The sequence below is a fragment of the Numida meleagris genome, chromosome 1 (genome assembly GCF_002078875.1).
Source record: "Numida meleagris isolate 19003 breed g44 Domestic line chromosome 1, NumMel1.0, whole genome shotgun sequence".
NCBI lineage: Eukaryota > Metazoa > Chordata > Aves > Galliformes > Numididae > Numida > Numida meleagris.
In genome coordinates this window covers 110,231,079-110,375,257 of record NC_034409.1, presented here as the reverse complement: position 1 = coordinate 110,375,257, position 144,179 = coordinate 110,231,079, and the positions used below count along the sequence as shown (strand labels likewise).

General features: G+C 42.5%; 2 protein-coding genes and 2 long non-coding RNA genes across 5 annotated transcripts; 2 read left to right on the top strand and 2 right to left on the bottom strand.

Annotated features, from left to right (window-relative positions):
* Window positions 58,512-67,400, top strand: ATP6AP2 (ATPase H+ transporting accessory protein 2). Of its 2 annotated transcripts, none has more exons than XM_021407643.1 (9): window positions 58,512-58,679; window positions 60,517-60,647; window positions 62,065-62,193; window positions 62,742-62,837; window positions 63,031-63,168; window positions 63,473-63,526; window positions 64,390-64,539; window positions 65,447-65,572; window positions 66,421-67,400. In XM_021407643.1, the coding sequence occupies exons 1-9, from the start codon at window positions 58,625-58,627 to the stop codon at window positions 66,613-66,615; spliced, it is 1,074 nt and encodes a 357-aa protein (XP_021263318.1). In that variant the 5' UTR covers window positions 58,512-58,624; the 3' UTR covers window positions 66,616-67,400. The 2 variants fall into 2 exon arrangements, with proteins under 2 accessions (XP_021263318.1, XP_021263327.1); XM_021407652.1 differs by having other exon boundaries at window positions 58,515-58,679; window positions 65,447-65,563.
* Window positions 78,390-113,411, bottom strand: MED14 (mediator complex subunit 14). Its single transcript, XM_021407623.1, has 31 exons — window positions 113,045-113,411; window positions 110,960-110,986; window positions 105,401-105,506; window positions 104,558-104,731; window positions 103,645-103,774; window positions 101,764-101,892; window positions 101,303-101,410; window positions 100,208-100,340; window positions 99,653-99,803; window positions 97,364-97,475; window positions 96,629-96,754; window positions 95,928-96,006; window positions 94,210-94,369; window positions 93,651-93,845; window positions 92,947-93,081; window positions 92,441-92,517; window positions 90,379-90,539; window positions 89,958-90,104; window positions 89,781-89,872; window positions 88,495-88,647; window positions 87,983-88,252; window positions 87,507-87,659; window positions 86,850-86,961; window positions 86,094-86,225; window positions 85,237-85,419; window positions 84,329-84,564; window positions 83,487-83,666; window positions 83,184-83,291; window positions 82,629-82,754; window positions 81,854-82,043; window positions 78,390-78,988 (listed from the first exon to the last, which is right to left on the bottom strand). Exons 1-31 carry the CDS (start codon window positions 113,224-113,226, stop codon window positions 78,915-78,917), a joined length of 4,341 nt encoding a protein of 1,446 aa, XP_021263298.1. The 5' UTR covers window positions 113,227-113,411; the 3' UTR covers window positions 78,390-78,914.
* LOC110403876 lies at window positions 113,502-132,658 on the top strand. The gene is made up of 3 exons (XR_002441881.1): window positions 113,502-118,530; window positions 131,117-131,235; window positions 132,504-132,658. It is a non-coding gene; the product is annotated as an uncharacterized LOC110403876 (long non-coding RNA).
* On the bottom strand, window positions 134,396-137,895 carry LOC110403883. Its single transcript, XR_002441882.1, has 3 exons — window positions 137,223-137,895; window positions 135,167-135,361; window positions 134,396-134,687 (listed from the first exon to the last, which is right to left on the bottom strand). It is a non-coding gene; the product is annotated as an uncharacterized LOC110403883 (long non-coding RNA).

The window sequence follows — 144,179 nt, the reverse complement described above, 5'->3', positions numbered from 1 at the left end:
TCCTTTCCAAGATCAAGGGACTAGGGACATCTAATGGTTAACTGCATGCATAGCAGAGCATCTTCTCCCACTGCAGCAGGCTGACCTGTAAGATACTCCAACGTTTAACTCCTTCAGTACCTCAGGAGTGTGTGTATTCACAACCACTGAGGTGACCACGACTCTTCACTATTAATTCAGTGCCTGTCACTGGTCTCCATTCTTCTCATCCTTGAAGTGTGTAAGAAGGAGTTGAGACAGGAAAGGGGTGTGGATGAGTTACTACGGTATTCCTGACGGTATCCTCACACCGGAATAAACACCATGGTCTTCAATGGAAAAGAAAGGGAATAAAACTACGAAGCCCTGGAGACTAAGGAGAGGGAAACAGACTTGATGAAATGGCCAAATGCCCCTTGTTCTGCCTTCAGGGCTCCCTGTGTGCAGAGTGAAATGGGCTCATGACACGAAAGCTGCAAATCCCTGAGCATATATACACATATACTTATGTGTAACATTACATGCAGTCCACGGAGTGGAGAGAAGTAAGTGCTGTTGAGCAATTCAGGTAAAATGTGCAGTAACAAGCATGCATTCAAGAAGGTGCTCAGCTGGTGTTTTTTGGTCTTTTTTTTTACAGCCTTGTCTAGGAGTGAGCTGAGGGTTAGGAAAAGGTTCTTCACCAGGGGGCGGTGGGCATGGAACAGGCTGCCCAGAGCAGTGGGCATGGCCCCAAGTGCTGGAGTTCAAGGAGCGTTTGAACACTGCTCTCAGACAAAACATTTGGTTTTTGAGTGGTCCTGTGCAGAGCCAGGAGGTGGGCTCAATGATCTGTATGGGTCCCTTCCAACTCGGGTTCTATGATTCTATGGGAGGATCCCTCAGGAATGACAGAGCTGATGACTCAGACAGAATGAGAAATTCAGCACTGGATTTAGAGAACAGCCTTTGCTTTGCACAGGTGGTGATTTATGTACTACCACAATGTTGGAAATCCAAAAGTCTCTTTTTTTTTTGGTGAAAAAAATATATCCAGAATAGGCTAGACGAATAAGCAAAGATCAAATAAGGACATGATTCTGAAGTCTTGGAGGCCCCTATCTTTCATAAAGCAATCCTCTTTTTTTATAGCACTAAGTCCTGACCTGCAGTCAAGGTGTGAAATGCCTGGGGCACACTGCAAGTGCTCAGCTTTTCTCTGGGAATGATCCCTCATAAGCAGAGGTGGAGCGGGAGCTGGAGCAACACTGCGGATTCTGGTCCTGATCATGACGCTAGCCCCTTCTGCTGCACTGTTCCCATTTGTAAGATCAGAAGAGTAATTCCCCACGTAGCCCCCCTCAGCAGTGCTTTGAGCCTCACTCTGCTCCACTGGCTGCTGCAGCACTGTCCTGTCCCTCTGTGTGCTCAGTGGCAGTGTCCTGGCCTGCCAAGAACACCAGGACTGAGTGTATGATTTCCTCCAGAGAAAACATTGAACTGAGTTGTAATGGTCAGAGCTAGCCACAAGCTAAATAACTAGTTCTACACTGCCCAGCACATCTGGATTAGCTGTGTAGTTAGCACTCAGCTCCTCCTGGCACTTAACTCTGAGTGTCTTCTGTAAGTGGCAAAGGCACTCAAAAAATGTGATGAAACATCACTCAGAGGCCCTGGCACAGGCTGCCCAGATAAGCTGTGGATACCCCATTCCTGGAGGTGTTCTAGGCCAGGTTGGATGGGGCCCTGTGCAGAACAGATTTGGCTTTATATAATGTACAATGACTTTGGCTATTTTTTTAAATTTCTGATATCTTCTTATATACAGGGAACTTTTATGGCTTGTACAAGACCCATGTAACTCAGTAACACACTTTCAGCCAGGTTCTGGGTCCAGCTTAGGCTGTGAGCTGGTCCTATACTGGTAGGTCTGTAAAAACATATTAAATACTTCTCTGTAAGCCTGTTTTCTTTCTCTACAATATCTATTTGCAGAATTATGACGCCGCAGATCAATTTAAGCCATTTTGGTAAGGCGGTGGCACAGGCTGCCCAGGGAGGTGGTGCAGTCACCATCCCTGGAGGTGTTCAAGAGCCATGTGGATGTGACACTGAGGGACATGGGCAGTGGGCATGGTGGGGATGGGCTGGTGGCTGGGCTAGGTGATCTTAGAGGTCTTTTCCAACCTTAATGATTCTATGATTCTATGATTTTCCATTTCAAGTTGAATTTGAGAAATAGGTCCTGGCAGAGCACTTGCACTCAGCAGGGAGACTTGAACACCCACGGAACTGGAGAGAGAGGATGTCATGGGTCAGTAATTAAGACACTCACTTGTTGGTCTACGTGCTAGTTGCTCAGGCACCAGTTCTCCATGTGCTGCTGTGGTTGGTGCTGGGGGGGGCGTTGAATGAGGCAGACGGGTTGACAAATGGCTTTCTGCAGTGTGGATGAGCAAAGGTAGGAGAAGAGGGAAGGATATCTCTTCCTCTGTAGTTTTATGAGCGGTGTCTAAGCTACTCTCTGACTTGTGATCTACTCTTTTGTCTCTAGCCTCCTCGAATCTTATTTGAAATGCTCATAAGTACGTATTTTTTGACTAAAAAAAAGAATGCATCAATTTAGAGCATTTTTCCTTCAGGCTCTAACACCACACTGAAAAAGTGATTTTTGTCGCAAGCCAAGTCCCACATTTTCCTGCTATGTGGTGCAGACTATGCTTCAATACTAAGTTGTCAGATTCCATGGGACCCTGTCACCCTCCACTTACCTCCTATTGATTTTGAAGCTGGGAGCTGCTGTATGAAACTGATAGGCTGACTGGGTGTTAGGTTGGGTCTTGAGGCAATTCAAGGGTAAAATGATCCAATGCGACAGTATCTGAGAACTCAGCATCCAGGGTATTACAATTCCTGACTAATTGCCAGTGCCAGGAAACTGGCCTTCTGTCAATCATAGCCACAGAGCAGGCTGACACGGTATAGCAACGCACACACAACTACCTAATCTGTAGCTTGCAGCAGACTTAATGACCATAAAGAAGATTTCAGAAAGAAAAAAACAAGGCAGCGTCTATGGAAAAGGATAGATAATAGCTGATTCAACCAGGCTTCATTAGGGGAGAAGGATGGCTAGCCCTGGGATGAAAAGAGGCTCTGATATTTTCTGGAGCTGGAGTTGTTTTGATCTTAAGCACGTCTTGAGATTTTGGGTTGCTTTCTTGATCTTAAAATGATTTTAAAAATTCCTTTTTTTTTTTTGATGCACAGGCTGCCCCAGTATGCAGCCTACTTCCTGCACCTGGACACTGCACGATGATGTTATGGCTCTCAGGAAACAGCACATTTGTCAGCATGCAGCCCCCGGCCGAACAAAGGGCTGGATTCATTAATGCAATATCAGACAGGAAAATGTCCCTCCCTTGCCCCTCCCCGCCTTCTGACTCAGTGTGGTGAAACGAAAAAAAAAAATGAATTGTCATTGGGCTTTGCAGCCTTTGAGGTTCCTCAGCCGATCAATATGCCTTGGACATGTTGATGGCCCCTCATTTGAACAGAACTGCTCAAGAATCACAAGAATTTGAGCTTAAATTGCGAGCCACATATTTTTTTTATTCCTAATAAGGAGAAATAATACAAAACTGCTACCAAAAGAGAGATGAGAGCAGGTCTCTGCAGCAGGGAGAAGCGTGCCGTGCATTGCAGCCCACTCTGACTCGGCTTGCACCATTTCTAGCGCTCCCTCGCCCCCAGAAGCACGCACCCTCCTGACAGCAGCGCGGTGTTCGTTAGCGCTGTTTGCTCTGCCTGACATGACATTTAAAAGCCCGAGACCTGTACCGCATTTATCAGACATTGTCATACTCAGCAAAACATTTAAGCAGCTGTTCAGCTGGAGGCACCTAAGTAGTCCCAGTGTCAACAACAGGACTTCTCAAACGCATCAGTGTATGCATGTGTCGAAGTACCTTGCTGAATCAGGGCTTCGGCTGCTGAACTGGAGGGATCACTCCCACCTTTACCTGCAGAGCCCCACAAACACGCGTGCCACACAACATCATTTGAGTTAATCGGGCAAAACCGTGCACGCGCTCAGTGACCTCGGAGAGTTCTGAGAACAAATACACCAGTACCACCCTGCATGCCTATTTCTGTGATTAGTCACAGCCACCTGCATGAGATGTGGCCGTACCGTCCATGTGCTCTGTACTCTGTCCCGGGCACTGGCACATCCCCGCACCCTGCAGGTATCATGCCGTGACAGAGTAGACTGACAGCTTTGGTGCTGCCATTTTTAATGTGTTTCCTTACATTCCCCTTTCACAGATTAATAATTTCCGCTGGGCCGGAATACTGTCAGGCTGGCATCAGATAACTTCCCAGACAGTGCTATACCTGGCATTACCTATTTTATCTAATAAAGACTTTGCTATCTCTAGTCTATTGCTTGTAATTTACCCTTCATAAATTGACTTGCCAACATAGCCAGTTGCAGAGAAAAAAAATAAGACGCTGACGTACACTGAGACTCCTTTCAGCTCATCTAAACTATCCTTTCTCAAAACAGGATAAAGAGAGGGAAAAACATTTTGTCAATTAGAAACTGAATTTCAGTTTGCCATGCGCCTCCTCTTTCAGTAATGTGACAAGAAGCAATGCTTTGGCCACTTGCGTGCTGGCAGAAGATAAAACTTTGAGGCTGGAGATGTGGCACTGAGGGCCATGATTAGTGGGCATAGTGTTGATGGATTGATGGTTGGACCAGATGACCTTAGTGGTCTTTTCCAACCTTGATGATTCTATGAAATGAAGTTTGAGATTAGCCTTATTTTGTTTTACAGGAGGGGTGTGACACTCAACCTGGCTAACGCCTTCCCTCTGCCCATCCTTTGCATTCCACTGTCCCAATCCTGCAAATGCCAAGACACGCAGAGACCCCACTGAGGTGAGCAGGCAGGAGCTGTGAGCTGCAGTGCTCATGGACACATCTGCATGACCAGTACACAGAATTTCTGGGTCCTCAGAAGTGGGAAAAACAAGCAGTGGTTCCCAGCAGTCCAATAAAAGAGCACCATATTCCCCAGACCTGCTAACTGTGCTAATTGTGCTTTGATAATTGCCTCTAAAATCCAGTTCAATAACAACAAAATGTTTCAAGAGTTTCCTCAGCAGCAGACTTGATAAAAGGTGTTGCCAAGGCATGCTGGAGAAGAAAAGAAAATTATACCATCTAACCTGTGGGAGAAATAGGGGTGAGATTTGTTAATTTTGGATAATGTCTACATTCGTCTGCTGGCACCGTTTTAAACTACAGTCCTATAATGGATCTCCTCCTACTTTTAAGGTAATGATAAGAAAATTGTCTAAAAAATGGTAATGCTCTTGTTGGCTCAGAATGTACCTTTTGAGTCTCGTCGGTTGAATTTAATGAAAAAACAAAGCTAGCACTGCCATGTTCCCATCTTAATACTAGCATCCCATGTTTGGATAATGAAGGAATTGCTTTGGGGCATTGCTCAGCAGCCAGAGAGGGCAGAGCCAGGTGGCAATGTGGGTCCCAGGCTGGTACTTGGGCTGTACACCACAGGTGTGCCTGTTGCCACCTCCCTAGCTCTTGTCACATCAGAAAGCCAAGGGCTGAATACAGATCACTGTACAGATGGTTGTAGCCACCTGAAAACATTTTTTAACCCTAAAATTTGAGGGGTTACATCTGTATTTCTGTTTGAGTTTCATCAGCATACAACACAGGCATTAGAGGAAGCGGAGATGCCCAGATGAAAGTAAATAAATACTTTTTGTTTCCTAATCACAGCATGTTTGACACGTATTTGACAACTGGATTGAGCCTTTTAAGTCATAACATGTTACCTGAAGATATGGCTTGATTACAGCCTAGGCATGAATGTATAATGCCGATTTTCAAGGGGCCAATTAGATGCAGTACTTCATGTAGCTGTTCCATGAAGAGTGAAATTACGCCAGTGTATGTTGTATGTTAATAACTGCAGATTTTAGAAGCTTTTTCTTAGTATGATGACAGCAGTCAGAAGGACTTGACTGAGCACACTTTGCTTTGCTTGAGGCTAACCAGGATCTGATAACTAGTCTGAACTCTGCCCTCCCACCCCATCCTGCACATCTCTGTGATGTTAACCCTATACATACCCTGCTATCCCTCTTTACATGGCAGGATCTTATAGAATCACAGAATCATTAAGGTTGGAAGATCACCCAGTCCAACCACCAGCCCATTGCACCATGCCCACTGCCCATGTCCCTCAGTGTCACATCCACACAGCTCTTGAACACCTCCAGGGGCGGTGACTCCACCACCTCCCTGGGCAGCCTGAGCCACTGCCTCACTGCTCTTCCTGAGAAGAAATTTCTCCTAACATTCAACCTGAACCTTCTCTAGCCCAGCTTGAGGCCATTATTTCTCTCGTCCCTGCTAGAGCTGGATATGGCTCTGCCTCACTGGTAACGTTGGCCTGCAGAACTTCAGGCACTTCATCCTGCAGCTCTTGCTTTAGAAAAGCTTCCATTCCACTGCATGGGCATTTTGCTTGATTCTCAGCAGCTCAGTCAAACCCTTCAGACATCAGATTGAGAAACAGTAGTGGAGGAAAGTGAGGCTGCTGCTCTGGGCCTGCTAACACATCAGGCCCTCCGCGTTCTACCACCTGGCAGAGCCTGATGCTGTTCTTGTCAACGTTAGATCACATCATTATTAATTCTGCTCTCAGATGATATGCACGATTTGGAAGTTTTCTCAATGCAGGGCAGTAAGACAACACTCCAAGGGAACAAGAAATAATAATTTCCAGTACCTTAAAGTTCCAAAGAGAAACCATAAAAGTTACAGCAAAAAGATCAGTGCAAAACCCAGAAGATTCCTTACTGCAGGTAGGACATGGTCCTTTGTACAGAAATCAAATACTCACTCAGATGAAGATTAATTAAATGCGTTGCAGGTGTTTGCATCCTTTGTAACCTGTTTGGCTTGCCACTGGCTGAGATTACTCATGCTCCAAAGATGAGTGACTTCAGGCAGTTCTTCAGAGAAATTCCACCCAAAGTACTTTCTGCTGGGGAGCAATTATCAGGTTAAACTGAAAAGCATGACGCCTGTGCCACTTTTACAGGAGTGGTCCAATGACCTTTTTTGAAGGTGTTTTCTGAAGGCTGGATGAACTTCAGCAGACACGTGAGATGAACGTGTAGGACCAGTCATGCACAGCAGTTTGAGAGGAGGTGAGAATTAAAAGATACATGACAGGAAGAAATCCCCTGCTGAACACATCCACTGGAGATCACGTTCTACTCACTCTGTGGCAAAAACAGCAAAGGCAATTAGGGGAAAGAAAAGTTCCTCTGCGCACTTTGCTGCAGACACCTCCACGTGAGCACTTGCAGGGCCGTGTTTTCCATCACCAGTCTGGCAAACGCAGAGACGTCCCTTGTGCAAATGCTGGTGAAAACCCTCTGTAGGCAAACCTCAGGGCTTTCTCTGAATGAATGTACACAAGTAACGTTTTGGACAGCTGGTGGCTCGAGTGAAGTCGACCTAGTCAGAATTTCCAGCATGGCTAGGAACAGCAGCTAAGTGGGGAAAAACACAGCCTGCATACAGAAACGTGATGGTGAGCCTCTGTGACCCTCCCAGTGATAACCTAGTAGAAATCACGAAATACATAAACCTGTAAACTTCTGTATTGGGATTTCTCCCTCCTAGAGCTCTTCCTTAAACCGTGTGCACTGCCACTAACTGCACCGCCCTAATGCCTCCATTGATCAGGCAGGACTTACTGCTTTCCATTTGTCCACCCCTTCCTACATTTCCACAGCATTTTTTTCATTTGAAGGGAATGTCAGCACAATCGCAGTGTTTACTTAAAGCTGAGCGTGTGCAACAAGACTGCCACTCACAGCGGACACCCGGCTGAGGAGCTGGGAGAAGCAGGGAACCTGTCACACTGGGGACAGAGGAGCTGCTGCCACCAGGCACTGCGAGGCACCTGTCTCAGAGCCCAAGTTTTACACCCCTCGCGCATGCATATGTATTTTATCTCATTATTGGCGTCAGCTGTACTTATTGTTTCCAATTTGCGTCCCGATGCTATTTTTCTAGCCAGCCTCAGTGGGAAAGGCTCGTGTGCAGAGCAATATTTGCATGTCGGCTGGCCTTTCCTGGCATATGTGTTGTTAATACGCACATAAACAGGATGCCATTCATATTTAAACAGTGCTTTCTGCGTCTGATGGCATCACAGTTGAGGGGATGGAAGCGTTCTGATTTGTATCACTTATCTCAGCAGAGGTTGTTTCCTTCGCGTACTCTGATTTCTGTAGGGCTGCTGCAATAACGTGGTTAGAGTCACACAGGACGAGACACAGGCACTAATAACCCCTGCTTCCCCCCCCATAAGCCTAAGCTTCAGCCTCGCAGCTGATCTTTGCAGTTGTTCACCCCCTCATTTCTCCAGACTAACATGCTCTCTTTATACTTCAGCTCTCCTCTCCGTTTTCATTTGCATATATTCAAGGCCCTAAAGAAAAACGGCTCTGCATTAAAAGGCCATTATAGAAATATATGCTATTTAAGCAACAATAGAGCATGCTTTCCACTGGGAGGAATTAAAAAAAAAAAAAAAAAAAAAAGAGGAGGAGGATATTTTAATTCCAAAAAAGATTTAAAAGGATGTCACATGTTGTTTGGGGTACTTTGGCTTGCAGAATTTGTCCTTGCTAATGCCTGCAATTTGTCGTGGCTCTTGCTGTGGTTGGGCTCTCCCTTTTGCTGTATGTTCAGATATGCAGTGAACCTGATGCCTCCTCTTGCTGCACCGCTGCAGCTCTGTGTGTGTGTGAGGCGGTGCCACCCACACTGGGCAGTGTGCCACATGTCACACGGACTTCTGCAGGCTGCTGGAACCAGCACGGCCAGCCCTGGCAGCACAAAGCTTTCGATCCTGGAAGTCAGTACTGTGTCCAGCAGGACACTTATCTTCTGCCTGCAGGAGATAAGGTATGAGAGGGGGTTGCACTTGCTAAACTTTGCGTGAAACAGCAGGAACAATGAATTTCTCCACCCTCCTACAAGGACTTGCTGTGTTCTGTTTTGGACCTCTCACTGCAATGAAGACACTGAGGCCCTGGAGTGTGTCCAGAGAAGGACAACTACACCGTGAGGGGTCTGGAGCATAAGTCTTATGGGGAGTGGCTGAGGGAACTGGGATTGTTCAGTCTGGAGAAGAGGAGGCCCAGGGAAGACCTTATTGCTCTCTACAACCACCTGAAAGGAGGTTGTGGTGAGGTGGATGTTGGCCTCTTCTCCCAGATAACAGCGATGGGACGAGAAGGAATGGCCTCAGGTTGGGCCAGGGGAAGTTTAGGTTGGATTTTAGAAACAATTTCTTCTCAGAAAGAGCAGTAATGCAATGGCACAGGCTGCCCAGGGAGGTGGTGGAGTCACCATCCCTGGAGGTATTCAAGAACTGTGTGGATGTGGCATTGAGGGATGTGGACAGTGGGCATGGTGGGGGATGAGTTGGCAGTTGGACTAGCTTTTAACTTCTGTTAAAAGCTCCTGGTCATTATAAAATAAAAAATGTTGAAGTTATCAAAGGTAAATTAATTCCTATCCATAAACACACGTTCTTTATATCCTAAGGAATCAGCCTCTGTGGTACTCTTCTAGGAGAAACATAGCACTTGTATCTTAAAGCCCAACAATTTGGGGGACTTTATATTCTTTATATTCCTATTCTGTAGGTGTCAACGGTTTACGGGCATTAGGCCCGATTCCGTGATGAAGGGGACGGGGGACCCACGGGCCCACGTCCCGGGAAAAGGGGAAAGGGGAAAAGGGTAGGGAGATGGCCCTGAGAGCAAAGAACAGTGGCAACAATCTGAGGAGAAACAAACTAATTTACTAAATAAGATATCGGAATGCAAAACAACACACTATAGTACCATATACTTACAATTTAAGCTGATAAATCCAATACAGAGAGAGAGAATGTCCCAAAATCAAGGTAGGCCTTACTCTACTACCGACGATAAGACGGCTGGAGAGCGAGGTGCTGCCAAGACGAGAGACGGCGGAAAAAAGGGATGAGGTCTCGTGATCTGCAAGTTTTTATACTGTGAGCTTTTATCTTTTCCCTCCGGCTGGAAAATGGTAACAAAGGAGCAAAGTGCCGTGGGGAACGTAGTAGTCCTTCTCTTCTGAGAACCAGGTACATTCACTACATGATGTTATGATGTGGAGTACCAATAACCGAAAATCATAAAACCATGACAGTAGGAATCTTGTGATTTGACGTGGGTCAAAATCCAGACTTACCCAATAATGAGTAAGAAGAATGAAATATTAAGGGAAACTTTCCTATAAAATGGTATAGTCCACTGTGAGAGCAACTGCGGTCAGAATCTTACCAACAATTCGATTTTAATGTATTGGAAATGATAGTCCAGGAGGATTTGTAACCTTGGGCAGTTAAGAAAAATGTCTCTGGGTGTATCTCTGCATCTTTATGCATCTAAACACTTTCAGGGAATAGGCTCTCAATGCACATAAAGCTCATACAAACGAGCATCTGTGTCATTTATGTCATGGGTTTCAGGGTAACTTAATGCAAGAAACATTAGGACTCTATCACATGCTGTTAAGAAACGGAACAATGGAGTTGAAATGGGCAAAGACGATTCAGTTCAATCTGAGGAGAGTCGCTTTATATTCCCCATCAGTTGAATAATCCTTTCATCTTTCAAGGAAATTGTAACTGTAATTCACTGGGACAAAGTTAGCAACTTCTCTTTTTATCTAAGTCCTATTGCTGGTGCTTATCACAGCCATTCAAGGACCTCCCGGGAATCCAAATGGACAGTTGCATCCCCCTCTCTCAGCCAGCAAGAGGCTGGGTATCATTAACAACGCGTAAATTAGTAGCGAATTTTTGACGGAATAAATGTACCCCAGCAGGAAACCATGGATGAAGAGGCAGGATACACATTTCAGCTCAAAGTCCTGCCTGCGAGTGGAGGGCTGTAACATTTTCCAGCTCAAAATTAGGCACTCATAAGTTCTCTGCAGCAAGGTGCTCATCATCGTTTTGGTCCATGGAATCAACAGCCGAGAGGGAGGGGGTGGAAGGTGGTCTTTGGAAAAAAGGAGAATTTTTCATAATGGAAAGAAACCCATAATATGTAATACATGACTGGAGCTCCATCTTTTCTCCCTTGCAGGATCTCTCCCTCTTAATTCCCACAAGTGCTTTGTTGTATAAGTTTTAAGTGTCTGAAATGACAGAATTTCTACTCTTCAGAGAATGTCTTGCAACAGAGCATGACTCTTCAGCAGGAATTTCGTTCTTGTTGCTAGTTAGTCTTACATTTTGTCTCTTTACAATTAACTCTGAAGCTTTTATATCACCTTAAAAATATTGTTTTTTTTTTTATCTTGCCTCATTTCACAGAGATCTGTGACTTCTTACTACTATTTTCAGGAAGCGGGAAGCCCCTCCTAGTAAAATGGTGCTTTGCTAGTGCCTCCCCACTACTTCCACAGGAGCATCTTGCCCCATGCCAGATCACTCTTTCCAACAGTGTTTACGTACTTGATAAACTTATCACCCTCCTTGTTGTCACTCAAAATCTATGTTTTTCTTTTGTCTCCTGAGTCTCTTCCCCCAGCCTCAGCTGAACAGGCTTCCATTTGAGAGACCTTCAGTGGATATCATTGTAATTATAGCCTTTTCCTCCTGACCCTCTTTTCACACACTGTATCACAGACTAACAACATTTACCCTTTCCTTAGCAGCTGAGCAAGCTGATGAGCTCAGTGTAAAAGCAGAGGGTCTTCTCAGCATAACTCGGCTAGCAGGGGTCCTGGAGGTAATAAGAAGGATGAAGAAGGTTTTGCCCCTTCTCCAAAGAGAAAGCTAATTGAAAACCAGTTATTTTCATGCTATTAAAGAAACTCAATCAGTAACAGGCAGGAAATAATCCTCTTATATAACAGGTCAAATAATAATATGTCATCAAGGTGCTTTTAACTTCATTAAAATTTGTGCCTTGATAAGTGACATTTTAATTATGTGATCAGGTAATAAAATAATATGTGCCTGAAAACTTATGTCCAACCCACACATTATTAATGGTCCTAAATTAACCCCAGCTGAGAGCACAGAGCTTAATCTTAGATAGCAAATCCTCTACTGAACATTTTTCACACGCACGTTTTAGAGTTTTGAACCCATGATTGAATTTGGCGAAATAAGTGACATAGAGACATTAATCTAGCCCATAAAACAAACAATAAAGGTAACAAATGCTTTTTAATCTGCATTGTAATGGTGCCATGATCTATCAAAATGTCAGGAATTTGAGGATTAGACTTCTATACTGCTTTAACACAAGTATTCCCCCAAGGGTCTTGGCAGTTCATCTAAACCTGGGAGGTGGGTCCCAAAATGGTGTAAGCATCTCATGAACCAGAAAAGGCAGCCACACCCCTGCATTGAAGCGCATTTCTTTCAAGGCTGGATGAATTTGCCAATATGATTTGCTTCCTCATCCCAGGCGGACAAACATCTATTCCTCTCTTTTTTGTAGCTGAAGCCTTGTGCTGTGGTTACTCCCTTACCACTGCCTGGAGCACACGTGGTTCCTTGGAAAGCACAGAGCAGCTCACGCCAAGCACCCTGCCTGCCTTTGGCAGGGCATGATGCACTGCACTGAGCCTCGAGCGTGGCAGCTTCTGTGCCCTGCTGCATCCAAAGAGCAGCAATACTCAGCCCATTCATCTTTGCTGGTGGGAAGACTCTATAAAACCAGGAGAGCTGTCTTCTTAGGGGAGAGTTGGATGCAAAAGAAAGACACTAATTTCCCAGTAAAGATTAAGCCACAGTTGGGATGGAAGATGAACAAGGCATGAAAATCTAGAGCCCAGATGTATTAGCAGACCTGCCTGGCTCTATGAGGGAGCAAAGCCAGCTTGAGGCGTGTGAGTGCTTCATTCGGATGGAAAGATACAGCCATGGTAAGTCCTCAGAGGATGACTACTCACCTGCCTCATCTTCCTAGCTTTGTTCAGGAAAAGAGTTGTTGCGGAGTGGAAGCATTCAGTGAAACAGGCGAGGAGGGCTTCTGTATGCTGTGGGAGAAAAGTTGCAAGATGTCCCTAGGTAGGTAGAAAACACCATTCTAACCTTGGGTGCACTTGAGTGAAGGCTGGCCTGGAGAGCATGGTCTGGGCTTCAGTATAAGATCATTCCTTATCTGTGAAAAAACAATTCAGGAGTGTTTTTTCAAACTATGAGAGAGAAGGGTAGATTGCATAGGTTTAGGCATGAAGAGGCAGTACTTGTAGTACCTCAACTTGCCTATCAAATATCTGAATATGACTCTGATAGGAAGGTGATTTTAGTTATTGGAATCTTTTATGTACAGTGACCTTTAAAAAAGATAAAAAAGATTTAAGAAAAAAACCATCCATGCAAGAAAAAATCTTTATCTGTGAACTTTTAAGGCTGCTAGCATGTGTAGATATTTGTTGGAGCAAAATCCATTAAAAAACAGAATGAACTGTGCTAGTCAGAAAACTCAGTGCAAGTCATAAACTCCAAAGGCTCAGCTCCAGAATTCAGCTGCTGTGTCCTAAACAACGTGAGTCTAATCTAATGTATAAACATCTCCAAAACATTCATCACTGTAGTATCTAGGTCATGTACATAGATTTCGTAATATAGTGGGATCTGTCCAGAAGGGATGATCAATTTCCCATTCATCTGCTGTGCTGCCTATTGGCTTTGCCATTACATTAAAAATAATGGAAGTTACTCTCTGATCACAAGCATGTAATTCACAAATGGGCTGCCCCAATGTGATTTTAATGCAGGCATTCAGGTAAGATTTATCGTGTTTAGCTTTGCTATTTTGCAGCTCCCCAGACATTTCCCAAGAGCAGAGTCTCTGGCTACATTGCTCCATTCACATCCTGCTGTTTCCAGAGAGCAAATTTGGCTTTCAGCAACCCCAGGAGAGAAAGCTAACTGGAAGGACAAAGGTACACTGTTTCAAAGATACCCACGTGCATCTGCCACCTCTTTTATCCCAGAGAGCTGGAAGCTGTTTGGCAACTTTGATGTTCTGTGGGGAGACACAGACCAAGCAGGGATGGGCCTGGCCTGGCCTGGGGGCTGTTCTGTTTTATGCCTAGGAGGTGTACAGAAATCCCTACACCACCCAGCAACCAGCAGAATATACTTTCTTCCCATCCTTGGCATTTCCTCTCGTGGCCTTTCTGTGATGCTGGGTGCAAACAAATGCAATGTCCAAATGCTGAAAGATGTGGAAATTACCCCCAAATTATGCTAGTGACCTGAAGAAGAGTTGAGTAAATTTATGCATTAGAAAGACAGGTGCCCCAAAAGACTCCTGCAGCAGTGCTCCTTTAAATTTAAAAAAAAAAAAAAAAAAAAAAAAAAAAAAAAAAAAAAAGGAAAAAAGGCAGTGAGAACAGGAATGGCTCTGAAGTGGAAAGTGTATAATAAAAACTGTTATTTATTAATAGTGCTGCTGGAAACTCCCTGGAAACCGTATCTGCCAGCAGCGATATCTGCATGTCAATCTAACTCCCTCTTTTTATTCTGGAGCAAAAAAGCTGCGTTATTGCTCTTGCTGCTGTGATCCCCTCTCAGGCTGCTCTGATACATGCCTCTCCAGTTCCCTCCTTTTTGGGACAAATCTGCTTCCATGCCATCTGCTTTACGCTCCAGCTTCTCCTCAGCCCTCCCCACACACAGCCTGAGCCAAGGCCCCCAGCACCCAGCCCAAGCCCACAGCTACAAGCACTGTGCTGAGGGAGGTTTTGGAGCTCCCTGATACTACTGTTTGCCCTGAGAGCCTCAGTGATGTTTCTGAGATCGTGAGGGACTCTGAAGGACTGTAGCTGTGTCGCCCCTGTGGGCTCAGCTGTTGCCAAAACACTGAATACATGGCATGGTTCCTCTCCTGTGTGCAGGCCTTTCTGGCTAGAGCAGGCAATGATGGGACCTGATGTTAACTTCATATCATATCCTGCATCTCTTCTCCGCTCCTTTTGAGGGTGCTGCCCACCTGAGAGCTAGTGAAACTATGTTGACCTAAGAGGGCTGACAGAAAAAGATTTAGAGAGATTTTAGGGAATCTCTTAGAGGGATCTTTGTCAGATCAAGTGCACCCTCAGTAAGTTTGCAGATGACATGAAGTTGGTGGGAAGTGTCGATCTGCCTGAGGGTAGGAAGGCCCTACAGAGGGATCTGGACAGGCGGGATCAGTGGGCTGAGGACAATTGTATGAGCTTTAACATGACCAAGTGCTGGGTCCTGCACTTTAGTCACATCAACCCCATGCAACACTTCAGGCTTGGGGCAAAGTGGCTGGAAGACTGTGTGGAAGAAAAGGATCTGGGGGTGTTGGTCAACACTTGGCTGAACATGAGCCAGTAGCATGCCCAGGTGGCCAAGAAGGCCAATAGCATCCTGGCTTGTATCAGAAATAGTGCAGCCAGCTGGAGCAGGGAGGTGATCATCCCTCTGTACTCAGCTCTGGTGAAGCTGCACCTTGAGTGAGTGCTGTGTTCAGTTTTGAGCCCCTCACTACAAGAAAGACATCGAGGCCCTGGAGTGTGTCCAGAGAAGGGCAGCAGAGCTGGTGAGGGGTCTGGAGCACAAGACTAATGGAGGGGCTGCTGGGGAAATGGGATTGTTCAGTCTGGAGAAGGGGAGGCTCAGGGGAGACCTTGTCACTCTACAGCCACCTGAAAGGAGGTTGTGGTGAAGTGGTGGTCGGTCTCTTCTCCCAGGTGACAGCGATGGGATAAGAGGGAATGGCCTCAAGCTGTGCCAGTGAGGTTCAGGTTGGATATTAGAAACAATTTCTTCTCAGAAGGAGCAGTGAGGCAGTGGCACAGGCTGCCCAGGGTGGTGGGATAGTCACTGTCCCTGGAGGTGTTCAAGAGCCATGTGGATGTGGCACTGAGGGACATGGGCAGTGGGCATGGTGGGGGTGAGCTGGTGGTTGGACTAGGTGATCTTAGAGGTCTTTTCCAACCTTAATGATTCTGTGATTCGTTGATTCTAGTGGGAGTGGATGCAGAGCCGTGGCATGCTTGGCAGGATGAAGGGAAACGGTAGCCTCCAAAACCACTGGGATGCGCAGACAGCTAGAACCACCAAGGTGATGGGGTAGTATCCTGACAAAACCCTTGCTGGAGGGTAGATAGAGGAGGATGTGACATTTTTCCATCTAGCATCATCGACCTGGTGATGGGCCAACTTGGTGTCCAGCTTACTGCCTGTGTGTGAAGTTTTTTACTTGACAGCCTCTTCAAGGTGCTCTGATCCAGGCCCTGGCTTTGGATGCTTTTCCCTAAATCAAGCTGCATGCTCGACTCTCCCCATACATTAACTCGCAATCTGGCACATGCCTGCAGCCAAGGAGCAGTGCGGCAGAGGAGCAGCTTCCATCAGAGCTGGAATGATAAAAGCTGGATGTTGTGGAAAGGGAGCAGGCCTCCAGGAAAGAAGGCTCAGGGCACTTCCAGCGTACCAAATCTAGCAGGTAAGCAAGGAAGGAATGAAAAAGAGTAAGAAGTATGAGCCAGTGCAGTACGGCACTGGAGAACAGGTATAACCAGACAAGCTGCCTGGGTTTGGGTAATAACACCCTGAGGGTGAGGGCACAACAGAAATGGAAGCGTGCTCACTCTGATTTCCTGTCAGACCGCAGCTCTTTGCATGAGCCTGCCTGCACGTGGGCTCTGCTTGGCAGAGCTCGCTGCTGGGAGCAGCCCCAGCACGGTGCGTTGGCAGCACGCAGCCGGGCAGACGGCGCAGCCACCAATTAATAGCAGGCAGCAATATTTAAACTAATCATTACAGAGATCAGCATAAAACAAAACTCTTATTAAAATTAACAGCATAGTCACTAAAACTGATGCTGTTTCGTGCTGTTCATTAGCTAACAACAGAACCTAGCCAACAGCACTTGACCAGGGCTGGCGTTGCTTTTAGTCTTGTTTGTTCTGGAGACAAGGCTGGTATGATTTCAGACGCTGTGTGGACACGCTGGTGTAACCTGCTGCAGTGATGCTAAGGGGGAGATGGCTCAGAGATGGTCACTGCCATGACCAGGCTGATGCTTGAATGCAACTGCAAGACTCTTAAGTCAGGAGGCAAGGAGAATTTACACACACACAAAAAAAACTCTCCAGCACACTACATTGCTAAGGTAGATACCTGCTCCTAATAACTTTTGAACCATTTGACAGAGTGCGAAAGGCTTTAAAGTTAATCAGTCCCCACAGTGTGCATGAAAAGGGGCAAAGAGACAGAGCCCTTATTAATGTCTCCCACTGAAGGAAAGGCTGCTCTATGAAATCACACCTCCCCGAGGAGCAGTGAAGACATGAGAGAGCACCCTCAAAACAAGGGTGTGCTGTGTGACCAAATTAGGACAGCACGAGAGACATCTCACCACTGAAGAGGGGATTTCTGCCTTATATGAACTGGTGATGCATTCCTTCCCTAGTCCATTGCAAATATACGAGGAAACATTTTCTTGAAATGCTTTGATAATTTACCTTGCCTTCACAACAGTCTAGAAATGCATGCACAGTCGTTTACCGTGTCTCTTGGGGGGGGAAAAATTATTCGTATGTAATTTCCAGGAGACTGAATTTGTACAAGAGCAGATGGCAAAGAAAACCACCATGAGATTTTTTTAACCTTTGTATTTGTTTGTCTATGGATACCCTCATTTGACCTCCTTCCCTCCCTCCTGTTCCCCATCAGACTCCCTCGAACCCTTCACTTTTTAATCCTAACAAGGTCACACTTTTGCTGGGTGATGTCAGACCCAGCAATCTGACTGCTGACCCCCAACCATCTAATTGCGCTGCTCCTTAATGTTCCCCAGGTCTCAGCATGTACTGCCTCCCTCTGACCTTCGGGGCACTTTCAGTGTCTTATGAGTTGAAACCTCTGTCTAGAACATCACCACCAATTGTACTGCAGTAGGGCTGGGAGGATCCAAAGAGTGTTGTTGTGCTCAGATCTATGTAAGCACCCATGAGAGACAGCTCCTGCCCTCATTGGGTTACGGTCTAAAAGGGAAGGCAGAGTGTGAAGGAAGTGAGAGACGTGAAAGCTAGATGTTCATAGTAACACTAGTCACATAACTTGCTAGTCTCTTGCTTCTTCCTCACCTCCCTGAAATTTAAATAAAACAAGTTGTTGGCTTGTTTTTCATAGTGTTGTAAATTACTATTTGCAAAAGTGATCATTTATTTCCATCCACCTTGGTTCTGTGCCAGTGCTGCTCCAGGCTAGTTTCCCAAGGAGGTCCCACAGTTCTGTGGGAATAGAAGGACCAGAAAATGGAAGGGAAACCCTTGGTTGCCCACCCACCCCTGTTAGAGATGGCTGCAGCCTCACAACAAGCTCATCAAGGATGATCTGAATGCAATGCAGCCCAAGGTGTTCTGCCAGCCACCAGCACTGGACTGGAGGGGAAGGAAGGACTGTATCCCTTTGCTTGCCCTCATGATGACCCAAAAGGGAGGGAGCATCCAAGCCATGCCACGGAGCACACCCCTGTCCAGTGAAGGACAGAAGGGAAGCTCTGAGAAGCAGAAAAATGACTCTCAAGAAGGGCACAATGTCTTTTCAGTCTAACCCTAAGGAGAATCATTCATTCTCCTCTTTCCTGGGTGGTGGAAGCATACCAGCAGCACAGAGCTGCACAGCAAGGACGAAGGACAGTCTGTCCTGTCCTATGCAAAAAAGTCCCACTCTTGAAGCGAGGCTTCAGAACGGTGTGCGCGACTTTGATTTGCATCCAGAGTGGAAACACGCTTGCCAGCCATCAGGCTGATCTGATTTGAAGCAGCCGAGATATTAAATGCACTAAACCAGAATGTATAATAGCTGTGCTGGCAGACCTTTAATTATTGTCGTGCTTGTGGGCACCGATATCATTCAAATTAAAAGCTTTCCCCACTACTTGCATTTTTTTAATACGTTGATGTATGCTGCACCGATAGATTGTCCTCTGTTGTCCTTCTCTCACAAAATGCTTGGCACAATTTGCCCCAGCGCAGAGCTAAAAATTATTGGCACTCAATTGCCATATTTCTGGTTCTCTTTTTGCTTTGTTTTAAAACAGGGACTCTGGAACCAGAAGAAAGATTTGACAAGTTTGGAGGGATGATGTTAATTCCTCAGTCACCAATCCTCCTGTTCAGTAAAAGCAGGAATGCTTGTTATTAATAAAAAGACCAAAGTGCTGGTGCAGACTTCCCTTAAGGAATGCCTTTAATAATGCTGGCTGATGGTAGAGCAAAGTTTCCTTGCTGGTTGCTGCATAGATGCTCTCATTTCCCTCTCAGCTGGTCCATAGACAGATATTTGGGTGTGTTCAGTGCAGAGCTGCAGCAGCAGAAAGCTTGAGCAGCTCCTCTGAAGCGCAGCAGGGTCTCAGTGCACGGCTGTCAGTGCTAGGAGAACTTGGCTCCTTGTCTAGTGCTGTGATAAGGCTGCTCATTGTCATTCTGGAACAAGTGGAACCGTTATAAGCAGAATGAGCACAGTACCAGTAAAAAAAAATTACCAGAAAAGTTGCTCACATCCTCTCTTGAGGTGGAAGCGCCCTAGGACAGGCAGAGGAATGTTCTTATTTATTCCCCTGGATGACAGGCATAGCACATCGCGTCTCCATTATATCTTTGCAGGAGATGCGGGACTCTATCTTCATGTTGCTTCCCAATTACAGGCCCTGCCTTGCCACAGCTGCCGCAAAACTCCTTTCAGCTGCATCCTGCAGCTCCCCTTGCTGCACATTGTATGCAGCTAGCTCACATGTAGCAAAGGAGCACAGTTAGAACGGGACCAGAGCTCGAGCCAGGAAAGAGACAGGGCTCGTCTGCTTGTCCCTCCTTCACATCTTCCCAGGTCTGAGCATCAGCCTCTCTGCATACCTCACAGAAACACTATTGCGTGCAGGGGACATCATGCCTGCAGCCTGTTTTACCCATTGGAGACTTGCTCTGCTTGCCTGAATGCAGCACCAGGAGCTGGAAAACTCCTGTGTTTGTGATCCTAAATCTCTCACTGGCCTTAAGCAATTTGCTTCACCTTTCTGCCTTAGTTTCCCCACGTGCAGAAGTGAGATAATTTTGCTTTCCTCTCAGGAATGTTGCAAGGATTAATTAGTTAACTGGGTGAAAAGGTGAAAAGCATCTTACACATGTTAAGTACTGTTGTTTTCTTGGGAGGAAAAAGCCCCTCCACTCTATAGAAATGATTTTAGAAGCTAAAAACAAAGTAAAACAAAGCTAAGAATGCTGGCTAACTCAAACCAGCAGGATGTGGGAGTGCTGAAGGAGGGAGATCGCCATACCATGGCAAGGTTTCCAAACATGCCACCTCCCAGCCCTTTGGAACCAGGTTAAATGAGACTGAGAAACACGTAGTGGACAAGCAGGATCCTTTTCTTGATTCTTGGCTCAGAATGAACACAGTCAGCAGCCAGATGCTGAGGCTGTCTAGTGGCTCCAAATCTGGTAGCAGACCTAGCATGGGCATGCTATAATACATGCTGTCCCTGGGGGGCTCAGCAGGGCAGACAAAGACAGAGCTGCCTCATATGTGCTTCTGAAAGACACTGAGGAAAGACAAGGAAATTCAAGCTTTTGCTACCCAGGCTTGATCTAACCTTTGGGATTAAAGGCAGGATCACACAGCTATTCCTCCTGCTTTCACTGGCATTACATTAAATTAGAAGAATTCAAAAGTAAATGCCCAGGACCCCAGAGGAGCTGCTGTCACAGAAGGGGGATGAGAACCTCCTGAAGTGGCTAGTGTGAGCAGCAGCACTACCTACTGGCAAGATAAAAGGGAGGAGATAAATGAAAAGCAATGACTGTCCTAATCTACCACTTCGGTAAACTGAGCAGGACAAACCCAATGAAACTAGTCATCTGTAGAAATGCCGTTCTGAAACTTTCTAGATGACAGTTGTTCTGGCACAAAGACAGTGCTAATGGGGTTCCTGCAGCCCTTCCAGAAGAGCTGAAAGGGCAGAGCTGCACCACTCTTTGCATTGCCAGTGCTCAGCTGACTCATGTCTGCCCTGTCCCCTTCTCTCCTTCCCTCTATTTGTACCTACCAGACGTAGGTGCATTTGCACCTAAATTGCTGCAAACATTTTGGCTCTAAATGCGCATAGGGATCCTGCATCTTCTCATTTTTATATTAGTATAAATCAAGAGTAATCCTAGAGGAGATTCACAAGGGCAGAGCTGGTGAAAAATGAGTGAAATCAAAAGGAGGTCCAGTCCATTAGAGGTTGGAAGCTGATTTTCTTTAGAATGGAGGCTAATCCAATCTAAAATAGGAAGCTTCGAGATTTCAGGACTTGTAAGAAAGAAAGTTTTTAGTGGTAGAGAATAGATCATTCCTGGCTGTCACAGGCAGTGCAGCTGATGAAAGCAATGGATGTATTGACTGGCTCCAGCTGAGGAAGTGGCCAGGTGGAATTAACGCTCTTCTTAAGAACAATCCTACATGAGTCTGCAGACAGAGAAAAATCTACTTGACAGGACTTTAATTCAGTGTGACCTTCCAGGGGAAGTGTGGGCCTGAGATGTGCTCTGTGTTCACAAATAGCAATGGGCCTTGCTGAACATCACCCTTTGTGGCAAAGATTTCAAAGAAAGCAAGCAGGACCCAGACTTGGAGCACTAAGCCCCGATGTAGGCACTTGTGTGAGTTCTGTTTTTCAGCAGTGCTTAGCACAGGGTAGTTCCCGCTGACTTCTTTCCATTCTGTGCCCTTTTTTCACACCAAGTCCCAACATAACCTGCATGGTTGGGTATGATGGCAGGTGTATTTTCTCCTGGTAGGCTTGGATCTGTACGTATTTCTTGTCCTGTGATGGTATTTGTCTGGCAAGACTGGTGGGCAGGCAAATGAATATTGCTGGATCTCATGGCTGTTTAATGTAAACAGAAAGACCAGAATATCTCCACAGCATTGAGTAATTTGCTTTGTTCCCTCCAGACCCATTTTCATTCACTCCTGCTTTAGGCCTATGCATTAATTGCATTCCACTGAAATTCTCAAGATGAGCGGTTAAGGGGACCCTTTACAGAGCAAAGGCTCTTGCTAGTATAGCCAAGTATTTTGCCATGGGACAGCTCTAGGTTAGCTATACCATAGGTAGCTGAGCTGCATGTCCTGCTTGCTGGACTGCTGCCCAGGGAAGTGGTGGAGTCACCGTCCCTGGAGGTGTTCAAGAGCCGTGTGGATGTGGTGCTGAGGGACATTGTGAGTATGGTGGAGATGGGCTGGTGGTTAGACTAGATGGTCTTACTTCCAACCTCATTGGTTCTATGATTCTATTCTCTGTTTCCTCTCTGGTTTGTTCAGGATCTGCCCTCGTGTTTGGGTGCCCTGGTGTCATGGAGATAGAAGACTCAGAAAAAAATGCCGGGAAGGTGGAAAATATGGAGATAACAGTATCTAAAGGAAACAGAAACTACAGAACACTGCTGGTGGAAGACACAGTGGGCTGAAAAACTTAACTGCTGATGTAACTTCTGATTCAGTCACTTACATAGGGCTGTATTTGGCCTGCCTGGTAGAAACGGTGTGTTTTAGCCAGCAATGTCAGTTGGAAAAAGCAAACAGTGGTACTTTAATTAAACAAAAGAGAAGAGAAGGAAAGATGTCATTTCAAATTTCAGAGTAAAGTATTGTGTTTTTTTTTCATATTGAACATCCACTCAATATTGATCAGCGCTCGCAGGGTGGCCAAGCAGCAATAGCTGGAGAAGCCTGCATAACAACAAAACTCACACTGCTTCTGTGGAAACATCTTTCCCTAGCTTTTTAAAAATAAAAAGAAACCCAAACCTGTCTCCTTGACTTTTCTTCCTTTTACATGGAAGTCTATCTGTTGAAGAAGTTGTTACCACTGCAATCTGCATTAGAGGACTCTGAGCCCATCAGCAAAGTTTGGGCAATGTGTCTGTAGCACAGCATCAATATTCACTGAGTACATCTCTAAATAGCATGATTTTTTTAACCCTCATATTCAGATATGTGTACTGATTTGCTGTATATGTCACCAATTGTTACATTTTAATCCCCTATATTTTCACAGAATCATAGAATCATTAATGTTGGAAAAGACCACTAAGATCATAGAATCATAGAATGGCCTGGGTTGAAAAGGACCTCAAAGATCATCGAGTTTCAACCCCCCTGCTGAGTGCAGGGTCGCCAACCACTAGACCAGGCTGCCCAGAGCCACGTCCAGCCTGGCCTTGAATAACTCCAGGGACAGGGCATCCACAACCTCCTTGGGCAACCTGTTCCAGTGCATCACCACCCTCTGAGTGAAAAACTTCCTCCTAATATCTAACCTAAATCTCCCCTGTCTCAGTTTAAAACCATTCCCCCATGTCCTATGACTATCCACCCATTAAAACAGTAAGATCATCTAGTTCAACCATTTTTCCACCTTAAAAAATTTCAAAAACATATCTCAGCCCAACATAGAAATGGAATAGTTTATCACATACCGTTATGCAACTGATATAAAAAAGGCAAAAAACTGTGCTTTTCCAGATGTAAAAATCATGTATGTGTTGGTCTAAGTCTTGTAGTAAAATTCAACTCCGCAATCCGCTGAATTCCATACATTCATTTTCATTTAAGATCTGGAGCTCAGGAGTACAGGGCAAAGGAACAACACTGAGAGAAAACTATATTTTGTTAAGTTAGTGAAAATGCTGACTAGAGAAACTTCAAATAATTTATTGTTAAGAAGTGGGAGTACTCATGTTTCAATATGAAAGAGAAGATAAAGCATTGCTGTTTATATAAGGTTGCAGAGGAAAAGTGGTAAACTGGGTGAACTAATAACAGTCAGCCTTCTATGATTTGTCCTGGAATTGCCTCCTCAAAACATATATACCCACAGTTTTAACTATTGAAGCTCAATATTGAAATTTTACCAGATAACAGCGATAGGACGAGAGGGAATGGCCTCATGTTGCACCAGGGGAGGTTCAGGTTGGATATTAGGAACCATTTCTTCTCATAAAGAATGGTGAGGCAGTGGCACAGGCTGCCCAGGGAGGTGGTGGAGTCACCATCTCTGGAGGTGTTCAAGAGCTGTGTGGGGGTGGCACTGTGGGACATGGGCAGTGGGCATGCTGTGATGGGCTGGTGGTTGGACTCGGTGGTCTTAGAGGTCTTTTCCAACTCTAATGATTCTATGATTCTATTACTGAAGAGAAATATAGAAGGTGGACTGGAAGAGCCCACTGTACTGGCAGAGAAGCTGAGGATACTAAATAAATGAAGAAAGTGCCACCAGACTCCCAGCAGGCCGATGGATAGCATATTCCAGTGACTGCAGAAAATTTTGGACAGAATAGTATTGAATTTCTGATTTTCACAGAGTTTACCAAGCTTGTTTTTTGTGAACACATGGAAAAACATCGTAACAGGGATGTGGTGCTGCATGTTTCATAACAGCAATAATCTTTTAGTTTGGGGGACCACTGCCAAATACCAAAGCTGTATTTGAGATGAATTCTGATATTTGTCCAGTATTCCTTCTGTGAGAATCCAGCTTTCCTCCTGTATATGTAAGCCCCTTGGCATCACTTTCCTCCTTTCCCAACTCCCCCTTCTGCTCTAGGTTATAGCAGTATCAGAGAATTCATAGGTGGCTCCTGAAACCCTCAAGAGGTTTTAGATGCATTGGGCTAGTGGAGACAGGATCATGATGCAATTCATAATGTGTGGCTGATTCCAAAGAACAGCATTTCCTTGGGTCTGGTGGCCTTGCAGACCTCCACAGAAGTGGCACAAGGCATTGGAAAGAGAGAGCTTTGTCATAGGATCTATCCGAAATCTAGGCTTGGAATTTCCCAGAAAGTTAGAGAGCCTTGCTGTTCTCCTAGATCAATCTCCAAGTTGAAAAAAAATATATTATTTGATCTGTGGGTACTCAGACAGGCAAGCAATTGATGTGGAGAGAAAACATTGGGCAGCCATTCCCAGTATGTTGGGAACAAGAACGAACAAAATGTCCAAATCCTTGTTAAAAGTATGCAGACCTGGTGTCTGCTTTTCACTCTTACTTAGCAGGTATCTGTATCATTCAGCCTTTTACCCTAGAATGGATCTTTGGAGGTTGATCAGAGCACATCTGTGAACACTTTTTCTGGCACCCATCTGTGCATAACTAGCCTCCTCTGAACTTTCTGATGTACATTCAGATCAGCTAGTCATTCAGATTCATCTAGTCTGTCTCTTGCCTGGAAGTGAGTCAGCTCTGTCTGCTTTGCTCCTTTGAAGCATGCTGCCAGTCAGCTCAGGGATGATGGGGTGCCTGGAGACACCACACCTATGTGCATTATGGTTGGTCCAGGGTTCAGAGGCGGCTGGTTGATGAGTGCATTTTCTTGCCTGCCAGTCCCAGCAAATAGTAGAGCAGGACTTGCAGGGGGATGGAGGACTCACTGACTCTGAACTTCAAAGAGCCAAACAACAGTGCAAGTGCTATGGTTAGATCCATTCCCACTACAAGGATCACAGGGGCCTGAGGCAATCCCTGCCTTCATAGGAGGCCAGCTGCAGTTTCCCACCAAAGGGAATCTGTGGGATTTCTTTCTGGTTCTACAGCCTGTTGGTTGATGGGACAATGGGGTCTGCTCATGATACAGGAGATCTGGAGGTCCTGTTGTGTGCTACAGAGCTCTTGGAAAGGCATACTGCAGGTTGGGGAAAGAGAATGTGAGCCCCGTGGCAGCCGAGGTTGGGCTTGCAGGTCCTCTACTTAGAGGCCAGGGGTATCCTACCAGGCCTAGGTAGACCAGAGATTTTGGCCATGTGTTTCTTCAGGCTGAAGTGCTGCTTTCCTCTTAAGCCTCTTTGCATACTGGTGTTCTCATTTCATCAAAACCAAAAGGTTTTGAGCTCTTCCATAGTAACATTACAGAATTTCATGTTATATGTAGAATCTGCACATACCAAAATTAGTATATGCATATGTAAGGTTTTGAATTCAGCTTACACAGGCAGAAGGAACTGCATTTTATGGTGAAGTTCAGGGTGCGTTATGTCCATCAGCTGCAATGCACAACTCATAACTGTGATAAATAAATGACAAGTGAAGGGCCAACATGTAAAGTTTTTCCCAATGAAGATGTATCATGTCTTTTCTTCTGCCTATATATTATCTGCTCTACAAACAACTCAGAGCCTTGATCACACCCATTTAGATCGTTTCCTTGCTTGCAGCAAAGACACTTGGGCAGAGTGGCACATCACTCCTCATCTTCTCTTTGACTTGTCTCACAAGAGTTTTCTGGTAATGCTCTCATACTTCCAGGCCTGTCCAACAAAAAAGCAGACAGATGGTGTGAGGGGGATCCTGCTCAACAACCCCTGTCTAGAACATAACACTCAGCTGCCGGCTAAGTGACTTCCTACTAGTTAATGTGAAGAACTATCCACGTTCTAAAACCCACTCAGGCAGAGGCATAAAACAACCTGCAAATGGGCTGCAGGGGACAGAAAACTGAAGTGAAAAGACCTTGGAGTGAGTAGGTGAGTCATTTTGTCTGTATCCTGCCAGCCTCTGACATTGCTTTGCTGATGAGGAATCCTTTTTCAGTACATTTGATCAATGTTAAGAGGGAAAAGTAAAGATTTCTGGATGCAAATACCGCGAATTTTCATAATAAAAGCACATTTATTACCTTCCATTCTTGTCTTAAATACCTAGAGCAGATGCGGAATATTGTTGATTCATGCTAACCACTTAGGCGATAACAATTGAGTCACAGGGCATTTCCTAGGGATTAATGAGTAGCTGGGGGAGCTGATGGCCCAAAGCAAAGCAGAAGGCCATTAACCCCAGCCAGCCATTAATTCCCCGGGAAATGCCCTGTGCCTCAACTGTTACGTGTCACTGTGACCTCCATCCACTTCTTTACACTGTTACACAGATGGAAAAAAAATGTTGAGGAGGAACAACGTTCCTGCTGGAGATGGCTCTCAGCCTTGTGAGTTCTTATCCAGGCCCAGGTTGTGCTCAGCTGACAATCAAGAAATATTTCTAAACATCTTTGCTGAAGAAGTGCTTGTCTGTTCAAAGTGCTTGGATAGCAATGGAGTAAATTCTTCTGTTTTGAAAGATTAGCTTATGAGCCACAAGAAGCACAACAGGCAGCGCTCTAAGAGATTGGCAAGGACCACAGAGCCCACCACATAAGAATTTATAAACAAATGAACCGTCTTCCATTTTTCAACTTATAAATATGACAAAGTTAAGATTCTGCTAACGCGATTCTTAATTTATCACCATAATAAATGCACACAGATAAGCACCTTTGTTTAACAAGAGGTAGACCTCACTGAGTACTGTCTCTTGTTATAAATCAAGGTGTTTTTATGGTTACCAAACCATGAAAGCTAACTTTTCATTAAAAATATAGCTAGCATAACTTGCAACTGCAAAAAGATGAAATCAATTATTTGAACCAGGATTTTCTACTTGCTGGTTTAAATCTTGATTTAAATAATTTCACTGTAGGTGTTGGAGTTGGCTTACAGCTTTCAAATAATTGTAGGCAAGAAAGGAAACTCTGCTGAGACATATGCTATAAATGTAATATTTGCTGGTAGCTGAGACTGCAGTGACCTCCTTACATTCAGAACCTCTGGACTGTAGGCATTGGAAAACCAAGTAATGTCTCTGAATTGCACCTAAGTGACTGAGGCTAAGTAAAACCACAGTAATTGGTATTTGAACATTGTAATGTTGACCTAAAACGGTGCATATGGCTTCTGAACACTGTTTAACAACTGTTCGGTCGTCCAGGTACCTGCCAAATTCATCTTTCAGCACAAGACAGATCCCTAATTTTCACAGGCAAGAGATGCAACTTCCAAACCATGGGATTGGGACACATGAGAACACTGTGGGACAGCCAGGAGAAAAGAAGAGAAGCAGAACCATAACACCATAAAAGAAAAGTGGGGCTACAGGCACAGATAGCAAGAGAAATCTTCAAAATGACAGTTCATAGAGCATATATAGATAGGCTGAACATATAGAGACTGAAAACTGGCATTGGTAAAGTAAGGCGATGTAATGCGTGCCTTCCCATTTTCTTCAGTTCCTAGTGAGCTGGCTCCACAGCCCATTATTTTCTCCTCTGCTGGTTATGTCAGCAGTCTCCAAATCCACACAGACAGCAGCACGCCTACAGCTGGTGCATGTGCTCAAAAATAGCTGCTCAATTCATCCAGCTGCTCAAGTGCTCAGCCTGAATGCTTGGGATGGTTGGTGCTGCATTTGCATTTGTCTGCTTTTTAAAGGCATCATGTCTGATTGTGGCTCACAAACGAATCTTGATCAGTGGTCTAAAAGAGCCAAACATTGCCTTTTCTAGCCAGTACAGGTACTTCCTAATCCAGTTCATGAATGGCTGGTATCCATTTAATTTAAGTCAGCAATTGCTTAAACATTTATTGGTATGAAACATTTAAAAACCTTTTAAGGGTTAATCTATGATAATTACAAGTAGTATAAAACCAGTTGAGATTTACAGCATGGTTTTAAAAGAGATATAGTGTCAATGCTGTAGCGCGTAGTGTCACTTCTGTAATGGCAAAGGGCTGCACCAATGCACAGTGCTTCCTTTTGCTTCCAGCCTTCCTACGTTCATGCAAGAGACCTGAAAAGCTGTCAGTTCCACTTGCTGGAAAGCTGTGTTGGTATTCAGATGTGTCTTGTTCTGACATAGATGTTCCCTTAGGAGACATGGAACAGTGATGCCACGTTCAGATACAATTACACGTACAACCATATTTTTGCAGATAGAATGATAGTGGTGAACCTCACAACTGGCAATAGTTACTTGTGCAACTTTTCAGTGCTGATGAGGGCAAAGAATGACTGCATCTACTCTAATATTAATTTAACTCAAAAGGTTAAATCAGTAATTTCAGGGGAAGTGGAGAGAAAGATTTGGGCACTTTTGGACAAAGATCTTCCCATGAGGCAACCCTTGCCTCCTTCCATGGTCTCCTGATCACCTATGAACAAACTACCACAGAAGAGAAACTCAGCCTTCCCTCACATTGAAGCTCTGACAACTGTAGTACAGAATTGATAGCTTTTTTGGATTAAAAAATTGTGAATATGCAGCTGAATCAGGAAAAGAACGAGCTTTCTTTTTACAGATTCTGCGGTGCTTGTGGATATTTTATCAGCCTCACCAAACTACTCTCTGATGAAATGGTTGGACAAGATGACCTTACCGGTCTTTTCCAACCTTAGTGATTCTATGATGAATATGATCAGTTTTACAAAGCTACTCTCTGATGTAGCTAAATATTGTTTGTTTCACAAATAAGCATGCCATGATAGAGGAAGACACTCAGTTACACTGTGGTGCTAGATGCCCTACAAAACACTTCACTTTTGACAAACACGTATTACAACCTTTAGACCAAGCTACATCTCAGGAATTCAGAGATAGATCTGCAAAAGCTTTTGAGAGTGCAGCACTCACTTGGCATCACAGCTGAAGTCAGTGGGATTCCTTTAGGGTCAATAAACCCCAAAGTATCTCACAGGCAGCAGCCTGTATTCATGCTCTAGAGCTCCTCAGAAGGGCAGATGGGCTGCGCATGGTAAACGGATCTCCTCGGCTTTCAGGTTTCCAGCAGGATGCAGTGGAATGGCCAAACTCATTGCTGGTTGATAGGTTCCATCTGGCTGGAAAAGACCTGTTTTTCCCAAAGGCTTCCCTTTACAGCAATCTGCCCAGGCTGTGATGGTCAGGAGGAGGCTCCCTATGGAGCCTATTTGTGCTGCTCTTTGGCTGCGGCACAGTGGTGGGGTAGGCTTTCTGAGCCTTTGAGCAACATGCTGGACCGAGTCCTTTACCAGCCCCATGAAATCCTGAAACCAACACTGAGAACCCAGGTGACAGCACTAACCCCTTGGGCCAGCTCTGCAGCTTATCTGATATTAAATTTCAATCCTTTGTCACCTGTGATAAAATAGAAGCCGGAGGGTGGATACACATGAGCATTTCCAAGAGCCCTGCCTGTGTGAGGGTTTACTCTGTAGTGGCTTAAATACAGACCAGAATGAATGCTTAAATCAAAGCACAAACATTTTTGGCCTCAGGATAATAAAAGCATTTTAAACGTTGTTGTCCTCGAGGTACAAAAACAAATATTTGCTAAACTTCCCAACTTCAAAGAGTTGGATTTTCTAAGGCAGTTCCTTACTGCTGCTTCTCTGGGAGGCTTTTCCCTTTCTCTGCTTCCCACCCTTCAGGAAGAACGTAGGCCTGGGTGAGGAGCACAGCCTGCATCTCCAATTCCCTCTGCTTCTGTGGAACACCCATCTCAGCTCCACAGCTGCCAAGTGACACTGGGAAGCAGAACGAAAGTAAGATGAGAGAAACACCTCCCTCTGGCACTGGTGATGGCTCGGAGATGGCTTGCATTGTGACCATTTCCTTTAGACTCAGTCTGTATGTGCACTCGAGAGCTTGGTGTGGAACAAAAACTCTGCGTGTCTGATACCTGATCTGCATGTCCCATCGGGAACCACAGCTTGATGGACAGAATGATATTAATGTCACAGTGACACAAGTGACAACAGGTCCTTTTCCGCCACCAAGTGCAAACCAAGCCATTCAGACCCACAATACCAGAAGTCCAAAAACACTTTTTGAAACACAATGCTTCAACTTGAAATATTTTCATAGAATCATAGAACAGTTTGGTCTGGAAGGGACCTCAAAGCCCACCCAGCCCCAACCCCTGCCGTGGGCAGGGCTGCCCCCCACCAGCTCAGGCTGCCCAGGGCCCCATCCAACCTGGCCTTGAGCGCCTCCAGGAATGGGGCACCACAGCTTCTCTGGGCAGCCCGTGTCAGTCTTAAAACTAAGAAACTAATTTAAGTTCAGCTTTCATCCTGGGTCTAAATGGAAACAGATTTTAAACATGTGAATAAAGTTGAGCAAAAAAATCTTACATTCAATGAAGTCAGGATTATATTTAATACCAAGTATAAATGACAACAGGGAAAAGCAGGGTTTGGACAATATGTGATACACAAAGAAGATGAAAATCCGAGGATAAAATACGTATTATCATCTCTACACAAATCTTGTGTAAATGTAGTAAAATGATACAGCAAAATATATATAACAACTGCCGTACAATATAATGTTATCATATTATCATACAATATTGTCATACAATGTACATGCAACAATTCTAAAATTTGATAGCTGCATACCAAATATTCACCACTTGCTCCTCCAATATGTCAGTATAATTCTAGTATTAGTTTTATCATAAACACTCTGAAGTAGCTCTAGGGGAACACTCCTGAATATCAGAAATGTTGAAGCAATAACTTCTCTTCATGAAAAGTATATGCAAAGAGACTAGATCTGTTAGAGGAAAGTAAAAAAGGGGGTTGTTCTATTTTTTTTTTAACAGACAAGTAGATTATAATTTCATTGCCTGTGATTGAAAGTCTCAAATATCTTACAGAGAAAAAAAAATCACACAGAAGTCTTCGTCGAAAGAAAGTCTTTCTTCTTTCTGTAACATATCTTGTCATTGTCTTGATCACACATATAGGTGTTTTGTATAGGAAGCACTCATGCTATACAAGGACTCCTGCTATGCAAGGAAAGAGCGGTGAGGCAGTGGCACAGGCTGCTCAGGGAGGTGGTGCTGTCACCGTCACGGAGGTGTTCAAGAGCCATGTGGATGTGGCACTGAGGGACGTGGTCGGTGGGCGTGGTGGGGGAGGGCTGGTGTTGTGTGTTGGTAATCTTAGAATTTTTGTCCAACATTTATGATTGTATGATTCTATGACTTCTAATAATAAATCCACATGACAACATAGATACAGTCACTATGCCACAAACACTGAATGCTTAACAAGGTACTGGAGAAAAGCCAGCACAAAAGGAAGTTATAGCAGAAGAGAAGAGTCTAAGAAGAACGTCTGGATGAATTACGCATTTATAGAACATGGGGGTGAGGAGAAAACCACAAAGGACCTGTACTTAGATCAGAAGGCAAAATTACAGTCAGTAATTTCTGGCATGTTTGCTTATTCCCTCTTGAAGACTTAGCTCCCTATCCAAGCTACTACAAGACTTGCTATTCTTACCTCTTACCGTGAGGCTGAGAGAAAGTCTCTGCTCCTCCAGTTACATACTGACTGTCTCAACCCAGATTTGGTGAATGAACCCTTCCTTTTTCTCTTTGTAACAGACTTTCCACACCCTTCAACAAGGCTGAAAAGAAGGAAAGTCATCATGGAGAGAAAAAAGTTCAGGACAGGGCTTTGGGGCTGTTTATCCAAAACAAAATGGCCTTTACAGAAAAACACTGTGAGTTACTGAAGGAATAAGTGGGGAATATAGCTAAGAATAAGAATAAAATACGATTAAAGATTTCACAAATCATAACTTAAAAATTAATCATGTTAGGGCAGGTGAGGCAGGCACTTCCTGAGCAAGAACAGACACACAATAGCACACTGAAGCTTTGCTGGAAGTGTGCTGTCATTACTAACATTAATGGCTTTTTCTCTTTGGTGTGCCCAGAATAAGAAGTACTCGGATACATGCACAGCATCTGCTTCCCCCCATTGTGCTCTAGTGCAGAAGGAGGATAAACATTAACCAAGCTCAATCCAAGTGAGAGGCAAACATTTACCTTAAAAAACCTCTGTGCTTGGGCCTGGGCTTGGAAATCTGTGCTTACCAGTGCTGTGGGAATTAATCATTTTTGCGTTAACTACCCAGTGATGTTCACCACACAGTTTCTTATCTAAAACACAGGTGCCCAGAAAAATGCTTCTTCATCAAAAAACTGCTTCAGAGGAATCTGTGATAAACAAAGTTAATGGTATTCGATCCTGGTAACAAATGCTTGCTTACGAAGAAGACGCCACCCATCTTATCTCTCAAGCTCTCTGAATTATGGATCTCTTAGTGTTGCTCAGGGAGCTCCTGGAAACCCATCCTCACATGGGAAGGACAATGGACGGAGCCCACACTCCCCGTTTTCTGCACAGGTAGGATCATCCTTCCAAATTCTGAAGCCCATGTGCCTCAGAACCTACAGTCAGTGACTTACCACTGTAGACCTTTTTGTGATCTGCTCTGGGAAAGCAATGGTTCCTGCAGCACAGCTCCAGTGGTGCCATGCTCACCTGTACAGGACCTTGGAGGCAAATGTAGAGATGAACCTTTCCCAGGGCTTTGGAGTGGTGTCTGATTTGTCCATTCTTCTCCTCACAGCACCACATAATTCTCACAGGAGCTATATAAACTGCATTTGAGTAAAATACACCTCCACATTTGCCTGAATTTCCTCCTCCTCGTCTCTGCTGGTGTCACAAAAGACTTAAAATAGCTTGTGACATGTTGCATATATATCTATGGCATATATTTGCAAGGGACAGAGGGAAGAAGGTTAAGATGTGAAGCAGACTTTATAAGCTTGTGGAAACCACCAGCACCACGCTTACTTACTGCAGGACCAGCCTTCTCCTGAAGCCAGAGGTCAGAGTTTTAATTCCACAGTGCCTTCTGATTTTGCTGTTCCATAAATACGCATTGTGTTGAGAAATTAGGATGCTGTATCTCCTCATCTCAAGAGAACTGGCTTTGTTCACTGCTCTGGCAATCTCTAAATGTGTCCTTTGAAGAAAAATCCTCTTGTACCTGCCACTATTTTTAGTGTGCATTTTTGAAGGAAGAGCACTGACTATAATCTTTTCATCTAAATGATCCTGAAAGACAATCTCCAGTGCAGACACATACTGACATATGAAAACGAACATCGTGCTCTGCACATTGCTTCACAGGCCTACCCTGCAAATCTACCACAGTCTGAGATTCAAGAAGGCGGACCTCGTTCTTTCACACACTGCTTTAATTCCCTCTTTCTCGTGTCAAGCCACTGAAACACTAACGCATAAGAGCTGTAATATTGTTCATTTGCTGATGCAAAAGACTCCTTGTATGAATAAAAGCAGCTTTTCATACACCACCCTGCAGTGGGAAGCAGCCTTTGCACAGCAAGGTGATGTATTATGAGAACTGTGTAATCCCCCAAACTCCTTCCTGAGACTGAAATAAATTCTGATTCGCTTATAACTGTGTTTGCTATTTTTGTTCAACTGCCCCCTCTCAGCTCCTATCCCAAGCAGAAAGCCTGTCAAGAAGGATTATTTTTTGGCCAATTCTCCTTCAAAGAGTCACAATTAATAATCTCTCTTATGGAAGGCAACCTTCAGGAGTACAGTAAAGGATGTTAATAGTAGTTCCTATGGACATCTCCCTTCCTTTAAAGGCAACAAATGAAATACTAAAATACAAGGTAGCATTTAAATGAGTCACTCACCATGACGCCTGTCTCAAAACACAGAGAGTAATCAAAACCGGAGCAACACAGGGGACCCTGGCTTTATAAAAATAATCTTTCCTCTATACCATCAATTTCATAAAAGGCCTTCAAAATCCACAAGAGTAAAACTGTTTCTCACTTAGGGAGGAAAAAAAAAGTGGTCTGATGTCTGTGTGCATTTCAGGCTTTTTAAAGAAAGTAATGTGGCAAATTGTAGCCTTGTGTAATTCCATTTAAGTAAGCCAAGTTAAATACATATGTCCTACAAGGTTGTGGGGTGGGAATTTAGTAGGCTCCAGAAATTCAGAAACACCATAATCTCCCTAATATCACCTGCAAGTGGGATATCACTCCATGTTTTTTCAGCACTAAGTGGCTTATCAATACAGAGACTTAAAGAAAAGCTTTAGACTTTGTGACGTATCTGAAAAAACTTCCCTTTGAAACAATTCTTGCTGTTCATTAGTCTAATCACCATACGTATGTGTGTGTATGTATGTCTTTGTAAAGAAAGTATAAACAGAAACATCTTAATATGTTTCCTGCCAATATCTGCCTATAAAATTACCATGAACCTTGTGTAGACTTGGGTAGGCCTGTGGTCTGTTGGGTATTTGAAGTAATACTTGGGGTCATTTGTCTGCGCAGCTGGAAATAGCTACAAAAGGAGGTGCTGACAACGCTGGTACTTAATAGTTTTAATAGAAACGCTTTTTTTATTTGTCTTGAACAGAAGCAGACCTCATTCTTTCTGTCCAACTAAGTAAACAAGTCAAATATATATCAATTGTGCCAAGAACATGGGTGCAGAATGATAATTGTTTTTTAAATAAACACATCACTAGTAAACATGTGGAAACAACACGTCCTAGTATCACAAACATCAGAAGAAATGCAAAATTAATATGCGGCAAATATTGCAGTATAGCTTCCAGGCTTGGTTTGAATGCGCTTGGAGATGATACCAATAGTCTGTGTCACCAAGTGCTTGTTCATGTGCTCAAACAGTAAAGACAGAACACAGTCTGATTACACATTCTTTGCTGATACTACATAAACTGATGAATCATGGTGAAAACTCATACATAATCAGACATTTAAATTGGTTTCATGCTGCAGAAATGGGCATGGCCATAACGCACACTGACCTTGCTGCATACCTAACATTATGCACATCCTTAACTTTAAGCATGGCAATAATTCCTCTAATACCAAGTATTTCTGTGACTATTTCCCAGGCTGGATCCTAACTCTGAGCTGGTTTTCACAAAGACACTCGGGAAAATTAATCCAAATTAACTAAAGACTTAATTTAAAGCAGATTAGTTAAAGTGCATTTAACCCTGTAAAGACTTTTTAAAATTAAAGTAGACTTAATTCCACTTTGTATAAAGCTTAATCCATTTTCAATTCATACTTTAAGTTAATTTGGATTAATTAAGTTGAATGTTCTATGTTAATCAGCCCAAGGCCCTGATTCAGAAATGCGTCCAAGCACAGATAGAAATCCATCCCTATTTGGAACTGCACATCCTTGAAGTCAGCTGTTTTCAAGGAGAGGTGTACAGGTACTTAAGTATTTTCCAGAATCAGACTCTTAACTATTTTATATTCTCCAATCACTTGAGAATTGCAGTTTGTTGGTAAGGAGAAATCATCGCTTAAAGGGCTGAAAAACAGATCATTGTATCTCATGTTCTGTCCTCCAGATGATAACCAATTTCTCCAGTGTGTGCACAAGAAATCTTCAATCATCGTTTTCTGTAGGAAATCTCTGACTGGCACAGAATTAAAAACTGGTTCTTCAGGTTGGAATTATTTTTCCTTAGAAGAGGGAAAAGAAGATTAGCCATTCATTTTCTGGGAAGGCTCCATAATGGAGAGGTGTTCCCTCAGTGCAAACTGGTAAATCACCCTACCCATTCCTAAAGGAAGAAAATATTTTCAGCAATTGTAGTTTTCTAGGATTTTACATCCCATACTTTGCATCTCTTCTTTCAAAACTCCTTTTTATGGAAGCGTACTCAAAGTGTTTGAATCTGGATTATTATCTCACTGGGCATGCAGCAAGTGAGAAAAAACCCACAAGTTTTATAGCAAGGTCTCAATAAGCACTCTACTTCATATGTAAGTTTAAATATTTGATACAAGTTACACATGCGTTTAACTACTTCACTGAAGAATATAAATATTCATTTATAGAATAATACAGTAGTATTATCACTAACAGAGTGACAGCAAAAGCACATTAAATGGCAAGTTGTCTGTGGGCTACTAAAAGTGAACTCAGAAAAAAAACAATACTTCCAGAATAAAGTTTGTCACCTAACCGAGTCACGGAGCCAGAAAGGCTATTTAGAGAGTCACAGAGCCCAGGCAGACACCCCACGTCTGCTTACTCAGAGTAGTTTGGAAAAACTCACACATGATATAACTTAGCTCCTGTTCTGTCCAACCGACTGTCCAAGTACAATTTCCTTGAGCTCCCCTTGGTACTTGAATAGTTTTTTTCATGTGGCACAGCAGAGCAGAACACAGCAACCTCCAGGATGTCAGACCTGAGATGCCTATATGGTGTGCTGTACGCTAACACAGAGAACCAGTACAGTTGTATATTCATGGCACCGAGCCCAAGAAAATACTCACCTTTCAGCAAGCCAGTGAGGCTTCTGGACGCAAGCTGGCACAGGTACAGCTGTCTCATGCATTTTTACCTGATATTCCTCTGCTAGAAAGGAAATGAGTGGAAGTACATTAAAAATGTCTGCACCACCACATAATCACAGCTTACCTCTTCCTTGCCAAAAAGAGCAACTGCTTTGGCCTTCTTTTCTTTTACTGCCTGGTGAAGTTATTTCCGCCACCTTTCCCACTTGATAGATAGAAAAGGCAAAGAGAAAAGAGATTCATGAGAAGAAAGGCATGGCTACCTTCAACAGTACTTTGCAGGATGGCTGTGTTGTGAGCAGCCAGTGGCATAATGTGGAAAGAGCATTGGTTGTAAACGGCTCTTCTTTTTAATGTCACTGTCATCATTTCCAGAATTTCCACAGCACAATTCTAGTTGAAGAAGTGGAGTTCCTGCCACTGGGGGCTAACAGAGCTTTTCAGATCGGTTTGAAGGCTGTTAGTCACCATCACATGCCTCTGGAACCAAGAGCCTTCACTTTTCTCCAGTTTGCAGATTTGGTCTGGATGAGGGCCAGTGCCTAGCTGAGGTGCAAGCAGTAAAATAAGCACCCCAGTCACAGAAAAGCAATTCTCCCATGCACACATTAGGCTGGCAACATTTAACTGGCACGTAGATAATAAGGACATCTACTTCAGTGCACAACAGTCGAGACTCACAGACATGAAATGGACTTGATAGCCTTTAAATGTTGTTTTATGGTGCTGGCTTACAGAGGTGGCTTGGAGCCGATGTGGCAGCTCATTAACACTCAGTTAACACTTCTCTATATAGCACAGCATTGACTTTTACATTTTCTTATTTTCAGGGGAGCAATGTATGTGGAATTAAAGGGAAGCATAATAGTTTAAGATGCATACAATATTATGAAAAAATCAGGTTTAAAAATATTGAAATGAGAAAGCTACAATGTCCTGAAACTACTATTTGTGAGTATAGAGTCCAGGAGAAGCATTACTTTTACCTTGCCAAGTTCTACCCAATGCGAATAAAGCAGTAAAAGAGGAAGTGAAAATGTCAAGCTGCATCCAATTGCCAGAAAACAGACTGTTTCCCATAATAAAGAGAGCAATCCGCAGGCAGAATGGGGATCTTTCCGTTTTCTGGTTGTCTCCGAACTCAGACATGATGTAGGAGCGTGCAGCAGACGAAAGACACTCAGAGCCCAACAAACAGTCAGCAAGCAATAGAGTGCAAAGCCAAGTTGAGGAGGCCATACTGAAGGTGGCCTGGCCCTAGCAGCCCCGCTGAACCCATGCTGGGGCCTCTGTGGGGCCTTGTGTTGTGCTGAGTAAACAAACCAACCAGTACATTTGCAAAGGCAGCCTATATGCCAGGAACACTGCATGCACAGATTGAGTCATTAAGCAGATTTCAGCTGCATGTCCACGGCTGAGTTCTGGCTTCCAGCATACAAAAGATGGGCAGGCAGTAAGTGAAGAAGTGGCTTCTGGCCTTCTTCTCCCAAAGAAGATGCAGTCCTAGAAGTGGAAACGACAAGGCATGGAGCTTTCTGTTGGAAATGAGATTGCCAATGGAGATGGAAAAGCACTAGAAGAAGCGGTGAGAGATATTATATTCAGGCAGAATCCTTTTTTGGCTAAGATGCCCAGGAGGAGTGTCTCCGTGCAGTGCATTGAGTCCTCTGGTAAGTGGACAGATGAGACAAAGAGAAGCCTGACACAATCTAGGCTTTTGCTCATATTTGCAAATGAGGCAGTTATTGAGTAAGAAGACTTGTAAGGGCCTCTGCTATTCCTTTTCCCTCTCTCTCCAAACAGTCCTAAAGACACCCAACTGCAGTCATCTTTCTTTATTGATCAGTCAAAGCTGGGTACATGAACACTGTCTTCCTTGGTATTTGCAAAACTCTAATTCACCGCAATACCGTAGCTGGTTTTACTTTTTCAGATGAGATACTAATCCACTAAGGTGCATTCCATCCTTTAAAAACAGTAAAATCGTTCATGTTTTAAATCCATAAACATCAAATTACAACCTATTTTAAAGTATTGAATCACCTACATATAAAAACATTGATATCAAGTACTGGTCCTGTTGTAAGTTAAAAATTTCACAACTCCATATCCTACATTCTCCTCTAATTCTAATCAAGCTTATCTTCTGGGCACTAGAGACCCAGAGTTTCCATCAGGAAAGAAAAAAACATTTGACTTCTCCCATAGAAAAAGCAAAGTAATTTCATAGAATGCTTTGTAAGAAAAAAATTGGCTTTACAGCTCCAAAACATCCTGGATCAGAAATATCCCAGAGAGGTGGTGGATGCCCCATCCCTGGAGACACTCAAGGTCAGGCTGGAGCGGCTCTGAGCAACCAACACCTAGCTGTAGGTGTCCCTGTTCATTGCATGGGAGTTGGACCAGATGACTCTTCCAACTCAAATGATTCTATGATTCTATGAATATATTTAGGGGCTCAGAAGTTGGCTAAATATTGCTGCCTGTTACAGCAAAACCAAAAAGTGCATCCTTGCCACAGGAACCGTCTCCCCAGTATATACCATGTCTCTGCTATGGATGCACAGATGCACTGGATTTACTATATAAGCTGAATGTGAGCTGTATGACATGGAAAAAAAACAGTGTTTCATAGCCAGCCTTATGCTGAAAAATGGCTAAACCATTTCATAGAGACTTCATCATCCTCGTCTCCCTCCAGCCAGGTAGACACAAAAAAAATTCTAATCAACGTAGGGTACACAGACTGCAAAATTGCAACCCTGACAGTTAAAGTTTGGCAGAGAGGCTGAAAAAACAGTTGTAGAGGGAAGTGTCAGGTGAATTCAAGCGAAAGTTACTACCTGCTTCGCCCATAATGTCTTCATTATTGGTGCCTTGGATATTGTAGTGATGGCTGCTACTAAACACCTCAGACTAATATCCTTATATTAATCTCTTTTGGTGATATTGGGAAAATGCCTGCAAACTATTAAGTGCTCAGCTCATGGGAGGATCGGATTTTATATAAGTGAACTAATTTTTCTGGTGCTTTGGCACTTAGCTACATACATAAGCAGCAGAAAATAGGACAAAACTAGCAAAGTAGTATGAAAACGTGTGATGGTGGTTTATTAAAAGACTTACAGCTGAAGAATATGAATGGCACCTTTTTGTCCCTACACATGATGCAGCAGCCCCTCTCCTAAAGCTCTTTGAAGGCAAAGAATCCAGAAGTAACAGCTGAATTCTCAAATCAAAAAGCCAATGAGCTGGAATATTCCCCTCAAAAGAGATGATGGTGGCTTTATTGAAATGGCTCTCCAAGAAATGGCTGGCTCCCAGAGTGCAGTGGGGGAGCCAGCCATCTCTTGGAACAGAGTTGGCATAAATGAGTAGCAATGAGTAACAGTGTCTATGCCAGGCCTCTTGTCATTGGCCGACTGTGTTGCTGGGATGCTCAGCCTCAGGACCCTTGAATTGAGGAACCCAGTTGTCCCTGAGCCAGCGGCTTCATTCTGTCTCATTCAGAACAAGGAATCAGCAGGAGCATAACCAGGATTTTCAAAAAAGTAGTTGGTGGGGCACAATGAAAGGGAAGCAGCACTGCCAACCAGTGCTGTTTGAAACAAAGCTCTTGTGATAGCATCTCCTCTGCTGGGAATGAGCATGAGCACCAGCCAAGCTTGCATTCCAGTAGACTGTAGGGGTATTAGAGCAAAAAAGACACCAGATATGCTGAATGGAAATCATCGTACTCTTGCCAGTCTGCCTGATGTAGGTGCGCTGCTGTATTTACAGATGCCTTGGTCTATGGAAAAATGAATTAACTGAGTAACTGCAAAGGCACTGCTACAGTTGTCTACTAAAATAAACTTCTAACTAGCACACTGTGCACACCGACTGTTGGGCTTCTCTAGCAAGCAGTCCTGTGATCATAAACTTTACTGAACAAAAAGAAACAGCACTAGAAGAATCCTATATTTGTTTCACTACAGAGTATACATTACACAAACTTTGCATCCAAATATAGAAATGTCTTTACTGAAAATTACCAAGTTGCACATCAACAATAGCTTTAGTTTCAGAGAAAATTGCATATAAGAAGTGAAATTATTTGCAAAAACAGATGAATTGTCAATTATCATATCCTCACCATATGATAAAAGGGTATTTCACTGAGCCTCAGGACACAGAGTAACAGCATGATCCCTCCTGTGATCTCACTCAGGGAAAGGTCAGCTAACTAGAGACGTTATATTTACTTTTGAAGCATTCAACTACGTAATCTATTAGCTGGGAAAAAAGTGTTGAGTGACTCAGAGGGAGAAGCTTTTACAGCCCCAACATGAACAGAAGAGGCAATAGTGAGAAATGGTGGAAGATTGTTCAATCAGCTGATCTGTGCCCACTGCTCCAAAAGAAAAGCCCAAATGTTCCCAAAATAGGGAGAATTCTCCAAAGACCTTAAGTCCATTCTTTATTTCACAGATGAAAAAGTGCATACACATTCATGTTACCATGGAGAAAAGTACATCTTTGCCCTTACCTACTTGTGGATTTCAGGCTTTGAAGTTCAGGTTAACACAGAGCATGTCCCCCACAACATCCTCATGGAGAAGCTGGCTGCCCACGGTGTGGATGGGCATATGCTCTGCAGGGTGAAACACTGGCTGGATGGCTGGGCCCAAAGAGTTATGGTCAGTGGAGTTAAATCCAGTTGGTGGCCAGTCATGAGCGGTGTCCCCCAGGGCTTGGTGCTGGGGCCACTCCTATTCAAGATCTTTATCAATGATCTTGATGAGGGGATTGAGTGCACCCTCAGTAAGTTTGCAGACAACACCAAGTTGGGAGGGAGTGTTGATCTGCCAGAGGGCAGAAAGGCTCTACAGAGGGATCTGGATAGATGCATCAATGGCCAAGGTAAACTGTATGAGTTTCAATAGGGCCAAGTGTCAGGTCCTGCACTTTGGTCACAACAACCCCAGGCAACCCTACAGGCTTGGGGAGGAGTGGCTGGAAAGCTGCCTGATGGAAAGGGACCTTGGAGTGCTGATGGACAGTCAGCTGAATATGAGCCAGCAGTGTGCCCAGGTGGCCAGGAAGGCCAACGGTATCCTGGCTTGTATCAGGAATGGTGTGGTGAGCAGGACTAGGGAAGTCATCCTGCCCCTGTACTCAGCACTGGTGAGGCCTCACCTTGAGTACTGTGTTCAGTTTTGGGCACCTCAGTACAGAAAGGACATTGAGGTGCTGGAGCGGGTCCAAAGAAGGGCAACAAGGCTGGGGAAGGGCTTGGAGAATATGCCCTACGAGGAGCAACTAAAGGAACTGGGGCTGTTTAGTCTGGGGAAGAAGAGGCTGAGGGGAGACCTCACTGCTCTCTTCAAATACCTGAAAGGTGATTGCAGTGAGAGCAGGGTCGGTATCTTCTCACTGGTGACAGTTGACAGGACAAGGGGAAATGGCCTCAAGTTGCACCAGGGGAGGTTTAGGTTGGATATCAGGAAAAACTTATTTACAGAAGGGGTTGTTAGGCACTGAAATAGGCTCCCCAGGGAGGTGGTTGAGTCACCATCCCTGAATCTGTTTAAAAACCATTTGGATGTGGTGCTCAAGGACATGAATTAGTGGTGGGTTGTCAGAGTTAGGGTAGTATGGTTAGGTTGCAGTTGGACTTGATGATCTTGAAGGTCTTTTCCAACCTGAGCAATTCTATGATTGTTTCACCTTCACCTATCCTTCACATAACACAGATAGATAGTCTGAAACTGGAAAGGGAAACCATTTTCTGAGGGACTCACAGGGTTAGATTCAACCCCCAGGCCTTATACAAAAACTCTCAAACCTTTGGTATATTTAAACCTGACGGCACTTTGAGTGATAGCTGTTTTTCTAACATGTTAGATTAAGTTCTGAAGCCTGACCACTCAGTCCAGAGTCTGATGCCTTTCAGAACAAGTAGCATTTTTTTCCCATGAAATGCCCCAAAGAAACAAGAATGTGATGCTTTCTAGCAGTCAAAAGCTGGATTCCAAGCCATATTGCATAGGTTAGGTCTAACCCACAATCCAACTCATTTGGCAACGCATTTTTTTTTCCAATTGAGATATATAGTCCAGCATGAATGAAAAAAATCTGCAGTTAAAGAGGACACAAAAAGAGGTTTTTTTCCAACAGGTGTCTCAAATTCATTTTATAGTAGTAGAAGTCTGATTAGAGGATGATGTCATTGTTTGGACTATATTCATTCTAGCATCAGATGAATGAAGCTAATGGAGAAGAGTAGCAGTGTTCTTAGCTGAAATGAATACTTCTAGCGCTGTATGTTAAAACAGGTAATATTCTCCTAATAATTGCTTTGATATGTGCTTTCTGTCCATATACACATTAGTGCCAGGACATCAATCAATTAGTAAATTAAAAGAGAGACCTCTAAGGACATAACAAATATTTTAAAATTAAAAAATAATTGTTTGTTACATTGTTTTCTTTAATCTTAAGTTTTGTTGTTGGAAACCGAACCTAACATCTCCAACAAACATTGCTTAAGACCATGTGATACTAATCCGACTGCTATTCTGTAGGGGTTTCACAAAAATGAGAAAGTATTAGACCAGTACAGAAAAGACACTGTAAAAATGATACCTTCTTACTCCTTATGCATCAAAACAGCAAGGTAAGTGAGCTTCAGAGCTGAAGCATTCACTGTGATTTCCCAAATGCTCCAAAAGCACGTTGTAGAGCACACCATGAATGCCCCCTGCCCCACCAACCATGAAACCCAGGGCTCATGTAGGACTTGGGGAGGGAGGTGAGCTTCCATATATCCCCTCCACACATAGTCAAGACATTGCCAGGGTGCTCATCCAGAGCCAGAATTTAGGACTCATTCTTGGATCCCATGGTTTAGATGCAGTCTGTCTCTCTCCACTTCATAGGCAAGAACAGCTGCTCGCTCCTAGCCCACAGAGAAAACTCTGATCTGAGAAAATGAGCTAAATTCTATTCCGAGTATTGCTTTATCAATAAAATTTTCTGTTAAAAACATTGGAACAGAAAAGACCTCATGGGTCATTGAATTTGAGTTCCTTTATCACGGAAACAACATCACAAAATCTCTTTCATAGAATTATCGAGCATGGTCTTATAATAAGCTAAATTGTTTGTCGCCACCACTCTTCCTGGGACACTTTTCCAGAATCTGTTTCTATTTTCTAGCTTTAATTTATACAGCCCTGGAGATTTTTATTACAAACAGTGATAAGCAAGCCAAAAAGAGCTTAGTTTAATTCTTGAAACCAGCATGAGCAAGGAAGGAAAGTCATTAGCAGAATATATCTCTTGGGAAGCATGCAAGTAAGAATTCAAAGGTATAAGAGAAAACAAGCATCAGCTGTTCTCATATTGATCACTGACAGGTGTTAATTGAATTTTCTGGACCTACATAAACTTTGATCTGGTTTGTTTTATTACCAGGAATATGGTCCTACTGTTTAGGATGGGGTAAGTTAAACCTCCAGCTCTCCTTTCTGTACCCAGCCGAGAACGTGCACTTCAGATTATAGGGACCAAATCACTTAGGAATGTTTATGAGGACCATTACATACATTTCTAGATAGAATCCAGCCTAGAAGATGTTCTCATTACAAATGTCATTCATGTACAATAGAAGGGGACACACGTTTTCACAGATGAGAACTGTCCTTTCTCTAACCAATTCTAGCTGCACTCCAGTAAGGATATAAAATCTCAAATTTAGGTATAATTTCTGACCTTACGAGTGACTCAGTCTGTGTTCTCACACCAGTCCCTTATCCTCTCTCTGTCTCCATTTCCTCATCTTTAAAATATGGATAATAATACTTCTGCATCTTCTGCTTCCCTCGAGTGAAAAGTGCTACATCCTCGATGTGCTTTCATCCTCGATGAAAGTGCTACACGTATACCAAAGACACAGTTTCAGAACATTTGTAAGGAAATAAAACTGTACCTTCTAGCTCTTATTTTTAATACAGAATTGGAATGACCTGGCCTCAAGTGATCTTCTCTCATGGAAAAGGCACCAGGAGGCAGGTCTGTGGCCAGCATTTTCTCCCAGGTCAGTAGTTCTCTCTTGCCTGGGAAATGTGAGAGCGTGGCTATGGGCCAGCCCTCTGCTGCACAAGGGGAGGGAGTCGAAGCACCAGGCCTCTGGCCAGTGCTTGCCAACCAAAGCTGTGCTTTTCTCATAGAAAGTGAATGGGAAAATGCACGCGTAAGCCAAGGGGTTTTGCTCAGCTGAGAGCTCTGCAGCTGTCCTGCTAGGAAATGAACACAACACAGGGCAGAGAGCAGTACAAGAGCTCGGGGCCCCTTGTACCTTGAAGGAAGGGGAAGCGGAGGTCAGCAGCTCTGGCCAGTCTTGCAGTTCCCCAGGGCTACAGCTCTGCAAATCAGATTGCTGCAGGGAGAACGCAGTTTTTGGAGCTGACACTTCACTACAAGGCCAAAGATGGGAAGCCCAATACTGGGACCAAGGCTTTTCAGCTAGATTAGTGTCTGCTATTTTCAGCTGCATACGCATGTGGAGTAGGGAATGAATAAGAACTATCACTTCTTAGTCAAGAAGGGTCTATTACCCACTAAGCTGAAAGTAACCAGGGCAACTAGGATGCTGTTATCCTGCAATACATTTGTTAATGTTGGCTTTGCTCCTACACATTACGGTAAAAATTAATCGGAAGGCAGTTTTTGGCTAGCCACAAGTTTCTGAAAAATGAAAGCAGGCTTTCTCATGGAAAAACGGTGGTCAAGTAGAGTTGGGAAGCTCCAGCTCCATTCCTTACCCTACCAGAGGCATAGGCATTGCGTTTCCATAGAACGACTCAGAGAAGCGCAAAGCAGCTTGCATGGCATTGAGTCACCCCATCTCTGCATCTCAGACCCTGATGTGCAAAATGGGAGACAATAGCAAAGTTGTCACAGGGACTGTGAGATATTCCGATGCTAGAGGAAGGCAGTCCATATGTGTTACTAAAATAAGTGACAGCTTGGAGTAGGGCTATTTTGGGACAAAAGAGCTATGCCAGCTTTGCATGCAACTGCCTCCATCACAGAAGAAATCTATAAATTTAAAAAATGTGTACACATATGCATACTCACCTGTATGTTATGTTTCTCAGGCAGATGATTTTGGTTTATTTTATCACCTGCTCAGGTGATAACATTCAGAAATTTTGGCAGCTACTGAATTGTACTTTTAAATGGCACGGAGAGTGCTGTGAGACAGTTTTGGGTAGATTAAGAGTTACAGCATTATGGGCTGGTAGTCTTCAGAGTGAGATACAGAGAATGGGACATCGCTTTGGTGGCTGCCTGGGGTGCCTGGTGTACCCTTGCTGATCACACACCAGGTGGAGTGAGGTGAACATCAGTGCCAGACACAGGATCAGAGCGGCGTGGTGAAGAGCTGGCGATGGTGACAACACTATCTCATTTCAGTCAGCTTCTGGCCAAGGCTCTGAACGCTGAACTTCACTACCACATGTACCTCTTGTTGGCTTACACCCTTTTGCAGATCTAACTTTTTATATCTACCTATGAATGATAAAAGCGTTGAAATATCTAGCTATGAAATAAAGAGCATTTGGGGCATGTAAATATCTTATGGCTGTGTGCCATAATTAAGGTCTGCACAATTTCATTTTCCCTTGTAATGTACATCCATGCCCCAGCCTGTGCCATAATCCAAGCAGTAGGGAGAAAGAAGCCACCAGACGGGATCACTTGAACTTGTAAGCAGACTTTTGTCAACTGGAGATGAGAGCAGGACACAAGGGTTGCTAAAGATACATGTCTGACACTCATTACCTAGGAACAGTTGAGATATTTATTGAGATAAAGATCTGGCAATTGGGCTTGTGTTCTGACAACAGGGATTCACGTCTGATTTGATCAAGCAACCAAGAGTTTCACCTTATAAACTGGTCTTTCATATCTAGTAATATTCTTGCATTCATGCATATACACCTATGCAACATTTCTTGTTGCTGTTTGAATTAGAAATGTCACAGTGATGTTCGCTGCCCCCTAAATCCATGAACAGATGGAGAAATTAGAGGATGCTGACAAATCAAGCACGCTTTTCAAAATATCAAAAATATTAACATGTGTTAAACTGCTTTACATCTTCTAAATTATTTGCTCTTATTTATGGATAATTCCTATACTTCCACACCAGTAAATACAATATATATGTATGTGAAAGATGAATTATTAGACTGAATTACTACAGTCACCACGATTATCATCGAGGGCTCAACTCCAACAAGTGCTGAGCACCACAGCCTGGTGTAACAAGAAACTGAAATACACACTTGAAGAGAATGAATGTGCTCACATATGCCAGTGCAATACAGACTGAAATCAGGGATGGCTGGGATGGTTCATTGTACTGGGCATAAATTGCAGGGTTCTGGTAGTGGGGGACTGCAGAGGTGACTTCTGTGAAAAGAGCAGTGAGGCAGTGGCACAGGCTGCCCAGGGAGGTGGTAGAGTCACCGTCCCTGGAGGTGTTCAAGAACCATGTGGATATGGCACTGAGGGACATGGGCAGTGGACATCATGGGGATGGGCTGGACTAGGTGATCTCAGTGGTCTTTTCCAACCTTAATGATTCTATCATTCTACGATCTGTGTGGGTGGAGACACAGGGGTGCCTTGGGCTAGTCATGGCCACATTTGCGATGGCTCTGAAACAGACAGCCCTGATCCACGATGTTTCAAAAGAGAGCCAACAAGAGGATTTCCTATCACCAAACAAGGAGGGATGCCAGAGAAGGAGGGATGCCAAAGAAGGGGAAGAGCAAGAAGAGATGTATAGGGCAAGAGTGACACCAGAGCAGGGAAGATGAGTCCCAGGAGAAGCCCAGTCAAGGACAATGAAGGGTGAGAGGAGGCTCTGGAACAGGTTTGCCTCTGAGGGGACAGTGACCCATGGAGGAACTTCGTCAGAGCAGCTGAGTAACAAACAAGGAGCAGTGAAGGAAAAGCAATAACCATGCACTGATCCTGTCTCCTGCACTGTCTATGGTCCACCAAATGGACAGAATATAAAATGTGATGAGGGGATGGGAGACTGGGAAAGGAGAGGAAAGGGTTCACAGAGGCACGTGGTGCTTTTCTTACTTGTTTGTGGTTTGTATTTATAAATACCAGAACAAAGAACCTAAGGTTCACATTAATTATTATGAAATAAATTCTGTGAAATTCTCTAGCCCAAGACATTTTTTGTCCGCAACAATTGGATAATTGAAGAATCAACTCAGACTTTACTCCCAAACTGAAACTATCTCCAGCTCAGTGAAAAGAAGAAACTTTCCTTTCTGCTATCTTCATGCTTCCACCATGGTTACCCCAGATCCAAGCAGGCCTGTATTTTGTGGATTGGACAATGCCCAACAACTATGGGAATTAAAAGATAATAACGTGCTAAAACACAGGCTGCCAGAGCTAGACACAAGGGACATGAAATGTTTTTTTCCTGACTCTCCAGCTGCTTTGAATTCAACTGAAATGCAGTGTCTTTCTGAGAAACCTGGCAAAAATGGCTCATACTGACCAAGGTTGGCCTGCCTGCTGCTTTCTCGGGACTTGGCCAGACAGGGACAGGGATAAGGGATGATGGCACTTTCTGAGGAGGGGGCCACGTTGCTTCATTTCAAGAAATGGAAGAGTGGGATGTGGGGGGGGCTGTGCTGATTCTCAGATGCTGCTGGTCCTCCCTCAGGCTCTCATCATGGGGCGCTTGAGCTTGCAAGGCCTGGACAGGGTCCTTGCAGAGCTGGAGCCAGACACACATGGAGAGTGCAGAGTTTCTCCCCCTCTCCAGCTTCATTTCCCTTAGCACGTCAGGAGCTCCCCATGGCCAGACCGAGCAGCCCAAAGGCGATGAGAGGTCCGAGAACAGCCCTGTTCATTGTCAAGCACTCAGAACAGTTGGATAGGCCTTGGAGCCTTCCATTTTTTCCATCCTAAACACCAGAGTACTGCAAGAGTTAATGGCAGAAAACCCGTGAGGATGGTTTACAGGCAAACTATTGCTAATTCACAAAGGGTATCCAATGTTTAACTCTGATTGCCTTGCCACAGTTCCGAATCGAACAAAGACTGGGACGCATGTAAGGTGTGCGTAATTAAAAATCAGCAAGGCTGAGGTATGCAGATCCTATTTATCTCAATAACTCCCCTTTTACGTCACAATGACCTGAATATACTTACATCAGCTGCATATACCAGCTGACGTGCAGTCTCCAGATAGATTGCCTCTCAGAACACTGATCTTAGAGCGTAATCAAGAAGACATCAGACTTTAACTCATATTCTCCAAAGCACGGAAACACGCAAGCTCGTTAATATAATAAAATCTTTTTTTTAGTATGGCCTCTTTGATAGGCATGTTGAGTCTAGTATACCCATGTCCTCTTTAACTTTTTACTGGCTTATTTGTTTTGTGCAAAGTAGCACAGCACAGCTGTTCTTTATGGACTGAAACTTTTACCTGGCACTGAAATGATCCTTGGCTTCATTTTATAAAGCTGTGGAAAACCTCAACCTATGATTATTTTTTTAGCTTTAAAAACGACTTTTGTTTTCACATGCCTTTAGTACTCTTTAATTGTGCTAGGGAGTTAGTTGCATAATTTCCATGTGTTGATCTGGAAACTACTCTTTCTGCCATAAGATCCATGTGTGCGCTTGTAGCGTGGAAAGTTCCAGTTTGTGATTCAAAAGCTGCCATTCAATTAGATATGGACATTTCGACTTCAGTCTGGCAAAAACACTACAGTGATTTCCCAACATCACAGATGCTTTATCTGCACACAAACCCTCCAGATGCTCGTGCTGTCACATACATACTTTTGAAGGCTGTCCAGCAGTGCTCCAAGATCCTAAAAGCATTTGCAAAATCAAGCTCAACTGCACTCATCAGCAGAGAAATCACACTGAAATATGATGAGAGTGAGGACATTGCAATGAAAGCAATGTCCACAACGGGCAGGCATCAGCAGGAGCTGAGAACCTCTGGACAGTTAGCTCAGGGTGGAACAGGACCTCCACTGGTCCCAGTTGTTTCGTTCTTCAGTCCAACAACCAATGCATCATTTGATTTTAAAGAAAGACAAGAGTAGGTTCAAAGCATTTTGGGCCTGACTCAGCACCCTCTGCAATCATAAAGAAAATACCACTACTGTAGGTGGTGCTGGTGTAGACCTGTGATGTGTCTTTGACAAAATACACATAAAAGGAGATAATAAAACTCAATATATTGTCAAATTTCACTTGGAAAACTGTGTTTTCTAAAGCTTTATTTTTCATATCAGTTTATATCACTTTTAATTTTGCTTGTAGCCCTTTCTGTTTGTTTCAAATTTTGCTGCTTAGGTCCATGACCCAGACCTTACAGAACGGAGCATTACTATGCTCAGCTGTGAGAAATATTCATCACATACACTCCCATAGCTTTGCCCAAATCTCACTCTATGTTTTTTTGGTCCCTCAGAGAAAGACCACAGCCTCACTCTCATAAGTAAAGAGGAAAAAAGTGTTCACTTATCACACTGAGCAAGTCTCAGGAAAAAAAATGTTGCCTGCACTTACACATTGGAAACAGGCAATCTCTACTGGGGCTTCTTTGCAAGAAAAGACCAAACCAAAGGGATTTTCCCCTGCAGCAACAGAAATGACCGCCAAACTGTCCCCACTGAGGCTGCCCCTCCATTTAAGTAATCTTCTGGTGGAAGAATGCAGCAGCCCATTGCCCCACTCAGTGCCAGCTAGACTGAGATGGATTTTCTCATTCCGCTCATCATTTTCTAAGTTCTATTTCTGTCAGTGGAAAGGACTTGGGAGCATTCTCCAGGCTGTCAGTAAAGGAGGGTGGGGTTTCTGTGAAAAAGAAGTGATGAGCAATCAGAATCAGCCAAATCACTTAAGAGCAGCATTTGGAGGAGTTTGGGGAATTATGAGAGGTTTGTTTCAAAATTTCTTTCGATGCAATATGTTGAGAGAGAAATAGTATCTGGTGGAAATACCAATTCAGCAAAACTTTAAGTGGATACTTAATGTAAAGTTAAATATAGCGTTAAAATTAATTGAAGACAAATATAATCCACAAAATTCCCACGAGTCCTTTTGCCTATTTCTTTGCACAAATTTATTGTTTACCTGACATAAGAAACCACCATACTGAATCTAGTCCCATTTTTTCCCTCCCAGGAATGGGACAGAATCCAATTTTTCCCCCCCTAGTAAAACTGCTTTAGCAAAAAAGAAATCTTCCCCACCCTCCTGCTTATGTGCAAGATGTAGGAAGGATATATACAAGGGGTTATACCATACCATGGACTTAAACAGAAAATCATAATTACCTAAGTGTTTTCCTGAATCAGAATTTGGAAGAGAAACTGTAACAAGCAGTAGAATGCTAATTATAGCCTATTGAAGTCACTGAAGTTGGCCTGGCACAACCATGGCTGAATTTGATCTGGCATGAGCACATATTGAGTATTTGTTTTAAAAGCACAAGAGTACAGAGCATCAAAAGGACAAAATTAGTATACTTTGATATATTCTCCTCTCAGAACACTGTGCTCAGGTTCTGCAGTAATAAGTTTGATACAATCTCTCAGATTCATCTATGCCACCCTGTATTCTTTAGAGGCACGGGGAAAAAATATGTCCCAAAGCAAGAATAATAAATTTTGGATCTGAAAAATTTTAGATCCCAGGAGAGTAGCTATGCATGCAGATATGAAGTAGAACTGAGATGAATGCTAACCTCGTCAACCTCAAGTGAGCCCAAAGGTGGGAAATCTTTTCTTTGCTGAGTATCAGACACCCTTCTATGCCAGTAGCACTCACCTAGAAGTAAAGCAAAAACAAATCCACAACATGAAATTATGACACAGGTCGCAGCGAGCCAACAACCCTTCTTTGCCCTAAACTAAACTTGGTGGCACATGAATCTTATCATTGAATCATAGAATCGTTTGAGTTGGAAGGGACCCTGAAAGGCCATCCAGTCCAATTCCCCTGCAATGAACAGCGACACCTACAGCTACATCAGGTTGCTCAGAGCCCCTCCTACCTGACCATGAGTGTCTCCAGGGATGGGGCATCCACCACCTCACCAGGCAACCTGTGCCAGTGCCTCATCACCCTTATCATAAGAAACTTCTTCCTTACATCCAGTCTAAATCTCCCCTCTTTAAGCCTGAAACCATTTCCCCCTATCCTATCACAACATACCCTGCTAAAGAGCCTGTCCCCTTCTTTCTTACAGACCCCCTTTAAGCACTGAACTGTAACTGCGTAAAGCCTAATGCACATATACCTCACACTGTAAAAACTAACTTACATAGTGGAACACTACAGATTCAGAAATGGCCCGCACTTTTATAAGTACTCTACTGTTCATAGCCTTGTTGATGGAATGCATTGTGCAAAGACTTTTGGCAGACTTAAAAAAAAAAAGCAAACATGATTTAACTAACATATGGACTTCAGAATGATAGGCAAGAGTTATTCCATTCTACTGATGTAATTCCTTTATTTGCTGTATTTACAAAACTGGAAGAATAACGATCACTCTTCCCTTCTACTTCAGTAGGCTGCTATGTGCCATACATACAGTATACTGAATATGCAAAGCAGTATTGAACTGTGATATTTGGTATAATATTCAGTAATTGGAAAAATATGTACCTTTAAATTCCAGCTAGTTTTATTGGAAAATTATTTGCTTCAGAAATGTCGTGTCTGGCACTTTCAAAAACTGTATTGTGTGATAACTTTGTTTTAGTCCCATCCTTTATTGGTTTGTTAAGCCGTTTCATTCAGTGTTAATGATGCAAACCATCTTGTTTAATGCTTTGATGCCGCCTAACATATTATTGCCCTGCTCTGCAGAATAAAGCACTTTTAATACCTCTCTTTCAAAAACCATTATCATTATTTAATTTTTATTACATAAGTTTCAAAAAATGCTGTCTCAGAACAAGTAATTTATAGATTAACTAATACCACAACAGCTTCTAAACATTTCTGCATTGTTCCAGAGCACTGGCCCAAGACATCGCAGCAAGAGTTTTACAAGCTCTCATGTTTGGGACAAGTACTGTGATTTATCCGCACTACAATGTCTCTCTTCAACAGCCAAATAGAGTACAGTACAACACAGTGTTGCTGCAGCATCAGCACACTGGAATGCTGAATTTATTTACACAAGAATGTTCTGGGCAGAAGTTTTCCAATGAGAGAGACAGCGTAGTTTTGGGGGTAACCCTTACTGGAACAAAGCTCCTTGTTCAGTGTCAAGAGAAAGTGACATTTCTGGCTCTGACAGAACTCTTGACTTTGAAAACAAGGGCTGGAGCAAGTGGCAGAAGCAAGCTGAGCTGCTTCAGGGAAATACTGCAATGCTTTCTTACGATGGCAGCTGACCTACTAGCGGGGCACCAGTGGGACCACCCTGAGATCTCAGCAACACTTTCCCAACCAGAACTGCCAAAGAATATAGCCCCATATTTCTTACTGGAGGTCAGAGAAAGATTGGGAGTAAGTTAAACACCCCTAATTCCTGCATGGTGACACAGAAGCATACCAGAGGTATTGTACTTGATGTACTGCAGCTCCCAAACCACTCCTCACAGCATCCCCACTAATACACTTACTTCAACTAGAAACTTCCTCTTCCTTGAGTAGTCCTCCAGCTCCAGCAGGTAATTACAAAACCTCTTTGGCACCAGAACTGCTGTGATGTGCTGCAAATCCATGTATTCCTTTCAGGCAGATGTCTATGGCATCACAGTCCCAGCTCAGGTTTAACATTGTGGCTGCTGCTTCAATGTTGTTCCTAATGGATGTAGCAGTCCTTTGGGCTTCATTTAAATTTTGAATGGTTTATGGGAAGGTAAATATTTTTACATGCTCCAAAAGCAGACAGTATAGAGATTTAAAAAAACAGAAAACAAAAAACAAAAACAAAAACAAAACCCACTGAATTCAGTAAATGCACACCAGACATGGTTACATGATTAATATACATAAGAACAGTACATAGGGCCTGTATAGTAGGGACTTTAGAAAGTAACTGTCTATCAGAAAGACCTTTGTTTTCATAGGTCTTACCATGTGTTTTTTTTTTTTAAGAAATAAACAATTTTTTATTAATCAATCTAAAGTATATTATACACATCTCCAAAACAGTATTTTTTTCCCTGAAATCAGTTTTCCCCACTATTCCAGATTATTCGGATTATTATCCAGATTATGAGAATTGTTCCACCAGTTCTAGTAACTGAATCGTTCACCTCAAGGCTCTGTTTCTTTCTGCATGATTCCAAGCTTGTTAGGACATTATACGAAAGATATTTTTATTTGGTATTTCATAGAGGCTTATCTTTATATTTCACTTCAAGCCACTTCATTCAAACCAGTTGAGATTATCCATCTCATCCCAAGCCCACACTGGCTAGGAATGCTCCTTCACAGAGCTGGATAAGCAAAGATCTCCATTTTCCATTTTTAAGACTGCTTCCTTGTCTACATCTGAGAGCCTCCTTGACCAGTTTGTTTCATTCACATTCTGAAAAGCTTCTTCTCCTCCCAGAGGAAGGAAAGCTCCCTTGGCTTGAGCTCCAGTGCAATGGAGACAGCAAAAAGAAGGGCAGGGAATGGGGAATTCTTCTGACAACAGCAGCAACCAGATCAAAATGAGTGTTTAATCATGGCCTCTGAGCTTAGATCTAAGGCAAAGAGACACAGTGCAACCTGTGCTCATCGAATGCTATCAGGTCACTGAAATGGGAGGACTTCTGTTGCCCCATGCCCACATACGCACCCTTGCCACTTCCCTTGCCCTAGCTTTGATGCTCATCTCACCTCTCAGCAAATCAGTTCAGCTTTCTGAAGTTCAAGAAAACAAGCTCTGCAGAAGTGAATAGTTTTCTGCTGAGCCAAGAGCTGGTTTAAAGTTACAACACAGTGACTGGCATCCACATCAATGATGCTGTTAGCCACTGTTCACTAGAAAGGCTCGGTAGTAGGGCAGAACTGGGCCCTACAGAGGGGACACCGAACAAAGTGCAGTTGAGAGGCTGCATTTCATTTAACTTTTGGTTCGAGTACAAATCCATAGAGAGTGCAGCAGTATTTTCGACCACAAGATGGTGCCAAAAGTGTTCACTATGAAGTGATGCTTATTGAAACTATCCACCAAAGGCCACTGGCAAATCTGCTTTGCTTAAATCCTTACTGCTAAAATTAAGAAAACATGAATGAAACTTTAATGACCAAATCAACTACAATTCACATGCATCATGAGCACATCTTAATTTCTCTACACAGTCTCAGGAAAAGCCTGTCTTGTTTTTTTTTTTTCTCCCAGTGCTATAGCCTCAGCATGCAGAAGCCATGTACATTTAATTAAATCATGTATCCTTAAAACCATACTCTCTGCCTATCCTCAATGCCATTATAGCACATTTAAGTGCGTTTTGATCATGCTGACTTCATTAAAATATTGTGAGTAATGTGACTTTGAAACTACTGAAATGAAATATCTCTTCAGTGGGCATTACAGATGACCATCTTCCTCAGACCTGTTAAGTGAAAAAGATATTCTTGCCAGATTGCAGTGCTGCGAACAGGAACAACATGTTTGTAAAACACATTTCTTAAAACCAGCCATGGTCACTGAAGGCAGACAGATCACTCAGGGGCTGAGAAAGCTGCACAGGCTGAAGTACAGGGGAGAGAGGCAAGGTCCTCCTCCTCGTCAGCTGCCTCACTGATACCTTATTCCAGCCATTAACACTGTTTGGGCTGCAAACACCACATGACGGGGACTGCCCTCTATGGCATGCTGACCTCCAGTGAGCCCTTAGGTCCTGCCGCAGCAATAAACAAAGTTGTGGAGAGAACTGCTATGAAAACACAAAAGAGTATAGCTATTGTTATATGAAGAACACATAGGACCTAGCAAAAAGAACACTAAAATAGGCTTCGTGTGCATATTTTGTGGCTCAGTCCCACATGTGAGAAAACTAGTAATCACTTCTGAAGCAACAAAGTCAGCTATTGACCGACAGAAGAGAAAGGCATTTCTCTTTCCTTTCTCAAACAGGTTTGGAAAACACCTCCACTTTCTAGAGAGGACAGCATTTACACTTTTCTTATGATTTCAGTCTTCATGAAATCAGCTGTGATGCAGCCTAAGCCTTAGCTCATTAACAAAGGGTGTTTTGTTTTGCTTTTCCCCTGAGCCGTTTAGAAATTGAGATGCTTTTGATTAATTTAGTCTTGGTGTCCGCTGTGGCAGAACGCAGTTTCTGCTCACATAGATAGAATCTGCAAACAGGGCCAGGAGAGCTGAAACCACAAAGTAATTCAATGGCAGGGGCTAACAACTCTTCACTTGAGACTCACTGCTTGCAAGCAGTGTAAATGGACAGCCAAGATAGGCACCTGTGCATCTAATCAATCATCTCACCTCCTGGCCTCCCAGCACATCAGGCAAAACTGCCTGTCAGACTCTTGGACCTGTCCCATTCCCTCAACACACAGGCGAGGGGATGTCCAACCATCCTATGTTAAGCACATGCTCCATTAGCATGCCAAGATGAGAAAGTGCCACAGAAGTCAGTATTTTATGTTCTCAATTTTATTTTAAAAGCTTACACTTAGTTTTTGTGCATAAATTTTCTGTGATGGTGTAAAGCCTGGTACCAAAGGGAATACTTCTGAACCTGGTAGCTCTAAATGGTACCCCGGCGCTGGGAATTCATTCTCTCCTGCAGAGTATGACTGGTCTGGTGTCTGCAATAGTTATGCAAATATTCCTCAGTTACAGCAGGATTTTGGAAGTGATGGTTGAGAGGATTACTTCTGCTAGCAACCACACTAGATTTAGTAGCTATACAATGAACCCAAACGATGAGGCAATAGTCCAGTACAGACAAATGGCTGGCTCTTCGACTTAGTCCTTTTCTCATACTCCCTCTTCTACCATCATTTCATCTTTGATGCTGTTAGTATAGACAGAGCTCGAGGCAAAGGCAGCATCTAAACACCACATGAGCAATTGCCGCTGCAGACATTTCTGCACAGCACACTGCTAACAGCAGCAGTGAATTCTGGTATTTTGCCTACAGCTGGCACTTTGATTTTGTGACTGCTACAACCAGTATATGGCTTAATAAATATTATTTCTGACCTAATGTGCATGTTGTCTCATTTTATTTCTTTTTTTTTTTTTACTTGCCCTGAGCAGAAGCTCAAAAAGAAATCAGCTTAATAGAACAATTTTACTGCGCATAGATCCTGTCACAAATATTGCTCACAGGACTACAAAACTCACTCTGTGCGAAGCACAGCTGGGATCTAAACGAAGCCTAGAGAAAACAGCGAGAGCTCTGGCAGCTTGTAAAGCGCTGGTGTGACGCGCAGATACCCAGCAGGCGCTGAGAGCAGTGCGCGGAGTTAGAGGGCCCTGGCTGTTTCATCATAAAATGCATTGCTTCTATTTGTTACTTTCCCAGAGGGAAAAAAAAAAAACAAAAAAACCCGAGAATGGGAAAACACGAGATAGAGATTTTTGTCTTAAGCCAGGTTTCTACTGTGGTTTCAAAAAGCAGTTCAAAGTGGCAGAAAAGGAATATAAGAAATATCCAAACGAAGCTCTCTGATTTAAATTCTAACGTTAAGACACAAAAAGTCAGCCATTTCTGCAAATAAGGATTTCAAATGCAGAGACAACGATGGGTGTAAGAGAAATAACTTCGTTAAAACACCCGTATTTAACCTGCCCCCTGCTACTACCCCCCGCACTTGTAACCAACGGTCTCTACTCGGTTACTCCGACCGACCCCTCCCCAGCCTACACCCCACAGCCGCGGAGCCCAGACCCGGACAGCGCGCAGCAGGAACCCTCGCTTCCTGACTGGTTTGCTCAGCTGTCAATCAGAGTTCTTTCCCACCCCCAGCGCCGAGCCCTCCCTCCGGGTCCGCGCCTCCGCCCAACGCAGTAGGAGGGGAAAGACTCCGATTGGCCAAGTCAGTTGTCCATTCGTTCCAGTCAGGTTCCGCCTCCTTACCGCTCTCCTCCGTATATACGGGTGTGTGTGGGGGAAAATGGTGCAGAGATCTCCCGTTATCTGATTGGCCGAGTGAGAACGCCACTCAAGCGAAGGCTCCTCCCCCACCGAGGCAGCGCCCGGCTGACCACTCAGTCCCGTGACAGGGCGGGGGGTGGTTTCGCTGGCGAATGGTCAGATCCGCTGTCACTCCCACAGAGTCCCGCCCCGCCGCCGGAGTCTGACCTGCGGATTGGCCGGGGAGCCCGTCCGTCTGCGCTCCTCGGCAGACGGCTGCCGGGGGGTTTCGGTGCGGCGCTGCGGCGCGGCGTTTTCCCGGCGGGGTCTGGCGGCGCGGCGGGCGGTATGGCTCTCCGCGGCCTGGAGGTGGCCGTGCTGCTGGCTTCGGCCTGTGTCGCCGGTGAGCCGACGGGGCCGGGGCGTGAGGGAGCCGGGCCGCGACGGTGGGGACGGGGCAGGGGCCGCAGCCCTGAAGGCGAGCCCCGGGCCTGGGGGCCGTCACGGTGTCTCCTGCGGCTGTCACGGGGCCTCGGTGGCCCTGGGCGAGCGCAGAGAGGAGAGCTTGGCTTGAAATGCTGCAGGCAGAGCCACTGGTGGGGCCGCGCCTCGATTGCTGGGTTCAGTGTTGGGCCCCTTGCTGCAGGGAAGACATTGAGGCGCTGGAGCATGTCCGGGGAAGGGCAGGGAAGCTGTGAAGGGTCTGGAGCACGAGTCTGATGAGGAGAGGCTGAGGAAGCTGGGATTGTTCAGTCTGGAGAAGAGGAGGCTCAGGGGAGACCTTATCGCTCTCTGTGTCTACCTGAAGGAGGTTGTGGCGAGGTGGGGGTCAGCCTCTTCTCCTAGGTAACAGTGATAGCATGAGAGGGAATGGCCTCAAGTTGTGCCAGGGGAGGTTCAGGTTGGATATTTGGAACCATTTCTTCTCAGAAAGAGCAGTGAGGCATTGGCACAAGCTGCCCAGGGAGGTGGTGGAGTCACCGTCCCTGGAGGTGTTCAAGAGCCGTGTGGATGTGGCACTGTGGGACATGGGCAGTGGGCATGGTGTGATGGGCTGGTGGTTGGACTGGGTGGTCTTAGAGGTGTTTTCCAAACTTACTGATTCTCTAAAAATGTATATAGCAATTTTGTGAATTCCTTCTCAAGCAAATGGGCATGGAAACATTGCTGCCCTGCAGAACGTGGAGGTATGGGCAGCTATACCATTAACGTTGACAGCAGGCCATCCAGTGAACAGATACCAACATAAAATGAAACCACGTTTGGATCTACTCTGTGGGTGTCTGTCAGTCCAGCCCATTTTCCTCCTGCCCTCCTTTTGCCTATGAACAGTACTTTGATCCTGTAGTATTTGTTGTAATATGGCTCAGGTTTACTGTCAACACTGTGTGCAGAATCACAACCAGGCTTTAAAAGAACATCCTCAAGGTCAAATTGGTGATCATTTTTCTTAACATTAGTTTACCCTCAGTGTACCACTGTTTTTTTTTTTTTTTTTTGCACGTGACTGTTGATGTATGTTTTAAAATGAATTCAGATAGACAGCTGGGTGCTTGTATGCACGCATCACTGCCGTCATATAAGCTGGATTGAACTGTCCCGTCTCTCATTTCTATGGAGTCTGCTCTGACCTTATTACAGAATAAATATTACTCCACAGTACTGACATCAGTACTGCTTTCAGTCAGCTTTGTTACTGAGGGTAACGTGGAGCATGGAAAAGGGTGAAGGGGGATTCCAACGTGAGAGGTCCTCTGGGTTGTGGCTGTGCAGTGCCAGCCTTGACCCAGTGCTGCATCATGGAAAAGAAATGTCTTGTGGTCTCCTGTGCCCGAGAGGGCAGCGCGGGGACTGAAGCTGTTCTGCAGAAGCCAGATTGCTCCTGGCAGCACTCTGCTTCAGCCAGCTCACACGGATTCAGCTGGTTCTGTCTGCTTTGGGTTCAGTGGCTCAGCCTGTTGTCTGCACAGGAAGAGCTTTTATGCCAAGCAGTTCAGGAAGAAATCAGCTGTGCTGGTGTGTAGCTGCTGGTCAGCTGGATGTTTTGTCCATTCTTAGTCTTAGCTGTATAGAAACCTTATTGTGTGCTCCAGGGCACTAAAACGTTACTCATTATTTGATGCTGCCTAGAAAGCTAGGTACGAGAAGGATGAGAATGAATGAAAATTCCAGTGTGCTTTGCTTCTGCAGTGGGAGGGAAAGACTGTAAGAAATTGACAGCCCTTTTTGCTTGGTTTTAGGTGTTTGCTGTGATGAGTTCAGTATCTTACGGTCACCACAGTCAGTTGTTTTTCGAGACGGAGGCTGGCCAATCCCCGGAGATCGGATCCCAGACGTAGCTGCTTTATTCATGGGCTTCTCTATTGAAGAGGTATGTTTGAAGTCTTGGCTGCGAAATGACTCTAGAACTACAGACCTGCTCAGTTAACATGCTTCCTGTCATGTGCTGGAATATATAAAATATTGTCCTGTTTATCGTGAGGCATGTATGACTTACCAGAGTGTGGTTTCCAAGCACAGAGTTGTATTGGTCATATGAGCAGAAAAAAGGGCTGTGCTTGCTGGCTAGTTTGAGTCATCAGCTACAGAAGGAAGCAAGCCTGTGGAGGCTTTAGCAATGTTTTTCTTCAGTTGTTCTGAGACCCAGCTACATGCAGTTCCCACATGCACTCAGCAGGCAAACAGTTTCACTTAGGACGCTTAGGAAGTAATCCAAATGCTTGAAAACCTGATTTGTTTGCCAAATTAGGCTTTGAAGTTTAGCTTTAATGACATGTGATGTGTGGCAAGTGAGTAGGTGCCCGTGGCTTTATTCCACGTTGCCCAGTGAATCTTCCCCTGGGCTTCAGAAGGGATGAGTAGCTATTGAAGTAGCACATGAAAGTTTTTAATGGCAAGGTGTCTGTGCAGCCAGACACTCAAAGCAGCGAGTTGGGATATTCTTGCAAGCAAGGGCAGCTGGTTCCTGTTTCTTCCATGTTGCAGCTGGGCAAGAGGCCTGATAACTCTGTTTTGAATACAGGTCTGTTTAGCCTGTGTTTGGGAACTTATCTGAAAATACTGTGCTGTCAGTTATGCTTGCCACCATGAAATGAGTAACAAAAAATTCTTAAGCCTAGCAATCGTAGTATGTATATGTACTACTATATGGTTTTTCTGTTATTGGAGGTGACACAGTTCATCATTCTGATGATATTTCAGATCCAAGCCCCAAATAATTTGGTTTCATAAAACTTAAGCAATTATCTTTTACACGAATGGAGAAACTTGTTTGAATTCAGTGTCTGGAAATTGGTAGGTGTTGGATTAGTAATCTGTTGGTCTAACTAACGCTCCTCCCTGTGTTTCTTTCTCATACTAAAGTATCAAGATGTCAATGTTTTAATGTGCCCAAACACATTTTGGTGCTATTTTGTGATTTTTTTTGTCTGCTTGTTTGTTTTAAAATCAGAGCTTCACTTACTAAATAGAGTCTATGTTTCTGCTTCAGTTAGGGGAAATATCTCTTGAAATATCTAATTTGTACAGTGCTCACTCAGTGCATACTTTCTTATGAACTTACTGCTGATGGCTTGTAAACTCCTTCATGGTTAACTTGAGAAGTGTTTTTTAAGGTGGAAGTGTTCTTGTGGTACTTCCCCATGAATTTCCAGTAGGCTGTCCTGTACAGATATCAACAGGACAGTAATTTATTTTGCTGTAGTGGTCAGGATGGGTTCCTTTGTCTTTCTTCTCTGAAATACAAGTGGTGGTGGTGGTGGTTGTTTGTTTTTACTATTTTCTAACAGGACCTTCCCTGGCCTGGGCTTGCAGCGGGCGATCTGTTTCACAGGCCCCGAGCTGCTGTGTTAGTAACAGTGAAAGGAGTGGACAAGCTGACGTTGCCTGCGAAGGGCATTTCGTACCCTATTGAGAATGTGAGTATGCACATCTGGAATGGTCGTGCAACTTCTGTGACGTTCTGATGAGAAACACAAGACTTTCTGCCATAGTGCTTGACGTTCTCATAATTTTTACCTCGCTTGAAATTCACATATCCCCCTGCAATGATGGGTCAGGCTGTAGCAATAAATAATCCAGTCTGACTCCTGCCTTAGGCTTTCCTTTGTTGGGTCCAATAAAGCTGGTTGAAGTTTGCCTGAACCAGACCGTGTAGTGTACCTAAGTTGCAGAACCCTTAAATATAGATAAAGAAACCTTCAGTCATATTCACACTTGTAACTTCATGAAAGTTCTAAGTGTACTTAATCCACGTTTTCTGTATATCCCATTAATTTAAAAAAAAAAAAAAAGATTTCTAGTCTTCAATTGTTTCAGAAATTGCTGCTGTAGCTTCAGATGAGCTGCCCCAAGGTTACTCTGGCAAACTACTGGATCTCCAGTATTCATGAATAATTTCAAGTGATCGTCACTGAGTCACTAGTTACCGTTTTACCCCCAAATCTAACTGGACTTTGTGTTTCAGGCTGTTCCCTTCAGTCTGGACAGTGTTGCGAATGCTATTCATAATTTGTTCTCTGAGGAAACTCCCGTAGTCTTGCAGCTGGCCCCCAGTGAGGAAGTGAGTATTGCTTTGGTTCTGATAGCAGATGCTCTAAGTAGTAAACCACTTGTATGACTGGAGCAAAACCAGTCGTTATGTGAAAATATTTTGCATTGGAGGGTGATTTGCAAGTACGGTTGATGATTAATGTATGATTGGAGAAAATAAAGGGCTAACTTATGTTCCTGTTGTACAATGGCTGTTCCTGCAGCGGGTGTACATGGTGGGCAAGGCAAACTCTGTATTTGAAGATCTTTCTGTCACGCTGCGCCAGCTGCGGAACCGCTTATTCCAGGACAACTCCATCCTCAGCTCCCTTCCTCTCAACTCCCTCAGCAGGAACAATGAGGTAAAAAAAAATAAAAATAAAAGCCATAATGAGTACTTCTAGAGTATGGTTTTTTCCTAATATGCTTTTCCACTTTTTTTCCTTTGCCGAGGAGAGCTCCCCCTTCTTTTCCTAATTGACTTCTAAGAACTAAGTTTTAAGTTCTTGACTAAGTAGCTTTATTAAAAGAATAATTTCCTTCTAGCAAGTTTTGATGCTGCAACAGATACGGTCTGATATAAAAGTATGTAGACTTGAAACGTAATGAGGCTTCTCAGACTCCAGTGTCATCAAAGCAAACAGCCTTCTTTGTCTTTCTCCCCAGGTCGACTTACTTTTCCTGTCAGAACTGCAAGTTCTACGTGATATCGTAGCCCTGGTAAGACTTATTTTTTAATTTTTAAACACTTCCTTTACACCCGAGGTCTCAGTCTTCACAGTTGTTATTTACAGATAGAGAATCTGTGGCCAGGGTACTTGGCAACCAGTGATACACACTCAAGCGTGTCATTAATAAGTTGCATCAGTTTAAATAATGCATTCTCAAGGTATTTGTTACCGGTGGAAGAAAATGAGAACTTCAGTCATCTGTAGCTTCTTTTGTGTTCTGCTTATTGAGAGCAGAGGGCATTCTGAGCTTCTATTTCTCCATACGCACAGGAAGTACTCTGTGAGAAACTCGCAGAGCTTTCCTTATTTTCTTGCTTGAGAAGTGTAACAGTAGTTAAGAACATGCTCCTTGCCCTGTCTGTCTACCATTTACTTCAAAATGTCACTAACATTTGCTTGGAAAGGATGGAGTGACTTATGTGGCATGAACAGTGGCGGTGACAGAAATGTTACAACAAAGAGATGAGTTTTAATTATGATCTTTTTAAGCAGGAAGCTTCTGTCTTTGTACTATGAAGCTCCTGTGCTGTTGCTGGTTATTTATTTATTTTTTTAATTCTTTAGTTTTTGGTTCTGAAAATTCAAGCTCATGTTAGGTGGAGGACCAGTTGAAAGAAATGAGGGTCTTGAGAAAATGAGGTAAAATAATTTGTTTTGGTCTTGCAGATCAGAAGTGCTGTAGTTGAAGTCGATGGGAAGATAAGAACAGATTGCATTGCTTTGTTCCCATCTGCAGTCAAATGTCAGTGCTGCAGCTGGGATTAGTCCCAGCAAACTGATTTTGTGAAGATGTGTTTCTAAAGTAACCTGTTTATGAATTAAATTCTTTCTGCCCCCAATGGTGTGCCAAAGCTGTCTCGACACAAGCACTTGGCCAAAGATCACTCTCCAGACCTGTATTCCCTGGAACTGTCTGGTTTGGAAGAAATTGGAAAACATTATGGAGAAGACTCTCAGCAATTCAAGGATGCTTCTCAGATTCTTGTGGACACTTTGCAAAAGGTATACTTTCTGTCTAATGAACAAACTCACACTGATAGCACGGAAGTAATTTCTTGTGTTAACTACAAGGGAGTTAGCTTACTGATGGGTTGTTAGAGTTAGGGTAGTATGGTTAGGTTGCAGTTGGACTTGATGATCTTGAAGGTCTTTTCCAACCTGAGCAATTCTATGATTCTGTGATTCTATGATGCATGTTCTGTTGTGAACTGTCACTTCATTAGTGATGGCTGTACTCAGGCTTGGGTTCCGGTTTGTTTATTTTCCTTTTTTTTTTTTAATGCAGTTGGTATAAAATTGAATATTACAACTTCTCACACTACAGAATCGTGTCAACATTTCCCACAGTGTTAGCTGTTTTGGATGAAGGAGTAGGAATCTATTAAAACCTTGTATAAACATGAGCTTGATAGGTCTGTTTTCCCTATACAAACATCTTTCATTTAAAAACACCGCTATGTCTCACTGAGGCTGGCCTAGTGAAATGTGAAAATCTTTTTATCCCAGGGTACAATGCTTAGTTTCCTCTTGCCACAAAGTTGTCTAAGTCTAAATGTCCAAGGCTCTAAGAAAGTAACTCTTTAGCTGGTCTTAGGTAGTGATTAGCTAAAACTCATTATTAAGACCTGACAGCAGTATGTTTTGAATGTGAGAAGCATGATGGAGAAGTCTAAAAGCATGAATTCACCAAGTCGAGTAACTGTTTAATCTAGGAGATGTTGTAAGCCAGTTGAAACTTTGTTGGTGGAACTAGAAGACAGTGGCATGTTGGAGTTGTTTTTTTCTTAACAACTTTCCACAATCTTTGTAATCCTGAAGCTGACGTGTTCTGGTTTATCTTGCTAACAAAGCCATCCTCAGTTCCTGGCTACAGTTTAAGTTTTAAATTAAATCTCTTTGGCTTTTCCAGTTTGCAGATGAGATGTATAACTTGTACGGTGGGAATGCAGTAGTAGAAATGGTGGCTGTAAAGGCATTTAATTCTCCCCTCACAAGAAAAACTCGCTCCATTCTCCAGTCTTCACAGGTAGTATCTGTACGTGGTTCTCTATCTTGCCTATTGAAAGCATAAATGTATCCAAACTGCATCACTTCCTTACTTGAACGAAACTTTGTTTTTAAGGACAAGAATACTGACTGATGTAGGCACAGGTGCAAATAGGTCAAATTACCTTTCTGGATTTTCAGGAAATCGTACAGTAATTTAGATTGAAGAGGACCTCTGGGTCTGATCTGATCCAACTTGCTCACAGCAGAGCTAAGTTAAAAATTGGATCAGGTTCCTTAGGGGACTTGTCCAGCCAAGTTCTCAAAATGTCCAGAGAGGCCGAGGAACTTTGAGTTGTGGACAACCCGTTCCAAAGTCCTGCTGCTTTCAATTAGAAAACTTCCCTTCTTTCTCGTCAGAATTTGTATTCCTGTGGTACTTCCCCCAGTACAGTAGTGTGTGTAAGCCCTGCCTTGTGGGTGTGTTGAGTAGAGAGAAATGCTTGCTTTCGGCTGCCGTATCCCAGGATGCAGTTGCACTTACCATTGCAGGCTGCTGACTCCCATTCACTCTGTCCAGTAGGACTCCTTGGACCCTCCCTGCAGAGCTGCTCTTCTGCTGCCCAGTTCCAGCTTGTGCTGTCAGCTGGGTCATTGTGTCCCAGGTGTGGGGCTTCGCATTTGTCTTCACTGACTTTCGTGAGGCTCCTGTCAGCTCCTTCCTTGGGATTCCATTAATGTCAGTCACAGAATCACTTCTGCATTTTGTGCCCTGGCATCGGAATCATTGGACAAAAACACATCTCTTTTATTTAGACTGTTTGGATTTTTGATGTAATCAGCACGTTTTGTATGCAGGCAAACTTTAAAGTAATACATTTACTTTCTTTGTTACAGGGTGAAACAGATAATCCATATAACCTTGCCTATCCCTATAACTACAACTACTCTGTAATCTTCAACATTATTCTGTGGATGATGATAGGCCTTGCTTTGGCTGTGATAGTAATCTCCTACAACCTCTGGAACATGGATCCTGGCTATGACAGCATTATTTATAGGATGACGAATCAGAAGATAAGAATGGATTGAACTAAACAGTATTCCAGCGCAGGGAAATGATGAGTAAGATCTCCTTTAAGTTGAGTGAAACAAATATGTGGTTAAATGTGGAATTTTAAAAGGTGTATTTATTTCTAAGTATCATTTTTTTTCCTCCTCTTAAGCCTATTTTAATAGTTAGTAGTAGCACTAGATTGGATTTAGAAATCAAAATCTACTCCTTTAAAAAAGTAAAAATCCCCCAAACTGTTATTAAAGTAACATCATTCCATTTTTTTATCATGTTTTGGAAGTGCACTGTACTGCCTGTGGCTGTGTGCAAAACAGATCAACTGAAATGATGATAGAAGTGTTGTTTGAAACTTTTTCACAGGAAGATGATGAATTATAGCTAAATTGTTGTGTTGTATATTATGAACCAGTTGTAAATGTTTGTTGTAAATATTTATAACGTAACTTTGGAGAGGATAGTTATTATTCTTTAGTAATATATTAAATGCAGAAATATTTCTACGAGATTAGGAAACTAGTGGCAGAAATGGCATTTGGATCACACGATGATGGCTCAATCTGAACCACAGCCAGAATGGTGCTTTACCTTGAGCTTTAATGATTTGGAGATAGTGTGGCTGGTCTATACAGTGGAGAGTCTAGAAATATTGAAGTAGCACCAGTCTGGTCATGGTGTAACATTGCATACAGCTAAAAGTTCCCATTAGGATGCTTCGTATTCCTTCCATTTGTGTTGATATTATTTAAAAAAAAAAAAAAAGCAGGCTTTTTGATGATAAGACTGGACCAACACCTGATTTAAATACACCTGGATTGTAGTCCTGCTTCAATCGTTCAATAAAACAAAGAATAGTTCCTGAATGTGTTCACTGTTTGTTGATTCATAGGCATGGCTGCTTCTCTTCTGTACTGCTGCTGAGCAGTGGGGCAGCTGCAGTCAGCCTCCTGTGTCTGACGGGACCTGTTTGGGATGGAGTAAGCTTGGAAATTTCCCATTCCTGGTTGATGGTTCTTATGTCCTTCTATGTTAGTTCCTGTGTTCCTTAAGGAGATGCTCGAGCTCCCTTTCTGAGATTTTTGTGTGAACTTCCTGGTCAATTACAACATCTTTGCGTCAACGTGCAGTTGTGCTGGGATGACCTTGCGTACCAAAAGAAATGAGGAGCTCATTTCTCCCACAAGAATAAGTGTATCTCTGGGGCAAAAAGATACATTGTGATTCTGACAGGCTGAGTACCATTATATCATGCATTTTCTTAGATGAAACAGGCTGCACTGTCTTGTACTAAGGTGTGCAATAGTTTTGCAAGCTGAGGCTAGCAGTGCTGGCAGTGCCTTATTTTAAGCAAGGTGGAGCGTTGGTTGCCTGAAAGTCGGCTGTGGTGATTCTTTTTGGTGGGAATTTACTTCAGCTTGAGCTTCGTGCTGTTCTCCATCCAATTAAGGCATTCCTACTTGAGGTCCTCATCAGATTAACAGTGTTCTTCAGATACTGGCGAAGAGTTTTACAGGAGCTCACTGTTTAAGGTGACTGCATAATTAATTGTGATTTAACGTCTGCATTCCAGATATACCTGCATAGCTACGATGCATTCAGTCGGAAGTTTGCAATACTGAGTTTGTTTAAATGAAGGACTTGCCATTGCATTGGTAATCCCTTAGAGCTCCTTTCTCCCTTCTTCCTGCTGCTGCGGGCTCTGACTTTACTCTTTACTGCTGCTTTCCACCATCTGTTTGAAGGGCACTTTCAAATTCCCGCATCCTGCGTTGGCTCTGCATTTGTTCATATCCTGGCTGTGGGCCCCCAGTGGGCACTGAAGGTGTTTGAGCGCTCCAGTGTGCACCGCTTCTTAAATAACAGTTGCCTTGTATAGGACAGACTACTTGTAGAACCTCTGTACAGCCATTGTGCTTTAGCTGGAGCAAGGCGTTATGTTTATACAACAGTACTGATCCTTCACTAATCAAACAAGCAATTACAACCCTGATTCCCAAGCCAGGAATAGCCTTTTTGCATTTAGAACTCAATTAATTAGAATGGAAGTGCTGTCGACACCATTAAACCTGCTATTGATCATTCTCTTTAGGTTTAATCTTCCTAAGAACATAAATTGTGAGAAGATTAGCGATATGGCAGAAATTGCAGGTTTTGCAAACCCTCCTTCTGGGAAAGCAATGAAACTGGCATTTGAATCTCTGAGAAGGAGGACAGCAGTGAGAGCAGAAGCCCACAGGTTTGTTTCCCGAGGAGAAATTATCACAGTTTCTTCAAAGCACTCCCACAAAGCCACGGGTATTGGATTCAGGATGTAGCTGCCGCTGGTGGAGATCCGGCCACCAGATAGCGGGTCTCAGGGGAGCCTGGGTCAGATGTCTTGGTTCAGGCTTATTTTATACCTTGTCCAATCGTGGGGTGGGTGAGGATGAGAGTTTAGGTATCTGTCCGCATAGTGTGCCAGCATTTGTGAAAAAGGAGAGAAGTCTGGGGCAGTTGAAGCCTGAGCCTTGCTTTTGATAGTTAGAGAAGAGAAAGCTAACCATAACATAAAGGGTTCTATAAGGAATCGGCGTGCTGTTTTCTCTAGATCATCCTCCAAAGCCTGAACTCTGCAGAAAGGAGTTAATTTAGGCTCTGTGTACACCTCAGCACTCCAGAGTTCTTCGTGGCAGCATGGCAACCTGCAGAATTCTTCCAGCCTGTGTACCGCTGTTGCGACACATAGGCAAAAGAAGCCCAAACCGGATCTGAAATATGCAAATGTTACATTAATTGGGGAAAAAAAAAAAGTAGAAGTGAAGAAACCGCACTGAAATGCAAATGTTGAGCAACTCCGCTGCTGCCTGCCAGGCTTTATAGGTCAGTCTGAGTGGAGGCGACAAGGGCGCGCTGCTGGTGGGTAGGGAGATGAGCTTCTGTCTCAGAAAACATCTCAAACCAAAATAACCACACACAATAACAATGATCATTTGTATCCTATTGCTGACGCTGTTTTATGGCTGTGGTGAAGTGGATGGTTGGAGCTGAAATTCATGGCTGTTCTCTCGAAAAAATGGAAGATTGAGCAAGGGGGGGGCGAGTGGTACTTAAGATTTCTGTGAGGGGAGGGGTGGAGGAGCAGCACGCGTAATGCAGGACAGAAAAGGAGGCAGATAAGGGTGACTGAAGTGGAAGTGGAGGCTTTCACATCACGCAGAAGAAAAGACACTGGAATAAATCAGGAAGCCAGCGTTTGTTGCCTGTCCTGTTGTGCCAGTAATGCAGGGTGCTTCCATGGAGGAACTACACTTAGTTGCAATGCACCCAAAACACTTCAAAACACAGTGCTTCTGCAGCTCCTGGCTGAAGGAGGGAGGAGCAAGAAATGACAGCCAGCCAGTGTCTGCAGAAGCTGTACCCCTGCAAGAACAGCTACTGGTGCCACTGCTGCCAAAAGCCCATCCAGGTAACCACACTCAAATAATTGGAGCAGAGACCAAGTGATGGTGTCATGTATCCCTCTGTATCGGAGCCTGTCACCGACTGTACCAATTCGTTTTCAGCAGTTCATGTAAGAGAAAGCACTGGAGCAAGCTAAGGCCAGGGACAGACAGGCAGCGCTCTGGAAGTGCAGCAATTCAGGTAAGAGTCTGTAACAAAATTATTAGGAATTCTACTCTCAAACAGGTCCATGAGGAATGCCAAGCAGCAGCTATATTCAGAGTTCCTGGGGACAGCTTTCAGAATAGAAATCCCATCTTTAAATAAGGGCTGCACCACCAGTGTACTTTCAGAGCTTAGAACTATTCTTATATTGTTGAAGAAAAGTTTCACAGTAAAGGCCTCTGGCACTCAAATTTCGGTGTCATCCAACATTGTCAAAAATACACAGCTAACTCCTTGGCATGAATATACATCATAAAATACCTTAGAATGTTTCATAGGGGAAACAAAATTAATGGTTGCACCAAGTGTTTTTACAAAGGCAGTCAAAACTCTGCTTTCATTATGCTCCAGTGCATGAATTTATGATGACAAATTTACATGCCTTTAATTTGGTGAGCATATGCTTTACATTAGGCCATGGGGATAGAAGCAGTACAGCCAAGCCAAATTCGCAGTAATTTAACTGGTACCACACAGGCAATGCTGTGAGCTCACAGGCTGCTGGAGAACTTCAGTGCTGCCTCTCTACTCGCCTAATCTCCCCCTCTATTTTACACAGTTCCATAAAATACTGTGGTCAAAGTGCCCAAGGAATTGATACGGTCTCTAGCAATACCCATATAATCAATTACAGCGTTTGAGCGCAGCAGCACTAAAAGGGAGCTCTAACTACATCCTACAGCAGGTCATCAATCAAACTCTTGACTAATGTGCAGCAGCAGCTTGGAAATAAAAATCCATTTAAGTGATCAGACGGCTCTCAACTCTTAAGAATCTGTTTCTGTCACCAAGTGCTGCAGCAGCAGGAAAAAAAGGAAAAAAATATATAAAAAGTGGAGACCATGGTCTGAAGGAAGCAATACCCTAAGTTTTGTAGCTAATGCTGAGAAAATCATTAGATGTTTCAAACTGATGTAGTGTTGCAATCTAAGCCACGTGAGGCTATGTCCAGCTCTGCCTCATAGAGAGCTTCTGGGAGGGGAGAGCAGGGTGCTTGCGTCGTCCTTGGGAGCAGGGAGGCTCTGCTTGGTGGCTGTGGGGAGCGATGAGGTCTCCCCTGGGCCTCCTCTCCTCCAGACTGAACAATCCCAGTTCCCTCAGCTGCTCCCCATCAGACTTGTGCTCCAGACCCCTCACAGTTCCACTGCTGCAGAGATGCTGAGTGCAGGCAGGGGTAACGCCAGCCTCAGCTGCCACCATTCCCAGCAGCATAGGAGCCGTTAGTGACTGTAGCCTACATCTGCTATTGGGCAGAGAAGGAAAAAAGAATCTAAAAAGCTCAGGTGTTTTAATTATACCTCCTGCTAAATTTTCCCATACTGCCCAACTTCAGCTAGGAAGAAAAAAATGAATTCCTACCTTCATTTTCTTTGCTGCTCAATCTTCTCTTCTCCAGACCGTGCTAAAATTTTGTTGTTGTTGTTTCTCTTTTTCAAAGCCTTCCAGCCTCTGCCTTTCTTTCCTTTAAGAAGTTATAATCTGCATCTCTTGTAAGAGCCAGAGCAATAGAAATAGACAAAAGCATTCCGATAGAACAAAGGATTCTCACGTCAAATGCCTCACTGTCTCGGTATCTGAAGTCTAATCTGAAACTTGTTGTTCTCCAAACAGAAATGAACTCTTTGGTTTTTTTCTTTCCCATGAACTGCAAAATATTATGGTGCTTGAAATTATGTTAAATGCTACGAAAGGCCAGCTTGTGGCATAGACAGGGTGGAGGAAGAGTGCAAAGGACAGGCAATGGCCGGAGAAGAAAGAGGTGGAAAACCCCTCCAAAACAAAGCCTCGGTTTGGAAAGACGGTGCTGTTGTTATGTGCATCCAACTGAGTTCATCCACCCCAGCTGAGTGTACAGCAGACCCAGGGAACAAGCAACTGCACTACATTGCCCTCCACAGTGACACAAAAGTGAGGTGGAAGTTGGCCTCTTCTCCCAGATAACAGTGATAGGACAGGAGGGAATGGCCTCAAGTTGCACAGGGGGTGTTCAGGTTGGATAGTAGGAACCATTTCTTCTCAGGAAGAGCGGTGAGGCAGTGGCACAGGCTGCCCAGGGAGGTGGTGCAGTCACCATCCCTGGAGGTGTTCAAGAGCCGTGTGGATGTGGCACTGAGGGACATGGTCGGTGGGCATGGAGGGGATGGGCTGGTGGTTGGACTGGGTGGTGTTAGAGGTCTTTTCCAACCTTAATCATTCTACGATTACGTAGATAAAGGCAAAAAAAAAGGTTCATTTTCTTGCTGGTATACTTACGCCTAAGTAAACATAAGGTTAAAAGTATTCATATAAATTGAAGACAGACATACTCCCAAGTTTTAGGAAAGCATGGACTACGGCGAAAGCCAGGCAAAAAGGTATTTTTCTGCAGAGAAATCAACACCTGATGTAAAAGAACATTTTCACTATCATTAGAAGAATTGCTGCTAAAACCAAACACCAACAAAGCTCACTGAAGGTAAAATTAGATTTGTTCTATAAAATCATCTGTGACAACAGCAGAGCGGGGGAGGAGGAAATGCCACGTTTGCTAAAAGCTTTTATAACTCCTGAGCGATGGAGGAAAACAACACAGAGCCGTGCGTGGAGGAGGGCTGGAGGAGGCTGCGAACCAGACAATAACAGAGAGTGTCAGAAACAGCCTTTCACTTAGAGCAGGAAAATGGGATTCTGACAGCTTCTTTTTGTAAGCACATGTCCAAAATGAAAGGTCAGAAATTACAGAAGTGAGTGCTGCTTCGCTACCAAACCGTGGCTATTATTTGCTTTTTGTTCCTAAGGCTTCGACACTGTATTCTGAGGCAAGCTTCAAGGTGCCTCTAGTCAATGCGTAGAGGAGTTCCAGGAGGCAAAAAATCATGACCTAATTTCATTGTGTAAATGATGATGGAAGCAGCCAAACACAGCCAAACTTGTGTCCCAGCAGCCAGTGGGTGGCTTCACCTGAAATAAGAACAGTGCCCGCCTGCGTGTATTTTAAGCATCCTCCTACGGCTGGGAATTAAAGGGTAAAAGAAAATGCATTTTCCTTCCAACGAGAGTTTAGAGCTGCATTTGTATTAAAGAATAAAAGAGAAAAGCAGTTGCTGCTGCAGTGGAAGTGATGCTGGAGGTCAGGCAGACTCTGTGCAGTGCCCCTGTGCCAGGCGGCCGTGTGTCCTTACCTTTACTTAGGTGCCTATGGAACTCAAAGGAGGATGAAAAACTGGAAAAATCAAAGAGAATCAGAGTAACATTTGTTTGTCTTTCCTTTGGGACGAAGGTGTGAGAAGCAGTGAACTGAAGCGGTGACGCGGGTTACTCAGCCGCCCCTTCTGGTTGGTTGGTGCTGCTGGTTAGCAGAATGCAGAATTCAGATTTGCAAAAGCACAACCGTGTTCATCTTCTGAAAAAAGGCCTTAAGCAACAATGGCAGCAATCCAAAGCCCAGTGCTCCCCATCTCAGCCATCTCCGTGGGAATTGGGCATTAGAATTTGCATGGAAGAATAATTGTGTAATAACTCCATTGTAAATAAATGTCTTAAAATGTCCTCATAGCACTAAATCAAACCATGCAGACAAAAATAGGCATTCAAATCATTACATTTCCTTCAAAATCTGGAAATGACAGGTTGGCTTTATTACTGTTTTAAACCATTTACCTGCATGAGCTTTGATAACTCATGCTCTCCAGGGGGATGGTGTGACGCGTGGGGAATCTTAACCGCGGGGCAAAAAAGCTCCAAGAAACCGTGGAGCATGGGAGCTAAAATAAAAATAATAAAGAAAGCTGAGCAAAATCAATTCCTTTCAAGCTGACTGAGCAGCACTGTAGCTGGCACCAGCAGGTAGGGTTGAGGTGCTGCATAACTGCACCACAGAGCTGCTCACGAGAAGCCACAATGGGTTGGATGTTAGGAAGTTTCTTCTCAGGAGGAGTGGTGAGGCAGTGGCACAGGTTGCCCAGGGAGGTGGTGGAGTCACCATCCCTGGAGGTGTTCAAGAGCCGTGTGGATGTGGCACTTGCTTAAAACTAGTCTCTCCAAGATGATAACCTGATCTCAACAGGGAGGGCTGAAGTACTTTCTCAGCATCTCCTGCCTCCCGGCCTCTCCCTCCCTCTCTAACCATGAGCCATGTCTATAAAGAGCTGTTGCTGGGTGGATTTTTGGTAGGTTCTTGCAAGGGAAGGAATGAAGAGGCTCCTAAAACCGCAGTCTCAGAGGCCTGCCTGTGGTCCTAACCCTGCCCAGAGGGGCCTGAGCTCCAAAGCAAGGTGGAAGAGGCGCAGGTCACCGACAAGCCAACACTCCTCACTAAATGCAACACAGAGCGCTGCCATTTTACCTTTTTCATAGCTAAACAAGCAATCAACCTCCAGGCACCTTGTGCAACTCACACAGCGAGTGCCGGGCCTTCCTTGCAGGCTCTGCAGCCAGGAGAGAGCAGCTCTGTCTGCTACCTGAAGGAGGCACTAGGCAGCCCATGTGGTCTCTCATCCTCAAGGAGAGCAGCAGTGCGACCACCACGCCCACCAAACCTCGCCGGCAGCCCTTGGTGTCCTGCCTGGGGTCAGCCGGTGTTGCTGCATCTGAAATCTGCCCCAAGCTGCCCACCAGCTGCAGGAATCATCCTAATGAAGTACAGACTCCTCCTGGGTCACCTTGGGCCTCAGATGTGTGCGCTAACGTCACTACCTGGCCACCAATGCTACCAATGCTTCAAGGTCACATCAGCTAAAGTAAATGAAACAACCCTAATAATCCTCTTTCAGGATGCCCAGAAGCCCGTGGTGCTGTGTTTGCTCACCAACTCTGTGTTTGAATAAAAGGTTATTTCCTTCAGACTTAAAATCTTTCCCTGTTTGACCAGCTGATTTCTCCAGCAAGGCCACACTGTGACCAACCTACAGCCAGCAAGGAGGCGGCGGTGGTGGCACACCTTTTGTTTTAGCACCCATCTGCAGCAGGAGATAAATACAAAAGTGGAGGGAAAAAAAAACAACTTCACAAATCTACTTTCAGGCCGAAGGAATGTGCTTTCAAATCTCAGATGAATTCACACTGATTATCGCCAACTCTGTATAGACTTAGACGCTTGGAGCTCGGAAAGAAATGATCTCTAAACCTTGCCCTTCCACTGTGTAAGATTTGACAAAAGGCAACACCAGCCCACAGAAGTCAAAGGGAGCTTGATGTTTCTGAGCACATGCTGCACCCCTGAGCTCAGCGTGGAGCTGGCTAGAGCTGAGGGGCTGTATCCACACTGCTACATGAGAGGGGCAGAACCCCACCCCTCCTGAGCATCCCCAACTGACCCGCATCCATCCAACTCCTCCAGGGCATGCTCAGCTCACCTGGTCATATTTAACGACAAGGAAGCAAACAACCTCGGGCAGGCCCACCAGCACACTGTTTTTTTTTGTCAGGTGTCAGCTGTTTCTGATAGAAGTCCTCTGCTCTCCCAGAGAAAGCCTCTGGTGAAGCTGCAACTTCCCCACTCATCAGGATATTCACGCTCCGCTATCCACAACCTTGAAACTGTCCTTTTCAAAGCAGCCACGCTGCTCTGCACAGCCCCCAGCACAACCCTCCTCACTCAGCATCTCTTATCTCTCACAGCAGCAGCCGGACATTTCCTCTAAAATCCATTACACAGGGGTCACTTACCAAAGATGCTAATTATTGTTCTGGAAGAACACGCGGGGCTGGGAGTGCACAGACACATGCACCACAGCGTTGCTTCCTCAGTTTGTGATGTTGCTGGAGACGTGGTTGGAGACTTAAAAAAAAAAAAATTATTTCCCCTCCAATTGGCATATTGCTTCAGATCCACCCAGCGTATGAATTATCAGCTGCTGTAGGAATTTCAACAGGGAAGCCCTGTTAAGGCCATATGATACAACTTAAATGGTCATCTCTCAATTACAGTGTTATTACAGGGTTGTACAACAGTCACAGCTTTGGGAGTACAGCCTAGATATTATGTACTGAGCACATTTTGATTCCACATTAAGTTCCTGAAATTCATTCTTAAAGACATTTAAAATTCTCTTGAGTGCATGGAAAATTTGAGTCAGGAGAACACAACCACTTGACCTATAATAACAGCCGGCATACCACAACTTCTGAAATGACAGTTGACAGTTTAGCCCTAAATCTAACTCAAATTACTCAAATACTCTCCCTCGATTCCATTGTACTAGCTATTTTTCACACCGATTTTGCTTTAAAAAGACCGCTACCTGGAGTAACTTCCAACTAATAGGTGGAAGATGTGCTTAGAGACAAACTAAAGCTCTTGAAGGAAAAACAGCTTCCAGCTTTACGAAGCTTTGTTTTGCCTCAAATACTCATTATCAGAACTTACTTGCTTCCTGCAGTCCTTGAAAACTGTTAGAACATTTGCAATCTCAGATGTGAACTGCGGGACAGTCAAGTGTACAAGGCCAACAAGCGATGTAAGCTTTGTTCCAAACAAAAATCTCACCTTGATTCAGCTCCATCCGAGTGCTCGCAGGGCTCAGGAAAGCCTCCATCTCCCTTTTAAATGGAAACCTTTAACACAACTCGACCAACATTTATGATACGGAAAGCCACAAAGTTACTGCTGTCATCTGGGTTTACTTTTGGGTAGCTGGATCATTTTGTGTTCCCATTCGGCACTTGCTGACATTGCCGCTCCAAGCCTGCCTACCAGTACACAACTGTTATTTTTCTCCATATACTTTGTCTTCTCTCTCCCCACGGGCAGATTTATGGGAATCTACAGGTAACGCAGGATGTGGAGTCACCGCAGAATTTCTGTTAGTGAAATAAATGGACAGTCGAATCTCCTACGGCAATGAAAATCTCAGGTTGGGAACGCCATCTCGTAACCGCAAGTCATTAGTTCACGTTGTTTTCTCTTCATCCTGACTTCATCCCCCAATTCATTTTCAAGTGCCTGAAGTTCAGCGGAGCCTTTTTCCCCCAGTAACACCCCCGTGGCAATGTGGGCAAGGAAGAGCAGTCATTTCTCTGCGTGTCAGAAAGCTGCTTTTTGGCAGGGGAACACTCAGACCTCCAAGCCAGACCAGTAGGCAGCAAAATATCCGCTCCTTATTCAGACATCGATCTACTGCCTCTTAATTTTATATCATTAGTTTAGTTGAGAGAGATATAAATACAAAATCTGAGTAACAGCAGTAGTTCAGTACTGCAGAAAAGCTGTGTAATCAGAGGTTAGATATGAGTTAGAATAATACTGACTGACACAGCACCAACACTCACAACCCATTTCAAGGCTGAAGTCTGAAGCCACCACTAACGAAAAGATGATTTATAATGTAAGAGCTTTGCCACGGACACATTCAAGAATAGGGAAGGAAACCTTGTGATGGACGTAGGGGCAACAGGAGCCACAAATCCAACCAGGTAGGCAAGAAGATATCCACAAAAAGATTTTTAGAATTAGTTTAACACACCCATCAGCAAAGCAGGGAGCTGACAGCTGTGCAAGTGTAGTGAGGCAGGACTGCAGCGTGCTACACTTTCAAGACAGGAAACCAAGCTGAACTCAGTAAAAATTGGAGAATACTAATCCATGTGGACAAAAGATTAAATGACAGACTAATTCCTAAAGACGGAATTTTTCTTTGATTGTGAGAGCCTTCTATCACCGCTGACAAACTTATCCAAATCCAATTCAGAGAGTTAAATGTGAGGTAGCGCCTATGGGTTGGTTTTTTTTGGTCATCTTCAGCTTTTTTGGATCATCCTCTCCAATTTCAGGGCATACGGTTCAAGCTTCTTTCTCTCCTTAACTGCCTTTACAATAAGACGAATAACTTCTACTGTTTTTGAGGTGTCTAAAAGCTCCATGACAGGTGAAAAAAGGTGCTTCCTACCACTCTACTTTTGGGACAGAACAGATGTAGTTCCTTACAACCACAGGATGAAGCACTAAGTAAATACTAGTTACTTATACAATGAGCAAAATGAACAAGCATTTTTTTCTGAAGGCTTAGTAATAACTGTATGGTTTTGATTGAATCTATTTTTTTTTTTTTAAGTTAGAAGCACATGGGGGAAACAGGATAATGAATAGATAGCAAAGTAAATGTGAATACAAGAGATCCGGCCAGCGACTACAGCAGAGAGGAATAACGTTTCAGATTATACAACATCCAGATTAAGATTTTTTTTTTTCAATCCAGTTTATTAAATATTGCTTTTTGGGGACATGTTTACAACAAGCCCAAATAAATTGTTTAAGGATTCAAAGCAGTCATATTAAAATACAGCTTCAATATAAAGTTTGTCACAGTTTTACAGTATTCAAAAATGACAGACCTGCCTTAAAAAAAGACTATTACACCAAAACATAAGAAAAACAAAAAACAAACAAGTTTGGCATCTTCATACTCTGTATAGTATAAAACAGAATATTAAATCTATTACCAGCAAGCTGATACTTCGATCTATTACCTAGTCTGAAGTGTCTCCCATCAAAACACACTATACAACAGCACTATACAAAAGTCGTGGTGATACTCATTTGATGAAAGTGCATCCCTGAAAGTTTGCCAGTTTATTATAGTTAGCTCTTTAAAAAAGTGAAATTAAACGTCCTCTTTTAATTGAAGGCTTAATTTCAGAGAGATTTTTTTTTTTTTTTTGCTGTTTTGTCTCATTTTCAGCCTTCTTTTAAAAGTGTCTATGGACGCCCACCAGGGGGCAGCGTAAGATTAAGCATCAAATCCCGAACGGCTGCAAATATTGTGCATTCACCTGGAACAGGGAAAAGAGACAGGTTAGCATCACACGCAACGGCAGAGCAACAGGCTGGGCTTAACTCTAACAGGCAGGCGAGGAAGCGCGCTACTCGCGCTCCCTCCGAGCTGGACCACGCGCTCTGCCCGCTGACGTGCTTCAAGCGCGGCCACTACTGCCCTCACACAGCCCAGCACGAGGAGGAGCATCCTGGTAAGGTAATAAAATTAATAGCCGCTACTGCACCCCGTCACAATTTTTTTCCTGCATGTGTTGAGAAACGTCCATTAAAAAAGTCTGAATCTTGTTGCTGGAGAAGCAGCAGTGTGAGCAAGGAGATAAGAGCAGAGCCCGTGAGGATGCATTAATCCTAACTGCCAAACTAGAGATTGCCAAGATTGTTTTGGGCGAGTCATTATCATAGCAAAGAGACAAATGGGGGCTAAGTACCGTCCACTGCATCACTGTCAACCAGACTTCAGAAAACTCAGCAGTGAAGCGTTTTAAGAAATACCACACAAGTCCCCTGAGCTCCTCTGTAGGGGTCACCTCCTGCATCTGCAGGGACTTTCCTAAAAGACAGAAGTCCGCTACATAACGCAGGTTGGAGGCTTACAGCTCAAGCTTAACTCTATTATTCCAGGACAGGGATGGAATCAATTCCATCTCAGTTCACGTACAGCTACAGCCCAAAAATAAAATCGCTTTTTTCTTTCTCCGTGGAGGTATTGGCAAAGTGATGGCAGAAAGACAGCGCACTCGCAGTGAGTCAGCGTTCTACTGTTAAACACAGCATCACGTGCTTGCCCACAGATCTGAAAATAAAACTTCCAAAAGAACTTACTTTTCAGTTACTGCCATTTTATTAGGAGGAAAGTTATGCTGAATACAAAATACTTTCTCACAAAGAGAGAAAGGTAAAAAAGATACAGCCAAAATGAGGCAACACTGATTACGGGTTACAACGACAGTGTCAATATGATCATACGTGCTCGGTGGGAAGCCCTACTCCCTTCTGACTGAAAGTGAAAAATTCACTTAACCATACAAATTGCAAAGAGCGCAGCAGAAGACCTAACACAGGTAGGAAAATCCTGAGTACAGCACAGTAGTGTCCTCCCAGCAAGGATATGCATTTGGGATCTCCCATGTACTGCTGGTGTGAAAGAAGTCTGCCAACTATCTGCTTTCATCTGTTGGCTTTCCCATCTCCTTCAGGGTTAAAGAACAGAAGGTATCTTGTTCTCTTTTGTCAGATAACAGTGAGGTAAGCTTTGACAGTAAGAACATAGGAAATTGCAATTTAAGCGTCCTCAGGAAAGATCCTACTTTGGGTGGGAGAAATCAATAGACTCAGGCTTTCCTCTCATTTGCGAAAGAAAGGATATCAGGATTGTCCTCTGCTTAGCTTGCTACAATCTCTTTTTGCCTGGATAAGGTCCTGCTCGGTGCCACAAGCTCTATCTGCATTTTCTCCTGTCTGTACTCTGCTCCCTGTAATGCACTCCCAACGTACTTCCAGACCGGTGTGACAAACAAAAATTGTCTATCCTCGTCTACCTAACAATCACCAGGAGACACCTCACCTGCCATACTCGAGAGCCTCTTCGACTCCCTACGCTGTAGGATTCTGTGGGGGGTTTACCTTAAACACAATTTACTGCAATAACAAACAGCAAAACAAGCATCTACTCTTCCCTCCCTCTAGGGGAACTCAGTGGGGAAGCACCTCCCAAAAGGAACACCTGCAGTTTAGACAAAGTATCTTGAAATAAAAGCTATTCAACCAACAGTTCTATCCTATACAGAACTCTTGCAGGCAAGCTCGAAGCTACTCTCCCTATTTACCTACACTATTACTACGTGTTAAACAGGAAACGCATGTTAATTTAAATTTCATCACAGTTCTCCAAAATGTATGCATATCCACACCAATTTAAGATAAACAGTACTCATGTTCTAGCAATCAAAACAAACCATCAGGCATAGTTAAAGTTACCACAGAATGAGATGAATAATCACACAGAGTAGAAGTAGAATTCAACCTCTGGATTCACAACTTCAAACTATTCGGTGGGTTACTGGAAAAATGCTTTGTTCTTCAGTGTGCAACTACAGCAGAACTGAAAGTTTTTGTTCTTGTGAGCCATTTGAGCATTAGGTTTTCAAACAATGCTTACAGACAACATACTGCCCAAAGAACCTGCTACTGCTGTTCAGTGTTGCCAGATATTAAAAAAAATAAGAAATATAACAAGGGAAAACAAAGTACAGTGTTGCTCCCAGTGCACTACCTACCTACGGGCCAACGAACATTCAGAGCAAGCTATTGAGCTCAAACACTTCACAGTACATTTGGTGGACAGAACCGTATACGCCTCTGCTAGTGGACACACTGACAAAGGTGTATACAGTCCCACCAATTACTTCTTAACCATTCACAGCACATGGACAAGTTCTGATAACTAGTTTAACATTCCCTTATATTCTACTGTTAAGCTTAATAACTTTATAGTTAAGCATGAAAACTGACACTTGACCATAGAATGTTTATTGTGATTCATTCTGGGCACATTTGTTAAGAACTCCTCCTATGCAGGAAGATTTGGGCCAACAAGTGGTGCATTCTATTACTTTGGAGTAATACTCTGACAGTGATATTCAGCCTGAATCACCAGTGTAACCTTCTGGCATAGAAGTCTGCTGCATTGCCAGTGCTTGCTAATAAATTACGTATTGCCTGTCACATCAGGAGTTTGTGATCACTAAAGAAGTATGACAGGAACCAAGAAGAATTCAGACTTAGAGAGATTTAGTTTTACACTGGAGATTTGTCACAGATGTCTGGGTGGAGAGAATATATCTACTGGACATGTACAGTACCTGGTCGTGGTGAATTCAGTTCAGCAAACCTCTTTAGAATATTGCTAACCATCATTGGAGCAGCAACAGAAGAATTCTGTTGCCTGGGAATGTCAGCCTGTTGAGTTGTACCCGAAGCCATATCATAAATAATTGGGACAATAATGCTAACAGCTTCCTGTGAGACTGTTGTTTTCTGTGTTAGCTGGAGCTGTGGGGAGAGAACAAAGCGTGTTAAATTAACCATGTACTTCATCACAACTTCCCATTTAGTTAAAACAATTGAGACCTACAGATAGCGTACCGTTCTACCCTCTCAGTTTTCAGTCATTTCTGTAACAGAGAAGGTATCTTTCAGGTGTAAACTATCTCCTTCTCAAAATCATCCTACACTGAGCACTGCTTCAGAGATGACACCTACATATTTGTTCTAATAATCTCATTCATGCTCTCCTTTCCCAGAACCACTACTATATATCGCTCTGTCTAGGCAGTAAGTGTCTCAAAGAGCAAAACAACCAGAAGCTGAGCACACAAAGATATCCGCAGCTCAGAGGAAACCGAGCTTTAGGATATGTATCACCAGCATTTCTTCAAGAGCACAAAACATGAAGAGTGGCTGTGCTTTTATAAGAGCAAGGCATTACTAAAGAGCTACACGCAAATCTATGCTTCCAGACAGCAGAGTATTTTTAACTACTATGATCATCAGACATAGCGTGTATATGTTTTGTCCCTAACCACTGGTTATTTCAAAGATATGCTGCCCTCAAGATTTTAAAACAGCCCTACTTACAAAAAACAACATTTTGGATTTCAGCACAACAGCAGGTGTTCCTGGAGGTGCAATTGGTGGTGCACTGGGAGGAATTGTTAAACAAAACTGCACGTTCCATTTCAGCTGACTTGCCTGATCAGGGAACTGTTTAGAAAGAGCATCACAGAGAAAAAACAGCAAAGTCTCACATTAGTGACATGTATGTCTACAAACCAGGGAAGAGTTAGAAAGCAGACCGTGCCTCTAGCTAAACTTGCAGACGTTTCCAAGTCTAGCACAAGTCAAAATAACAAGAGCTGAGAATATGGCAAACAAAAGGAACACAATGAGAAAGATTCTGGCCAGGCTGCATATGCATCTGATGTGCAGTAACACGCCTGCAGTTTCTTGAAATCATCAGTTTAAGGGAGAAATTTTGGGAGTTTCCAGAAGACCTAATGGTAAAACAAGACCTTCTTTATTAACACTAAGTAACATATACAGAAAGTAATGTATGTCTTTGTAGATAGAGCTTGTTTTTCCTTTCCAAACACAGTAACCAAAGATGACTGAACTGAATAGAGGCTAACTTACCAGCTCAAGTTTCATGATGTGAACACAGTCCCTGAGGATATGCGTGGGAGCCCCTAATAATTTCGTGAAGGCTATTAGGGTGTTTGCTTTAAAAGGTGGCCCTGCAACCTAAAGAAAGACACCAATTAGTACTGCCTATTTAGATAATAGTTGTATCATTTAACACGGTAACCAGCATGCACAGCTGTACAATTTTTGTATTTTGCAGCCCTTACGTAACCCAGCGAAACTCAGCAGAACCTCTCAGCTGAGAGACTAAAAGCAATACACAAAAATGTAAACATTAGTGATCTGAGTACATACTCTTGTTTCAAAGAACTTCTCCAAAACTTGTAACTCCTCCGATTTCCACTGTCCTGTATTTTCAGGTGTTACTTTGAGTTGCAAGGTCTGGTTGGTTTTGGGATTGAGTGCAACCCTGCATTTCAGTGCCTCCGTCTTAAACATAATGACACCTGGTTCATTGGAGTTTATTAACTGTAGCTGTACAAAGAGAAGCATCACATTCAATGACTTGTTCATTAAATAGCATGAAAACACACATTCACTCCCAAGACTGTAGAGATTAACTTACGCTGTTTCCAAAAACATGTGATGCTTATATACAGGTAAAACTGCCTTAAGAAAAAACGCCAAGCAGAGTTTGGCTTTTTCTTCATCACTTAAAGAATGCCAGTGAAGCAAAGAGGTGACATTGTCTGTCTCAAAACCTAAAGCAACATTCATGACTGAGTATTTTGGTTGTCAACTGCCAAGTACTTTTTCAGTCATTCCTGCCAAAGAGAGACATCCATAGCAAACCTCTGGCTGTTCTAGTTAACTCCTAGTTAACATAGTAAAGTCATGGAAGCCAAAGCATGAGAAAATCAGAGTCTTATTGTGTCAGTTATTGTAATTCACCTGACCAAACAGATTTTCCAGTTCTTGCTTGCACGGAAAGGAAACTGAAACGTATACTTTCTCTAAATGTCGATACTTGAGATGGGAATATTCCAAAGTATAGCAGAACAAGTCTAATAGCAAATACTTGTGATACTTAAAGCACTTCAGTTTGTGTCCAATTGGGATGTGGAGTACAGAAGCACTAAGAAGAACGCCTCTGAAGTCACATTTGCAAATCAACATTAAAACATCCTCAACCATACCGTTTCCTGTTGTATGATCCTCTGAAGATGTCTCCTCATAATAACTGATCCAAGGAATCGCTCAAGAGGGGAGCAAAGATAGCTGCCAGCTAGTCCTGGCACAAGCCCAGGGGTAGGAGAGGGCAACAGCAGAACATTCAAGGCACTGTGGGTGAGGATTGTAGGTATGGATGCAGCCCAAGAACGCTGAGGTAGTTTACGAGGTGGAGGCATGCTTGTTGGCATTGCTTGGGAACCTATTAGTAAGAAAAAAGTACTTGCAGTAAAGAAGAATTTAAGCTGAAACCTAGGGTGTGCGTTCACTTTATTTGCTATCACCACACAAGCAGTGACCTGCCTGGGCCAAAGCTTAATCTTATTTAAGAATCTGGCTGCCTAATAATAGGCAATAGAGCAAAGTCAAAGCATTAGAGCTTCGACCCTTGACTAGTGCAAAGTCTCAGTAACATTCACTCACATTCCCCTTTCTTCTTTCTTCAGTGTGCTAGCAGATATCACCTTTGTACAACAAACTGTATGAAATCTAAGGACAGCCAGATCAAACTTGCAAGAGCAAGTTATAGCTCTATAATATGAGAAGCTGTTATTTTGGTAGGCAAATATGCCTGTCACTGCTTTCATTCCAAAGATTTTTCCTCTCAGTCATGAAGCTCAATAGTTTAAGACTAATTTTTGCATTTCAAGAGGCATCAATCCTGCTGACATTTATACTGTATGATTCAACTCAATTTCCAGTTTGCTATAAAATACGTGAACTGGTCCAGAGTAAAGGCTTCATTTCCTTATCTATTTTACTACGCAAAGAAAGCAAGCACTGTTAGGCTGAGACACAAACCTACCAAAAATGACAGAACTAGAAATGCTAACCACGAGTGTTTCACAATCGTAATGCTAATAATGTAACCTACTTGTTCCAGCTCGTGGGGAATGAGAGGCATCTGGAATAGGTGAATGAAGGGAAGGGTTGGCTGGTGACATTCCAGGCATCCGTGCGGCTGGTGATGGACCAGCAACCTGGGGAGATCCTGGCCAGTTCCCTGCACGCTGGCTGGGTGACATCATGGTGTATGGCGAGCTTGGATCTATGGTACCTGCAGATATTACAAGACCATCATCATCTTAAAAACAAAAAAATTCAAGGTTAACTAATCTAAAAAATACTTGCAAAATCTACAAAATTTTAAGATGTCTGCAATCTTTCAGAATTTATTTTACACCTGTACTAAATGGGCAGATGAAAAAACAAAAGAGAAATTTAAGGGTTTTCTGGTTGTGTTTTTCCAAAAAAAATTAAATTGAAAATTAAGGCAAATCAATGTGTTTAATGCAACTGGGATAAAACTAAAGAGCTCTTGCATATAGACGTAGTTTCTATTGCTCCTTAGCAAATGAAAGCCTCAGCTGGATGTTCTTAATCTAAGCTCTATCTTGGAATTATCTCTGCCAAAGTACCTTTGGTGTGGTACTCCATTATAAAGACTGATCAGCGCAAGCTTCTTAAACTGTTTACTGTGTATCTATTTCACTTAGTTTACCTCTACAATTTTACTGAGGTGCTAAAATTACCACCTGAACCTTCACTGATTGTAATCTATGCCACGCAGCTACTTTTGACTGCTGTTAACAGTTACACATATGTATAAAAACAGCTACTTAAGTCAATTACAAAATTCAATCGGTGAAAAAAAAAATAAAGTACACCCAGGAAGAATTAATTTTGAGCAGCAAATGTGTTCTCCCTGTCCCTTGTCAGTAAGGAACTCACCATGTGGGCTGGCAAAGTTTGCTGTTTGACCCATTGTGATTCCGAGGGAGGAAGGTGAAGGAGTTGGACCAAAGGATGCTGGTGATGGTGCTCTTAAAGCTCCACTAGGTGAGCTCGCAGCATGCAAGTTTCCTAATCAAAGATATCACATCATTACAAACACTTTCCCATTTTTCTATCGTATTTTTTTTCCCCATCAACTACTACAGCTCTCTCATTTTAGGGAGTTAGCAAACAAAATTCACAAGGATTTTTTCTTGCACTAAAAGGCTGTATTTTGTACATGTATGAAGATTATGTTTTCCAGAGCAATTCAGCACGCACAGGAAGCTTTCCAAAATACCTGACTTGAAGAATGGCATTTTCCGCTTCCTTAAATTAGAACACTTTCAGCTGTTGCACTGTAACAGCTGGAAACAGAAAGCTAAGCTTTGGTGATGAAAAGCTTTTCTGAAGAAGCAGGTATTTAAAATGAACAGGTTTTGACTGAGCAAGCTATTAGCCTTAAGAATAAAACAGTCTCAAAGATGATACAGCTCAGGATAACACGCTTTTGCCATTTTTTTAAAGCTTCAAAATACACTTTCCAAAACATGCATGGTGGGACTTTGCTTTGTTGTTTTTCCAAATTGTAAAGTATATTATCTTGGCTAACTTGGAGCTAAACACAGCTCAAACGACAGAAAACTATGCACACACAAAAAGCAGCATGTGTATTTTCAGTATGATTAGCACACAAATTCTCAGCCATCTCACCTGGTGACTGCGTGTGCATCATAGATGGAGAAGGTGTCACTGTGTTGTGATAGGAGGTGGGTGGCGAAGTTAGAGGATATGCTCCTGATGCTCCTGCCTGTTTTGCAAATGGCTGAAAGAGATAACACAAGACAAGAGAAGTCTTTTATCATTTTGAACAAAAACTGAAGTAAGTATATGCAAGAGAATACAAGTGAGTTTGATCCTCACCTACGATTTATTCAATTCACAGTACCACCTTGTTCACAACACACTATTTTTTCCATCATCTTTTTGTAGTTCTTCAAGACAAAATGACTCTGCACCTCATCCCTTCTTATCTGCCACTCCACACAGAGAAACCTCCCGAGTCTTCCTCCCTCCCTTCCCTGCCCCACATCTTTCGTCTTAACCAGTCATTTTCCCACCCTCCATCCTTTGCTTCTAAAGTGGCAAGTCTCATATGACACTCCAAAGCTGCCGGTCATCTGCTATGGGCTGTTCACACTGGAGTGAAAAGTGACAAAAATTAATATGTTTTGCCCCAAGGGAAATTCCATCGCGTAACACTTTTATAGTCTCCCGTTCAATTTTTCACTGCCAATCATTTCAGAAGGTAAGATCTTAAAAACCTGCATTTGTGGAAGACAAAGATTTCTGCTTTTGCCTGCAGGCTACCTGTTGCGGTTGCTGTGGTGGTTGCTGAGGCTGAAGCTGCGATATCAAAGAATCCATCATGTCACCTCCAATAGGAGAAGGCGGGTTATCATCTTCATTTACAGATCGTCTTCGTGCATCCTGGTTGCTGTCAACAAACATGTTCAGGAATGTCTGTGGGTAAATCAGTTTTGTTAGTAAACAGGTTTTTTCCATTTGCGTTGTAGTACATAAACGAGCATAGTATTTGTTGACATCGTTAGCAGCAGTAGAACTAACTACTCGTAAGCATTAATTACACATAGTATGCAAAGTTTACAAAATATACGAATTCGTAAACAGAATTTTTCAGACAACTTTAAGCTCAATTCACACCCATTCCCCTTTTTTGAAAGAAAGGATCTTCCATGACCACCACACAATAAACCTTGCTCGTTAATATGAGATTTCTCTAGTTACCTGACATACCAACTTAAAAACAACTTAGAAACAGTCACCTTTAATCCCGGTGCAGGGTAGAAGCCTTCAACTATTTTGCTGTTGTCAAAAAGACTGTATGCTCCATCACGTATCGCTACAACGCCACGACTCCGGCAGTAGATGTCAATGCAGTACATATTCCTAAAAGCCAGCCTGATATGCGTAGGTGACTGTGGCAAAATCGAGAAACACTGATAGGCAGTGTTAGTGCGTTGAGTCAGACCCAGCATGGGCACAGTTGGAAGTTTGTTGATGGCATTTAACGGAGCCTGAGTGTCAAACAAAACCTGAAAGAGAACAGATACTGAGGGACTAGACAGCTTACTGTTAAGTCAAAGTCTGCAAAAATCCGGGCTGGGATAGGGCAGAGAAAATAGAGGCAGGAAGGGAACTGTCTTTCCCAAGTCACCTTCTGCCAAGGAGATTCATAAACAAGCAATACAGGTGTAAATATGAAGATAACAGTTTAATCAGAAATCAGCTTTTAGTCATCTTGCACTTTCCCTGAGGAAAATATTTAAAACGTTACCTGTAACAACAGCACTACGTTTGGTGTTTTATTAAACATCTCCTGGAGCTGGTGCAGAATCGTGTTGTGACAGTTACTGCAACCTGAGTTTGGGCCAACAGTTCCCAGTGAAATGTGGAACTTCTGGAGTATGGAGTTCCACTGAATGCTGATCTGCAACATCAAGAACAAAATGATCTTGGAAACTAGAACCAAGAGGTTATTACAAGAAAGCTGGTCTGCTCCCATTTTTATCCATTTTCACAAAACCTCAGATTCCTAACTCACTGTTGAGGTTCTGAACAGACTTCTGTTAGCTTTTGCAGAACTTATTTAGTTAGCTGGATTGTTGGCAACCATAAAACTGGACAGTTACTTCAGCAAGTCAATCAACTTGAACAAGTGCAGTTTCTGATAGAGGTGAGACTGAGGAAATTAAGCATGAGAGACTCACATCACAAAGAACTGATCAAGAGCTGCTGGAGGTGGACTGATTATCTCCACCATGTCACCAAAAAGGAGAACCAAACATGCTAATACGTAAGAAAGTGACATATAAAATCCACAATGCTACTCCCACTGGTTATTAAGACTAACAGTCACAATAAAATGCATATACAAATACTTGTAAAAAACATGAACGCAAAGACTTTTCAGGATGCAAATTTTGAGTACATCGACTACTTTGCATCGGTTGCACACTCAAATATATTCTTAGTCTGTAATAAACATGTGGTTACTTCCTCCCTTGCCCTGCATTTAATGCAAGGGAGTGAGCAAGCACACAGTCAAAGTCATTAATATACTGCAAATTCAAATACTACAGAGTAAGCTAGACTTCTGAACAAGAGAACAGCACTGCTACAAAATAATTAGGGATTGTCTCATTTAAAAGCACAATGCTACATTTAAAACTGAGTCCCTTCTCTAAAGCAGCATTAAGCTTAAAAGATCTACGTATCCCAGTATAACAGCAGAAGCAACACATCATAAGTTTGAACAAAGCTGCTCTGCCAGCCTTTATTAACCATGAGCTGTGCTGACAGATCAGTGATGCCAGGAGAAGGACCAACTCTCCTTCCCACAATTTGAAGTGTAATACACAAATTCTCAAAAATTCTAGACAACTAGGAATCTAGCAAATTACTAATCCAGCACCCTTCATTTATGTCTTTTTTTTACATTCAATAATATTAATTCCACAATACTATAATACCAAGATATATTTTATTGCACAGTGTAATAACTCTAGGCCTACCCAATGTGTTTTCAGATATACATTTCAAGTGCACTTAGGAATTACTTACTGAGCTCCCCTTGGTAGTTCCATAACAAAGGATAAGTTTTCGGTAATTGTAGATACGAACTTCTGAAAAAATGTTTAAGTGATTGGGTATGTCTTGAAGAGAGAAGAGAAAAGAGCATGAGAAAATCATAGTAATCTGGAAGCATGATTTTTAAAGAAAAGGAGATTATTTCTGTACCTGGTAAGGACCGTGCAAACTCCAGGACACATTCATACAGCCGAGCAATACTGTTCCAGTCATTGAGGAACATCTCAACAACTTTGCGACCTCCAACTGGTTCAGATAACTGGTTTTCATATGTCAGGTAAACATGCCGGGTTGGTCCTACAGCGTTAGGAGAACAGTAAATACTAATTAAACAAGTGGTTCCTAAACTGGGGTTTACAGACTATGATTAAACTGTGGAGAGAATCCAGGAAGCATACTTGAATAAGAAAAGTGCACCAACTCAACAGTCAAAAGAGTTTCACTGAGGTGCACTGTGGCTCATTAGAAATTTTAGGAGTAGATGGTTGTCCCTTAATGCAAAAAGATTAGAATGATACTGGAGCAAACAACATATAAGACAAAGAGACAGCGTTTACCTGACCTCTCTTACCTTGCTCCCTGGATGAAGTGCTATTAAGCGGACAATTTGCAAACACCAGCTCAGCGACCCACGTGCGATTATTTCTACCTTGTAATCGGAAAGTGCAATCAAGAAGAGATCGGTCCAGAGCCTTCTGTGTTTCCTCGTTTACACCTTTACAGGGAGGAATTCTATTTGTGAAGAAAAGAGGACCTCAGTTGCACACAGTATAGTCCCCAAACTGAAAAATAGCACCTTTTAACATTTCCTGAAGAATGTATATGTCTGGACATGAAAGAATGAACAAACCAATGGCAAGACAGACAGCTGGACTGCACAAAGATTTTATTCCTCTTCAAGGACTGTAAGTGTGTTATAAAAGCACATTAAGTTCTGATCAATTATTATATAGATTCAACACCTGCAAATTACAGACTTCTAATGGAACTGCTGAATGGCCCTGACCTCCAGATAAAAGTAGGAGCACACTGACATAAAGCTTTTATACAGAGAAACGGGCTAAAAAAGATGGAAATAAAGTTCTGTGGCAACCTGAATTTGTGAATCAGGTCCTCCTTCTAAACAAGTTCATCTTAAATGCAATGAGTAACCTAGCAATTATCTTAATACCCACCAATTTACTCATATCCCAGTGTGAGAATTGAATTTGAGGATAGAGTAAATAAAGCTAAAGTAAAAATATGCCTAGCTCCTCTACAAATTGAGTTTATTCCAGAAATGTAATGTACCACCCTTAAATCCAACCCTCGTGTCTGCTCATAAGCAAAGTTAAAAAGGTAGAGCCCGATACATTTAAAGACTGATGCCTTTATACCACTGCGTATCTCAGCAGAGTAGAAAAAGTTAAGCAGTTTATTTTATGCTTTAGAAGATTGTGGGTTTGGTGGCATTTTTTGTTGTTTTTTTTTTTGTGAAATTGACATAATTTGTTTTACTTCATAACACAATCCAAAGTTTAACTGCTGAGGCCTGAAGTAAGCTCCAAGAAATGTCAAAAACTGGATGGACTGACAGGTAGAAAGCACTGTGGCCAAAAGTTCCAGGTCACACTGGTGGCTGCATACGGTTGGCATTCCTTGGGGTTAATACAGAGGCCAATTCCACTTAACAACTTCAACAATCTACACAATGCAAACGAATATGCAGGTAATGTCAAACAGAAGGGAGCAGCGCTCAGCATGTTGGAGGACAGGGCTGCCGTTTAGAGGGACCTCAGCTGGCTGAATAAATGAGTTAACAGGAACCTTGTGAAATCCAACAAAAAGAAATGCAGTCCTGAACTGGGAAGAAAATAACCTTGTGCAACAGCACAGGGTAAGGGCTGACTGGCTGCATAGTAGCTCTGCAGAAATAGAACTTGGGGGCCCAAGTGAGATGCTGAACAGGAGTCAGCAGCATGCCCTTGCAGCAGTGCCAGAACACTGCATCCTGTACTGTATTAGCATCAGCAGAGACAGGCAAATCAAATGACTACTCCCCTCTGGTCAGCACTTGGGATCTCTGTGCCATAAATCCTTGGTGACTGGAAAATTCAGCTTTGAGCAGACGGCTGGACCAGATGACACCCACAGGTCTCCTTCACTCTAAATTACTGTAAAAGCCTCAGACATTTCCTTTCCAAATTCTTAACCATGCAATTGCCTTTTCTGGGTTTCCTTTCATTTTCCTCAGCAGTAGCACATACTGGTCATTGTTAAATAACGTATGGAGTAAGCAGGTCTCTGACCTGATCTAAAATTGCAATTACAAGTTCATCATTCACCGCACTGCTGTAGATTCCTTAGCGGTGCCTGGATGCTAGGATTGAGGACTGTCAGAGCCTGTTTTCAGAGCACCTCAGCTTAGGCTAATGAGAGAAACAAATTATAGCCGGCTTTGAATCTACTCTTGACTCTCCTCTTTCTACAGCACTGCTTCACACAGGAGTGCAAGATACACAATAGTGAAACTATTCAACTCCCTCCAACCCCCAGCCCCTGCAGCATTTTTAGTGTTACTCTCAGAACAACCCTTTTTTCCCCTCAAGCATATATATAGTAATAAAATCAAACAAAGGAGCATATCCCCTTACTTTAATAAACGTATGGCATGGCTGAAGCCATCTCCTTCTACTTGTACTCCTTGGTGAGGAATGTCCATATTAGATAACTATGAATGAACAAGAAAAAGGTTATCCCATGCAAAAAAAAAAAGTCAAGCAAAGTAAGTGTAGCTTTCTCAAGGATTTTTTTTTAATTCTTCTTTTTCTTTTGCTAAGGGTGACAGATGTTCCATATCCTCCAGCACTGGAAAGCCAAAAAACAAGCTGTGTAAATGTGGTAAAAAGTTGTCCCTCATGTTTTCCCACAAGCCACTCTTTCATACTCTCATTTTTCCTTTTCCCCCAGCTTCTGAAGTCTTCTGCAGTTAGTGCTTGAGACTAGAGCAATACAGTGTAGAACGTCAGCTACCCAGGCCCAGCTAGAAAGGGGACTGCAATGTGAACACGTCTGGATGTTACTGTTCAGAGAACTTGTGGACAAGAGAATCAGAAGCAGTGGAGGAGAAGAAGCAAACAAAATATTTCTTAATACATACCTCCAAACGAAGCCCTATAAATGGCATATTTGTATCACACATGGCTACAATATGAGCTAGGACTTTATTGAAGGCACACATTTCTCCTGTCCGTTTTGGTTTCTTAGGTTCTATGGAGCATGGATCACCAGACAACTAGAATTAAAGACAAATAAATATTCTTGCACATTTTTGAGTAAACATTTTGAGCAGATGTCAGAGAACAATCTAATTCACCCAAATTTTAAATGAATCGCATACTGAGAAGAATTTCTGAAAGGTCAACTTCAGGACTACAGCAATTAATTTAAAGTGATTTTATAATCACCTCCTTCCTCAAAACAGCATTTACACACCAGTAAGCCAGGTCAACCTGACCCCAAGAAGAAACTCTGATCAGTCCCTTCAAGTCTTTCAAAGGCTACACCTCTACAGCACAAAGCATATCATGACAATACCAGTGCTTCGCTAGTACAAGCTATGCTAACTACCTCCGCACAGTGCTCTCCCTTGGCTTTCTTGGCCTGGCATGAATTAAAAGACAATAACTGCTGGAAAATAGTTTCCCATTACCTCTCCAGGGAAGCAGCCCAGAGAATTAAGCCTCAGTGGAAGCTGTCAGCCACACCAACTTTGAAACAGCTACTAAAGCTGCTAATGATGCTAATAACATGCGTTTGGTTTCCATACTTGATAACTAGCCTGAAGGCTTTTGAAACACATACCTTACGCTTGACACCACTTTTCATTTGTTTCCCACTTTTTGTGTCTAGTACCAACTCTTCAATATTTGGTTTGAACTCTTGTAACAGAAGAGCAGTAGCAGGGTTGTCATCTCCTTCAGCATAGCTCACTGAGAGAAAGTAGTATTTGTACTCTAGTTCTGTGGGGTTGCCAGGAACATCAAACATCTCTACAACCTGCATTTAAACAAAATCAACAAGACCCTCAATTAAGATTATGCCTACATCAGTTTCTATTCTTCCTCCAGTCCCTGCAGGAAAACACATTCCTCTTTTCTAAGATATTTTTAAGAAAGGGATCAAAGAAGAGAAGAAAGACTAAAATTTCAGCGAATATAAAGAGAATGTGAGGGCTGCTGAGTAATTAATCTTTATGCACGTCTCCTCTTTATGAGCCTGACTGCCTAATAAACCCACAGAATGAGAGAAGGTAGAGAGAGATGAGAGGCAAAGATTACAGCAATTATTTTCTTCTAATGTTAGAGTTACCATTACAAATTACCTGAGAACAGAAGATAAGAAGCATTTTTCAGTTACTTACAATGTAGTACTGTGGAAGACGAGTGAGTTTGATAAACAATTTGTGTCTGGAAAGGTTTCCCACTGGATGGCTAGCATGATTAGCTAGCTGAAGTGTTTCACTGCTCACTGTAGGCAGATGTTTTATTGACTGTTTGCAACGTTGCTGTCCAAGCCAGAACCTTGAATAGAAATAAAATCATTAGTACTTTGAGACTGTTTTAAATTATTCTAGTATATTGCTGTTTAGATCATTAGTATCAAATTAGGAGCCAGCCATAATCTAAAACAACATATAATATTGCTGCACAAGCTACACACAAACTTTTTTTTTCCTGCTGAGTTTGTATTTTCTTATTACTATATTTACATATTGCTTTCAGCTTGGGCAACAGATAGCTGCTAGTTTATGAAGAAAACCCTTGAAATTATTTGTTGAATGAATATATATGTATTATATTGCAGTATAAAATTACAAAATAAAAAGAAGGAACAAGATATAAAACATGCACATTACAGTCATTTTATAATTTAGAATCTCCCATTATTGTGGGTATAGAAAAAAACACCTTACTCCTGGGTGCTGGTGAACAAGACAGTAAGAAAGTCACCTAAGATGGATTAATATCACTTTTGATTACACTATAAACAAATTCATTCACTTGAATAAGTTTGGAAGTAAAAAAACACAGCAAGACAAACAAATTTATTCTGATGTTTGGAATTAAACTCAATTCTACTCAAATTGATTTCAGCTATGGTGGCAAGACCAGAAAGCCCAGCTAGGCTTCAAGGGGGGAAGAAATGCGTGGCATGGTTTCTCAGTAAAACTTCTACTGAGAACAGCACTGAAAAGTGTGGCTGTTCAGTGTCCCCCCATCAGGATGCACTGTGTTTATTCTCACAGATACATGTGAGATTAATTGTCCAAAAAGACATTTCATAGGACTGACTGGAAACAGCAGCACTACCCAAGCCACTATCTTGAGCGCATTATTTATGACAAAGGGAGGTTGATTAGTTTCTCCAGGGTGCCAGGGCTTCATGCGTCACCGTGCCTCTTTTAGAAACAAAACTCCTCAAATAAAGGCTTCACTCTACAATTAGCTCAGAGTACTGGGAATTTCCAAAAAGAAAGAGCAGGTGGAACTCTGTTTTCCTGCAGGTGTAAGCTGTATTTGTATTATTTGCTACAATCTCTTATGGGGGAGGCAAACATATCTTGTGCCTAAATTTCAGGGCTTTACAGAGCGAAGATAGGAAGTTTAATACGCCCAGGGCTGAAGTGTAAGAAGATAAACATATTATTTAAATCATCCTAGGCCACTTCCTGGCTTTCCCTCTGCATTATGAAAAGGGAAATTTGTCTTGCTGAGAAACAAGAAGAATTCAGCTGTAGAAACAGAGTGGAATAAAGGAGATGGAAAATGAGCATGGATACAAAATGAGATCCTCAGGAAGCAAGTGGTCTGCAACTGACAAAGTGAGAAGACTGCATGCAGTGTGTGCACGCAGGAACACTTGAGACTATGTCCAAGACGGCAAATTAAAGAAGGACTGTGCAATCATCACCCAGCAAACATTTCCACCACCCATTTCAAGGAGGCAGCAAATACTCAACGTTGCTTAGGACACAAAGAAAGTACGCTCCCTACACAAAGCCAAGCAAGTAAGATCATGCAAAATGCAAACACGGTAACTAAGTCTATACAAACTAAATGAATTATTCAAGTCACTCACTTAAGCTGCTGGAGCCAAGGAATGATCCGCTTCATATCATCATTAACAGACTTCTCTATGTCATCCAGTGTCACTTGATCTGCAAGAATATCGAGTGAATAAATACTCTTAACATCTGCTCTTGAAACAGCAAACTTTTGACCTTTTAATGAAAGTGTTTCATTTAATTTAACAACTACAATTAAGATACAAAAAAATGACCCATAATGCTTGTAGAAACAGAGCAGTATGTTCTTAAGCAAAAAGGCCAAAAAATTTAACTTCATCTAAAAACAACACCACTACAAACATTGCAAGAGAGAAATCCAGAACCTTAAGTTAGATTTAAACAATATCTCACAATATTTAAGGTCACACAGTGCTATTCTCAATTACATCCACGTGAAATGACTGCAACCATTGCCAGCACTGCCCAGGGAACATAAGCCCTAAAGAACACAATTTGCAAATGATGTCTAACAATATTTATTCAAGTTCTTCTCATAAGATACACTGAACTGTGAATCATAAATGCAAAGACCCTCTTATCCATTCATACTCAATGAAAATATCTAGATCACCCAACACGCAGCCTTCATTAGCTTAACTCTCTCTTACTTATGGAACTTCACAGATTTGACAGAATTGTTCATACAAAATAACCTCACAACATAGACTGTATTGATATCTTGCAAACAATCCTATTTTTTCCACCTACTTACCAACACCATAGAGCATCAATTGAAACATTCCAGAATGGAGATCAACAAAAACGTGTAGACACTCTGATCGACCACACGGTTCCAAAATCGGAATTACAAGAGTTGGAAGAGCTGTTTCAATGAATGCTACAGAAAAAAGAAGTTAATAATTTGACTCAGAATTCAAGTTCATCGTATTAAAATTCAGCCCATTACAATCTCCAAAACTTTTTTGAAAGGAAAAAAATGTTTACTTGCAGGAGTTCTGAATTCAGTATGAGCATTTGCACATTATTACACTCACGACGAAGAGGAAACTGAACACAGTAATTTCTTGGTGAAAACAGCGCTAATAATGAACTAATGAGAAAAGACAGACTAAATTAAAAAAACCCTTGAATATCTTTTAACTCACTGCAGTCAAAGCCTCACCCAAAGTCAGTTCAACACAGTGGAAGATTTGCTTTCAACTCCAAACTGGTTTTACAACAGACAACTTTTAACCCTTCCACAGCAAATATAATACTCTAGCAACTTCAGCCTTCACACTGCATTTACAGGTAGATGTCACTGAATATTTTAATTAGCAATGCAGAACAATTTAAAGCTGGATCTTTTTAATGCTGAATATACTGTCCTACATTTTTATTCACATTTTTTTGTTCAAATTAATGAAAACAAGAAACAAGAAGAAACAGAAAATATTCGTAGGGACAAAAGGAGAAGATTTGAAACAGTTTGGTAGAAAACACGTACAATTGTCATTAACATTGTAGCTCTTAAGAATGGCTTTTAGCTCCTGGAGTTTTTGATGAGATCTTGCATGGACACTGTCTATTAGGAGTTTTTCTATTGATAGATGGTCAATCTGGAAAAAAAAGTTCCCAAGCAAGTTCAAATTTGATACATGGGTTTTATGCACCAGTGCACAAAAACAAAGCTTAATAAAATGATTACTTTGGAATTAATTTGCTGAGAACTTTGGTGAACCAAAAGCATTAATAACCTGAGTATTCGGTTCATAACAAAATACAACAACCATACAACGTTGCCTGTAGAGCAAGCAGTTGGAGAGCTTTTGAGAGCAGATTAGAAGAAAATGTAAAATAAAAATTTCACAAACTATGTTGTCATCAGTCCCTGTGCAGACCTACTTGGTCTAGATCAAGGTTGGAATATTTTCCAGCTTAGCATGCACCCGTTCATAACAAGCTAAAGCTATGGAAAAATAAACAAAACTATTAGAATATGGACACCTCTACAGGAATCATAGATTGGTTTGGTTTGAAAGGGCCTTAAAGACCATCTAGTTACAACCACTCTGCCATGGGCAGGGACAATTTTCTCTAGATCAAGCTGCCCAGGGCCCCATCCAACCTGGCCTTGAATGCCTCCAGGGTGGGTCATCCATAACTTCTCCAGGTAACACGTTCAAGTGCCTCACCACCCTCACTGCGAGGAACTCCTTCCTAATACTTAATCTAAATCTATCCTCTTTACATTTAAAAATCATTAGCCCTTGTCCTATTACTATACTTCCTGATAAAAAGACCCTCTCCATCTTTCCTTTAGGTCCTCTTTAGGTACTGGAAGGCAGCTTTAAGATCTCCCTGAAGCCTTCTCTTCTCCAAGCTGAACAATCCCAGACCTTTTACCCTCTCTGTACAGGAGAGGTGCTCCAGTGCTTTGACCATGTTTCATGGGCCAAATACATGTGTAGCTGTAGAATGAAATATAACATATTCATTTTAGTATTGCTAACAGGGGTAACAATACAGCGAAGATGTAAAGGCAGATTGTGAATATGAGCAACCCTACTGAACCCAAGATTATCTATGGGCTTTTTGGACTTACAGTGCTGAAGTCTACATCTCCAGCTTCTTTTGCTATAACTGACTTGTGCAACCTAAATTAAAGCATTTATATTTATATCCATTCACTTCACAGTTATATTACCTACATATTTTGCCTAAGCAAAGCCACAGCTTACTACAAAACCTTTTGGTTAACATTACATTGCTTTGAAAACTCTTCAAGGTAAACTGAACCCAAATTCTATTCTTGCATAAGAAATAAATGCAGAAGAGTTTTATATCAGCACAGAAGTATATAGAATTTCAGTACCTACCCTCACGTATACCAGAACAACTTTCTCCTGTAAGATTAGCTTTCAAAGACAAGGCCTTAAAATCAAGCATTTAAACATTCACAGAAGTATTTCAATTCAGCAGCTGCTACCAGTTACATAGTCTTCACAAAGAATTGACTGTAACTTCTACAGCTACATCAAATTTTCAGTACGCTAATGTATAACAATTCACTTAGACAAATCTATTTGCTTGTGCCAGTTTTGCAAAGTATCTTAAACACAAAGAAAGACAGCTAGAATAATGATCTTAGCTGTAATTACGTAACAGTAGAACAGCTGCATATATACCATGCCCAGTAAAATCTCTAAGCTCAGAGCAAGGAATTAAAGGGGGCCAGCATTAACTTTGATAAACCTTAAATTTACAATGGCCCCATCAGCCGTAACGTAAAATCAAGTTTTGCATAACCCTTGTAACAAGCAAACTACATGAACTCTTTTTGTACAACAATTCCCAATCATAATGTACTATTTTCCAAACTGAACAGTGCTGCTGGGTAGTCAGCTCAAGTCACATGTGGAAGTTGATTTTCACAGGAATGTTACACGGCATCTCCAAGACAGAAAAGGGAAGCTCCTTATAAGACCTCTTTATAAATTACTTCAAGCCAAGCACTAAGTATAACTGAAGCTTTGCTGCTGCTCCCCACAGCCCCAACACTGTCTCATAATAAGTGGCATATAAAGCACTGAAAAGTAGGCGTAATGTTAAAGACAAAAGACAAGACCACTAATTTGTAACAACAATTCATGATCTCAACGTTAACACACTGTGATCTACAGTGACAGGTTAGTAGAAGTCATAGTACTGCTCTTTGAACAGAAAAATATTTGTTCTGTTTTGATTAAGGTGCTGACTTATAAAAACAGATCCTTCTTGCAAAGCAAACTTTTACCTTCATGGCTCTTTCCATCAGTTTGGAATCACAGGCTGGCAGTGGAGGTTCGTGAGATATTTGCAAGGGTTTTGAGACATCAGTCTCATCAATCTTAATAGTGACCTTATGAACAGAAGCAGTCCCTGTTTTCCTGCCAAGCACCTGTTGGCTTAAAATTAAGGGAAAAATTAAAACATGTAATTGGAATACCAGGAAAAATGCTTTTCAGTAGCTAATTCTTAATTCGGAGAGTTCTGCGTGAAAATACTGAAAAAACATTTAGTTTAACCTTTTAACAAAGAAACATTAGTAAGCTATATCCACACAAGGAGTTTTAGATGGCTGCAAACTCAACAAGGAAATCAGAAGAGCATTTGGATTACTTTTTTTTTTTTCATTTTATCTAGTTTAAGTCAAGTAATAGGTATGGTGAAAGACTAACAAAGAAATGTCAATTTATTTAGATATCCATGAAAATGAGCTGATTTTATGATTGCATCCACTGCTTTTATGTACATGAATGTACATCGCTCACTTCTTTGCAAGTAAACAGCTCTTTTAAAATTAACTTACTTCCAAACAGAGAGTGAAAGGCACTTCCCTGCATGATATCGCTCCACTTGCACTAGGTCACCCCAGCGCTCTCGAATCAGCATTAGTGTTTGTGAATGCAGGACTTCCAACTGAAGTGCTAGGCAGAAGGAGTCTAAGGAATAGAGTTAAGGAAATAGAAGACATCCAAAGAGTCTGTACACTATATAAGTCCACTGTCATAAAAGTCAGACGCTGGCTGCATGATGCTGTCTGAAAACATACTAATGTACTAATCTAGAGACAAATGTATGTAATTAGCATCAAATATTTCTTAAAAGTTTGTTGTTGTTGTTTTTAATCTAGGATGGGTTGTTAGGCAAGTGCATCACAATAGCTTTGGTTTAGAGATTTCAACTCTGATAACATTTTTTTGGAAAAGATTTTTTTAAAAGAAATTCAGTTCACCCTATGATTACCATTAAGCCCACCTTTCACAGCCACCCATGAGTAACGTAGGTGTGTTTGCTTCTTCAGAAACTACTTCATTGAAAAGTATTTCATATTGTAAAGTAATTTCTCTTCTGCACATAGAAAGTCCCTGCACTAGTTTTTCTGTACAAGCTGTATCCATTTCATTATTGATACAGGTGCAATACAGTTAACACACATTAGAGTTAACATAATCACATTATTATGGTTCTAAAGTAGGAACTGTAAGCTCCCATTCCTTTTAAGTCAGCATCGTATTCTATCTCCAGAATCAGTATCTGCAAACAGCTGCTGCTTCACTGACTTACCATACAGCCTGCTGTCTCAAGTACTTCATCTTTACCTCAGAATCATAGAATTGCTCAGCTTGGAAAAAACCTTCAAGATTATCAAGTCCAACCGCAACCTAACCACACTACCCTAACTAATAACCCACCACTAGATCATGTCCCTTTGTAAATTGTGTAAAATGAAATTTTACATGCTAGTAAATGAGTGTAACTGCCTCCAAGGCCATCACTTTTACTCTACTTCCAGGCACTTCCCCTTAGCTTAATAGGGCACCCACATATTTTGGCCTCCATTTACTAGAAAGAGCAAGACTACATTACACAGCTTATTCAGAAGGAACTTTCAGAAGGATACGCAGACAGTTGTACATGTCCTGAAGTGGCTTCTCATCAGCAAAGAGCCGTGACTGGACTAACTGATGGATGAAGTTGATCTGCATGCTGTGAACCAAGGCTCGACCATCTTTCATGAATTAGAAATCATTCACATTAGATATCATGAAAACAGGCATTAAAATAAATAATAAAATAAATATTAAAAGATAACCGTACCAAGAAATTTCCATACCTGAATTTCTAACAACATAACACAATCCTTGGTTTACCGTGGAAATTTCAGTAAGTCGACTACACTGTCACAGACTACCACTGATAAAGCATCGGAAGTATACAGAGTAAGGTGAAAATCAGATGTGTATACACAGCTTCATATCTCAAGTTGTGATATGCAAAAAACTCTGCATAAACAAGACTTTTGCAGCACCAGAGAAAAACGTAACGTTAAAATGAATGTGTAAACTTTGATTTCTGTATTACCTCCAGTTTCCTTGTCTTCAACTAAAATTTCCAGTTTGAGAAGACGCCAGGGGATGTCAGGGTCATCACCCATCACTGTCAAGGTGGCCTCAAACTCCCCCTCAACTCGGAACTTCACACGACCATTGGCTAAGGAAGAAAAAAAGGGTTTTATTTCACTCAGTCTCATAAGATGCCTCATATTACCAGTGTAGTAGTTCCTGGCACTCTCAGTGGATTACTTCCCTATAGTCTCTGTTCAGCTGTATAAGTTTCTGCTCAACACTGAAGACTCAAAAGTTGCCTATGTAACAGTACCAGTGCCAATAAGCAGCACGGACAGAAGTCCCCAGCTGACTTGCACAGCAGTAATTTTGTCACAATAATTTGTCAGCCTTTGTACTGCTTTAACATAGAGTTACATTGAGCTGACTACTACTATTTTATGTTACATAAACGATATGTCTAACTTAAATTTTCCAATTCTTTGCTATATTCAAGGAACAACCAAAAGAGGTTCACAGAGAGAACGCCTAGGCTAAAGTCTAGCACTGGAAACACATTTCACAGCAAACCATTTATTTAACATTAAAATATTTTAACTCCATTTTCACGTGGAGAAGACGCACTTCCACATACTTCGTATATATGTACATAAGCAAAGATTATGTATGTTATTTACGTAATTGACAAATACATCCTTACACTTTTGTGAACATAGCTATCAGATTCAAAAACTGGGAACAAAGACGGTCAAAACTATATAAGAAAGGTCATAAATGAAATGAGCAAAGCAGACAATTTAGTACAAGTTCTTACTATAAACTGTGGGTCCATCTTCTCAATCAACTACAAAGTATGCCATATACACATCTTTACAATTCTCGGCATTTAGAAATATTCCTACAGAAATTCTAATGATTTTAACTCAAACTTGCATATTCAAAAGCATCCCAGATATGCTCTTAGAAGAAACCAAATTCAAACCAGAAACTAATATTGAAATGTTTAATTAACTGAAAAATCTGATTACTCAGATAGAAATCCATTCACACCTCATTAAGACCAAAAATGGCTCTAATATTGATATTGAAGTGCTTGCATAGGGATCAGTGAATACTAATTTTCAGAAGTATCTTCACTCTAGATCTATGGGATATAATTTATACAAGGCTAACTTTGTCTTAGTCAGAAGTACGGGCTAGGTCTATTTCAGGTCCATTTTCTGCGATTCTACCATAATCTAGTTTATAACCACCCCTTTTGTAGAAACAACAAAAAAGCATCATCATAACATCTACCTGTACTTGGACTAAATGAAAACAGACCTCTGTGATTTATGTCTGCAACGAGCCACAGAATAAAATGCGTGCAGAAATATCAACAGATTTAATTCATAAAGATGAATATCAAAACAGGCAAAAAAAGCAACATTAGAGTAACGTGCTTAAGTTAAAATTCAAAGAATTTCTAGAAGAAATACCCAATAGTTTAATTAAATTGCATTTTTAAATTAACTTAAGAAAAAGCAGTTGAATTGCATAGCCTAACATGGACCAGGAAATGAGCACTTCCATCTTGAACGAAGGGAAGAACCTTTCATAATACACTTGCTGAAAGAGCAAGGCAGTCTTTACAATGTTTTGTCACTACCTGCACAGGACTTCTTTTTGAAAGTAAATACTATTCCAGCAAGATTATTGGTGTCCTCTTTTTCCAAAAGGGGAAAAGATAATCTGATGCCTCATGGAGACAGAATTCCAATCTTACTAGATTAAGTGAACCTAATGATCTCACTTAAGCTATCTTTTGGCTTTTTTTTTTTTTTTTTTTAAGCACTGAAGTAACAACTTTAAGTCAGTCTTCAATAAACTGTTCTTCAAAAAGTAATTAAATTCTTACCAACTGTAAGATTTGCCAGCTGGGGAGGGAGATCTGTAGTCACTAGACGATGTCGAAGAATCTGGTTTAGCTGATGAAGGGTGGTTTGCTTTTCACTCTTTGTAATTGGGTCAGGAGGGATTATTTTATCCTATTAAAATAAATAGGAAAAAATCCATGCATCTCAAACATGTCTAATACGTTACCAGTAGCAATGATGAAAACGCATCAGACCAGAAGTCTGAAAATAGAGTTACACAGGTCATTACAGTCTTTTTTGATTGTTTTAATCTGGCATTCAATTGTTTGGTTTTTTCCAGTTACTTCCAATTTGCCTGAGACTGATCAGTGAATAAAACTGCTCAACTTGGACAACTTAAAACCACCTTGGGCCTTATATCAGGCTAAACTTGTTTTTAAATACTAACATTTGAAAACCAATCCTTATCTGTAGCTGTAGACCTAAGTCACAGATAATATTGTTTGTATTACTCCAATCTGTTATTCTGCATTTCATCAGTAAGAAAAGACAACGGCATTAAAAAGAGTTGTAAGTAGTTCACTACATTTCCAAATACAGTATGCTATAGCCAAAATCTATGTAAGAACAGGTGTTGGTATCTCATTTTTCCCACTATATTTTTCTAGTATGGTGGCTTAGCATGTACAAACACATAAAGAACCAAAAGAAGAGTTGCTACTATATTCACTCTAGAGATGAACTATTTCAAACTGAGAGAATGTTTCACTAGGAAAGGATAACTTGTTCAAATAGGAAGTGCCTCCTCTCAGAAACTGACGCTACAGAGACTTGGCACTACGCTTCCATTCTACACTTTCATTTGCACATATCAGACAATTAGTTTCTTTAATGTGCATTTGATGGAGTCGTGTCCCCCCCCCCCCCCCAAAGTCATACTGTAACATCATTTACCCTAATGCATGTAGGTAGACGTGGGTATGATCCAGTTGTCAGAACATCAATTGCATACGGGATAGCAAAACTAGGTAGACGAGCATGAACCAAAGCATCTCTAGCTAGAGATGCCAGACGATCAGCAGTGTCCACAAACAGAATGGCTTGCTGATCTAAAAAACTTGATATCATCTGCAGAGGACAATGGAAGGTAGGGAGAAGGAAAAAAGAAAAAGTCAAAAAATGCACAGATCAGTGGTTCTTTATATCCAACTCATCTAATATATGACAGAGATGGTTCTGTCACTTCCTTCCAATTCTAGGAATCACATCTATAAAACAAAGAATGAGTGCTCTGGCTTTACGTTCACGTGCAAGGACACTTCAAATCAGCACACTTCTGGTGCTGTGGAGGATCTGTGAAGCCTCACAGCTCTTTATCTGATGACTGCTACCGGAATCCAACCTAACTTGTTTGCAATCACTCAAAGCTCAGTGTTTGCAACATTCTGTGCTTCATTCTTACTTAACTAAGAACAGATCTAAAATTATAGCAAGAACTATCACACTGAGATCACCATCTTCTCTGTCCTGTTCAAGAACTCTTAAAACAATGCACAGACAAGTCTTTCTTTAATTATTATTATTTTTTTTTTTTATGATTTTTACCACTGAGGAGTTTTCGGGAACTGTTAAGAACTGTTTAATTTCTCAGTAGGAAGAAACTGGTCATCATTTAATGTTCATTTGCTGTGAAACACATATCTGGTTTTAAACTCCTACAGTAATGAAAAATTAGGTTGTACCAAAATCCCATATTACTAAAAGACTGTTTCATACCCAACTCTGTTGCCAACTTACCGCGCATTTTTCCACCTTCCCAGCGTTATTAGCCCATTTGACTAAGGCTAATAAACGAACAAACAGTTGACGAGTACGGCTTGCAAACTGCACTATTTCTATTTTTCTGTAAAAACAAAAAACAATCAAATACACGTTAAGCTGGTGCTCAGATACGTAATAAGCCTGCAATTCAACTCTGTGCCATGAAAGAAAAAAAAAAAGCAGTTATCATAACTTTTAATTGTGTTAATGTAGGCAATCACTAATAGATTGCTTGCTTAAACAGAATACAGGAAAAAAGATTGAGTTCACTATTTTAAGCGTCTAAATGCGAACAATATACAGGGATTTTAACCAACCAAGAATGTCTGGGGATACAAAAAAGCACACTCACATGAATTAACTACTAATTTTAAGAGAAACAATTCACTGGTGAACTCAACTGAATTATCAAGGTTTCCCCAGGGTTTATGTTTAAGTTGAAAGCAACAAGCGTAGCTGAACAAAACACATATTCATTACCACAACAGATATTAGCCTCTACCAGATAGAATTTGCACCTCCTTCTGATCCTAATCTGTAACATACATACTCATAATAGAGATAGAGCCTGTTTCTGCTGAAAGCGTTGGTGTAATGAAGTAAACCCTTCTGTGCAATCCATATATCACAGTCTGATTGTACCAGGTGAGCATTTGGGCCAGAAGCACCAGTGACACCACCTGGCTCAGTCTCTTGCATTGCATACCACAAACCTCATCCAAGAGCGTGGACATCAAGACAATAATCTTCCTCCATTCCACAGCATATATTTTAGAATGACCTATAGCCTGATGTCAGAACTTCTAGTGGTAGACAGGCTGCTACAGGTTCATACTGCTGTACTAGGATAGTTACTACACCATCGAAGTAAGATGTGGAAAATTTTTTAAAGGTTCACAAAAACATAATGGAATTTGGAAGACATTTATAGTGAAATGTCAGTAATCTTGCAAATAAATTCCCTACAGAAGTCACTAAAATATAGAAGTAGTTATGGCAACCAAAATTTTGTGATGAAAAAAAGCACAATAGCAAGAAAAATTCAGAGTGCTGTTCTGCAGCTGGAAATGAAAGATAGAAAAAAATAGAAAAAAACACAGCAATTTAATAATGAAAATTATTGACATGAGTATTCCAGGAATTGCTTCATTAATACTACTTTATGAAGTTACAGGCAGCCTGTCAGTTCTAATTGACAAAATCCTGCTTCCATAATCATGGATGTCACCTTCAAATCACAATCGCATCGGGAATTCACATCCATCTACCCCTCTCTAAAGAACCCGAGAGTCTTCCTGTGTTGCTGTGTTCCTTTGCGCTTCATTATAGATACTGAACTTTATGTTGGGCCGCACAAAAAAATTTCCTCAATGAAGATGAAACTTACAGAAATAGTACGTTTACAAGGCCTATAAAAACAAAGCAGAGCACATTAAAAAGCTTTTAAATGACCACACTTAAAATCATTTTTTGAAGGGATGTTTCTTATTTGTATTAAAGCTGAATTAAAGCTTTATTTCTAACGAAGTCCGTTCCAATGAGCAGAAAGCTTGACTGAACAGGAAACCCCTGAACAAACTGAATGTAAATAGGAATTACAAAGAAGGTGGGAGAGGGCAATACATAGAAACTGCTCAAGCATGCAGAAACAAGCATAGGAAATGAGAACTCAGAAGCAAAACTAGCAAAGGATGAAGGTCAACAAGAAAAACTTCTATACTATAGGTCTATAAACAGCAAAAGACTAAGAAACATGAGTCCAGTGCTCAGTGGAGCAAGAGAAAACTGGCACAGACAAAGCTGCGGGACGGTACATTCTTTACTGTTAAGTTCTGGTCTTGGGTGTTTCAGATCCTTCAGCCTAGTGGTAGAGCCTAGGGGAGTAAAGCATTAGGTACAGTAAAAGAATATCAAGTTAAGGACTACTTAAGTAAGCTTGACATACAAAAAGCTGTCAGAGCAGATGGGATGCATCCAAGGGTGCTGAGGGAGTTGAACTCTGAAAATGCAAAGTAACTCTATCATTTCCAAAAGGCCATAATGATAAGAGGTCCTAATGACTTGAAAAAAAGCAAACAACATCTTCAAGAAGAAGGACCTACATGCCAGACAGCCAAAACTCAGTTAAACAAGAAAAATTAGGTAAAAAAAATCTTCCCAGAAGCTACGTCCAGGTAAACAAAAGACATGGAAGTGGCCTGGGAACAGCCTCCGCAGATCTGCCAAGAACAAGTCATCCCTGATCAACACAACTGCCTTCTATAGGCTGTCCAGCTCTAGAACCAAGGGGAGAACAGAAGATGCATTTACATTGACTATTGAACTTCTTTTGACAAGATTGCCCATTGCACCCTTGCAGCCAAGTTGGTAACATATGGAGTGGATCAGTAGACTACAAACTAGATGAAAAACTGGCTGCAGTGCCAAACATGAAAGGTTGACTGGCTACCAGTTGAACTTCCTTGAAAGCGGTTACTACTCATGTTCCCTACTGGTCAATACTGAGGCCAACAAAATTAAACACCTCCATAAACAATCAACATGAGGTGCAGGAATGCAGTCTTTGGAAGCTTGCAGGTGATGTCAAATTGGACAAAACAAAGGGACCTCAGCTGGCTGGACAGACTGGTTGACAGGAACTCGACGAAGCAAAACTACCTGCAAAGTCCTGCACCTGGAACCAAATAGCCTAATGTAAAAGCACAGTCTGAGGACTAACTAGCAGCCGGGTAAGTATACATAAGCAGACTTGAGGGTCCTGGTGGACAGGTGAACAGATATCAGCAACGTGCAATTACAGCAAGTGGTATTAGCATGAGCACTGCCAAAGTCAAGGAAAGTACTTCTTCACCCTGAGTCAGCACCTGTAAGAATGCGTCTGAAGCACCACGTCCAGTTTTTAACTCCCTAGCCAACAAAGATATTTGCCACACAGAAGTAAGTTAGGGGCTGGAACACATGAGATACAAAGAACAACGGAAGAAGTTGTTCGCTTACGCCTGAGAAGGCTACGGGTGAGATACTACTGCTGTCTTGAAATATCTAAAGGGGTGTTAGGGAGAAGACAGAAACAGACTCAAAGGATGAAGGTCAACAGCCATGAACAGTAGAACACACTAGTTCAATGTTAGAAAAGCAAACAAAAGAAATACACAAGTTGTTCAAAGACTGAAGTAGGTTGCCCAGAAAGACTGCAGATCTATCTAGAATATATATTTAAAACTCAACAGTGTATGACTTTGCGCAACCAACAACTTTTATTTTAGTCTATGTTTTTTATTTCAGGCAGACGTTTGGACCAGGTATCTCCAAAGTGTCCTGCAAACCAAAATCATGTGCATCTACGAAACTCACAAACTAGCAGCCATTTTGTCATTAACAAGAAATGGAAATCAATATTTCACAAAAACAGGTAATAATTGCATTGTTGTTGAAGTTACAAATAACCTGTTTTTACAGCAGTTCTAAAATTGTGTAGATGACAGTCTTTGCTGCAGATTTGGGAAGTAACAGACTGCTTCACAAACCACTGCAAAATCAGAGGAGAAACTCCTTGCTTTTAGGAAACCGATGTATTCATACAGCTGTTGGAAGAGTAGGAACAAGGACTGTTTGTTCAGGAACACAGGTATAAAGTTTTACCTTCCATTTCGCCACAACAGAAGATACAACCTTGCAAAGTCATTGTAATCCAAGTTCCAGTTAAAATCATATACAGCTGCTACTGTATTTATAAAAATAATTCACACACATTACACTTCATTGGAGGATAAAGGAAAAGATGATAAAGAATACCAAGCATTATCAAGGAGAAAGCCCCTGGACTTTCCCCATCATTCAGCTTCATTTTACACAACAGCACTAACATTACATTTTTTAACCCAACTGCTTATCTTTCTTGTTGCAAAAATATATTGGAAGTGATTTATTTCTATCAGTGATAATTATGTGAATAAATGATGCTTTGCAAAGACAAGTCATATCACATTACGGTTCATCATTTCCTATCAGTTGTTTTTTTCTTTTTCCGCCACAGCACCTTTTAGCTTGTCACCACACAAAAATGTAGATGTTACATGAACTTTATTAGAGGATAACACCATCACATCTTCTCTCCAAATACGTATGCTATGTCACAAGGCTAACTTCAAGAAACAGTGCTTAAAGCACAACTACTGCTGCCACTGCAGCGCTTGAAGTTAGTAAAAAAACCCAACAAACCAAAACATAAAAACCCAACACAACAGAATAATCTGGATAGATAAAAGTACCCTCCCTAACAGATGTCCTTTGGAGCTATAAAGCCACTTCATTAAGAAGACCTAAATAAGTCAAATTTTACATGGATGTGAGCATTTAACTTCAAAATGCTTTCAGTTACAGGACATTCAAGGTAAGCATTCAAGACTGTGTTATTTTCCTATACCTGTATTCCATTAGGATTTAACATGTTGCTTCAAACAGGTGTGCCCCACAAAGCAGGTTTCAGCTTGACCACAAAATGCTCAACGTCTAGATGGGAGAAGCTCCCACACCAGTAAGAGGGAGCTCTGGTCCCAAGCTGAATGTCACTGCTTCAGCAAATATGGTGATAATTTAAAATGCAAACAGACTGCTCCTCTTTATAAAATTTTATACATAAGAAAATGGAGGGGTGAGGAACCATCCCAAGTTATGAATGCTTGAAATTCTGACTAATTTCACAGCAGGTTATGAGAATTTCAGAAGATTTGCGATGATTGCATTGATGACCATCCTGTTATACAGAATTCTTTATTAACATTCTTAACATCCTTGGGAAAAACAGAGCTGCTACATATCTCCAGAGAAAATTAGGTCAATAAGAGGGTTAACACAAATAGCAAAAGAAATGAAGTTTATTCAAAATAATAAGGACTAACATCTCAAAGTTTACTCAAAGAAACAAAAAAATAAATCAAGTTCTTTCATCCAGAGCGAAGAAAAGGGGATTAAAAAAAGCCTGTTCTGGTTTCTTACCCTGGTTTTTAAATAATCCTTAAACTTCAAAACCACACCAGACAGGTAAAAAAAAATATAGGAATCAAACGATGCCTTATGATAAGAAAGACAGGTAACACAAAAAGGCAGAAAAGAAGTCTTTACCTTGTTAAACCACTACTTCTGAATGAGATTCTTCATCACACTAATCTAGGTTCTCTAGCTCCCTTTCCTATTAGACACACTGTCACTTCATTGCTTCAATTCCAGTGTAATGAAGAGAAAAATGCCCTTAACAGATTTCACCTGTTATAACAGTAACATCACGTCACTGAACTGAAACAAAAAAAGCCCAAACAACTAAATAAAACAAAACAACAAAGTTGTATTGCTGTCTATGATGATGAAAATCTTGAAACTACGTAGTGACAGCAAGACAAATAAGGCTTATTTTCTTGCAGAAAATCTAAAATTAGGAGAAAATTATTCCTTTGACACAGTTTCATATTAATCTTAGCATCCTAAACAAAGTTTTGTATGTTAACATGCATTACAGACTGTCTTATTTTAACTCACCTTTCCATATCGGTCTTTCTTGGTAATCTACAATAAAAAAAAAAGACAGTATATTATCCATTGTTCCATTATGCTTCATGCCACTATAAAAAAAAGTTTTGTTAGTAACCTTCAGCTAAGTACAAGAATTTCTACATACCTACGAAGAGCATTTCAAAAACCCTGATTGTACACGTCTCCTAAATACAACGAAGCTGCATGTTTGATAAAGGAAGTAGCTTGACAGCTCTATGGAGCGGTCCAGTTAAAGCAGCAGGGGTGGCAGAGTACTGTATGGGAAGTGGGAAGAATCAAGTGTAGAACAGGACCACAGGACAATAGCCAGAACCTGACAGTTAAGCTGGAACTGGTCAGGTTAATTTAAAGCTTGGTGGACAAAAGACTGGGCATGAGCCAGCAGCGTGCACTTGCAGCCCAGAATGCCAACAGCATCCTGCCAGGTTGGATCGGGCCCTGGACAGCCTGATCCAGTGGGAAATGTCCCTGTCCACAGCAAGGGTTGGAACTGAATGGGTATTAAGGGCCCTTCAAACCTAAGGCATTTTATCATTCTACGAAGAATGTTCAAATCTCAAGGTTTCTGCTAAACCAGCTATGCCATTTACTATCACTACCTGCTTTGTAATTTATCATTCCCACTGAGTATCTATGAAAAGGGTAAGTTAATACATAATAGCAATCCTAGAACACCTGCAGCAAGATTAACTTTGGCTGTTTCTGACTTGCCTGAAATCAGTTTATCTTTCAATAGTCTAAAAGTGAAGAACTGTCATACTCCAGAACTTTATCAACTACTTGCACAACAGATACTACTGGAGAAAGGGGACTGTATTCCCATCAACCCTTAATGTCCTAGAGTTATTACTGGCACCTCATTTCAACGTCATTCTTCATTCCAGGACTAGGCTGATGCTGGTAAAGGAGCAAGACCTCTTTGTTGAAGGGAAGGAGGAGAATACTTTCCAGTTGGACTTTTTAATAGCCAAATCTACCCTTTATGGAGAAATACAGTGCAAAAAAAAAAATCTAGCTTACTCCACTTTTAGAGGAAACACCACAGAGCTTAAAGTCTTACTTGGTGAATCAGAGTACCTAAAGCATTTTCCATTTCTTCTTCATACCACTTGTCTTAGTTTGTACCTCAACTATACACTCAAGTCTAAAGAACTGGTTCTACACCAGAAAACAAACACAGAAAATGTCACAGGCAAATGTTCCTAAAAGAACATGTACAAAATCAATTACTGTCTATAGATATCATAAACACACAGCAAAGACTTGTTCACTGGCATTTTGGAAGTTTTCTCAAGACAAAGTAAAATTCCTTGTCCTTTCCAGAGTTCGAGTGCTCTTAACCTTGAGTCGAGCAAAACTCTCCTTGCACACTTGCCAGATACGGTGCTTCACAAGAAACTATGCATGCATTTTCCCCCCTCGTTTGCTTTGTATGTGACTTTGTATAAAAATAGACAATCCCCTCGGGAATCTTTATGTTTAAACAAACAAAAAGGTGCACACTTACTCTAAGTCAGAATGCACTCAGGAAAGCTTCTCTTGGCCTTTTTCCTTTCTCTTGCCATCTCAAGCACAACATTAGCACAACAGATTGCGAGCATAACTATTACTTTTCCCTCCAAAACTCACAAGTGGTAATTCAAGGACTGTGTAGGTACATTCAGGAATTGCAGCCGCTGAAAACAACTTTGTTCTCCACTTTTCACTGTCATGTATTTTGAGACCAGTACAAGCACTACAGGTGGGCCTTCTGCCATACACTGAACTTGAGCACTGACTACAACAACCTACATCCATCTGCTCTACATTCCCCAGCCTTTTCCCCTCTTTATGACACAGGGCTCGCTAGCTTTCACCAGGCCCCAAAACACAATTCGAGAAGAGGCAAAGCCACAAGAACAAGGCCTTTCGTCGGGGTAAGAGCCAAGGAAGGTGCAACCACCACCCCACGCTGCAGCTCGGCTCTGGATCAGGCCCCAGCAAGGCCTCCTCACCGCCGGGCTGCGGTACAAGCGGGGAGGAGGGGCGCGGGAGCAGGCCGGGGCGGGCAGGGGGGCCGAGGGCACTCACAGGTCTGCCAGCACGGTCAGCTCGGCGTAGGTCCGGTGCAGTAGAAAGTCGATCAGGGTGCTGAGCCGGTAGCCGGGGCTGGCGGCGGCTGTCACTGCGCCGGGGGCCGGCGGGGCTGGGGCTGACGCGGGGCCCCCGCCGGCCGGCACCAGCTGGTTGCTCTCCAGCTGCACTGGCGCCATGGCGGCGGCGGCGGCGCCTCAACCCCAGGCGGGAGCGGCTCAGCGGCCCGGGGCTGCCGGCACTCTGCCGGCGGCGCCGGGACACAGCCCGGCTCAGCCCGCAGGGAGGACGCGGGGCAGCGACGGGCGGCGGCAGGGAACGGGCCGAGCGACGCTCAGCACTCACTGGGCGCAGGGGTTGCCGCCATGTTGGGGGCACGGGACCGGAAGCGAACAGCTGCGGCGGACCGGAAAGAGAACCTTTCCGGCAGAGCCAAAGGCAGGGCGGTGCGGGGGGTGGGGCCGCGTGGTGGTGGTGGCTGTGGTGGGGGTTGGTGTTGTGTGTGGCGGGAGGGACGCGCTTCGGCCGTGGGGAGGCAGCGGGGGCTGAGCTGTCCGAGAGGGGAAGTGGCACCGCGCAGGGGTTGGGAGAAGGTGCAGGGAGAAAGGCTGGAGCCGACTGCCTTCCCCCGAGGAGCGGGGACGGCTCATCCGTTGTGTTTGGGCGCGCTGGTGAGGCTTGGCGCCTGACAGAGCCGTGCTGCGGGCTGTCAGGGCAGTGAGAAGCAGCAGTCTGTGTTGGGGCCGGGGCTGGCTCATCTTTGGCTAATAACCTGGGAAATGCGAGGCATTATTCCTAAAGAGCAAAGGGAATGGGAAGTTGGAGGTGAACTTTTATATATTTTTCTCATCCGAGGTAACTGACCGTCCTGGAGGGGGATGGGAAAGGCCTGTAAACAACCGAAGTGCGGTTTTTGTGTCCTCGTTACCAAAGGAAGCGGCTTAAGGAAGGGAACAGTGTAAATCTTCTGTGTAGTGTGTTATGGCTCACACCAGTGTTAAATCACACATTTCTGCCGTGTGGCTACAAGCAAATCCCCAAAACAGATAACAGTACAAGTTCACAAAGTTTTAAAAAAATAAGTTACGCTTGTTTTGTAAAACTTAAAAATCTCTTACTGATCTCACTCGAGGAGGAAAGAAAGCAGTAAAAGGAAATGTTTTTTCAGTGTGAGAAATGTGTACTCAACCATCAAAAAATAAATACGCATCTATGCTGGTGGCAGGAAGAGTCCATTCTATTCCTGCAGGGAGTGTTTATTGCACCGAGTTGTGAGCCAGCTGACAGGGAGCAGCTTCGCTCCCTGTAAAGAGGTTACACAGAGCAGTGTACAGGCTGCTGCTGGAGCCTGCACTGACTGTGATACTGCTGCAGCAGAGGGTTGGTTGTGAGGTGACTGCGTTGCTCCAGTAGGGAGCCATGCCAGCCCTGCTCGCTTGGTGCTGTGCTCTGCCAAAGAGAAGTTTGCCAGCTGCTTGAATGGCAGTGAGATGAGACCTGCAGGTAGTTGCTGCTGGTTGGATGGGAGTTTTTTACTTATAAAATCAGAAAAATGTGTTTAGAACTGAGTTTTACTCTCTCCCTCCTCCCTCTGTACATGTGAGAGAAATGTCTGCTCTGTACCATTAAAAAAAATAAATTATGAAGGATGGAATAATTAATACCATCTGGACTGTATAGTGAAGCTATAAGTGTAAGGAACCTGCTTTAGTGGCAAGTTTGGACTAGATGATCTCCAGAGATCCCTTCCAATGCTTACAATTCTGTGATGCAAACTGTTGTTGCAGGTAAGGTCTTGCAAATATGTATTTTTCTAAAAAATACATTTTTTTCTCTTCTATATGCATGAATAAGTGTGTACCCATTCTAGGGCCAACTGGTTGCACTGCTGAACAAAATTCCAACATATGTGAACTGGAATGCAATTCAGCTACGTATTAAGAGAACTGTATCTTAGAAATACAGGCCATTTTTTGTTGTTCTTGTTGTTGTTGTTCTTTTTTCCCCTCTTCCCATCTTTTCTCTTGTAATTTAGTCCAGAATAAAATTCCCATTGATTTTGAGACTTTGCTTTTGAAAAGGCAGGTGGAAATTGCTGGGATGCAATTTTGTTGTGATGCAGTTTGACTTTGCCCCCTTGAGAGCAGTTCCTGCAGTACTCTGCTCTAGTCTTGGTGAATTCTTCAGCCTGGGGAGGGGCTGAAGGAGGCTGCCTTTCCCTATTTTGCTTGGAGAAGTTAATCAGAACTGCTGCAGGGATCATGCTGAGCTGTCCTCACATGGCTGCTTAAGAAACCAGGAAGCTCTTGATACTTTCAAGGAAAGGAAGAGCAGCCACGGAGAATGTTCAGAAGCTCAAGGCACATTGTGTGCAGACAGTTTTGATATTTGGAGACTGCAAGATTTGTTGTTTCAACAGTAAGCTGGAGATGTGTATAAGGAGTTTGATAATCAAGTGACTAGCCTACATATTACTCATGAAAAAAGAAATAAGTGTATGTGTAGTTTTACTTCTTGTTGCCTTTCTGAGGCTGGCAGCGCTGCCGCTTTTTGTATAAGCACTTCTAAGACGGATAAGCATTGTATCTAAATTCAAAACCCCGACTTAAGAAATTGGAAACAGGTTTCAGAAGGTTATTGTGGTGGCAAAGCCTTGGGAGGAAGAAAGCAAAGCCTTTGAGATTACTGGAAAGAGTACCAGGACATTTGAGGGAGAGGATGCTGTGCACAGTGCTCTGATATAGATGTGGTGAATTATATGGCTGTTAGGGAGACAATAGATAACTTCTGTAATTTACAGTTCTCCCTAAGCTTGACAGACTGAGGTTGGATTATATCAGGTTGTAAAAACAGATAACAAAGCTTCAGTTCAGGCTGGGGTTATTGGTTCCTGCAATCTTACAGGTACTTACCAAGGAGGTGAGTATTGCCCAAGGAGGTTGTGGATGCCCCATCCCTGGAGGCATTCAAGGCAAGGCTGGACATGGCTCTGGGCAGCCTGGTCTAGTGGTTGGTGACCCGGCACTCAGCAGGAGGGTTGAAACTCGATGATCTTTGAGGTCCTTTTCAACCCAGGCCATTCTATGATTCTATGATTCTCTTTCTTAACATTTAAGTGCATGAGTGAAAAATGGTATGTTGAGTTGTGGGCTGCGGCTCTGGACTGCGAGGCAGGCCTGCAGTGATTATATAGGTGAGTTTATTGCATGTAGATAGGAAAATGTTTTAAATTAGTATTTCAGGATAAGTAGCACTCTAAATATAATTCTCCAAATAACAAAATGGACTCCTGATACAATATAATGGTTTGTTTAAGTAGAATAATAAAGCAGAAGCAATGAACACAGCTAAAAATTAATCCAAATTTTATTCTTTGGTACAGTTGCATGTGTTTTGGGAGACATTGATTGGGAATTACAGAATTTTGCAGTTTGCTATGGTAAGAGGCTAATTCAGCATAAAATATAACCTGATTTTATTTGTCAGGTGTAGCTTATTTTTCTGCTTATAGTTGATCAACTATAGTCGATCTCTTTCTATAGTGTCTTGTTACTGTGATTACAATCGTTTACTGAAACTTCTGAATCTGCTGTTGAACACTTTTTAAAATCAATGAAATTTTAACAATCCCAGATTACTATTGCACTTTCCTGTTGGCTCTTTGCTAAGAAAGCGTCAGTGTCCATTTATGGGGAGGAGAAGGTTGGCTGTGTTCATGTGGGTTTTTCAATTAAAGACATTTCTGTCTTGTTTGTATTCATTCTCTTAATTCAGCAGTTTTTAGTCTTTCTCCATGTAAAGCCAACAACAAATTTCCTAGTAGTAATGGTACAAAACCAGACCTAGTAGGTCTCATGTACGCAGTTGTCTCCCACGTTGGGCTTTCTTGCAGACCAAAAATACCTCACTCACTCAAGCTGTGCACCATTGGGATCTGTGTCCAGCTCTGCCACCTGATGTGCAGGGCACAGCCTGCTGCTGCACTTAGCTTGTTGCTCAGCCTTGCTTGGCTCTCCTGGCCATGGAGCACAGACAAGGTCTTAGTGCTGCAGGGGAACCAAGGGGAGTGCCTGTCAGGAAAGCCTGGTGTGCACACAGGGAAAGCAAAGCTATACTCTTGCAGGGCATTGCAGCCTGTCCCCTTGTGTAGCAGAATAGGCCAGAAACAACCACTATGATCTGTCTGGCAATGGTGTCCTCTCATACCCCACAGAGAAAGTACCCGAAAGACATGAGGAAGCATTTCCCAGTGAAGGGAAAGTTTGGTTCTGCTTGGTTAGGCACATTTGTCCTCCTACTGCCTCCAGCATAGCTGTTGTAACTCACTGATTAGTCTGACTTAAAGAAGGTTTGTGCTTCTGGGACGGAAATGCCCAATCCTCCCTTAAGTACTGCCAGTTTTTTTCCAGTGCAGACAACACCAAGGAATCAGAATGTCACGTTCTCCTTCCAACATTATTATTAATATTGTGACTCCAGGCAAATGATTTCCTCTCTGTGCCTCAACTTCCTCATTTGTGAAATGATGACTGTAACGACTGCAAATAATATTTACTCAAGCGTGCGGGTAAATATTCTATATTGGCTCCTCATTGTTACCATCATGGTGAGCCTAGAAGCCCAAACTCAGATAGGGATTTGTTGGACACACAAAGCTTGTTGCTATTTAGTCATGGAGCTAACTGTGATAGAGCTGGAGGGAAGGGCTGCAGGTGACCTTGGATTTCCAGAGGAGTTAGATATTTACTGTTCTTTGTAGCTGTATAATAAATGTTGAATGGGAGGTAGAGAGACCATATTGCACTCTACAAGGTAGTCTCCCAGCCATTCTGTGTTTGTATGTTTTGGAGTTGGACATTCTGTTTCTCTGTCAATCTTTTTAATAAGAGAATTATCACAGGCACCTCCTGGGCTTCATAGAATCATAGAATCCTTAGAGTTGGAAAAGATCTCTGAAGGCCATCTAGTCCAGCTCCCCTGCAGTGAACAGGGACACCATAGCTTGATCAGTTTGCCCAGGGCCTTATCCAGCCTCGCCTTGAAAGTCTCCAGGGACTTGGCATTTAAGCATTCTTTTAATAGTAAAAAAAATAATTGCGCACTAATATTATGTAATGCAAAAAATTCTTGTCAATTTATAAAATATTGTGACATTTAGGAATATGATATTAAAATGCCTATATAAATTATGAAGGCTGGATGGAGCTTTGAGCAACCTGGACTAGAGGGAGGTGTCCCTGCCTGTTGCAAGGAGGTTGGAACTAGATGATCTTTCAGATCCCTTCCAACCCAAACCATTCTGTGAATAATAAAATTTTCATCACTTCCATTGTTTTCAGAAGACTTTTCAGAAAAGATTCTTTTCAGAAGACATCAGTGAATCAGATACGTTGTGGATGAGTTCCCAAATATAACACTGGTTGTTGTAGTGCTGCATATTGTGAACTTACAGAGCTTCTGCCTTGTGTTCAGTAAAAGTTGAGGTACGTATTTAAATTCAAACAAGATAACATGCATCACTATAGATTAAGCACATGCCAGTAGCCAAAAATATTTAGTCTTTTCCATTACAGCACTTGCATGAACATACAATTTTTTCGGTTATGATAAAAATCCAGTTGAAAAATATCAATGACTTTGAAATCACAAAACAGGGAAGAACAAATGAATGATTTTGTGACTCTTATTTTTATCAGTGATTGCATTATTCTTTGGTAATTCAGTACTCCATGACACAAATCAGTGGTTTGTGACTGTACAAGGCTATTGGACCTACAGTAGAGCATTCTTTGCAAAAGTGGGTTTGTGTGTGTTACAGGAAGGAGCTCACGGCTGGTTACTGCACAGGTGCTTTTTTCACTTTATTAAAAGAGGTACAGGGGGAACAAATCTTTTTTAAGAAAAAAGTTTTTAGAGAAGTTATTTCTCTTTTATGATGTATTTTGCTCATATGATTTAGTTTGTCAGCTGATTTTGGAACGGGAGAAAATATATAGTAGCAGATTGAAAGTTCTCTGGCAGTCGCTCATGCTTTGTGAAACAGTGTGTCACTGTGAGATAGAGCATCTCTTGTACAGGGTGTAGTAATACCCTACAGTTCTAATTATACGTCGTGAACAACCTAAGAAAAGAAACATTCTCCAAGTCATAAAATAGAATCATTGATTTTATTTGAATTTACAAAAGTCCCCTTTCTTATAATAACCCAAACATGAGTTATTTTTTAAAAGCTGAACATAGCCGTATTAATCTGAGATTTCTGGGCTTCTTCATTAACAATATTGATATTCACTGTAAATTTTAAATTGGTTTGTCTCTGTCAGACTGGAACTAAATCTAGCTAAAGGTCTCATTATCCCCAAATGAGTGTATTTTCATTATTATTGTTATTCAGTTAATTACAACACAATTTACTGTTTCAGCCACACAAGCTGCATTTTTCTGTGTGTAGAAAATGCTTTGTTCACGAGTAACTCTGAAATAGGAGCAAAACTGTAACATCTCTTCTAGACCAGACGTCTCTGAAAAGCTAACGAAGGAGGAAGAACCTCTGATCTAGCTCACGACAGTGAGGTGATGAATTGCACTGCTCAGTCATTGCCTTGAAAAAGTTGGCAACGTCATCCATAACCTGTGATTTCTCCCCATTTAACACCTCCTGAGTGTTATTCACGGATTTTGAAAAAATATACATATGCAGGAAAAATGCAAAGTGAGCGCTTGTTTCAATGTGAAAGTACTTTGGCAAAAAGAATTCATTTGCGCAAACACCTAAGGAGATGGAGACACTAGCAGGGAAGTCAATCTGATTAGTCATACCCAGTGGGAGAAGGACTGCAGCTGTGAGGTATTCTGTCCTAAACTTAGAAATCGCTCGATTGTATTTAACTGCTGCTGGCTACTGCATTCAGACAGTGCAAACACTCGTGCTCTTCTAAGACAAGGGTGAGTATCAGAACATGCTTAATTGCTATGTAGATCTGCAGCTGCAGTCAGATAGTGTTTAAATGCTGGCCGTTACACTCACTCAAAAGTAAAGACATACATAGAGAATTAAGCCCGAGCCATTCTCCACTCCGACTTTGGGATGTGAAGGGACAGGCTGCCCAGAGAGGTTGTGGAGCCTCCTTCTCTGGAGACATTCAAGACCTGCCTGGACGCCTACCTGTGCAGCCTGGTCTAGGGAGCCTGCTTTGGCAGGGGGTTGGACTCAGTGATCTACAGAGGCCCTTTCCAGCCCGTACAATTCTGTGATTCTGTGATTTCTAAGGTAGGATGGTGTACAAGAACTTCTATAGCTTCTAGAATTGGCTCTTTTTTTTTTTCCTTCTTCCTGAAAGCATAAATTAACGCTTTTATAGAAGTTAGAGGAAAGTTACCTGAACTTCTGAACTCTATCTCTGTCCAAGATGTCAGCTTTGACAAAGGGAATGTGAGAATGGATTTGACTCCGGAAACAGAAGAGTTGATTACATGTTTGGTTGCAAACTTGGTAGACTGCCAGTGAACTCCAGATACTCTTCAATGAGAGACCTGTTAAAATTGTAAGAAAAGTGCAGTGAAATGGAGGATATTACTTTTGGAGCACTGCAGAAATACTGGTCTGGTGGAAGATTATAGTGTATTTTACTTATGGGTGAGAGGAGCAGGTTGCTCTCCGCAGCTGTAAGAGCACACAGAGAGCAATTCCAACCAGTGTCAGTTTGGGAGGGTAATATAGGTTGAGGGTACAATCACCTCTGTGTAAGAATCCCAGTTCTCCAGGAAACGCAGGCTTATCTTACCAAACTAATGATTGCCTGTTCTGTTGGAAGATATGCATCATATTGTGTGACATCGGGCGGCACCTAGCTTGGTAGTTGTTTAGAGATTCTCAAAAGAAAATAGAAGCACTGTATGATGGCGCTGTACTACACGCTGGATAAATAATTTAGGGAAATGACTGAGCTGCACTTCTATACATCATATATTAGAATTGTTTCCTTCAGGCTTGAGAACATGACTGGAAAGACGAGCAATAGCAAAGCTGTCTCTCCCTCTAGTGCCTCCAGAGCGAGACTTCTCAGTGTGGCAGCTCAAAGTAAGACTAAAAGCAGTGAAAAAAGTGGTGTCTTTGTGCAGTGTATTTAGGACAAGCAAAGGAACATTCGCAGCTAATTTTGAGCAGCCTTCAGAATGCAGTGTAACACCTTATTAACTCACTTGTACTTAATCCATCGCATTCTGGTATTTTTAGAAGCCATCATGCAATTCAGCAGTTCTTTCAGTCCGTATCTTCCTTGCAATGGATGATACCACTCTATTTCTCGTTTTAATTTAGAATTGGCTTTGACAATAAGCCTTACACACCAAAGTTATACTGATTTAAGTAAATTAATTTAGAAATGGCATTGAAAATGCCTCCTTTCCCTTCCTCTCCGCTTAATGTGGCATTTTTAAGTTGACTGAACATCTTTGTTGCAATCTAGGCTGAAGTGATCAAGGCCTACCTTCCCCACTTGCCCATGTCTGATCCTATGCAGCATGATGAGAGTTTTGTCTACTTGAACCTCTTGCAATCTGAATCTATAGGAGGCTGAAGTCACCTTCACAGATTCAGGCCCACTGCCAGGGGGTTAGCTCCCCTCATCAGTCTGGCAGTACAAGTACCCGATCGCAGTAATATGAAAAGATCGGCTTCGAGTGTTTTGAAGATAGTGCTTCTTCCTTTGATACAGAGTAGCTTATCATTTCTGACCACATGAAAACTCAGGGCATACTCATATCAAGTATAAACAGTCCTATTTTGTCTGCACATAGTTTTATCTTGATCCACAATCTCCCAGCCAGTAGACTTATTTAGCTTTGGGCTGCCTCTAATGAGCAGCAAAGGAAAACAAAGTCCTCTAAGCCACGGTTTCTCCTTGTTAACGTATTATCTAATCAGGGTTCTCTGGAACAGGCCTTTGGAAACTTACTCTCTGCACAAGCGTATTAACTAGACTTATCAGACAGTTTATTTAAAGTCTGCTCAGGAGCAGAAAGAAACCTACAGGGATCCTTTCTGATGACTTTTCTTTCTAAATCTGTACTTAGAGACATGTATTAAAAAGCTCCCTCTCTAATATTACCTAGATAACAGAGATGCAGTACATAAAAGACCACTATACAAGAAGTAGATATTTAGAACAAGGTACAGTAATGTCCAACTGAATGGTTTCTGTATGAAAATTATAATAATAATAATAATTATTTTCAATTGTGTTTGATGTGGCTGCTTGAGTATGGGAGAACTTAGATACTTCGCATGCTCTGGATTCTGTCTGAATTTGATGCCCAAATGAGCTAATGTGTACACCTGCACAGATAAAGGTGGAGGAGGTGTGTATATACACAGTATGTAGCAGCAGGAAGTGCTGAACATGACTGGGGCCATTGTTCTCTCATATGGTAAGAGTTCTAAATCACAGTATCCAAAAAGTTCAGGAGTAGCAAAGAGCAATGCAGAGGGGGGTTGTTGTGTCCCTTCTTCCCATGAAAAGGAGGAAGGCCTGTCTTCTAGTCCAGAACACACTTGCTCAATAGTCTGCTTAGTCCCTCTTTTCAGAGTGCCATTTCTTTTTCAAACACAGAGCTTACCAACTATCTCGAAGCAACTGATTTTCCTAAGCAGAGCAGCTGCCACTTGGACTTTCTCGCACCTGACTCCAAAGTCTCAGTGTGTTGGAAGACTCTCCCTGCACTCCTCATTTTTTGAGGAGTCATCTGAGCCCTTTCTGTTGAAGGCTGATAATGTGCTACACACGAAGAAAGCAAATTAACACAATGCTGCAGGCATGATGCTGCAACAGGAAGCCAACTTGCTCCAGAACTGGCCTCTCCATTTATGATAGCAGTGAACCATGGGTAGGAACTCCTGACAAAGAAATTTTGGCTCGGAAAAAAAAAAGTTGTTAGTCATAGGAAAAAGGGAGAAAGTTGGAGAAACTAAGAAACGGTAGGAAGCCAGATGAAGGTGGACTGATTTTAAACTGAGGTGGCAGAAGTGTGTTCTGTAACTCGACAGGATTGATGGGAATGAAGACTAACTAGGGTACTAATGAGGCCACTGGAGAACTATGGTGTAAGGACTCTCACAAAATGGTGCTTTGTATTGAACGTATTGTTAGGACTAATGCCACTTTACAGTCCAGACTGTATGTCTGCATGCATTCTGAATGTAAAAAACTATAGCGAAAATGGGAAATGATGCACTTCTGCTCAACCCATGAAGAGACGCACATCCTCTGGATGTGTGCACACCACGAGTGCTTCCATCACAGCCTGAGCATGAGAGGCTGGGGCAGAGTACATAATATCTCCACGTAATATGAGAAGCAGAAATGACAAAAGCATTTCCAGTACGTTGCTAGGAGAATGCATGTACATTCAGAAATTATTCTGAATAAAGAGAGAGCCTGTAGTTTCTGTGATTGCTGGTTCTATGTTTATATCCTTTGATCAGAAGGAAGGGAGGTATCCTCGTGTTAGGTAAGGGAGGATGGTACGTCGAGTAGAGACAACGTACTTATCTGAGATAGAGTAGGGAGAAGTCCTCTTTTGTTTTGAAAGAACAATGGGAATTGTTATCGTTACTCAAAAGGTCTTGCTTTATTTTATTTTTATCTCTTTGTGTAGTCTGTGCTTTACATACTTAGAGAGTATGTCTGTTCTGACCTCCTGTGTACTGCAGCCCCTTTAGTTTCACTGAACCAAACCTGTTACTGAGCACAACACATTCAGTGGAGTATACCTCATCTTTGACATGGTGTCTCTTGAAGAAAGTGTCCTGCCTTGATCTGAAGATATCAAAAGATGGAGCAGCCAAGATTTTACCTACAGTTTTGTTTCAGAAGGGAATTATGTTCACATTTTAAATACTGTGCTGCTGCTAGCTCTGCTTTTGCACTCTTCCACTAGACACTATAGCAGGGCAGGTCATATTTGATAATTACTGCTTTTCAGTGCTTCACATAATTGCCCTAACACTCCTAGAGACAGATGATCTTAGAAGTCTAGCGGTGTTGTGCTTTGAAGGGGGTCCCTATAACACTTTCTTGCCCTGAACTGTGGTAGAACATGCCAGCTGAGTATAGAAGGGAAAGAAAATGAAATCTAAATGCATTACTGCGTAGCTAAAACAGTGAGGATAAATTTCCTCTATTCCTAGGTGTCTAGATTTTACTGCCAACTAAGAACACCATTAATGGCGTCAAACTGAGCTATTAGAACCACATTCTATTGGGAAAAGGGTCCATCTTCCTTGCGCTTCACACTGATTCCTAAGTGATCCTGATGTTCATATTCACTGGGCTGATTATTAACCTGGCTGAAAACTGTCCCTTTTTCACTTCTCTATATTTATTTTCTGCCAGTTCAGTGAACTGCATTAGCTAAGTGACAGGTTAGGTGGGTGTCAAATATGCTACAAGGAAGCACGCAGAAGGAACAAAGGGATGGAATTAGGGGAAGGACGGAGGAAAAGGACAGGAAAAAGAAAGGAGGTGGAAGACCAGGGTTGCTTCTTTCTATGGTGGAAAGCCTTAAGATCAGCTAAGCTCACCTTGTCTAATTGCATATTTAGGAAGCTAATTTCCCTAGATTTCCTGTGGTGTCAATATAGGAAAGGGAGCTCCTTTAGGAAGTGATTAAAAAGTAAGTGAAGGGGAGTAGCCTAATTTGTACACATCGGTTAGGCAATGTAAATGTGCCTGTTCTTTACTGCAAAGATCACTGTGGATGAAAGATTTAAAATGCAATTAATGACTAAACGACTCCATCGGCAGAAAACCAAAATAATGGTCTATAGATGAAAAAGCAGTCTTCTGAGATCTCTAAAAGGCAGTCCCTAATGCTCTTACAACTACAATTAGAAAGACCGTGTAAATCCAGACAGTAGATCGTGAGCAGCTACAGAAACACCAGGTAAATCAGCCAACCTTCTTGTCTCAAGCAAGAAAGTTTGTCAAGCTGATGTTACTTGGAATTTGCTTAGTTTCTGACAGAGGAGAAAATTGAGAACAATCTTCTGGTAATACAGCTTGTTTTCAGCAGTAGAGCTTCCCCTGCCATTCCCTTCATGCCACCAACTCTAACTCTGTTTCTCTCTTGCTCTTTCCACTTCCGCCATTATTTGTAAAAATCACTATTGAAAGTGACCTACATAAATAAATAAATTGAATGAATAAGTTATGAGGGAGAGAATGAATGTGTGAGTGTGTGTAGGTGGATGACACAGAGAGCCAGGCTGGTGGGAGCAGCAGGAACTATCAGTTCATTTGCTGTCAGCAGCAGAGCCCGGGAAGAGTAAGGTCATTAAGTTCCAGATCGTGCAAGGTGCTGAGTGCCTTCATCTTCTGTCATTTCTGGTAGTAATTGAAAGCTTTTCCGTACCTTGTCAGTAGAGGCTTCAAGGAAGGAAGAAGAGGGCAGCAGCCTAAACCTCTGGTTTTCAGCCTTTTTTTTTACTTTGCAGATCCCTAAGGATTTTCCTCCTGTAATGAATCTCAACTGACTGACATTGGCTCACTTCTTATAATTACCTTTCATGGATCCTCTTAAAATAATCAGTGGGCCCTCAGAGGCCTGTGCAACTGAATTGTTGCATTTCAGATAAAGCAACTAAGCAACGCAGGAAAAACTTTCTTGCAAGAGCAAGGCTGGAAGTGTCATTTCAGAGATAGTATCATTTGATACCGGTTGTACCCTCTCAGGTGCAATCTCTTCTCTGTGTGAGACACTAGCCATTACATTCATCAGATGGCTAAGCCACTGGCCCCTTGCCACGCCACCACCCACCCCTAGGATATGTTCAATCATAAGGTGAACTCTGCAGTGCAGAGAGGTGTGTTTCTACCTTGAGACGTGCCACATCTTGCCCCGCAGATGAAATGTGCCCATTTTGCTGTGCTGTGGAGCAACACATGCCGGCCACTTGGGAAGGAGCTGTTGTGGGGGAACCCAATGATAGACTGTGCAGCCAACCCTTGGGTAGATTATCCACTCCCCTGGAAAGCACTGGAAAGGAAAACAGGCTTTTTCAGTTTCTTGAAGGAATTAGAGTAGCAGCAGAGAAGAGAATAGGATGTAAAGGATGAGGATTTATTTGTTGCAGGCTGTGCTTTTGAGAAGATGTGATGTTCTGAATCCATTTTCGCTTGAAACTTCACAATTCTATGTGCAGGAGCAGAGAATTAGAATAATGAAGCCTGGAATTCATAAATATGCTTATAACTCCGGTCAAATCAAAATCCCTCCAACGGTAAGAAAGGGGCATGGTCTGCCTTTCAGTCATAGGTAGCACAGTCTCTACAGATTGCTCTACAGTGATTGTTCTTAATCAACCTTTTATTCAGCTGTGAGACGCTGTTAACATATCAAGTAGGCCTGGCTCTCATCTGTCTGCTGTTGACAGCTGTCCAGTGACTGAGTCTCACATTTGTAAGCCCAAGGTTACCTGTATTACTGCAGCAAAAAGAAGAGGAGAATTAAAATTTTGGCAGCTGCACCAGAAATCTCGTTAATGTGAATCTGGGAGTCCCCAGAATAATGAATGAACATCACTGCCAGGTGAGAGGCCATCGCCCTCCACTCCTGCAGAAAATATTGCTTTATGTTCTTGGTTGACAGGTTGCTCAACATCACCTACAGACCGCAGTACATCCTTCTTTGTCTTGGGCATTTTCTGTTTGTCTTCACAGCATAATGTCTGGAAACAATGGAAGACGAAGTGAGCCTTGGGAATAGGCTGAAATGGACAGCAGTAAAAATGCTACCCTCTTAGAGACTGTGTGTGTTATCTTCTATTTGAACTCTTTTTCAGGTGGCTAGCAGTAGAACTAGTAAGATATCTATGTGATGCAGAACCCCACATCTCATTTTCAGAAGGAACTGGGCCGTGCAAGTACTTAAGGCCTCACTGACAGTCAATAGGCCAGATCTTACAGGATATTTAGGTGGAAGACCAAGCACCATCCATATCAGAATTTCTAGAAGGATGTACTCTTAATTACTTAAGGTTCACAGTGATTTAAGAGTAGATTCCTAAGTACATATGCACTTTTACAAACATATCAAGTATGCATTTGTATGCACAGGTGTCTCATTCTGTCTCTGCCTAGTATGGCACTTAGTCTGAAAACAAGGCTTGCTATCCAGCTCCAGCCTAGAAACCTGTACAGTTGTGCTAATGTAGCATGGCCTGTCAGCTGCAGGTGGCACAACTCAGATACGTGATTTCTCAACCAGAGCTGCACTTAGATGACTGCACTTGGATACTTTAAAAATGCTGCCTTTTCCAGCTAGAACAAAACAAATTGTCAACCCACTCTGTCAGTGTCCTCATCTCCTTTGGGTAGGGATTATCTTTATTTCATTGTGCTGAATACAGCATCAGTGGGAAATAACAGTCACTGCTCAGCATTCTTTTCCAGATATAGCATTGTTAGCTTCCTTGCACATTTCTCAATTCTTGGATCTCAAACAATAAAGCAAAAACAAACCAAACAAAAATTTAAAAAAGCAGAGATAACATTTACTTGCACGCTTTTTCGACTCTAAATAATTCACACTGCCTCAGCCACCTTGCCTGATAATCAGAACAGCAATACGGAATAGTATGTGCTTCCCCTTTCACTCCATTCTTTCCATCTGTGCTGCAATCCATTACCCAGAGTAACATCCGGAATACAGATTTTCTTTTTCCTGCTATGTTTATTTCCTTTAAAGCAATTTTTTCTCCTTTTGTGAATTGAAAGATTTATCAACACCAGCTAAGATTCAGTTAATATGCACAATGTAGGCCAAACAGTATCCTGTACTGCTGCTCTACTCCACAGTCTTTTCTCTAAAACAATTGCTTTTACCTGCAATTATATGCATTATCTGCATAAATATTTAGAAAATGCAATAGTTTGGTAGTCAGGCATTGCTGTGATCTATTTAGAATTTTAACTTGATAAACCAGTTCTTCAGCCTCCCATTTGGATTTGTTTTGTTTCTCTCTCTGGCTATCCAGAGGTAATATCTCCAGGAAGTAAGAGCACAGCAGCACCTGGCGCTGCGTGCTGCACTCCCTCTGTGTGCAGGTTGCACAAAGGAGTCAAGGGCAGTCTGCACCTACCAGGCCTACAGTGTCAATCCCAAGTCAATGCCAAGCACTGGGATCAGTACCATACAGCAAGTCTTTGAAGTTTCATTTTTCTTTCATTGAAGGCCAACTGGAATGGAAGAAACTCCATTCTCAAGCTCTTGAGGTCTGTCAGCTTCCCTGTATATGCACACACACACAGCTGCCTTTATAATGAATACCCTGGGATACAGCAGCACAGTAAGCAGAGAACCATACCAGATTTACCTGGATTATGGGTATATTTTCATGGATCCTTCTGCAGAGGATCTTTTGTATTTTCTTTAGGTTTTAGTATCTCGCAAAAATATTTATTCTTCTTTCTTTGTTCATTTTAAAAACTCCTCTGCATGACGCACAATGTTTCCTGTATTAGTCCCTGTGGGTATAGTCCCAGTTTGCAGCAGGTTTGCTGCCGGGTATCCTATTTTTTTCCCTAGATCATTGCATCGCTTATTCAGACCATGCCTATCTACCTGCAGGAGAATGGCCCTAAGCTACCATAACCTTCCCATGGGCAAGACTCAGTGCAGTGGTTAGCTGTCATCTGTCTAATCTAAGGCTACAGGCCACTCTCAAGTGCTAGTGAACAGAGTGCAGGCAAGATTGTCAAAGGTGCCTGGTGAATGCGAAGCGGTCACATGGATATCACTTCTTGGATGCATAAACTAATACTAATGAAGGAAAAAAATGCTTTTACTTACTGTAGAGTCTGTGGCATGGCATGCCCAATTCACCCACAATCCTGAAATCAAGTGAAGGAGAAAAAGGACTTGCACTTCTTTCTTTGTTCTTTATGAATGCTCTTTACCACGCTCCGGTGCTCCAAATTGCATTTCTGATAAATATGCACAAGCCTGGAAATCCTAGCTTTGTCCAGCTTTTGTGCTAATGCAAGAGATCATCTGGGACATCCTGTGTTGGTAGGCCCATGATATTGGCATAACAGCGATAGGACAAGAGGGAGTCTCCTCAAGTTACACCAGGGGAGGTTCAGGTTGGATATTAGGAAACGTTCCTTCTCAGAAGTGAGTGGTGAGTTATTGGAACAAACTGCCCAGGGAGGTGGTGGAGTCACTGTCCCTGGAGATGTTTGAGGAAAGGGTAGATGTTGTACTTAGGGATGTGGTCTAGTGGGCAGTATTGGTGGTAGGTGGATAGTTGGACTAAATGATCTCATGGACTAAATGGTCCATAGTTGGACTAAATGATAGTTGGACTAAATGATGTCTTTTCAAACCTTAATGATTCTATGATTCTATGACTTTAGATTTTTTTTTTCCATGTCTTTGGTTTCCCAATTTGCGAACAATCTATTTTGTTCTGGTGGGTTATGCCCAAGTTTAATGAACTGTGGACTGCTAGAGACAGGGAAATGTTGGGAACATGCTTGCCTACTTTTCATAAACTCTCCTAGGCACCCAGTTTTTACCATTATTGGTGCTGGGCTGGATGGAGTATAGGTCTAACTCAGTGAGATACCTGTCATTAGATATGCAGTGGTTAATGCCTGAAGGAGCCAGGTGATCAGGAAGCCATTTATTAATGTATTTTTGCATCTCCGTTGGCTTCAGCTGAGATGGTCCGTCTCAGATCCAAATCAAACTGACAGCTGCAAAATGTTTTGTAAGCACAAGCATTTTCTTCTTTTTCCAAGTTATTGACCCCACTGAGTACCTTCCATAATCTATTTCACAGTTAAGAAGTGAGTTTAAGCCACATACTATGGATTACATGCTCTGTTATGGTTAAAGGACAGCAGATGGAAGTGAAAGTTGTTTTAGCTACCAATTATGAGAAGGTAGTTGTCATACAGCAAACAGAGATGACTAATGCAATGTCCTCTTCCCTCTCCTGTCACTGTATGAATCACCTTTCTTTCAAATATAGCACTTTGTCCATGGAAAGCTCACTTCAGTTTCTTAGTTCTCAGATGAGCTTTCAGTTAAAAAGTATTGCAGGATAAGAACGTTACTTAGTGTGAAGAGTTGTACAAGCTGCTGCTGAGTTTTAGCATGTGGCTACAGTACTGTTCTGTTAGAACTGTATTTCAAATGTGCTCAATATGATGAATGTACATCTTGACTAGCTCTCACTGCACACACAGATTTTCATCTTTTACAGGCTCACGTGGTTCTCTCTCTTGTACTGCCTTGATACCTTTAATTGTTTGTGTTAGAAATGAGGAATGGTGAGATAGAGGAAACAGCATTTTTTTTTTTGCCAGAGGAAAAAGTTCAGAATCACTTTAACTGGGCCAAGAAACTGGAATTAATAAAAGATTACTCTTCATGATATCAGCTGCAAACTTATCCCAATTAGGCCAGGGAGAGAATTCACTTTTTTTGCCCCTCCCTAATATTTGGGCTGTACCAACCTCTTCCTGTATTTTTTAGAAGTTAAGGGAAAATTTCAACTTGTCAAATGCAATGCTGCATTGGTACCAGGATGGGATTTTTATTGTATTGCCTGGGCTTTCTGTGACTCTACTCCTGCTCCCAGCCCCATCTATTTCCATATTACCCTCTTGTTACCAGAGTTTGGAATAGCCCAGGAAGAAATTCATCTTAGTATACAGTTATTTCAAGGCACAGTACTCACATGACCATTTTGTCTTCATTTTCTGTTAACTATCAAAAGATAAAATCAGGCAGCTTGATATTTTTATCATTTTTTTCCCTACAGCAGGTTGGGTCAACCTATGTGGTATCTCCATATGTTATTTACCCACCTAATTATGTGGGAAAAAAATACCAAATCCATTGTCCTCTCTTGGATTATAGTTTGAATTAGCTACCTCAAGTGTGAGAGCATACCTCATTTCAAAGTGCTTTTTCCTTCATCTGAAATAGTTTGTCTTCCTGCACAGGTGTAATGAAAGGGAGCATAAGTATTCTTTTCTTGTGTAATTTTCCCCTTTTCAGTTCTACACTCAAAAACCAAGAAGAGAATGGAAATGAGATGTCCTGATGAAGTCTGATTACTGCTGATACCATACCTGCCACAAGAATATGGAAGGAGGCAGTGAGCCTTTTTAAATAAGGTATTTAGTTCCAATACATTGGATCATGTTTGATGTTTAAAAAAAATCCACCAATTTTTGTCTGCATCGTGCAAGAGTGCATACATTGTGGAGAAATCAATCGGAGGGTTTTTGTGTTATAAAACACAGACACTCTTAAAAACGATTGTGCTTAGCTTAAGGCTATTCTTCTCCGTGACTGGTTAACCTCAATCTGTTAAAACTCCTTTACCACTCAGAATTCAGCAGCATTAGCAGTTCTGATTGCACTGAATTGCTATTGGAAATGCTTGGGCTCAGTCTGACTTCATACAAAGCTAAAGACACTAGCATGCAGCTCTTCCTATGACTGTTTAACCAGAATACAAATTAATAAGGATGTCATCCTCCATCTTTATGTTTAAAAAAGAATAAAATCAGTTGGTTATTTGGTGGGGCAGAAAGTAAGTCATGTGGGATGAAGTGTAAAAAGCACTTTTGCCCACTGCACTATTGGTTTGCTATTGAACAAAATTGTTGGCAGTTTGATCGGAGGGGTTGAACAAGCCCATCAAAATGTCTGTGTGCAGCCTGGCCCTGCAGCACACTGCCACAGGGGAGATGTGTCGAGGTATTTATACCATGCTCATCGCTATGGTAACAGAAAGCCTTGTGAAATGTAGATATTCCATACAGAAAGCTTGTTCTTTTCTGCCTCTCTCATGCTTACTTGCTCCTTCCTCCCCACCATGGGGGTTTCTATGGGTGTTTGTGCAGCAAAGAGGCTCGGGCCAGAGCATGGCTTGCCATGATTCTGAAACTTCGGGATTCCCAGCTGTGTTTTCCACTTCCTGAGCCACTGCTGCCAGCTGTCCTAAGACCCTTGAGTGTGGCCGTGGATTTCCCTGTCCCTCAACAGTATCTGGAGGGCAGAGCTGAGAGGAAAGACAACTGAGGCCTAATTCACGGCAAGTCTCTGGCCTCCTTGGGGTCACAGCAGCCATGGGCAGGTAGCACTCAGATGGCGGTGATGGATGGCCTGGCAGGTGTAGTGTGTGGTTATGAGTAAGGAACCATGTCCTCACTCCTGCCCTCTGAGGAAACACTGCTGCAACACTGCTACTCTGTGTCTTACAAGGGTGTAAAGGGAGGCGTGCATGTGTCTGCACTGTCATGAATTTCCTGCTTCTTTTATAGAAAACATTTTCTCAATAGGTAGATGCATTCCAGAATCATTCATGTTTATGTCTTCATGTCTGACACTTACTGTAAATTTTGGAAAGGGAGTAATCAAGCTTTTTTACCTCCAGACCTCACAGGCATGTCATGAGACCTCATCCTCTGATACTACTGTAAAGTAACTGCAAAGTTGTTGAATGAACCCAGTATCAATAAAAGTATCTCAGTTACTTTACAAGGAAATTAGTCTATTTCTGTTTGGACAAAGTGGAGCTGGTGAAGGGTATGTAACACAAGTCTTATGGGGAGCAGCTGAAGGAACTGGGATTGTTCAGTCTGGAAAAGAGGAGGCTCAGGGGAGACTTTATCACTCTCTACAACCACCTGAAAGGAGGTTGTGACGAGGTGGGGGGTCGGCCTCTTCTCCCGAGTAACAGCGATAGGATGAGGGAATGGCCTCAGGTTGTGCCAGGGGAAGTTCAGGTTGGGTATCAGGAAACATTTCTCCTCAGAAAGAGTTGTGAGGCAGTGGCACAGGCTGCCCAGGGAGGTGGTGGAGTCACCGTCCCTGGAGGTGTTCAAGAGCCGTGTGGATGTGGTACTGATGGACATGGGCAGTGGGCATGGTGCGATGGGCTGGTGGTTGGACTAGGTGGTCTTAGAGGACTTTTCCAAACTTATTGATTCTATGATTCTGCCTATAAACAAGGTCCACCCTAAGAGCTGGATTATTGTTAAGCTTTGGCTTTCATAATCCCTGTCTATGCAAAGCTGAATTTAACACGATGCTCCAAATTAATATGTTGGTACTAGTTAATTTCTAAAGAAAAAGACCGACTACAGTCTGCAGAATGAAATATGTGGAAACACTGTGCTTAGCTTTATGGCTATTGCACTAGCCAAGAAAAATCCAGGACCAGATTTTGAGCATTTTGAAGCAGCTAGAGTCTCTGCACAAGCAAAGCAAAGTGCATGTTACCTCTGGTTTCCTGGGGACTTCTCCATGTATATTGCTGTGATGGATTTCAAAGAAATACACCCCGCTATCCTTGACCTTGGAGAGTTTATGGAAAATGGGGAAATTAAGGCAGAACATTATGAATAGGGGAACTGAGGTGACTAAAGGCAATGGAAAGGTGCACTGTGATTATAATACATTGTTTTTATGAGCATATTAGTCTATTGGTTTAAAAATGGTTGTATTGTTAGTGTCGTACTTCTTTTGCTGTAGTTACACACTTAAGTAGGCATAATACAACACCACAAATTGCTACCTAGAGATCTGGTATTTGGTACACAGTGTGATTTCTAATTGCTTGAATAATACTGTACAATGGAATAACTTCTTGCTCAGTGTGAGTTATTTCTCAATGCCTGAGATATAATAACCACTTGGGAAGTTAAGGAGCTGCAAACTATAATGGTCTATATGGAACATTTTTGCTCAGTCTGTATTCTTAAAATGCTCTGCATTTAGAAAAAAAATGAATCAGGAGAAACTGGTAAAGTTGCAGCAGCTGAATGAGATGGCTCTTCAGAATTATATATAGAACCCTTTTTAGACGCCCACGATCCCTATATTAACAACAGTGATTCAGAAAAACAGCTAGCAGATTCTTGAGCTGAACTATCGTGCATAATTTTTGCTGTCTACATTTAAAGCAGTGAATTGTTTACGAGAATGAACTGAGCATTACAGGACACATTTTCAATAAAACCATTTTGTAGTGTAGTCTCTTTATGCGGATAAGTGCTCTCCTAATGTTGCTATTTTTAACATACCAGTTTAATTTACTATATGCATCCACGCATATAACAAATTTCTCAGAAAAACATGAAAAAATTCACCCATAAGAGTACATGATAATACTAAAAAAAAAGCACAACAGAGTGAGCCTGAAAGTAGTAGCAAAGGCATATCCAGTGCCTACAGGAAAAACTGGAGGCTGTTGTGCTTAAGCCTACCAATAATTAGGCAAGTCGAGTATTTGGCATCCAAACCCAGAACCATCTTTTACATTTTAAAAGAGTGCGGAACACCTGCACTCACTGAGTAGAACTTAAGGGGCCGAATGTAGCTCAAACTCTCCCAACTCTCCCTATAGGTGAGGGGCCACTTGAAACATTTTGGTTTGTCAGTCAAACCGCAATAGGCAAATGTTAGATAAACTCCCTGGAGGTACAAGACCATTTGCATTTTTCATGTTTGTTGAGTTGAACTGAAGAGGAGGTCTCTGAAATGATACCATCTACTCCCAGTGCAGCTACTGGAGCTGGGGAAGTGTCTGAAGACCTCCATGCCAAGGCATCATGACCTGGTATAGGACAGAGACGATATTTAGGATACAGTCCAGAATAGGAACCGTGACATTATTTAGAAAGCTGCAACTTTTCCATGTTAAAGCATTCTTGCCTAGAGCAGTAAGACAGGTCACCAGAGTAAGGAGTCTCCTGTTGTAATATGCAGAAAATCCTAATGGATAGGAGTCCAAGCAGGGGAGACCTATAGACCTAGTCCTTAGTACCAGGAGAAAGATGCAACTGCTCTTTGCACATGGAAGCCAAGAGCTTCCCTTTCTTTATTCCTCATTCATGGCAGGGTTCTCACCTGGTTGCAGGTTCAGAACAGGTGACACTGAAGATGGCTACGCACCTTATGCAGGCACTTAAGTGCACTGGAAGCTAGGGCAGTCCCAAATGCAATAAAGTACATTTTAAATTGTGTCCTGAAACCATTTTATACTGGTGAACTTGGGACTATTTCTTCACAAAATTCTTGGTGCTATTGACTTACTTGTGCAGGAGAGTGAGCCCAGGTCGTAAAGATCCCAGCAGGGCAATTGCTCAACCACTGTCGGCCCAGGTCACCATGCTGTTGTGCAAGAGCTGCCAGCCCCAGCCGCAGCAGCCCAGAGTGGGGTGTAAATTCCCCACAGGCATGGTCTCTAATATTGTGGTGTATCATATAGGCATGTAAACACACTGCAAGCTGAGTAACAAAGAAAAAATAATATGCACTCTAAGGACTTTTTAGGCAGTTAGAGCTATCTGGTTGGACTGAAGAACTGTGGCTATTTATTCCTTTCCTGGCTCCTCTGCTCTCACAGCAGTGGAGGAATTTTCCAAAATGTCAGTCAGTGTTTCATCCACTGCTATCTGTGATTTTTCTCTGGACTGAATTAATGGTAGGAAGGGTTTTTCTAGATGGAAACCAGCGCTAATGATGGTTTTTCACAGAAACAGCAAGCCATTGTTTTCCTCCTCATGCTAGCAAGGAAGAGAGTTCTGTCATATGGGATGAAATTAACTAGTCAAGAGTAAGGCACATATTCACAATAACTACTTGCTCTTTCAGATCAGAAATCAGTGCTGTACTGTCTTATGGGGTAATGTGGAGATAGGCTTTGCTAGACACTAATATAAAGGGAGAAACTGTAGTGCATGGGCAGTTTCTGAGTCCCTATGGATGTAAAGGAAGGCCAGAATTTATGTACCTTACTCTTGACTAGTTACTAAATCCCCACTGGTGACAAAGATGGGAGGTGGCCATTTTTTTCCTATTGCCGTCACTTGGGGAATTAAAGCCCTTGGAGGTGGCACCAGGGAGAAATGAAGCAACAGCCTTCAGAGAAAGCTGTGTTTGGAAAGAAGGGGATTCCTGTAATAAATCTTTCACTTTCTGTCTCTAAGATTGCGTTAGCCTGCCACAAGTCTGCTATGACAAAGGCTTTCACATGACTAGAAAATGCTTTTCCCTAAAACTCCATGTAACCAGGAGCCAGGCAAATAAACAGTACTTCTACAACAGGCAGGAGGTCCAGGCAAGCGAGGCTTGCTTTGTTCAGCCCATAGAGCACACACTGGAGTTGTCCTGCATGTGTGCTGATTTGCAGGAAAGGCTGCGTTTAAGATGATGCTCCAGCAGCATTAGCAGACGAGTGTGAGGCATTGTGCAGGGTTGTATAATCACAATGAAAGGCCTTATTGTAATGTGTGCCTCTTATGGCATAGAAAATTATTGTGAGATCTGCAGGCTGAAGCCTCCTGTTAGCACTATCCCAGCACTGTGCTATTAGTGCACAGACTGTGCTATGTCCCATTAAGGAGCTGTTGGAAGATAACCCAAATGAAAGACGAGTATGTTGGAGAGAAAGAAAGAAAAGAAAACCTGTGCATGAATGGCAAAAGTGGAGGTATACCGGAGATCTCACACCACCTTTTAGCCTTTTCACAATACAGGGTTACATCCCCTGAGCACAGTGTTTTTATTTCTTCTGTCATACGTTCTTACAGCAATACTGTATTTAACGGTACATGCTTGAAGAATACGGGGGCATAGACAAATCAGGACAAAAACCCAAAGTTGATAAAGTCTGATGTAGACAGTCTGGAGCATTACAAAAGAAACCAGAGGATAAAAATAAATGATCAACACCTGAGTTGGACTAAAAATGGTTTAAACCTATGTCTGGACTACCAAAGTATCTACAGTTAGATTAGATCACATTTCAGATATTTGGAAGCAAAACAAAGTTTCCTCTGTTAGTAAATTATTCCCTTAACTGTTCACTACAGACTTTCTTTCATTTCCCCTCTGAAACATCTGGTGGTAGATGCTGCAGAAACCCACAGTCAGCAAGATACACAAGCGGGGACCTAACTTTAGTTCATGAGTCATTGCAGTGGATCCTGTGGGACAGTTCAGGTGGTTAACGTTAAGCATGCGCTTAAGTACTTTGCTGAAATGAAGCCAGAGGGAGGTTACTGGCTAGGTGGAGAACTGCCATCTAACAGCGTGTCCTGAACTGTTTATAAAAGGGATTCATTTAAATCATCATTAGAGGACGCACCTCTGCTGTGAGAGTAGTGATCCCTCAAATCTTTAAATAAGTGTACTGCTGTTAGCCCTCACAGCTGCCCCATTATGATCACGCTGTTCACTGAGAACCCTTTCGCAGGATTCTGTGGAACAGGGAGTGATGGCTTGTGACCCCAGCTCCAGCCATGGGGTACCCACTTTGTAACAAAATTTCTGTCTTTCTGTTAATAGCAACTCAGCGACTGATCTACAACTGAGTTTCCAGGCAAAAAAATTGAATCTGTATGTCATTCTTCCAGAATAGTCATTGCCACTACAGAAGCATAGAAGCAGAGCATTTCCACTCCCATCCAAATATTCACTAATCTTAAAAATCCTTGTTTTTTAAACTTCCAACTTGTTCTGGCCATTGCAAGCATGCTCTTGGAAGCCAGGCTCACCAAAACTCCTGTGATTTATTCTGCTCACACCACAATCCTGTGTCTGCAGCCCCATGAGTGTTTGCTTTTACTCCAGCTTTAGTGCTACAAACTCAAGCACAGGTAACAATTTTGAGTAACAAGGTGAGATGGGCTCTGTGCTCCACAGTAGGCATATCCAAACAGTGCTCACATAGAATAGAAGACTTGTGTTATCATGCCTATACAGGAGCTGTATGATGTTTCCAAATAACCCTTTTAATAAAATCAGGTGATTATTTGTAACTGAAGGAGTCATTTCAAAACTCTATATAATAGAGTATCTGTATTGTCAGTAATTCCTTTTTTTTTTTTTTTTTTTACAAATAAAGAACCTGAGACTAATTTTTGCCAAACACAAGGCAATTTTCTTCAGTCCTACTATCTATATAGTATTTCTCCTTCCATATTTTTCCTCAACCTGCCAAAATCATAAGACTGAAAATTATAGTGCCAGCAGCTGTGCTAGAAAATGTCAGGCAGGCATACATTTGTTGGAAGAACAGCAGCCTATTTTGTGCTGGGCAGCGCTGTTTAAAATGGAGTCTCTGAAGTCCTCAGTTTCTGACTTCCGAGTCAAGGCCAACAGAGAAATGTCACTTCCAAAGGTAAGATACAGATTTAAAAGAGAACTGCCATCTCAGCAATCATTTTGAACGTTAGTATCTTTTGACATTTGAATACTGGTGGCAATGATTCACCTAGAAGAGAGACAACTAGGATTTGTTTGTACATCTTCCAAGCACTGAGTGTCAGTCATCCCTCTTTCATGTTTCCGTTCTCCTTTGAATCACCATGCGGTACAGACGTTATTATTTACTCCCCATTCAGCATTAGACAAGCTTTTCTTTCCTTTGGCAGCTTGGTTCCGTGCCGGTTGAGCAAGGCCTGAGCTGGAGGTATGCTCGTGGGCTTTAGGAACCACGCTCGTGCCCAGGGATGGGCTCCGTGTCCACCTGCATCACTCAGAGGCTGAGGTCATGCATGTGAAGGCAGATGGTAGCACAACTGGTTGGGGGAACATCTGTGAGTAAGGGGATAAATAGGAGCATCAGTGGAAGCTACAGGAGAAAGCTTTGAGTCGTCATCTTTTAGAGAAGTTAACTTGAGGGATCTTTCTTCCTACAGTATATGGAAATATTGCTTTGGCCAGACACTAGGGATGTATGCAAGAAGGCACTGGCACATGCTAGCACTCTCCTGCTAAGCAAATATCATGGCCTTTATTCCCTTTGGGAACTTTTCACTGAAATCCCTGTTTTAGCAAAGGAGCCTTCTGCAGTCCCGCTGCATGGTGAATTGCCAATCTTCCCCTGAAATTGCTGCTTGCCAAACCTGGGTGGCAGCCTGCACTCCTGGGAAGGTGCCTGCCTTCATTGCAGGGCTGGCAGGAGGAAGACAACTTACACTGAGGGACAGGAGCAGCATTGAAATAACAACATGGAAATCTCCTACTGCAGCACAGGAGCAGAGCAGTGGAGTCATGAAGTGAGGGTGTTCTCTCCACTGGCTCATTACCTGCACCATATAAATACATATAGACAGACACATAGACCTTGGAGGCACGTTTCCTGTTTGTTTCAGCTGGAGGAAATTAGGAAGCGGAGAATACAAAGGGAAGGACCAGCATCAAATTATGGCTTGTGCAGCTGTCCCCAGAGCAAGGCAAGGCTGCACAAAAAAGACCACGGAGGAGAGGGAGCTTAGGCAAGTAGAAATTCTTCTTTCTGCTCCCTTTCCCCAGTGTCTGTTTTTCCTTCCGTGTTTTCCCATATTTCCCCCCTGAATTCTGAGTCCTGCTTCCACTCCTGTGACTTCAAGATAGCTTTTGTAGCTTATCACCAACCTTGTCACTGGTGTGCAACTGAGTAGAGAGCACAGCCTGGGCAGGAACACCGAGTGTCTTGCAGCACGGTCAAAAACTGTCTGGAATGAGACTTTCACAGCCCTGATTCCCTCTCTTCTCCTTACCTTGCCCCTAGCCAGGTGCTTCAGTTCAACGTAGACCAAACATTTCCATGATATGCTCCCATGTAGAATCGTAGAATCATTCAGGTTGGAAATGACCTCTAAGACAAGTTAGTCCAACCATCAGCCCACCACCACCATGCCCACTGACCACGTCCCTCAGTGCCACATCTCCATGTTGATGATAACAGCTGTCAGCGAGTTTTTCTCCCAGCAATTGTCCAACAGGCATATGTACTTCATTAAACTTCTTCTATAAAAGCATTTTCCTTTACATTATCTGAACTGATTATTTAACAGTAGCCTAAGTTTTCTCCCACAAAGTGTATACCCAAACTTAAGCATCAGTCTCGTTTGTACCAGATAGACTCAGAGCAATCTGCTGAATCGCTGGTCTCCAGAGACATGAAATATCACTCCAAACACTTGAAAATGCTTCTAGAGGACAGAGGCTTGTATCCAGACCAGTTACTTCTCTAATGCAAAATTTTCAGAGGATCACTTCCATTTAGAGTAAAAAAACAAAAACAAAAACACCCACAACCCTCTCAAAAAATTAATTTTCAATTGCTCTTTGCTAAAGGAATGCGAGAGTGGTTGACACAGTCATATTAATGTGCTCTGTAAGTCTGTGTGGAATGGGAAAGGAATATAAACAGATTATTTCATACAGTGTAGTTCTGTCTCTGACAGAGAGGAAATGAATCTGTTCAGTGACACTATTTAACCCTTGGAGGATCAAATATTAGCAGCCCAGCTTAAATGACAGCATTGTTTTGCATGTTTTCTCTTCCCAAGTAGAAGCTGAGGCAAGGGAATACACACACTTCTCAAGGAGAAACAAGCTCTCTGAGTGTATTTTTCAAAAGTATTCCAGAACAAGTGCCTGTTTTTGTCTGAAACTAGCTAAGTATCATTATGCTATGGCCAGTTGTGCCCCTCATTTAAACTAAACTCCAGCATAATCCCAAAGCTAAGGAGGAATGTTTAAGAATAATAACATATTCTTAAGCACATGCTTTACACATTCGTAAGAATCTTGGATATATTGAGTTCTATTTCATAAAATAATGCAAAGGAATTTAGCAAGCTGCGATTAATTGTGGCTCTTTAAATCAGCAGTTAAAATTTTTGCTGGAAGAAATAAAATGCGCAGACCTCAAGGTCAAGTACGATAGGTGCTGTTTCTTGTACCAGATGTACAAGAGATGTGGAACTGGTGCTCTCTGTTGACAAAACATCCCTCCTGTGATACAGCTAAACTGATAAACCTTCCTGTACTACTGCTGTAGCAGAACCACCACCTCTTGAAGGAAATAAGTAAGTGCTGTCGATGAAAGTGCTATATTGCAAGTATCACTGTGTTTGCACAAAGAGTTTCTTCTGGCAGCAGTGGGTATTTTGCTTCTTTATACCCCCAGGAGACATAGGTGTGTTGGCAGTTTCCCATCGCTGGGAAAACACTTGCGACAGATACCTGGGAGGTCTTTGTCAGAGGCCTGAATGTTACAGGGCTATTGCTGAGCAATTACTGCCTTGAGTGTTTACACAGCCGTAAGCATAGATGAGTCTTCAGAATGAAAATTGAGTAACCTCTGTCTGTGCCATTAAAAGTGAGCCAAATAACACTTTTCTAAACAATAACTACAAAAAAAGATTGTGAGATTCTAATGTCAAAACAAACCAAAACAAGCTGCAGTACAGGTGTCAAGGCTAAGCTGTAACGAAGCAGCTGTGCGGTCAGCATCACGCTGCATAGAGAAATCTGCATCAGCCCAGAACAAAGCTGAATGTGTAGCAGTTTTTCTTCTTTCAAAAGCTTTTTGTTCTTTATCCTTTGGAGAATGGAATGCAGTTCCTTCTTTCATCACTACCTTTCCCTCCAAGTCTGATGCAATTTTTAGCTACTGCTTTATGGTGAGAATGTGTTTATGATTCTGCAAACATGCAGAAGTATTTCCTCACATTTCCTCAACCCTCAGATCCCAGGAGAGAAGTGGTGGGATTCATCTGGCCAAGCGTGTGCTCCCACTAGCCACCGAAGGCTCTCTAGAGTGTGAACTGGAAAGAAATAAGCACTATTCTCTTCATTTAAAAATAGATGCCTATGGGGAATAAAGCCTCTTCAAAATTTTAGGGTATATTATACTTTAGGGATGAACTGTATCCTGAAAAAGCCTGCTTCTCTGCGGTTGACTTAAGAGGGAGCCTTGCCAGCTTCATCAGGTGTAGCTGTCTACACCTGTCCGTAGCAAGGGAGGGGTTGGCCTCAATGATAGGATGAGAGGGAATGGCCTTAAGTCACACCATTTCTTCTCAGGAAGAGCGGTGAGGCATTGGCACAGGCTGCCCAGGGAGGTGGTGGAGTCACCGTCCCTGGAGGTGTTCAAGAGCCGTGTGGATGTGGCACTGAGGGACATGGGCAGTGGGCATGGTGCGATGGGCTGGTGGTTGGACTAGCTGATCTTAGTGTCTTTTCCAACCTTAATAATTCTGTAATTCTATTATTCCTACTAAAGTTAGAAGAGGCCAGTCTCACTCCAAAATATCCTCCTACCTCAGCTCCTTCTGTAACACTGCTGCACATGTATGCACATTTAGCTCATGGCTTATTGCTTCTGTCATTCCGGTTGAGCGTCCCTAACTGCACCTGACAAGAACTCCCCTGCAGGTTGGCCTACATGCATAAGTTCAAGCCCTTCAGGCCCACCTCTGAAGCTGATGGGACTCTTGTCCTTGGATGAGAAGGCAACTGCATGAGAAGGCCATGTTGCCGCCCACATGTCAGATAACCATTGGTAACCAATCCTCCCTATACAGCCAACCTGAGTGGTGGCCTGGTATAACTCAAGGTGTGTTTGACATGGTGGTGGATACTGCCGAACAGCTCAGTGCTGCTGCAGAAGCAGCCCGGTTCCCCTCTGCCATGCCCCACTCCCAGTTCTACTTCTCTCCCTTGAAATCCCTGTTACTGGGGCTCCTCCAGCACTGCTGACAGCCATCTGAAGCTCACCCATCAGGAGGATGGATGTACTTTCTGACACTTTGGCTCCCTGGTCTGGCTCACCTCAGTGCCACAGGAGCACTGATGGGCGAGCAGGAAGGCACCGCTGAGACCAGAGGAAATGGAATGGGCTGAACCTCCAGAGAGGGATTTTTTATGATGGCACAACCAGCAGTGGTCACTGGGCAGTTCTACCAAATGGGGTCATGGTTTTCTGAGTGCCCTTAATACTAATTTACCATTAGTCCATCATCTTCTCACAGACTTTTGCTTCATCACTGTTGCAAGGGCATGAGTCTAGCTGAGTAAGGCCTGAATCCAATCCCAGGGACCTCAAATAAGGCTTCAGCAAAGGGGCAGCTATGGGACCAAAGCCCAGGCTGAAGTCATGGAGGTCACTGCTGCCATTCTGGTCATTTTCATGACCAACACGATTTCTCTGTCCTGGTCAGAAGAGAACTGACACAAAGCCGGCAACTGGGATCTTTTTTTATTGAATTACTTGGATAGCCCAATTTCTCTTGTACCTATCTAATAAAATCAGTCTGAAAGACTTCTAACCAAAGTTGCCGTAGAAGCCATTTGCCAACACTTTGTTCTCTGGCAGCCCTGAGGCAAAGAACACATTGCTTTCTGCGGGCTTGCTCTTTCTGTGCTCGGAGCAGAGGATGATGGTCCCACAACAGAGGGCAGAGCCCCACAAGGCTACCTTCCCTCCGGAAGGAAATGGGATGAGGTGAATCCTGCCCCTCATCCCAGAAGCAGACGCCATCCCCCAATCCTCCAGGCTGTTCTGATTTTCCTGTACCACTTATTAATGTTTACAATTACAAATGAAGTTGACCTGCTGAGTTTTTAATGAAGGCACATTTTTAAATGCTGTAATCAAAGAACTTTCAGTTGGATTAAGACTTCAATGTGCTACAAGTTTAATTACAGGAACATGCAGTCATAAATAAGCTCATGCATTACTCCTGTCTTTCAGACAGGCCACAGCAAAGTCTTTCTTCTCACTCATTATCACTGAGTATTTGATCCTAACTGTGGGTCAAACTCCAGTGGCCAGGACTCCTACGTGGCATCCCAGGCAGTGTGAGTCAGCCTCGGACACACACAGCTCCAGGGTGAGATGTCACCAGCCACACTCAGTCCATGTGACACATATCAGCGATGCGAAGAATTCCTGAGGAGGAGGTGTTACTTGAAATACACGATTGAGCTGAAGGGGGTACTGTTTGACAAACACTGCAAGTCAGCACAGGCACTGAAAGAGGTTGTCCTGCTCCCCCCTTGTCTTCAACCATCATACCCAGCACTGTGTGTGTCCTACAAAGAAAAGAATTGGTAAATGTTAATTATTTCTGCACTGTATCTCTAGAAAGGGCAATGCATTTAAACAGCATTTGAAAATGTGGACTATCTACCAGCTTCAAACTGCCCCAGTTGTCAAGTCTCCTAATTTGGGGCAGGCTGAGATGTCATACAGCAAAGGAAGTCTAAGCAATAAGCAAAACACATTGGGACCTTAGTTTCAGTTCTGCTTTGCCTTGCAGCCCAG

Excerpts from the sequence above, each read along its gene's own strand:
- MED14 (XM_021407623.1), bottom strand. The coding sequence starts at position 113,226 with ATGGCGCCAGTGCAGCTGGAGAGCAACCAGCTGGTGCCGGCCGGCGGG. Across the intron at positions 83,667-84,328 it reads GGATCATACAACAGGAAACG|CTACAGTTAATAAACTCCAA; the intron begins GTATGGTTGAGG and ends CTCTTTGTACAG. Across the intron at positions 83,292-83,486 it reads AGAAGTTCTTTGAAACAAGA|GTTGCAGGGCCACCTTTTAA; the intron begins GTATGTACTCAG and ends GTCTTTCTTTAG.
- ATP6AP2 (XM_021407643.1), top strand. The coding sequence starts at position 58,625 with ATGGCTCTCCGCGGCCTGGAGGTGGCCGTGCTGCTGGCTTCGGCCTGT. Across the intron at positions 62,194-62,741 it reads TTTCGTACCCTATTGAGAAT|GCTGTTCCCTTCAGTCTGGA; the intron begins GTGAGTATGCAC and ends TTTGTGTTTCAG. Across the intron at positions 65,573-66,420 it reads AGTCTTCACAGGTAGTATCT|GGTGAAACAGATAATCCATA; the intron begins GTACGTGGTTCT and ends TCTTTGTTACAG.